This window comes from Muntiacus reevesi, chromosome 2 (assembly GCF_963930625.1).
Source record: "Muntiacus reevesi chromosome 2, mMunRee1.1, whole genome shotgun sequence".
Taxonomy (NCBI): domain Eukaryota; kingdom Metazoa; phylum Chordata; class Mammalia; order Artiodactyla; family Cervidae; genus Muntiacus; species Muntiacus reevesi.
In genome coordinates this window covers 53,339,358-53,456,031 of record NC_089250.1, presented here as the reverse complement: position 1 = coordinate 53,456,031, position 116,674 = coordinate 53,339,358, and the positions used below count along the sequence as shown (strand labels likewise).

The following is a 116,674-nucleotide window of genomic DNA, read 5'->3' as shown; positions in this document are numbered from 1 at the left end:
GTGAGCTGTGCAGTAGCCACGAGAGCGCCAGGCAGAGGGACAGACTGTTCATACAACTTTAATGCCCTGGGAATGCCCAGGTACATAGATGTGGGGCCCCCACCATGGCCACCATGTCTGACAGTGGAGACCTCAGAGAACCCAGGCCTGCCAGAGCCTGAGCCTGGTATCCTGGGTGCTTAATCCCCAAAATTACCATCCAGTCCCACCCAATGAGGAAGAAGAGGGGGTGCAGGAAGATGGGCTTGCCTGAGGCTTCAGAGCAGGTAAGTGGAGGAAGTGGAATTCAAACCTTGACACACAGTGACAGTCACCTTTGTGTACAGTTGACAGATTCATGCCATCTTGTAACCATCAACACTATCAACATAAATAGTTTAATGGCAAGGTTCAAGGGAGGAAGGACTGTCTTTTCAATACATGGTGCTGGGAAAACTGGATAGTCGTATGCAAAAGAATGGAGCTGACACCTCACACCATTTACAAAAATTAGAATGTATCAAAGGTCTAAATGTGAAACCTAAACAATAAATTCTTAGAAGAAAAGATAGAACACAAAGCTCACAACTTTGGATGTGGCATTTATTTCTTGGATATAACACCAAAGGCACAGGCAACAAGTGAAGAAAAATAAACAAGTTGTACTTCATGAAAATTTAAACGTATTTTGTGCATCAGACACTAGCATCAGAGTAAAAAGGCAACCCAGAGTGGGAGAAAATATTTGCAAATCAAACATCTGATAACAGATTAATATCTAGAATATACAGAGACCTCCTAAAACTCAATAACAACAAAAAAAGCTGATTCAAAAATAGGCAAGGACTTGAATAAACATTTTTCCAAAGAAGATAAACAGATGGCCAATAAGCACATGAAAACATGTTCAACATCACTAATCACTGGAGAAATGAAAATCAAAGCTACAGTGAGATACCACACCCATTAGGATGGCCAGTATATTAAAAAAAAAAAAACAAAAACAACCCAGAAACAACAAGTTTGGGCAAGGATGTGGAGAAACAGGAAGATTTGTGCACTGTTAGTAGGAATAAAATGGTACAGCCACTGTGGCAAACAGTATGGCGGTTTCTCAAAAAACTTAGAATTACCATATAATCCAGCAATTCCATTCTGAGTATTTACCCCCAAAGAACTGAAAGCAGGGCCTTGAAGTGATATTTGTTCAGTCACGTTCGTGTGTGCTTAGTCACTTTAGTCGTGTCCAACACTTTGCGATGGCATGGACTGCAGCCTGCCAGGCTCCTTGGTCCATGGGATTTCCCAGGCAAGAATATGGGAATGGGTTGCCATTCCCTTCTTCAGGGGATCTTCCTGACCCAGGGATCAAACCAGGGTCTCTTATGTCTCCTGCATTGGGAAGCAGGATCTTTACCATGAGCTTTCCAAGATCTTTACCAAGATCTTTCCCAGGATCTTTACCTGGGAAGTCATGTTCACAACAGCATTATTCACAATAGCTGAGTTGTGGAAATAACCCAAGCATCCCTGCACTGATGAACGCATAAGCAAAATGTGGTGTAGACATACTTACAGTGGAAGATTACTCAGCCTTAGGAAGGGGATTCTGACACATGCTGTAATGAAACCCGAGGACATTATGCTAAGTGAAAAAAACCAGTCACAAAAAAGACAAGTACTGTACAATTTGATAGGTGCCAAGAGCAGTCAAATTCATGCTGACAGAAAGTAGAATGGTGGTGGGTTGGGGGAAGAGGGCGATGGGGAGTCAGTGTCTAATGGAGATGGAGTTTCAGTTTTCCCAAATGAGAAGGTTGAAGATGGATGGTGGTGATAGCTGCACAACATTATGAATGTACTTACTACCACTGAACTCTACACTTAAAGAGTGATTAGGATGGTAAACTTTCTGTTATGTGTCATTTTACCATAATAAAAAACTGGGGGAAAAAATCAGTGGTTGCTAGGGATTAAGCAAGAGGTAGGGAAGGACAGGGAGAGGACATCAGATTTTCAGGGCGGTGAGCACGCTCTGTGTGATGCTGTGAAGATGGACACATGTCACTAAGCGTTTGCCTGAACATGTGGATGTAGCGTGAACTCTGATGTGAACTCTGGACTCTTGGTGACGTGATGTGTCCACATATGAGCATGTGCTATCTTGCTTCAGTTATGTCTGACTCTGCAATCCTATGGATTGTAGCCCTCCAGGCTCCTCTGACCGTGGGCTTCTCCAGGCAAGAATACTGGAGTGGATTGCCATTTCCTTCTCCAGTGTTTGAGCATGGATTGTAGCAAACACACAGCTCTGGTGGGGGATGTGGGTGGTGGCAGGGCTGTTGGATGGGGTGTGTGGGAACTCTGTACTTTCTGTTCAGTTTTGGTGTGGACATAAAATTTCTCTAAAAAAGAAAATCTATAATTAAATAAAGAAAAAGAAAACAACAACAAAAGCCACCTGCCAAATGGTTTCTTTAAGTGACTGGGCCATTTTGTATTTCCAGCACCAAAGACTCCCCAGCACTTAGTACTGTCGCTTTTCCTTTTTTAAGCCATTCTAATCCATGTGTTTTAATTTGCATTTCCCTTATGAATAATGCCATCCACCATCCTTTCCTGCACGTCAGGCCATTGGTACACCCTCCTTAGGAGTGTCTGGGCACTCAGCTTCCTTGTCAACCCTCCCTGCGTCCACAATCACTGCACCCCTTCCCTTTCGCCTGGGGGAGGTGCCGAGGCTCAGGGAGAAGGACTGGGTTTGCTTTTTCTGCTGCGGGGCCCAGTTCCCAGAGTCCATACTGGACTGGGGGGTGGGGGGGGGGTGGGGGACACATGGACTGGCCTCCACGATGGCCATCTACCAATAGCTCATCTCCCTACTGGTTTTTCACAGAAACCAGTGAAAGTATATAAAGCTTTCTCTTTTTAGTCTCCCAGGACACAAGCTCCCTTGGTTTGGGACAAGGAAATGCTCATTTGAGGCCCCACCGAGGTCACTGCCCAGAAGGGTCTTCAGGTTCTAGAAAGTTGCTTTCCCTGTGGCCTCTGCTGGCAGCTTTTGAACTTCTCAAGACTTTGGACAGTGATCCCCACCTGCTGGTCCCTTCTCTAGGAAGCCAGGTTGTTTTTTTACTGTCTTCTTGCCTGGTTTCACAGCGCGTGCAGGATGGTACTGCTGCAGGGATCATGACCCCAGTCACAGGCCACCGAATTTCTTCACGGGTCTCTGTTCCCATCACTTTGGTCTCGGGAACTCTTCAGACTCTCAAAAACTATCAAGGATCCCCATAGAGCTTCTGCATACATGGGTTTTATCTATGGATATTTACCATATTAGAAATTTTAAAATAAATATTAATTAAAAAAACACATTTATCAACATAAATATTTAAAAATGAAAACCAGCTCTATTTTTCCAAACAAACAAACAAACAAAAATAGACTCTTTAGATCACAAAGCAATAGGTACAGAACTTGTGGTGTTTCATCCATCAGAATGTTACACAGGAGGTAAGATAGACTATGTTTAGAGCTGCATGTGTCAACATGGATACATCTTAAAAACAATGTTGAATAAAAGAATAGTTTTCACTTTTATACCTTTATTTAAAAAAAGCTTAAAAATGGATTTTACGTGTTCATGGTGGTGGTGGTTTAGTCGCTAAGTGGTGGTGAGCTCTTGTGAGAACCCATGGAGGTCTGTAGCCCGCCAGGTTCCTCTGTGGTGTTGGTGGTAGGGGCCAGCTAAGTCGTGTCCTACTCTTGCAACCCCACTGACTGTAACCTGCCAGGCTCTTCTGTCCATGGGATTCTCTAGGCAAGAATACTGGACTGGGTTGCCCTGTCCTTCTCCAGTGGATCTTCCCGACCCAGGAATCAAACCCAGGTTTCCTGCACTGCAGGCAGATTCTTTACCAACTGAAGCTATAAGGGAAGCCGATTCCCTTATAAATCAAGCAGGCATGGAGGTGGCCACACAGTTCAGGATGGCCCTGCCTCTGGAGCGGGGAGTCACACATCACCTGCAGCATGGGCTCCAGGTGTGTGTGCTGCTCTGCAGAAACTACAAAGTGTAAGTGAAGGGGAGTAAAGGCAATGGGAGGGCAGCGCTTCCGTTCCCCTCGTCCAGTGTGCGCAGGACAGCTGAGTACATTCGGTTCTGACTGCACACATCACACACCAGACAAGGAATGAAGGAGCAGGCTTGTCGGCCGATTACAGGAGGTCTGGGGAGGATGGGGGCACAGTCATGCCGTCACTGTTATGGGGGGCTGGGGGACCCCCAGGGCACAGGAAGGATGGAGGGTAGTTCTCAACAGGGTCTCGGGGCGCAGGGCAGCGGCGTTTGCGTCGCATGGGCCCCCAGGGGACCACCGCTCGTCGGGAGGACGCTGGGTCCACGCACCTGAGTCCAGGGCTGCAGTCACCTTCCCCCAGGGACGCGAAGACACCGCACGGCCCCGCCGTCCTATGACATCCCCTCCCCTAAGCCGGCGACTACTTCCCCGGTCTAGGAACCTGGCGTCCCGCACGGTCAGCACACCTGCCCCGCGCCCCGCAGGTGCCACCTGCCCCGTTCTCGGTCCCAGGTCCAACGTCCGCCGCTCGGCCTGCGACCGCTTCGCCGTTCCCGGCGTTGCCGCCAGGGGCCGCCGCCGGGCCCCTATGACACAGCAACAATAGGGGCCGCTCTGGCCCGCGGGCCGCCGGCCTGCGCTTCCTCCGGAAGAGAGCCGCCGGCGCGGGGGCGGGTCTGCTGGTGGGACAGGCGGCGGCCCTCGCCAATCGCCCGCAGACTAGTGCCCGCCCCGCTCCTGACGTAGCCCAATCAGCGGCGAGAGCGGCGGGCGGGGCGGGGCGAGCGGGGTCTTCCGGCGGGGCCCGGCAGGCGCTGAGGAGGAAGAGCGAACCCGGACGGCGCCTCTCGGCGGAGTCTCGGCGCGGGCCAGGTGCGGGGTCGTCGGGGGCGGGGACGGTTATGGGGGTGGTCGGGGGCGGGGCCTGCGACGTCGGCGGTCCCCGGGCGGGCGCCGGGTCGGCTGGGGCCGCAGAAGCCGGGGGCAAGCGCGGGCGGGGGCTCTCCGGCACCCCGGCCGCCGCCCCGGGCCCGCGGCGCCCGCAGCCGAGAGCGCCGGGCGGTGGGGCCTGCGGTTGGGAGCGGGTCTTCACTCGCGCAGAGTCCTCGCCGGCCGCCGGACTCGCGTTTCCTCAGGTGCTCGTCGGGTTTTCTCTCCGAGGGGAGCGAGCCGGCCGCGCTGCTGTTTACCGGCCGTGTGTCCGGTAGAAGCGAGGTTTAGGCCGAAGTCTGGCCTGCCATCCAGCGTGTTAGTGGCCTGTCTGCCCAGCTCGAGGTTTTAAATCTTTCGGAGCCGCAGGTTAATAGATTATTTAAAATGTACAGAACGTGGTGTTGACGAAGGTCCCCAGCTGCCATGCGGTTTAGATGCACAGGTAAATTTCGGGGTTTGAGAAACGGGAGCAGAAGCGGAGAACCTGGCCCCGTGGGCCGGCCCACCCCGGAATGAGTTCGGCCGCAGGTGTCGGGCGTCTGAGGCCTGGCCCGGCTCCGAGAGGCGCTTTCCTTCTGTTCGAGCGCAGCATTCGAGGAGGACGTTAGGGTGTCCGCGGTCGTGACCGGGCCTGCGCGGTGGTGCTTCTTTTAGGATGACGACTTCAGGAGCTCTGTTTCCAAGCCTGGTGCCAGGCTCCCGTGGGTCCTCCAACAAGTATTTGGTGGAGTTTCGGGCCGGAAAAATGTCATTAAAAGGAACTACCGTCACCCCAGATAAACGGAAAGGGCTTGTGTACATTCAGCAGACGGATGACTCCCTCATTCACTTTTGCTGGAAAGACAGGACATCGGGGAACGTGGAGGATGTAAGTGTCTGGGAGTGAACCTTGTCTTGAGGACACCTACCCTCCCCCCGCCCCCCAGTGGTCAGGACAGCGTGTCTTTACAGCAGGACACCGCGCTCTGGGCTTGAAGCAACTGGTTGACAGCTTGGAGTGTGTTGGTGGGGTACGTGGATCAGCTTGTGGGGTTTTTAGTCTCAACGATTATGTCCATCTCTTCTTGTCACCTGGTGCATGTGTAAAACTCTGAAGATCAGGTGCCTAAAATTGGAGAAATCGTGTAAAAATCCTGACCTTGATCACAGCCCCTCTAGAAAGCTTTCTTTAGCATTTTATTCAGACAGTATCGTTTTTTTGTTAAGTTCAGGAGCAGGTCAGGGCTGACTTTTTAACTCATCTTGGAATGTTGCTCCCAAAACGTCTCTATTAAAAGTCCTCCAGGAGCCGGAAACCCCCCTTCCCTGTTCAGTACCGGGCCCCTCTCCTGGCCCTTACGACCTTCCTGGGGTGCCTGTGACCCTCGTTTGTCTGCCCTGCACAGACCCTGCTGGTGAGGGGCTTGGTCTCTGTGTCCCGGGGCTTCTGCCCAGCCCACCACACAACCCCAGGCCCTGGCCCGGCCTGTATTCCTGGAGGTCCTGGGGCCCAGCAGTGCCTCTCTTTAGGATCTGATCATCTTCCCCGATGACTGTGAGTTCAAGCGCGTGCCACAGTGCCCCAGCGGGAGGGTCTACGTGCTCAAGTTTAAGGCAGGGTCCAAACGACTCTTCTTCTGGATGCAGGTATGCAGGTTTTGTTTACTTTTTCTCTTAAAATCTTGTTATAAAATTAGGTTAGAAATTTGCTCATATGGGCCTTTGGGTTTCTGTGGGGTTTTTGTAGTTTTTATTTTTATTTTTCCCCCTAAAACCCTTTCATATACAAGTCGTATTCCACGAAGGCAGGTATTAGGTCTCTTTTGTAATTCTATTCAGTGTATAAAATAGTGGATTTGCCTAGTAGCACAGGCACTAAAGAATCTGCCTGCAATGTAGGAGACCCAGGCTCAATGCCTAGCGTATAGTAGGTACCCAGAAAATATTGTTGTTTGATTCACCTATGTTACTTTATTTTCAAAACACAATTTTTGAAAAGTGCCAGCTTATCAGAATTAGCTTTTCTGATGGTAGAATTTGCTTTCACTTATCAGCTAGTGCTGACGCTGCTTGCCATGGAACCTAAGGATTCAAGAGTGTCACTGTGTCGGGTGGGTAGGGTGAGGGAGGGGGATGTTGTAGCGGACTCTGCCAGAGTCCAGAGTGTGTAGCTTGGCTTCGGGGGTCCTTTTGAAGCTGGAAACCCCTGGGTCACTGACAGGAGTGATTTCTGGGCTGGGTCCCATCTCTGCCTGTGGTTTGCTGGTCTCCCAGTGTCCCCTCCAGGGTCATGAGAAGCCCAGACCGGAAGCCAAGGTGAACCCTGTGTGGTGACCCTGTCTTGTGTCTTCCCCTTGGTGTCCTCTGGGGGTCTCTGGGTGGCAGTGAACCAGTCATCAGTGCTCTGTCTTGAAGTTCTGAGGGTGCCCTCAGGGTGATGCTGCCTGATGACCCCCTGCATGCCCAAGTGCTCATCGTCAGCACCCAGCTAACTCTGAAGGGCTGCAGGCCAGGGCTGGTTGGTGACATTGGTGTAATTACAGGGTTATTTTACAGCATTACATGCATTGAAGGATTTGAGGTTTTATTTTATTTTTTATTTTTAAAAAAACTTTGACTTGAAGTTTGAAACAGCAAAATTCTGTAAAGCAATTATCCTTCAGTAAAAAATTAATGAAAAAAAAAGTTTGACAGCCATTTTTAAAATCTTTATTGAATTTGTTACAATATTGCTCCTGTTTTATTTTTTGTTTTTTTGGCCCCGAGGCATGTGGGATCTGAGGTCCCTGACTAGGGCTTGAACCCTCACCCCCTGCAGTGGAAGGTGAAGTCCTAACCACTGGACCACCAGGGACATCCCGGATTTGTGGTTTAAGACTGTCACATAAAGAGCCTCATCCTGGAGGATCGGGTTACTTGTGTGCCAAGTGCTCCTAGCGCGTCAGTCTCCCCACCTGTAAGATGGGTGGGCTGCTCAGCTGCACCTGTTGCTGTGTCCTCCCCACAGGAGCCCAAAACGGACCAGGATGAGGAGCACTGCCGGAAGGTCAACGAGTATCTGAACAACCCGCCGATGCCCGGAGCCCTGGGGGCGAGTGGGAGCGGAGGCCACGAGCTGTCTGCGCTGGGCGGTAATGGTCACCTTCCCGGATGTGCTGTGAGGTTGGAGTCGGTTTCCGCTGACGTGGACCCTGGGTGGTGCGGGCCGGTGGCTAAGCGGAGGTGGAGGATCCAGGTTAGGAGCCCCGTGGGGCGGTTCCGGAGTTGGTCCTTGCTCTTGTCTTCAGTTGGTGACCTGTTTGTGAGCCCTATTGCGCTGGCTCCTGGCAGGAGACACTCAGTGCACAGCTCGGGGGCAGCTGAGATGGGGGCCGCACCCAGGACCCTGGTGGCGGTGGAGGGGTGGGGGCAGACCCAGCTGGAGGCCCCTGGCCGCCGCAGCCCCGATCTGAGCACCTTCTGTCCTGCAGGGGAGGGTGGCCTGCAGAGCCTGCTGGGGAACATGAGCCATAGCCAGCTCATGCAGCTCATCGGACCTGCCGGCCTCGGAGGACTGGGTAACGTGCTGAGGGCTTGGGAGCGTCTTAGTAACAGAGTCGGGCAGCTTGCAGCTTCTAATCGGCTCTGTCAGAGCCATGTCTGTGTGCTGGCTTCTCTGGGCAGGGGCGTGGTTTGCCTTAGGGTTTGACCTGGCACCAGGCGGGCAAGGCCTTCCATGGCCCCCAGGGAGGACACAGTTTCATACTAAAGGGGAGCACAGCTGGCTGAAGAGCAGGCACTAAGAACATGGGACAGGGATCCTGCCTGGGCCCACTGGTCTCCCAGGTTGGCCTGTCTGTTGGGGAAACGCTTGTTACTTTGTACTGAATTTGGACTGTGTCCTTGAGTCTGGGTGCATTGGTAGTGTCATGGGATGGAGAAGTGATAGATTCAGTGGGTTAAGCTGCCAGAACACACCTGAGGTGTCCCGGCCCTGGGCACCCGCAGACAGGCCCTCTGCTCCTTCCCCTGCTTGTTCTGGGCTGTAGTGCTGGGTGGGTCTGCTCTGTGGTGGGGGAGGGGGCCTCCGGCCAGGCGTGAGTTTTGAACTGTGTCCTTGCTCCTTGCAGGTGGCCTGGGGGCCCTGACCGGGCCAGGCCTGGCCAGCTTACTGGGGAGCGGAGGGCCTCCGGCAAGCAGCTCTTCGTCCAGGTGAGCCTCACCCCTGGCTCTCTGGTGTCACCAGGTGTTGCCTCCTTCACAGAGGCTGGACATACGAGATGCTGAAGCACAGAGTAGGCACCTGGCGAGGGTCTGTCCTTTTCATGGTTCAGACTTCTCCTAGAGATCTGGCAGCACAAGGAGGTCTGGGGCAGGACGGATGTGTTGTGGTACCTTTGTGGGCATGTCACCCTCCAGTGTTCCCTCGCTCTCCCCAGCTCCCGGAGCCAGTCAGCAGCGGTCACCCCGTCTTCCACCACCTCCTCCACTCGCGCCACCCCAGCCCCTTCCGCTCCAGCAGCTGCCTCAGCAACCAGCCCGAGCCCCGCGCCCAGCTCAGGTGACGGAGCCAGCACAGCAGCCAGCCCCGCCCAGCCCATCCAGCTCAGTGACCTGCAGAGCATCCTGGCCACCATGAGTGTGCCGGCTGGGCCGGGAAGCGGCCAGCAAGGTAACTCGGAGCCTCTGCCCCTGCCTCTCTCCCCTCGCCTCACCACACCACGCCCAGAAGGTCCACAATTGAGTCTGTCACTGTCCTCCCGCGTGGGCATCCTGGCTGGCCTCCAGCCACTGACAGCCACTGTGCCTGTGCCCTAGTTGACCTGGCCAGCGTGCTAACACCGGAGATCATGGCCCCCATCCTTGCCAACGCGGATGTCCAGGAGCGCCTGCTGCCCTACCTGCCATCAGGGGAGTCCCTGCCACAAACCGCGGAGGAGATCCAGAACACGCTGACCTCACCCCAGTTCCAGCAGGTAGACACATGGCCCAGGTGTCCTGCGGGAAGCCTGGTGTAGGGGACACTGCTGCCTGCAGCACGGCCCCTGGCACCAAGTGTCTGGGTTCCTGCGGCCCCTTCAGCTCTCTCATGGACTCAGGTGCCTGGCTCTTCCCACAGGCCCTCGGCATGTTCAGTGCGGCCTTGGCCTCGGGGCAGCTGGGCCCCCTCATGTGCCAGTTTGGGCTGCCTGCGGAGGCTGTGGAGGCCGCCAACAAGGGTGGTAAGTATCTGCACCACCGACCCTCGGCCACAAGTGAGGCCTTGTTGTAGTTGAAAAGAAAGGCTTCCCTCGTGTGCAGAGGATGCTTAGTCCTATGACCCTGGCCTCCGTCTGGCTTTCACCTCCCGTCCCCGGGTCAGCAGTGCCAGGCCCGGGGCTGGAAAGGTCATGTCAAGCTTTTTAATGCGTTTTAGACGTGGAAGCATTTGCCAAAGCCATGCAGAACAGCGCCAGCCCTGAGCAGCAGGAGGGCGACGGGAAGGACAAGAAGGACGAAGAAGAGGACATGAGCCTGGATTAGGTTGCCTGCGGCCACGAGGGCTGAACCCCCAGGTCATTTGGCCTCAGTAGTGGCGTTTGTGATCGCACCCTCTCACCTCTGCCCCAATGTGCTAATCAGTAAAAGTCTTTTCTTTTATCTGCCAACTCTGGATTGTCTCCGTGCCAGGGTGGGCTGATGGGAGTTGGGTGCAAGAAGCTCCTCTGGGCCTGGGTTCTGACTCTGAGGGACAGTCGTGCTGGGCTTGGGCCTCCAGACCAGTTGGGCTGCTTTTCTTTTTCTACATTTAAAGTCAACACTCAGTTACACAGGTTACTTTTTAATTTTTGTTTCAAGAAGCCGGGGGGCCAGTGATTTACAGCTTTCCTATTACTGAATATTGGTGGAAGGGAAATTTTATAATTAAATTGAAAGATAAAAAATACAAACCCCCATTTTACAGTGTTATTTACCCTTTCATTTAGGAAGTCAGACATAACTTAAAAACCACTCCCAGAAATAAGACTTTATTACCCATAGAATCTGGAGTCTAGATAAATACACACAGACTTCATCTAAGAAGCTGGCTGAGGGTGGTGGTATCTGCACGTTGGGTGGAGGGGCTGGAGGCTCTGGGGGGCAAGACCCTGCCTGATGGGGCAGACCACCTGTGGGCTCCAGAAGACCCCCTCGTGCAGCTGTGCTACGTGGCTGGGCAGCCGCTGGCCCCCACTGCCCCCTGCACGCCCGCAGTAGGAGACCAGGTGACCGACATCTGGTTGAGCACCAGGTTCCGCATGCAGCCGTTGTAGGGAGGCCTTTTCCAGGGTTCTGAGGGCGGGGAGGAGAGGGCCCGGTTGGAGCAGAGGCTGGTGTCTCATCAGGCCTGGGCTCCCCACTCTCAACCTCAGCACCTGGTGCCCAGGGCAGCCTTCTCCCTTCCCCTGCCCCCAGGCCGAGGCTGCACTCACCTGGCAGGCCCCCGAGGTGCAGTGGCACCACGGTGTTGGCCCAGGTGGCCGGCGCTGGGCCCAGGGTGTGGTTGCTCTGCTGGTCCACCTCCAGCCGGAGCATGTTCCCGCCTTTGGTCACTGCAAGCACGGCTTCCTTGTGGCTGGGCCAGGAGGGCTCACCAGCCGCAGGGCCAGGGGCTGTTCACCCTGTTTCTTTGGCTTTAAGTCCCTGCCACCCTCCCCACCGGGGGCCTGTGGCTGACCCCTGCCGAGTCCCTCCAGGCTCTACAGTAGGTGGGGATCAGGAGTGTCCCTTACCTCCCGCTGGGAGAGGCCCCGGCTCACCTGCCAGTCGGTGCCAGTGCCCATCACACAGTGCTGCGGGGCATGTCACCAGCGTGGAGAACTCACCAGCGCCATCGTTGGCCCACAGCAGGACCTGGGGGTGTGAGAGATCAGGGGGGCCCTGCCTGTCCCAATCCCACCCTGAGGCTGCGGCTCACACCTGTCTTACCTGCTTCCCCAGCACCTGCAGCTCTAGGTACGGGGGCGTCTGGCCCCGGCCCAAGTGGAAGACCAGGCCGGTGGCTGTCTGGGGCCGCACCTCCAGCTCCAGGGCCACATCGGGCAGTGTGGCCCCCAGGGTGTCTGCAAGGAGGGGCGGTGAGAGAGGGAGGGCTTCAGCCCCAGGCCCTGCCCTTTCTGGCTGTCACTCTTCTGCCCCTCGGCCACCCCAAGAGACCTGGGAGGGCACGGGTCAGGGACAGACCTAGAGTGACAGCTCCCCCGCTGCCTGTGAAGAACAGGCCCTTCTCCAGGGGCCCTGAGAAGCAGGGTGTGACCCCCACCATCCGCGTGGGGGCCCCCAGGAGCCGCCCATCCAGCCTCAGCCTCTTCACACAACCCCTGAACCCAGGTCTGCTGATGGCCACCTGTGGGAACACAGAGAGTGGGCTGGGGTCAGGTCCCTGGAGTGCGGAGGAAGGTGGACAGCATCTGGCTGGGGAGGGGTGGGAAGGCTGGGCAAGATGGTACTCACTGGGAGCCTGGGGCTGTGGCCACTGGCAGGAAGGCCCCCCACAAAGAGTGTGTGTGGTCGGGGGCCTTGCTGCCCCTGGTGCTGCCGGCCTGGCCCCTCCTGGCTCTGAGCCCAGACCCCGTCTGTCACCAGCTGGATCCGACTTCTTTCCCAGCGCACGGACACCTGGGGGTGGGGAGAGGTACATCAGGGTGGGAGCTCTCAGATGCCCCCCGACCCGCCGCCCAGTGTTCCCTCTCCCAGTCCCTCACCGTATGCCACTGGCCAGTGCGTGAACGCTGGCGGCTCTGGACTCGGAGCTGGGGCCCAGGGCCTTCGGTCTGAGCTACAAAGCGTCTGTGGTTCAGGAAGAGAAGCAGGGAGGGGCTGCTGGCTGTTTGGGGGACAGCGAGGAGCAGAAACCCTCGGGGGGCGTGTGGGCGGACGAGCATGGAGAGCTGTGACCTGGAAGCCAAGCAAGGGCGTCAGCCTTGTGCCCTACCTCCACCGCACCGTGGCACCCCCCACCCTGGTCCCCACCCAGGCTTACCAGTCACTGGGGGAGGCCGGGACATGTGCAAACTCCAGGTAACTGGTCAGGGGACCCCCAAACTGGTAGGCGTCTCGGATGGTCCTGAGGGACCCAGGTGGCGAGCAGGCAGAGTCCTGGGCAGGCTGCCGGCTTCGGCGGGCAGCCTGGGAGGGTCGGATGGGGATGCGGGGACATGAGGAGGCGGCCTTCTGCCCACCCCAGCCCTGCTGCCCACACCCCTCCTGTACCCCACCTTCCGAGACACGGTGGCCCGCAGCCCTTGTGGGACCTGCTCCAGGAGCTGGGTGCGAGGGGCTGGGGTGCAGCCTGAGCTCACATTGAAGCCGCCCAGGTTCTCCTGCAGGTCAAACACGCGCTGAGGCCCCAGGAGCCTACGGAGGGCGGGGGGTGCAGGTCAGTGGCTGAGGCCAAGTCAGCAGGTTCGTGCCAGCAAACACCGCCCTCCGCCCCCATGCCCACTCAGCTCACCGCAGGACAAAAACATTGCTGATGCAGCCACTGAAGTTACGAATGTCATCGGCCTTGGGCGAGCCCCCCAGGAGGAGCTGAGGAGGCCCCGTGGGCTGAGGCTGGGGCCGTGGCCCCCGGTAGGGCTTCATCTCCTGAAGTTGGTCGTCCACGTAGAGCCAGACCCTGGTGGGGAGAGTGGTGTTTCCCCGCCCTGCCACCCAACCCGCAGCGCATTGTCCCCAAACCCCCAGCCCTGCCTCCCTGCCCTGGAGAGGCCAGGTGAGCTGGGCTCACCCCGTGCTGTTGCTGTAGAAAGTGACGTAGTGGGCAGCCCCGTCATCAAAACGCTCTTGTGTCTTCAGCTCACTCCTGGCCAGCCGGAGGGTCACATGACCCTGCTGCAGGGTCACCTCGCATGGCCCCCCCTGCAGAGCATGGTTGGGTCAGTGAGCCAAGCTGGGGGCCCAGACTCCCTCTGGCCACAAGCCCCGACCCTGCTGCCCTGGAGGTGGGGCAGACGTACCAGGGACTCTCGTTGGAAGAGCAGCGCGCTGTCCTGGCTGCTGCGGAAGCCAAAGCCAGAGTAGACATCACCCGTGAGGGGCACAGCATCGCTGGGGAGTGCCAGGCGCAGGAAGCCGTGGCCGTGGAAAGTCATGGCCCGTCCCACCTGCAGGCAGAGCAACTGTGAGAGCCTGCGGCGGCAGCTGGAAAGGGCATGCACACGGCTGGGGGCGGGAGGGGACTCACCAGCAGGTCAGTGGTGCAGCCGGCGCTGATGCCCGTGGTATTCAGCCTCTTGAGATCCACGTACTTGCCCAGGGCCTTGATGCCCTTGACACAGCCTCGCACAGAGCCTCCAGAGGGGAAGAGCTGCCGCAGGCTGCAGGCACCAGTGTCCACGGGATGAGCCATAGGGGTGGCCTCCCCAGGCCCTGCCCTCCCACCCCCACTCCCACCCCCACTCCCACCCCTCGCCCCAGGCCAGTGCTCACCTAGCAGGCAGTTGGCTAGGCGGCACGCCTCCCAGGTAGTAGGCGTCAGCCAGCTCCAGCATGTTCTCCTGCTCCACGCTGAACACTGTGGTCCTCTCCACACGCACCAGCACACGCTTCCGGTTGCCCCCCAGCAAGAACACCTGGATCTGGGAGGCGCCAGCACAGGTGGACACCTTCAGAGGAGCTGCGACCCCCGCTGCCCCCCTTCACCCATGGCCTTCTCTGAACTCAGCCTTACCGCCTTGCTGGTTGCAGTCAGCTGTGGCGGAGGTTGCTGCAGGGGGTTGGCCTCCTTCAGGCCTGTGCCAAAATCATAGAGGAGCACGAGTTTGCCTTCTTGCACAGCCAGGCACAGGAACTGGTCCTGGGGAAAGGGGAGGGTCAGCACAGCCAAGTGGGCAGGGGAGAGGGCATGGACAGCAGGCAGGGGCATGGATAGTAGATGGGGGCATGGACAGCAGGCAGGCAGGGGCATGGATAGTAGATGGGGGCACGGACAGCAGGCAAGGTGGGGGGCGTGGATAGTGGGTGGGGGAAGGAGGAGGGCATGGACAGCGGACATGCCTGATGCTGCAGGAAGAAGATGATGCCGCTGTAGGACACGAGTCTCAGCTCCTGGTCGAAGCGTTTGGTATTGCTGAACTGGCTCTCCATGCTGATACGGGCAAAACCGGAGCCATCCAGGTAGGAGCCATCTGTGAGCCATGGGTCCCCGGTTGACTTGGAGCTGCCAGTCAGAGGTGGAAAGGTCAGCCGAAGGTGGGCGGAGTCAGAGTGAGGGCTGGCTCAGACCACACGTACCGGGCACAAGGCTTGTCCACAGCTGTGTCCAGCTGGAAGGTTTTCTCAAAGTTGTAGAGACTGACCACCTCCTCGTTGAGTGTGTCCAGTTCAATGCAGCCCCGGTAGCCGGGGAAGCGTAGGGGTTCGGGGGGCTGTGGGCACAATGCACAGTCAGGGCAGACCCCAGCGGGGAGCTCAGGCCAGACACTGAGCAGGACGTCCTGGGACAGGCGGGCAGGGCGGCTTGCGCACCCAGGCCGGCCAGGCTCACCGTGAAGTTGCTGGGGTAGCCCCCCACATAGAAGACGAAATCGTCCGGCTGGACATTGAGCAGCCCTTCAGCCCCAGGGGCCACTGTGTCTCCCTTGGTCTCCTGGACCATCCGATTCTCCACCGTCACAGACATGCGGCCAAACTGGAGGATCCTGAGGGCAGAAGTGGGAGGTGAGGTGTGGACACGCGGCTACACTCGCAGTTGGGGGAGTGCTGTGGAGACTGGGTGTCCTACCTGTCAATGCTGACGGCCGCGAACTGCTCCCCAATGTCCTCGTCGATGCTGAGGGTCGCAGGCCCTGCCCCGCCGAGCTGGTACACCCAGTGCACCCTCTGGCCCCGCAGAGCCACACCCATGTAGTCACCGGTGGCCTGGGTGACAGGAGACTCAGTGGGGCAGGGCCTCGGGCACCCCACCCGCTCCAGCCTGGCACCCAGCTCCACCCAGCCCGCAGAGTCCGCCTGCTACCTGGCGGCCGCCCATGTACAGCACAAACTGGTCCCCCACGACCTGGTCGGCTGTGGGCTCTGGGCTCTGCAGGTAGAACTTGAGGGCAGTGTAGGAGGCGAGGTTGGTGAGGTCCCGAGGGGTGCGCAGCTGCACCCCTGAGCTCCCGTTGAACTTCATGGGCACCTTGACCTGTGGGGACACACGGCCTGTCAGCGTCCGCCTCCTGGTCTCCCAGATGCCCACGTGGCCCTGGCACTCGCACCCACCTTGCTGGCGGCACCACGGGCCTGGGCGATGAGCTCCCGCACGCGGCCAATACTGGCTGACAGAGCCAGGCTGGCGTTGTGTGCCCCGCGGTCCTGCAGGAGGTTCAGCTTGGCCAGCAGCTGTGGCAGCGTCTTCTCCAGGGTGGACACTGCAGGCAGGGAAGAGGGGAAGGCGGCCCTGAGTGCCTGGCCTGCACACCCTGGCCCACCCACTGTCAGGGCACCATGCCCCAGGGCCCACCTGAGCGGCCAGCATCGAGCACCACACGGCCCAGGTCCTGGCTCTGCAGGCCCTTGTACTGGCCCTGCCACCGCTCCACGTTCCTGTGCATGTCCTGAAGCTGGGACTGCACGCGGGCAGCCATGTCCTGGGCCTCGGCAGCCACGGCCTTAGCATGGGCTATCTTCTTGCTCGTCTCATCTGCGGTGGGCCGTGTGCAGGCTCAGTGAGACGGGGGGCCTCATCCCCATGTGGGGAGACCGCTAAGACCCCCCTGCCAGGACCAGCAACAGGGAATTAACCCCCGGCCCCTCACCTTGTGAGAATCTCAGGACAGTGGAGACTCACCCACCACCCTCTCCCAGATAGACAGCCCGCCTGTGCCAGCCACACGCCTGAGTGGAGTCCCCTGAAGCCTGCCTGCATCAGCTCAGCCTCATCTCCCCCTGGTCGGCTCCCCGCCCTGCCACTCCATCTTTCCTGAGGTCCTTCCAGAGTTCCTGTGGCCCCTAGGCTTGTAGGCAGGGTCCACTCTCAAGTCAGCAGGGATATCCCCTCCTGTGCCCTGAGCCCTCCCGGCCCCCAGACCCTCGAGGTGTCTCCTGGGTGTCCAGCTCCAGCCACACTGACCTCTGCTGCTGCCACCACCTCTGAGCCCACTGAACACCTGTACCTTCCCCGCCCGCCCCACGTCCTCTCTCCAAATGCTCCCTGTTCCTCCTGGTTTCACTTGTTACCCAGGCTGACGTTGGGGGCGACGTTTGTTTGGTGTCTTGATTCCCAACCAGAAAAAGGTCCTTAGGGCTGGGGAGAGTCCCTGGGGTTGGAACCACCCTGGCCCCCCTCCTGGATGGTGACCCCACTGGACAGGCAGGGCTGGTGGGTTGATGCCCGTGTGGGCAGGTGCCCCTTCAGTTCTGGGGACAAGAGGTGGGGGAAGTGCAGGGAGGAGAGCCACCCTACCTGTGTCCATAGCCAGCATGGCTTGCACCTCCCGGACACGGGCCGCCAGCTGCTCCTTCCTGGCCCGGGCATCGCGGAGCTGGGTCCCAGTGTCCTGGAGGGTGGCCCGCGCTGTGGGGGAGATGGCTTCAATTCTGAGGAGCCCCCGCCCGTACAGTACGTACAGCCACTTCAGTCCTTCTGACCAGGGAATGTTAAGGCTCACACACACACAGTCAGAGGGAGACACCTGGACACAAGAGCCATCTGCATGGGGGGAAGTACTGCAGCCCAAGTCTCAGAGCAGCCTCCTGGGCCCACAGCAAATGCAACCGTCCCCATTTTAAAGGTCAAACAATGGAGGCTCAGAAAAGCTAAGCCACTGCGCATGGCCACCAGCGCCCTGAGGTGCTCACAGCAGAGGGTGCACACATACACACACACACACACACACACACACATAGCCTGGCCCTCCCCCATGGCCTAGCACACACATGGCCCTCAGCCAAGACAACAGAACCATCAGCTGGTTCTCGTGTCCTCTCCCCAGGCCCTTCCACGTCCTGGGGGCCTGTCACAAAGTCAGGGTGGGTGAGCCTCTGCAGGGCTCCAGGAGTGGACTTGCCCGGGCAGTGGGGAAAATTCACACCCATGGCAGCTGCCATCCTGACTCTCACAGTGACAATCCACGAACCCCCATACAACATGGCTGGAGGGCAAGAGTCCCACAGAGCCGGGACACCCCTCGGGACATGACACTCACCAAGGTCCAGTCTCCGCTGCTCTCCCAGGACGGCCTCTTCCAGGGCACTGCTGTTAGCCAGTAGCTCCCGGGCCCGAGGCGCTAGGCCCCGCTGCACCACCATCTGCAGATGCGGGGATAGGACATGGTTTAGCCCTGCCTGGAGGGGCTGCCAGGAACAGGGGCTGCAGCCGGGGCTGTGGAGGTGGGGTGGGGTGGCAGGGTCAGGGCCTCACCGCCCACGTGTGGCTCGCTTGCTGCCGGGCCTGGTCAGCAGCGCCCTCAGCAGCCTGCACGGCTTGCAGAATGCTGCTGTAGGCGTTAGCGGCCTCAATGGCCCTCTGGATGAAGCGGTCCTGGTTGACTCCTTGGATGATGCTGTGAGGGGAAGCCAGGGAAGGTCGAGGCTAGAGTGGGGGCTCAGCCCAGCTCACTGCCCTCCCCATCACAGCTGCTGGGCCTGCCTGCCTGCTGGCTCCAGACTCCCGGCCTAGGTCATGACCCTCCATTGCCCAGTGTTCCTTTCCTGCCCCTGTCTGCCAACCTGGGCCCCAACTTCTGCCCGGCCCTGCAGGAACAATGGCTGCTCCGTCTAACAGCCCTCGCAAACCAGCTCTGCCCCACCCACAGCATCCTGTTTGGGCCCCATACCTGGAAAGGTTGAGTGCCAGCTGGTCCAGCTGCCACGCGTGGGCCTCAGCAGCCTCTACCAGTTCCAGTTTGCTGCTCGCTGGGGAGAAGGCATGCATCTTCTCAAGCAGCGGCGTCCAGGCCCCATCCAGGCTGGCAGCAAGGTGCTCATACTCCTGGGGTGAGGGGTAGGTAAGGTGGGACCCTCGTCCCCAACCCTGCTCACCCAAATCTGATCTGAGCGTGCCCGCCCCCACTGAGTATGCAGCCCTTGGGGAGGGGGGTGCTCACCTCTCTGGCCTGGTCCATGCCACGCAGAAGCTCAGAGACCCGGGCCAGGGTGTCTTTGGCAGCCTGCAGAGTAGCCCCCAAAGTGGCATTGTCCCGGGACAGCTCCTGCTTCCGTTGCTGGAGATGATGGGGAGAGCATGGGAGGTAACAGAACAGAGGTGAGGTGGGAAAGTAAAGAGGTGGAGGTGACATGGTGATGAGTCCGAGGGGGCTGGGAGGAGGAGGGGTGGAGGAGGGGGCGGGGAGGAGGAGGGGTGGAGGAGGGGGCGGGGTGGAGGAGGGGGCGGGGAGGAGGAGGGGGCGGGGAGGAGGAGGAACAGGGCCAGCTCTCTACCAGGGCTTCCTCCAGGCGCTCCTGGTTGCGGCTGTTGAGCTCCTCTGCCTCCCGTGTGGTGCCCACTGCCCGGTTCAGGGCCTCCCGCAGGTCCATGAGTCCGGCCTCATGCTGGGCCAGCTGGTCTCGGGTGTGTGTGACCAGCGCCTGGTTTCTCTCCCAGGGTCTGGTCAGCTGCTCCTGCACACGGCCCAGCACTGGCAAGGCCCAGTGTAGGAATGGTTACTCGGGCAGTGCCCCCTGGTGCCTGCCAGCCCCCATCTACCCTGTCAAGCTGATGCAACACCAGTCTGGACTGGCCTCAGCCCCAGGGCCCTCCCCACTCTGCCCTGCTGGACAGACCCCACTCACATCGCTGGGCCTCCCCCAGCTCGGCCTCAGCGGCTGCTCGTGGAACCCCCAGGTCACGGGTTCGCATCTCCTGCAGCAGCCGTTCCACCTCGGCCAGGACACGGCGCAGTTGCTCGCCCGACGGGACTGAGGCATTGGCTGGTGCCAGGCGGTCCGTCTGGGACTCGAGCTCTGTGGGGGTTTGGGCAACGGGCTGTCAGGGCCCAGGACTGGCCTGCTACTGGGCAGACCTCTGCCTACTAGCTTCCATCCAGAAGCCCCTGACCAAGCCTCTTCAGACACCCCACGCATGAGCTGGCAGGCCCTGGACAGAGATCCTGCTCCAGGCCATGACTCTGAGGCCTGCCTGGCCTCTGGCCCATGTCCCCTCACCTCCTGCAGACCCCACGGCAATACCCCCACCACTCCCTCTGCTCAGCCCACTCCTTGGCCCCCTGGTTTAACCATCCCTCCTCCCAGCCCAGCGCTCAGTTGCAATTTCATCTCCTAGACCCTGGCCTGGGCCTGGTCCCTTCTTATCTCTTGTGACAGGTGTCAGGTTGTAACTAAGGCTCACCCACCACTTTTCCCACTTTGCAGGGACCGCCTGCCCTCTCGCTCTGGCCACGTGTGCTGCCCCTCTCCCCTCCCTACTCAGACCGGATGCTTCTGTGACCAGGACACCATCTCCCTGTCTAAACAGACACCCCAAAGTGTGTTTAGAGGCCAAGCCCCCAGAGGCACACCCCCTGCCCTCAGCCCTGAACATCACTCTGCTCAACTCTCCCCACCCGCCCAGCTGGGCCAGTGCCTACCGCTCAGGGCAAGGTCCACAGCCCGGATGGCTGCCAGCAGTGTCTGTGCCCGGCCCAGCGTGGCATCAGTGCTGTCCAGGAGTTGGCTGGCCTGGGCTCGGGCTCTGGTGGCCTGTGGACAAAGTACCTCATCAGGCCTCAGCCCCTGCTGGCTGGGGAAAGCCTGGGGCCCTGGGGAGGGACCTTGAGCCCGAGCTGAAGGTCAGGGGTGACTCTGGATGATTTGGGGCCTGAGGAGAGAGACTTCTCAGGGAAGGTTTGGCTGAGAGGGAGTGGGGGCTTCTCTGGAGGAGCAGTGTTCCAGGGGGTTCTGGGGCAGGAGTCCCCAGGGGCTTGCCTGGCCATCCAGATGCTGAGTGTCCTGCCCGAGGCTTGAGGTCCGTTGTTCCAGTGCCTCCAGCTGCTGTATGGTCTCATAATGGGGGCCTGGGGGGCTCCGGAGCTGGCTCTAGGGGAGAAGAAGGTGAGTCTGTGACCCAGGATGGGTAGGCTACGGGCCGGGAGAGGGTGCCTAGGGGTCAGGCAGGGCAGTACCTGCAGGTTGGTGATGGAGGCGTTCAGCCTGTGCAGCCTGGCCCAGGCCACAGAGCTGGCGTTGATGCCACTCAGCTGCTCCCGGATGGCAGGGAGGAGGGCGCTGGCCCGCTCCAGGTCGTCCAGGAGCAGGACCACACAGTGGTCACACACTGCAGGCAGGGGGCAGGTGGGTGTGGGGTGAGGGGCAGGGAGGGCGGGGGCCAGCAGGGAGTCATGGGGGCGTCAGCATGGTAGAGATGGTCACCGGGGCTCACAGAGATATAACAGGGGTGCTGGGCTGAGGGTGATGAGGTGAGTGGGGGGTCAGAGGTTAGCATGGGGGTCTCAAGGTCAACAGGAGGACAGCTATGAGGTCTCAGAAAACTGAGAGGGAGAGCTAGGGCTAGAGGGCTGCTCTGGAAGTTGAGATGAATGTCAGGGTCACCAGGTCAGCACGGGGCTGGGACCTGCACTGCCCCAGGGCAGGGTGAACCAGGTGTGTTTCGGTGGCCAGGGCGGTGGGCAGGGCAGGGACGCACCTTCACAGTGCACGCCGTGGCCCCCAGGTCCTCCCGGCACGGGCACCTGGTGCTGGTGGCTGCAGGTCTCACAGCGTTCCCCACTGAGCCCAGGAGGGCACGTGCAGCGGCCCGTGTGTAGGTCACAGTGGCCCCCTTGGCACTGGCAGCCTTGGGTGGGAGAGGCGGGATGAGTAGCTGGTTGAGAACCCTGGGGGTACTCGCCACCCCAAGGTGCCCCGCCTGCTCGCACTCACGCCTGCAGCCCTGCTCGGGGAGCCCCCAGTGGCCAGGGGCACACTCGCGACATTGAGGTCCCCCAGTCCCTGGTCGGCAGTGGCACTGCCCACTTTGGGGGTGGCACTCGGAACTCTCGGCGGCTGGTCCACAGGCACATGGGCGACAGCCCTCGCAGCCCTCGAAGCCAAAATGTCCTTCCTGGGGGCACAGACTGCAGTCAACGGCTCTGTGCAGCCCTCAAAATCCACCTTCCTTCAGCCCTGGAGCCACGAGGTCCCGCCCACACAGAGCCCCTCCCCTCCCACCGGGCCCCGCCCCTATCGCCCTGAGCCCCACCCACAAACTCCACCCCTCCTACCGAGCCCCGCCCCTACACCAAGGCCCCGCCCCTCCCAGGCAGCGCTACCTGACAGCGGTCACAGCGCAGCCCAGTCACACCGGCCTTGCACAGGCAGTGTCCACTGTGGGGGTCACAGGCCTCCGTCCCGCATGGGGAGCAGTCACACCCTGCAGAAAGTCACCCTGGGAAATCACCCCAGCTTCTTCCCAGCCCTCAGAAGCCCTTACTAGGCTCCTACTCCACATGCACCTTCTTCCTGCCCCAAGCGAAGCCCCCAGATGCTTACTTTTCACCACCTCCCTGCTTCATCCAGGTCCAGACCACACAGCTGCCCGCTCACTGTCCCACTGTGCCCAACTTTGCTGCAGCCCAGGCTCAGCCCCCAGAGGAGCCCTTTGGGGAGCCCTGCCAGAGCCCTCCTGGGAACCCCCACCCTCAAGAGAGGCCAGAGTCCCCAAACAACCCCTGGCCCGGCCAGGGGGTGCCTAACCGTGAGCTCGGGGGGCCTGGTCAGGTCCACACCATTCATGCTGGGCTCGGCCCAGGACACAGCCTGCTCGGGGGGACACCCCTCGTTCCTGCCCTCTCTGCTTACGGGTGCAGTTGCCGGGCAACAGGGCATTGCCGTAGAAGCCAGGGGCGCAGCTCTCGCAGTGGGGCCCAGTGGTGTGGCGCAGGCAGCCGCGGCAGGCGCCTGTCAGGGGGTCACAGTCGCTGAAGAGCATGTTGGGGTCGCCGTTTCCGCTACAGTCACAGGGCTGGCACGAGCTGCCCAGCACCAGGGGGTTCCCGAAGAAGCCGGGTGCACACCTGGGGTGGGGGGAGCGGGGTCAGTGGGTGGCGCTAGCTCAGGCACTCAGGGCGCTGGGCCTCTCAAACAGACCCTGCCCGACTCAGGCACTGCCGCCCAGCTCACCGCTCGCAAGAGGCCCCAGCATAGCCGGGTTTGCAGAGACACTGGGTGCGGCCACCTCGCAGGATGCAGCCTGTCGCGAAGCTGCAAAGACGGAAGTGGTCATCACACACTGGCATTCTCTGGGCAAGCACCTGCATACTTAGGCCAGGCCAGGCACCAGGTGCTGGGGTCCCACCTCATGGGCCCACCTGGCTGCAATGGCCTCCACAGAGGGCAGTGTTGATTCAACCAGGTGTGGGGGTGGTATTCCGTTCTGGGTCTATAAAGACTTTGGGCCACCAGCCAACAGTCTGGACCCAGGATGGCTGGCCCAGCTTACTTGTTGGAAGGCACGGCCAGGGGGCAGGGGCAGCTGATACAGGGGGCTGCAGGGTCCTCGGAACCAGTGCGCACGAAGCCGGCCTGGCAGCGCTCGCAGTGGTCACCCTCGGTGTTGTGCTGGCAGCCCTGGGGCAGAGGGAACAGTTCAGCACCCACAGTGGAGGCCTGGCTCCCACCAGCTCCATCCCCAGCTCTTCAGGGTCTGTGCCCAGGGCACCCACCCCTGCCTACACCTCAGCGTACCCACAACCACGGACCCAAAGATGCCCTGGCCTTCCCTACCCTGAGCCTTTGGTGCCGGTTTTCCACCCCCCACGAGGCCCCACTTACCACACAGACGCCTGAGCCAGGGAGGCAGCGGTCTGAGTGGCCGTGGCACTGACAGGGGATGCAGCGACCCAGGAAGAGGCCTTTGACGTCCCGGTAATAGCCAGGGGCACACTCCTGGAGTGGGTGGGCATTGGTGGTCAGGGGAGGAGGCAGGGCCAGTCTGACGCGGGGGCAAACCAGGGACCATGCTCATGGGTCAGCCCTCAGGGGTCTTGACCCTGACAGGCTGAAGGCACAGGTGAGGTGTGGAGGAGGTGAAGTGGATGCTGTCTGGGTGAACTGTGGATATAAGACGAACTGTGTGCTAAATGAGTGAAGGCCAGCTAGTGCACACAGGGGCCAGGCAGGGAGCAGCTGACAGTGGACAAGCAGATGGTCGAATAAGCAGCCGGCTCGGCCTGAGGCAGGAAGGCTGGCTGCTAGCAGGGTGATGCCCAGCAGGTATAAGAGGAGAAGTGGGGTGAGATGGAGACGCAGGCCAAGTGTGAATGCTTGGGGACGTGTGGGCCGGGCGGGCGGAACACTTGGCCCTGGTGCCCACCTCCACTGCCTCACCTGGCATGAGTGCCCACGGTAGTTGGCAGGGCACATGCAGAGCTCCACGTTGCTGGCTGGAGGCCCCCCACCCATCTCACTGGCCACCTCCAGCGCCACCCTGCGCAGGGAGACGGCTGAGGAGGCCTGTGAGAAGAGGGCACGGATATGCAGCTGCTCCAGGCCAGCCAGCACCATCATGAGCTCCTCGCGGGACACAGTACTGTGGGTCTCCATGTGTCGGAAGTTCCCCTGCATGACCACGACAGGGCTCACTGCGGTGGCCACAGGAGGGCACAGCAGGAGCCCAAGACAGACCCTCCCTTGGGGGCAGGGGCACTCAGAGCACCTGGGTGAACGTGGGGGACATGTGGAACGGTGAGCGACTCCTAACCTGAGAGACAAAGACTTAACTCACAGAAACACTAACTGCACACAAAAGCGGTCAATTTGAGCCTACTGAACGTAAGACTGTCTGTGACCCTGAAGGGATCTTAGAAAAAGACGCACAGGCTACAGATGTAGAGCAGACAGCACAGCTCTGAAGTCAGGACACAGGCTGAGCATCAGGAATGACACAGCCCCACCAGAAAAGAGACAGGTAAAAGACAGGAATGGGCGGTGTGCAGAGGGAACCACGAGGACAGCGCACTGGAGGAGCTGACCCATCCTGCTCCTCGACGCTGTTCCATGTCACAGGGAGCAGGCCCCACAGCCTCGGGGACCAGGGACGACTGCTCACCTCCACCAGCTGCAGCTCCCCATGGTGAACGTCACCAGGCGCTGGGTACACCGGCTCCAGGAACGTGATGCTCATCTGGTTGCCCTGGGGAGGCACGTGGGCGGATGAGGGCCAGGAAGCTGGCTGACCACAGTCTCGGCTTGCCTGTGCCCACTGCCCACCCCACCAAGATCCCCTGGTCGGCCACCTGTAACACCACATCCGGCCTGCTCTCCATGGGGTTGAACACATCCCCACGCTGGGTCTCCGAGTGCAGTTCGTAGCGGAGGGTCCCACCATAGGATGACACCTGGACGCCAGACAGAGATATGACTTGGCCAGACTCAGTCCAGGGGCCCGGAGTCGACAGCAGTGGTTCTGGGCACCCTGGGACTGGGGGTGAGGGCGGGGCCGGGCACCCTCACAGAGCCTCCTCCCTCCCTGCTCGCCCTCAGCCTCCAGGAGGCCCTGGATCCTCTCGAGGTGCCCTCCCAGGGGACGCTCGGCTGCTTACCCGGTCCCCCAGGTAGGAGGGTGGGGCCTGCCAGTACAGCTCGGGGATGGCCTCGGGCACACGCTGCAGGTCCGCACGAAGCAGCAGTGCCTCCTGCCGCTGGTGGGGCACCACCTGCCGGTCACCACTCAGCAGCGTCCAGCCCTCCATGTCCACGAACTGCGGGGCACACAGGTGGGTCACACAGGCTCACGTGCTACGTCCACATGGGCTGACGTGTCCCTGCCTGCCTGCCCACACACCTCGCGACGGGCGTAGGTCGAGCTCCGGCAGCGGTCAGTGGCCCCGAAGCAGAAGCAGCGGGTGCAGCCTTTGGGGTTGGCAGCGTCCAGTGAAAATGTCCCCAGGCGGCACTGGTCACATCTCAGGCCCTGCACGTTCTCCTGGGGGTGGGAGGGCACGGCAGGGCAGGGCAGTCAGCCACGTGTAGGGGGTCCAGCCAGTGCTGCCTGTCACCCTGCAATGGGGCTGGCTGTCCCAAAGGGCTCCAGGAGGAGCCCTCCTGGAGAGGATGAACTTCAGCTGACAAAGCAGGACGAGGGACTGGGTGGGCTGCGGGCCGGGCCAGTGGACCCCTCACCTTGCAGTAGCACTGGCCTGTGAGGGGGTCGCACATGCCGGGCGCAGAGCCTGCCTCGTGGCAGTCACAGGGGCGGCAGCTGGGGAAGCCGTAGAACCCAGGAGCACAGGTGTCACAGCGTCGTCCGGCCACGTTGGGTCTGCACCTGCCGTGAGAGGTCAGGAGCCAGCTGGGCCTCCCTCCACCTGCCCCTCATGTTGAGACGAGACCAGAGGTGGCCCCCCCACCATGGTGATGACCCCCCAAGAGCCAGAGGGGAGGGCGCTGCTGAGCCCTGGGAGATCCTGCCCGGGGGGATGCGGTCAGGGCTCGCTGGCAGGGGACCCGGGACTGCTCCAAGGCCACAGAGACCCCCAGCGCAGGCACTCACTTGCACTGGCCACTGTCCACATCGCAGGTGGGGTCCATGAGCTCCTGGACACCGGGCCCCGAGCAGTTACACTCCTCACAGCCCACCAGGGGGTGGCAGCCAAAGGTCTGGGGCTGGCAGACGAGGCAGTCAGGTGGGATGGTGCGCGGGGGGCAGATGCACTGGCCTGTGAGCTCGTCACAGAGGCGGCCGCTGCAGTCACAAGCTGTGGGTGCAGGCACAGCACCCGGTCAGCAGGCCCGATGGTGGCTCTGAGGGCACTGAAGGTGGGGCGGGGAGCGAGGCCACCCTACCCCAGCCTGGATCCACCCACTCCGGGCCCCAAGTCCCAGGCAGCCCCTCTGATGTGAGGTCAGGTGCTCAAAACTGCTGTCCAGTCCCCAGGACCTTCTGGACAACAGTGCAAGGCCCGACTCTCAGACGGGAGGGGGCAGGGCTAGTTCACCAGCTCCAGAACATTCTCTTAACCGTTCTTGCCTGGTGGGCACCCTGGGCACTCCCGGGACTGGGGTACTCACGCCTGCAGTTGGGGAAGCCCCAGTAGCCTGTGGCACAGCGGGAGCAGTCGCGGCCGATGACATGGGCGCGGCAGGGACACTGGCCCCCGAAAGGCTCGCATGTGGGGCCCATGGCGCCCACCTCATGGCAGCCGCACGCCCGAGCCCCGTTGTTGTAGAAGAGAGAGAGGGAGGTGGCGGCGCTGCGGCAGAAGGCGGACGAGCCGGAGGGGCTGGGGGAGGGGTGGGGGTGAGGCCTGCTGCCAGCCAGCCACACCCCTGCACACCCCCACCCCCAGCCCCGAGCCTGGCCCACCTGATGTGGTAACCGTGGGCGGCGCACTGGCTGATGAAGTCGTAGGACTTGTCCAAGGGTTCCTCCCGCAGGTAGCTGGAGCTATAGGCTTCCTCGGGGACCACCAGCACGTACTCCTAGAGCATCAAGGCCCGGTCACCTCCTGTGGGCCCAGCTCAGGGCCCAGGTCACGGGAGGGGCCAACACCAGCACTTCTCTCCCCCAGGCCAGCATCCAGCCAGATAGCGTCACACCCTGTCCTGGGCCCTGGCAAGGCTGCCAGGTTATAGGTCCCTCCCTTGGTCACTCAGAGGGAAGGCCGGCCTTTGCAACCAAACAGGAGCTTAGGAACAAACTGTGAAGAGGCAACTGGGCTCCGGGTGCCCCGATCCTTTTCTGCCAGACACCCCTGTCTCCTTCCAGGCCTCCTCCTCCAGGAAGGCCACTCTGACCAGCGGGGCCCCCAGGAGCTGGTGGGTGTCATCTTGGCTCATGGACACCCAGGGCCTCTCAAGATGGGCCTGGAGGTCCCCAGACGCTGCTGCCCTAGCACCGGGCTCAGAGTCGCCTGTAGAGAGCAGGGGACATGCCCTGGCAGGATAACCTCTAATGGAGGACAGACACCAGCCTCCAACTCACCAGCCAGAGCCACCGGCCCTCGGGCACACGCACGGTCACAGTGAGTTCACTGTCTGTCACGTCCAGGATGGCACGGCCCTCACACACCACCAGTGTGCGGCAGCCATAGCCATGCGGGCAGAAGCTGGCGTTGGCGTGGCCTGGAGGCGAGAAACAGCAGGTCAACACCCACCCCACCCCTGCCCCACGGCCTCGTCCCAGGAACCCCTGCAGTCGCCACGGAGGTAGGGGCACCCAGGGCAGCACGTGCCACTGTGGATTGTGCATCTATGAAGATGACACGGATGTGTGACCCGAACAGAGGCCCACATGGCTGGGTGCACTCGTGAAACACGAATTGGCCGTGTTAACGCACGAGGGCCCGTGAGTTGCAGGTCTGAGCCCTGCAGAGCAGAAGGAAATAAATACATATGTACATGTGTCCCCAGGGAGCCCTCAGTCACCCTGGTATGTGGTGGGGGAGTTCTGAGTTTCCACACAGACGTCAGGGGCAGGGGCTGCCACCCGCCATGGGCTGGGGCACCCCATTTGAGAGACAAGGGTAGGACAAGTTGTGTGGCCCAGTCACTCACAGCCAGGGGATGGGCTCTGCTTTGTGGCCACGTGAGCTGTGGAACCAGCCGCACCCCATCCACGTCCTGCATGGGCCATGTGGACTAGACCCCTAACAGCCCTCTCACCCAGGGGTCCAACCCCTCTGCTCACCCTGCCAGATGCGGCCCCCATTGATGAGGACCTCCACGGCGAAGGTCGGGTGGGCGGGCTGGTAGCCGTGCAGCAGGAAGGCGTAGCGGCCCAGGGCAGGCACGTGGGTGGTGAAGACCACAGTACCCTGCGGGGAGAGGCTCTGGTGAGCCCACACCAGGATGGGCGGGGCGCCCACGAGCCTGCGAGTCCTGGCCGGGCCCTCACCTGGGGGTGGCGCAGCAGCGTGGGCTCTGCGTCGGGGTCCGCGGCGGTGGGGGGCCGGGGCTGGGGCCCGGGTGGGGGTGCGCCCGGTGTCAGCTCCTGTGAGCGGGTCAGCGGGAGGCCGGGCGGCAGCGGCAGCACTTGGCAGTCTCTGAGGAGCACAGGCTGGGGCGGCTTTGGGAAGCGGGAGGGCAGGCAGGCGGCACTGGGGCAGGGGATACACCGGTGAGCTCCCGTGTCCCCGCCACCACCCTGCCGCCCCCGCCAGGCCCCCAGCCCCACTACCTGCTGGGGCTGAAGGCACCATGACTGCTGATGCAGCGGACTCGGGGCTCCACGAACTCTGAGCTGAAGGTGTCCGTGGGTACCAGGGTGACACTATGCTGTGGGCAACAGATGGTGTGGGTGCAAAGGCAGGTGAAGCCCAACCACACCTGCCCAGGCTGGCCTGGCTCTCGGCACTGAGCCCCTGATCCCCACTCAGCCTGCCTCTCCTCCGGCTGCACAAACCCCAGCCCTCGAACATGGTTTCTAGGCCCTGGAGCGCCTTCCAGCCCCAACCAACCACAGGCCACACCTCTTCCTGCGCCCTCACCACTGTCCATGGTCACAGGGCAGAACCCAGCACAGGTAGGTGCTCTGCAAGCCAGGGCTCGTGAGCAGGCGTCTCCGCCCTGTGCTGTCCCCAAGGGGTAGAAGCACGTGTGACAAGTATGGTAAAACATGACATCCCAGTGTGTCTAGAAAAACCTAACAGCGGAGACAGAAGACTGCGAGGCTACAGCGACAGCTCGGTCCATCCCAACACGGCGTCGACAGAGAAAATAGCACAGAACACCCACGTGACTCCCGTTATGGCAGGTTCCTGAATAGGCATACTAGGCGGCACAACCAGTGTCCAGGGTGACCACGGGAGGGGCCTAAGGGGCATCAGGGTGGGGCCGTCTTGCCTCTGGCCTGGGTACTGGGCGTGTGGGAGAATCACGCTTGGGCAGTGGGTATAGCTCCATGGGATGTTTACAGTGACCCAGCCCAGGACTGCAGGGCTGTGTGTGTGTGTGTGTGGAAGGAATCACAGGGGTTCCAGCATCAAAAACTTAGGAGGAAGCTATGTGACATGAGTCATTCAGCAACATGGAAGAGACACACTGACTCTGGAAGGAGGAATGAGATATGGCAGATGAGGTGTGGGACTGTGGTTTTTGTTGCAAGTCTTTTCAATATTTGAAGCTTTTATAAAATGTGCACCTATTACTTTGATAAAACTTTTAAAGGCCTAGGGAAACGTAATGATGAAACTGTGTAATACTCTGACGAGAAAAATGTCATCTATTTTGTCACTTACTGAACAAACATGTATGCTTGGTTCTGGGCATCAAACTAATGGGTAACACTGTATGGAGTTTAATGATGCAGAACAGGCCTGCAAACAGTTAACCTTGGGATTTAGTCTCGAACTCTGTGAGAAGGACACAGAAGCAGCTGACTTCGATGCTAGTTGAGTCCCAAGCTTCAGGACCTAAGACGCTCACATGGTGTGGCATTTTGTAAATTATACCAAAAAGCGGCCTTTTTTTTTTGATACCAAAAGATCATTCTTTCTGGGCTTCCCTCATGGCTCAGTGGTAAAGAATCCATTTGCCACTGCAGGAGACACGGGTTTGATCCCTAATTTGGAAAGATCCCACATGCTGCAGGGCAACTAAGCCCGTGTACACAACTACTGAGACCATGCTCCGCAACTACTGAAGTGAAGCCCACACACCCTAGAGCCTGTGCTCTGTAACAGAGAAGCCACTGCAGTGAGAAGTCCAAGTACTGCAATGAAGAGTAGCCCCTGCTTGCAACAACTAGAGAAACTAGCACAGCCAAAAATAAATAAAAAATTTAGAAAGGTTTTTTCTTTCTACCCTGGCTCCAACGCATCATAGTTCCCCTTCAGTGACTACGGGCATTCTTTATAAATAAATACACATTTCATACCCATAGGAAAAAACCTGCAGGGGAGGGGTTCTGGAAGAACCTGGATTTAGCACAAGCTGAGGAAGGTGCCTGCGATGGGCACCCAGGCTCACCACACTTTACTTCTGCACATGTTTAAATCTTTGGAAAGATGGAGCCCTGCAGTGGGGTCCCGGGGTCCATGCAGGCGAGGGATCGGGGCCTTACCAGGAAGAACCGTGCCTGCTCGGCTGTGAGCCGGATGCTGGCTTCCGTGTCCAGGTAGAAGACGGCCAGGTGGCGCTGGGCGTCCAGGGCAGTGCCTCGGCACAGGGTACTGGGGTGGGCAGGGGTGGTTAGTGGGTAGGGCAGCCCTGGGGTCCCGAACCGAGTCCCAGCGCCCCCCACACCCTGGGCTTGCACCCTCTACCCACTCCCCGCACACCTGTATGGGCAGGGGTGGACGGTGAGCACCCCCTGCTGGGGGGCTCTCTGGGGGGTGTGTACTGCCACATCCACCTCCTGGCGGGCGTCCCCGTTGGCATACTCCACCACCAGGGCATAGGGGCCTGGCTGCGGCACTGCCATCTGAAGCTGGACGTCCACCTGGGGGGACAGGGCGATGTGAGGCCCCACCCCAGGCCCCCTCCAAGAGAACAGGGTGCTCCTGAACACGGCCCTTCCCACCCTCTGTGGCCAGAGCCTCGTCCTCCCGTCTCAGGGCCTGCATGCCCACCATTCCTGCTGCTGGAGGCGCTCCTCCTGCGGCCACCCAACCTTCCAACCTCTGCTCACTCTGAGCGTCCCCTGCCCATCGTGGCCCACCAGCCTCATCACTGGAGAGTGTCTGGTGCCTGAAGTGAACCAATGACCTGCCGCCCCCTCGTGATAAGCTGGAACGCTGGGCCACCCTCACCCCATTTACAGCTGAGGCCCCAGGCACTGACTCTCAAGGTCAAAATCCTGAAGGCAGCAGGCACTGCCCGAGCCTCTGTGTAGGCCACGCCCGCGTCACGTTTGCCCTGCACCCACGTCCCCTCTGCAACACGGACCCCCCATCCTCCAGGCCAAGGGCACGCCTCCCCAGGACTTGATCCTACTTGTCCCCAAGGGGCCCCGGGGACACGCACATCAGTGCCCCAGCAGACAGCGAGCGGCGGGTGCGAGGGGCTGAGCTGCTCCATGGGGCAGGGCCGGGGCAGGCTGTTGTCACGGCGACACAGGGCCTCGGGCCCAGCGGCGGAGGGGAAGCCATCCAGGGGTAGGTGGGTGTAGAGGAGGCAGCTGCTTAGGGACACACAGTCTGGTCAGCACAGGGCAGGTGGCCTGAGCACTGGGAGGGGCAGGTCCCCCCCAGCCCCACCAGACTGGCCCTCACTTGTCTCCAGAGCGCTGGGCGTCTGGCCGGAACATGCAGGGCTCGGTCACTCTTAGCTGCAGCAGGGCCGCCTCATAGTAGGCGCTAGGCAGCAGAACCACGTAGTCCTTGGGGGGAGGGGGGAGGTTGGAGGTTAGGTGTCGTGGCCCCTGCCCCGGGACCCGCCCCAGCCCTCTCAGCCCCGCCTCACCAGGAGCACCCCCTCGGCCTCCACGAGCAGGGCCCAGGCGCCAGGGTTCAGCACAAAGGGCTCCCCCAGGCCCCTCTGGGGCACGGTGACAAAGGCAGGCTCGGTGCTGGGTGGGAAGGCCACGGGCTGGCTCTGTTCTGTGCCTGGGAGTGCGGACAGTGGGCTTTCTGGACGCAGGGATGAGACGGCCACCCCAGGCCACGGTCACCAACTCCCCAGGGTCAGGAGGACGGGTCTGGCCTCCCCAACCACGCATGGGGATGTGGTGGGAGCTGGGTGGGGAGGGGGAAGCCCCAGCACTCACAGTTGGGACACGTGGTGAACCTGCCCTGGTCTCGCATGGAAACCCGCCCGCTCACACTCATGGGCCCGCGGTTGACATAGCGGAAGACGAGCCGGAAGAGGTCAGGGGAGGTCAGGTTCAGCTTGGCCACGATCCTGGGCTGCAGTGGGGTCGGGGAGTACAGAAAGTCGGGGCAGCCCCTCCTGGTCATGCTCAGCCCACACCCATGAGCCCCCCGTCTGCCAGCCATCATGCCAGGAACACTGAGCCTGCACCTGGATGGGTGTCATCTGCGCGTAGCCTCTCCAGCTGAAGTTCTCAAACTCCAGGGGGTTGAAGCCGAAGCGCACAGCGTGGCCCTCGGGCGTGGCCGCCTCCTCTAGTTCCAGGCGCAGGTGGTGCAAGTCGGGGAGATAGTGGTCCTGAGCGGGCCTGGCCATAGCAGGGGCAGTCAGGGCGGGACAGGTATTGGCCCTGCACCGCACACTGGGGTCCCCAGGGAGAAGCCAGTGGACAAGCTGCTGCCCCAGCCCACACCCCCAGCCCAGCCGGGGTGGGGTACCCACTCGCTGCAGGTGGAGCCCTGGGTGTTGGGGCGGCACATGCAGGCGCCTGTCCTCAGCTCACAGCTCTGCCCCAGCGCTCCGCCAACATCACACCGGCAGCCTGCAATGGGGGAGCGAGTGAGTGAGGCCCAGCCCCACAGCCTCGGTGCTCCTCCCGCAGCCCCTGGCTCAGGACTCCGCTCCGTCCACCCTCCATCAAGAGCGACCCAGGCTGAGAGGACGAGTGTTGCTGCCACCAGGAGCTGCCCGGGGCTCTGGACAGCAGAGGGTCATGGTTTAGGGCAAGGGCCCAGGGATTGGTGAGTGATGCCTGCCAGGGCATGGGACAGAGGGAGAAGGACGGGGTGAAATCTGCACCCCCTCCACACCAGCACAGGTCTGGCCAGGCACCCAGACTGGCTCAGCGAGTGCCATGTGACACCCAGGCCTTGGCTGGCCCTTGTCCCAAGTGTCCCTCCCTGGGCTCAGCCTCCTGAGGATGTGGTCCAAGGGCCAAGCAGTGGGCCTTACTACGGCAGCCGAAGTAGTCAGCCTGGTCCAGCCCGAAGAAGCCGTCCTTGCAGGCTGCGCAGGTCTGGCCACACACGTGGGGCTTGCAGAAGCACTGGCCATTACCCTGGAGGCCGAGGGAGAAGCTGGGACCAGGTCTGGGAGGGTCCCTACACTCTGTTCCCATGGACCCCGGTACCTCTGCCCTCAGACTCACCGGCTGGCACTGGGCAGCCCCACCCAGCGTGCCCCTGGGATCGCAGTTGCAGCCTGGGGGAGAGGCAGAGCAGGGCTGAGAGCGGGGTGGGGGGCAGGAGGGCTGGACTCCATCCCCACCCTGGCCACTGTGGAGCCAGCCCTCCCCTCCCCAGAGTCTCCCCCAGCACACTAACACCACCCCAGGCAAACTCACGGGTACAGCCCTCAGGGTTGCTAGGACTCAGCCCCCAGAATCCAGGTTTACAGCGATCACAGCTTGGCCCCTCCACGTGAGCCCGGCACGTACAGGGGGCCTGTGTCTGGGAGAGGATGAGACTGAGGTTCAGAGTAGGTCCCTGCCCTTCTAGCACAAACCCTCAGCCCTGGAGCCTGGCCCCATCTCGGGCATGACCCAGCCAGGGGACCAAATGGGCTCTGAGGTTGCCAAGGCAACCGAGCAGCAGGTGAGTGATGGTTTCTAGAAGTGAAGGCCTCAGCGCCAGAGGGCTACCCCGGGCTCACCTCGGGAGGGACACGATCAGCTGGGGCCAGGCCAGCAGGATGGCAGGAGCCAGCTGTGGAGAGAGGCCCAAGCTACCGTCATTATTCAGTCATCGATCCTGACAGCTGAGGGCTTCCCCAGGCCTGGCCAGGACCTGAGGCCCCATGAGAGCCAGCACACATGCCTTCCACACGTATGAACAGGCAAGAAACCACAGGTGCCTTCATGCCCTAGTCCCCGTAGCTGTGAGGGCATGTGCTCTCCCCCACCACACAGCTGTGAACACACAATGAGCACACACTCGCACAAAGCACATAAACAAGCGTGAATAGATGGATAGCACGTGACCACATGCATAACACACGGACACTCATGTGATTGCAGTGTGTGAACCGCATGAACACACGAGAGAGCACACAGGGCACAGCACCAGCGTCGTGGGAACACGCAGCACATCACACACACACACACACACACAAACACACGGGGCCAGCCCCACCTTCGCAGGAGGGGAAGTTGTATGCACCAGACACACACACACACACACACACACACACACACGCACGCACACACGGCCAGCCCCACCTTCTCAGTAGGGGAAGTTGTATGCACCAGACACACACACACACACACACACACACACACACACACACACACACACGGCCAGCCCCACCTTCGCAGGAGGGGAAGTTGTATGCACCAGACACACACACACACACACACACACACACACACACACACACACACACACACACGGCCAGCCCCACCTTCGCAGTAGGGGAAGTTGTATGCACCAGACACACACACACACACACACACACACACACACACACACACGGCCAGCCCCACCTTCGCAGTAGGGGAAGTTGTATGCACCAGACACACACACACACACACACACACACACACACACACGGCCAGCCCCACCTTCGCAGTAGGGGAAGTTGTATGCACCAGACACACACACACACACACACACACACACACACACACACACACACACGGCCAGCCCCACCTTCGCAGTAGGGGAAGTTGTATGCACCAGACACACACACACACACACACACACACACACACACACACACACGGCCAGCCCCACCTTCGCAGTAGGGGAAGTTGTATGCACCAGACACACACACACACACACACACACACACACACACACACGGCCAGCCCCACCTTCGCAGTAGGGGAAGTTGTATGCACCAGACACACACACACACACACACACACACACACACACACACACACGGCCAGCCCCACCTTCGCAGTAGGGGAAGTTGTATGCACCAGACACACACACACACACACACACACACACACACACACACACACACACACACACACACACGGCCAGCCCCACCTTCGCAGGAGGGGAAGTTGTATGCACCAGACACACACACACACACACACACACACACACACACACACGGCCAGCCCCACCTTCGCAGGAGGGGAAGTTGTATGCACCAGACACACACACACACACACACACACACACACACACACACGGCCAGCCCCACCTTCGCAGTAGGGGAAGTTGTATGCACCAGGCACACACATGTCACACCGCAGTCCCATCACTCGCGGTCGGCAGCTGCACTGCCCGCTGTGGGGATCGCAGGCTGCGTGCAGGGAACCTTCGGGGGAGCAGTGACAGGCTACAAGAGAGAGAGGAGGGGGAGTCAGCACGTGGAGAGCACGCGCCCTCCCTTCCCTGCCCCCTCCCCCTCCCAGGGCACTCACGGGCACAGTCAGGGAAACCGTGGAAGCCGGGGCTGCACTCCTGGCACGTGGCTCCCGCGTAGCCCGGGCGGCAGCGGCACAGCCCACCCGCCCCACACAGCTGGTCCACGGAGCCCCGGGGGTCACAGGCGCAGGCTGCAGAGGACTTGGGGTCATGCCCTGGGCACCTGCAGTGGCCCTCCCCCCTGCCCGGAGCCCCACCAAAGCCACTCGCTCACCGTGGCACTCGGGGTAGCCGTGGTAGCCCAGGCGGCAGCGGTCACAGTGGGGGCCGTTGAACTCTGGCCGGCACGGGCAGTGGCCAGTGTCGTCACAACCCTCAGGAAGGGTCCCCACGGGGCTGCAGCCACACACTGCAGGCCGAGAGTGCACGGGGCCCTGAGCTGGCAGCCCAGACCCAACCCCGCTCCCGCCTGCCCGCTGGGGGTGCCATACTCACACTGGCAGAGGGGGAAGTGGAAGTAGCCGGGGGCACAGCGGTCACATGCGGCCCCCTCGAAGCCTGTCCGGCACATGCACTGGCCCGAGTCACGGTCACAGGTTCCATCCACCACGCCGGGGCTGGAGCACTGGCAGGCTGCAGAGAGGAGGAGGTCACAGAGAGGCCGGGCTCCTGGGCTCTGCGAGGGCATGCTGCCAGGGCTGGGGCTGGACTCACGCTGACAGCCTGGGCCGTAGAAGCCAGGGGCGCAGAGCTCACAGTGGGTGCCCTGGAAGTTGGGTTTGCACACGCAGTGCCCCACCTGCGGGTCCTTTCGGCAGGCGTTGCCCTGGGTCCCGGCGGCGCTACAATCACAGTCTGGAGGGGGACAGGGTGGGACGGGGGTCTCAGAGGCCCTGCAGCTGTCCTGCTCAAAACCTCCCTTCTCCACAAACTCCTTTCCTTGCCTTTTAACACTGCACTTATGCACAATGAGAAAGACTTTAAAAAGGCCAACAAGGGAAAGTGGATGTTTCAGGAAAACAGTGGCATGCAATGAAATCAAGAGCATTTTATATACACATAATTAACTGTTTATAATGTAGACACCAAGTCAACTGTAGGTGTTGACATAACCAAAGAAAATGCAAAAACAAAATCTTAACAAGACAAAGAGAAAATTCTACTCTTTGTAAGTAATTCTGGAGATTAGGAAGAAGGAAGAAAAAGTGTGCTAGATGTCTTAACTGATGCACAAAAAGGGACTAATATTATTTTTGTTACTGACATAAAATAAATAATGGTTCATTGTTCGGTCACTAAGTTGTGTCTGACTCTCTGCAACCCCATGAACTGCAGCATGTCGGGTTTCCCTGTCCTTCACTGTCTCTTGGAGTTTGCCCAAACTCATGTCCATTGAGTTGGTGATGCCATCCAACCATCTCATCCTCTGTTGCCCCATTCTCCTCTTGCCCTCAATCTTTCCCAGCACCAGGGTCTTTTCCAGTGAGTCAGCAATTTACATCAGATGGCCAAAGTACTGGAGCTTCAGCTTCAGCTTCAGTTCTTCCAGTGAATATTCAGGGTTGGTTTCCTTTAGGATTGACTGCTTTGATCTCCTTGCTGTCCAAAGGACTCCTAAGTCTTCTCCAGCACCACAGTTCAAAAGCATCAATTCTTCAGGGCTCAGTCTTCTTTATGGTCCAACTCTCACACCTGTACATGACTACTGGAAAAACCAGAGCTTTGACTATGTGGACATTTGTCAGCAAACGCTGTCTAGGGTTGTCATAGTTTTTCTTCCAAGGAGCAACTGTCTTTTAATTCTGTGACTGCAGCACAAAATAATGGTTCATTATTCGTCAAAACATACAGGTAACCTTGGCCCAGACCAGAAGATAGAAACAGAACTTGCAAACCCTCAGAGAAGAAAACGCAAGCCAACCAAAACAAGTTTTGCAGTCAATCCAGCAAAAGTCAAGAAAGCAAAAATTTAAGCAGAATGAAAGAACTGAAACAGCTGGGGCAGGGGCAAGCCCAAACCAATAGCAGCCACAGTCCCTCTGCCAGGCCACATCTCCTCTCATGGGATAAACCCAAAGGCATCGATTTGACTCTTGAAGGAGAATCTGGTCGCACCCTTTTGAAAGAATGCACCTTGAACCAAGGACTTGGACAAGAAATAAAGAGCTTCCAAACAGGAGAGCGTGGAGTGTGGTGAGCCCAGGCACGAGCATTAATGGAGACAAGGAAGGATGTTGTGTGTGGAGGAAATGGATTTGCCCCCCAAAAGATGCTGAAAACCCAAAGCTCTAAGAACAGGATAAACATGGTCCAAAGATACTGAAAACTAAAACTACTGAAATTGGGAGGGAAATTTGGCGAAACCACTGTCAAAGAGAGAAAGACTGAATACACTGTTCTCAGAATGTGACAAAAACTAAGAACAGAGTGGGTTTAAATAGCATAGTTAACATGTCCTTTAATAAACGTATGTGTACAAATCTATTCCCACAGAGAACACAAGTTCCTGTCAAACATTCTCGGGCAATCTAAAAGGGATCACATTCCAGGTGAGAAAGAAAACCTCAAAATCCAAAGACAAAAAGTAGAAATTTTCAGGCTACCAAACCTGACCATGGTGCAGTAAAATAAAACAGAACCATAAAAAGAAGGGACAGAATGGAAATCTAACCATCTGGAATGACAAACACAGTTCTAAACAACTCAGGTGAAAAGGAAAATGAAAACTGAAATGATACACAATTTAAAAGGAACAGTAGTGAGAACACAGCATATCAACTCTATGGGATACACCTAGCCAAAGCCACATTCTGAAGCAAATTCATAGCTTTAACCCTGGGTTTCTCAACCTTGGCACCAGTACCATTCTGTGCTGGATGACTATTGGGGTGGGTCTGTCCTGTGGTCTGCATGATATTTAGATCATCCCTGGCCCCTACCCACTAGATGACCATGGCATCCTCCAGTTATAATAACCACAGATGTCTCCAGACATTTTCCTGCAGAATAAAATCAGCCTTGGTTGAGAAAAAATGCTTTAAATGTTTTGTGGATAATTACGAGAAACTAAAAGTAATAATAATGCAAGAAACTATGAAAATGGTAATAAGTCAGAAGAAACTAGAAAAAGACAAATACTGTATGATCTCACTTATATGTAGAATCTTAAAAAATACACACACACACTGAATCTTTAAAAATACCCTGAGCTAGTGGATATTAAAAAAAAGGTTGATAATTGCCAGAAGCGGGGATTGGGAGTTGGGCAAAATGGGTGAAGGGAGTCAAAGGATGCAAACTTCCAAATACAATGTTACATAAGTCATGGGGATATGACCCACAGCATGGCAACAGTAGTTAATAATAACATACTGCATAATTGAAAGTAGCAAATACTTTGGCCACCTCATGTGAAGAGTTGATTCATTGGAAAAGACCCTGATGCTGGGAGGGGTTGGGGGCGGGAGGAGAAGGGGACGACAGAGGATGAGATGGTTGGATGGCATCACCGGCTCGATGGGCATGAGTTTGAGTGAACTCCGGGAGTTTGTGATGGACAGGGAGGCCTGGCGTGCTGCGATTCATGGGGTTGCAAAGAGTTGGACACGACTGAGTGACTGAACTAACTAACTAACTAAGACAGTAGACATTAAAAGTTCTCGGTCAAATTTAAAAAAAAGTTCTCATCATGAGGAAAAAATTATAATTCTATGTGGTGACAGGTGTTAACTAGACCTTCTGTGGTGATCATTTCACAATGTCTAGAAATACCAAACCTTTGTGTTACATACCTGAAATTAACATACTGATTTAGGATTATACCTCAACAAAAGAGAGGAGAGAGAAAGATAGATTTTAGCTCAAATTTTTCTATATTAGGAAATAAAATCTCTCTCCCAAACCAGAGGAAAAACCCAGCAGATCTTATCAATATAAACCTTAAGCTGTACTTCAAAAACACTAAAAAACTCAGCAAACTTCTGTTGTATCTCATGAAGGCAGGAAAGAAAAGAAAAACAGACAAAAGGAACGGAAGGAAATTTGAAAATCACGTACAGAACACTGTGCATAACTATATGCCAACACCTTTTAAAATCCAAATGATATAAACAAAATTTGCTAAGAAAACATAAGTAACCAAAACTGACTTAAGATGAGGTAGAAAATGAACATGCATAATAAAAAAAATTAAAACCATCACCTAAGATGTCCATGGTCTAATCAGATTCACATGAAGAAAATAACAAGAAGGGCAAATTACTGACTGGGAGAAAAGCATGTGACCCATGAGACATAGATACTATAGTTAATGTGGAAAGAGCTTACAGCAGCAAACAAGTGAAAAGAAAACTGAGCCATGACCTCAAATGGGAAATTCACACATGAAAGCAACAGAAAGAGTCCAGAAACATGAGAGAAGATTCAAACTCAAATGAGGCAAAGAAATATGGCTAAGACCAAGGAAACACCAAATGCCATCAGATCTAAGAACCAGTTACAGGACACACCACTATCTTGAGCTGCTGTGAAAGGAAAATACTGGCCAATTAGACATTGATAAGCCACCAACCAAAAGGTGCACCCCAACTCCAGGAAAACTGAAGATTTCTATAATAATGAATGTTGCTGTGCAGAGACAGCAACGTTCTGACACGAGTGACATGAATGATGCCACTCCACCCAGGCAGACGATTTTGCCAGGAGAGCAGTTTGGCAACATGCAGCCAAAAATGTTTCAAAACCTACTTCTAGGAAACTGTCCTGCAGAAATAGTTAATAATTCATGGAAAGCTTTAGCTGCAAGGATGTTTACTATGGTGTGTTTTTTTTTTTTAATGGTGTTATTTTTAAAAACTCTGGAAAGAACCTAAATTACCAAGAATTGAGAGTTGGTCAAACAAGAACTACATCTGTGTACATAATGTAGAATGTGAAATGACGTGTTTACAGGATGGTGTGGGTGGAAAGCGCAATTACACAAAAGTGCACACAGTGCACGTGGATGTCTATAAAAACACAGCACACACGCAGAGGGAGGAGGGGTTGTTTGCAGGAGTTGCGATTTTGGATAACTCTCTTTAACTTTTCGCTTTCCTATATTTTTTAAGGTTTTCTAGAATGAATATGTATTATTTGCACAAAATTAAAAGAACCAAAGACAAAGTGAACAAACTGGAAATATCAGGTTGGTGAAAAAGTAACTGCGGTTTGGGACCGTGAATTTTAAATCATTATAACCAGGCTCAAACACATCTTTATTAATGAAAATAGGAACCATTACAATCAATACAAATAAGTTTGCTTATTCCTGTAGCATAAAGATCTGTGTTTCGGGATTTGATGAACACTTGAAAAGCATTTTCTGCCTCCTGCTGGTTGTTGGAAGCATTTTCCCTGCAAAAAGTTGTCAAGATGCTTGAAAAAATGGTAGTTGGTTAGCAAGAAGTCAGGTGAATATGGCAGATGAGACAAAACTTCTTAGCCCAATTCGTTCAATTTCTGAAGTGTTGGTTGTGCGATGTGTGGCCGAGCTTTGTTGTGGAGAAGAATTGGGCCCTCTCTGTTGACCAATGCCGGCTGCAGGCATTGCAGTTTTCGGTGCATCTCATCGATTTGTTGAGCAAACTTCTCAGATGTATTGGTTCTGCCGGGATTCAAAGAAAACTGTAGTGGATCAGATTGGCAGGAGACCACCAGACAGTGACCATGACCTTTTCTGGTGCAAGTTTGGCTGTGGAGCTTCTTCTGGGTCCAACCACTGAACTAGCTGTCACTGGCTGTTGTATACAATCCACATTTGGTCACACATCACATTCCAGATGAAGAAATGGTTCGCTGTTGTTGCACAAACCAAGAGAAGACGACACTTAAAGATAATGATTTTTAAAAAATTTGTGGTCAGCTCATTAGGCACTGTCTTACTGAGCTTTTTCACATTTCCAATTTGCTTCAAATGCTGAACAATTGTAGAATGGTCAGTGTTGAGTTAGTTGGCAACTTCTCATGTAGTTGTAAGAGGATCAGCTTCGATGATTCTCTTGGTTGTTGTCAACTCTGATGGCTGGCCACTGCACTCATCTTCAAGGCTTTTGCCTCCTTTGCAAAACTTCTTGAATCACCACTGCACTTTATGTTCATTAGCAGTTCCTGGGCCAAATGTATTGTTGATGTTGCCAGTTGTCTCCGCTGCTTTACAACCCACTTTGAACTCGAATAGGAAAATTGCTGAAATTTGATTTTTGCCTAGTATCTTTTCTCTAATCCAAAATAAATGTAAAATAAACTGGGGCTGCAAAGAGTCGGACATGACTGAGCAACTTTCACTTTCACAAACAGCAAGTAATAACTCATTAGGACTCCCCTGGGGAACAGTAAAGAAACTGCCTGCAATGCAGGAGACCCAGATTCAATCCCTGGGTCAAGAAGATTCCCTGGAAAAAGAAATGGCAGCCCACTCTGGTATTCTTGCCTGGAAAAATCCCATGAACAGAGAAGCACAGTGGGCTACAGTCCATGGGGTCATAAAGAGTCGGACGTGACTGAGCGACTAACACTTTCTTTTTTTTTTTGCAACTAACACTTTCAACTTTCAATAAGTCATTAGCAAAAAGAATATAAAATAAGAAATGTGCACTAAAATGATGCATCACATAACCACATTTAAAAATGTATTCCAATATCAAACAGCAAAGGTCAACAATGCAAAATCACAATTACTTTTGCACCCCATCTCTGTGGGCCTGGGTGTGGCCCACTCTGCCCCACTGCTCCAGTGGGGCCTAGGGCAGGATGGGGATCTTGAGGGACACTTACTCACGATATGTCCGGCAGGCAACACCTGCTCCCCGGTGTCATTGTGGGAGGAAGAAGGCACCGCTAAGGGAGGGGACAGCACAGTCAGCGAGGTGGGGTAAGCACCTGGCTGCCAGGGTCTCCCCACATCACCAGAGGTACAGGCAGGATGAAAGGGTTCCCCCCCTCCCCACTGGCTCCAGCCCAGTATCGGGGGATACTCAGGTGCCTGCCCACTCCCCCCACCCCCCGTCACGCCCTCACGGTAGCAGTGTGGGAAGTCAGTGAAGCCTTCAGCACAAGCGTCGCATCGCGCCCCTGTGAAGTTTGGCCGGCAGTAGCAGCGGCCAGTCAGGTCCTCACATGTCCCGTCTGTGAAGTCCGACTCACAGTTGCAGCCTAAGTGGGTGTGGGAAGTCAGGGGACCCCAAGCCGAGAGCTCTCAGGCCTCCAAGGAGGGTCAGCATCTGCACTGCCACCCCCCAACCTGGGATGTGGGATGAGAGCCATGGCCTCCCAGATAGCTGCAAAGGCCCCAGGACCCCCAATCTGGGCACACCCTGCTCCTGAACACCCTTGGGACACCCCCACCCCGACCACACCCGGTCACCCCCACTTACGGCGGCAGGCATGGGGTGAGTCGAGTGGGTGGTCTGGGGAGCGGTAGAAGCCAGGCAGACACTGCTCACAGTTGATGCCCGTGGTGTGATGCTGCGATGAACAGGGCCACTGAGTCCAGGAACCCACTGCCCCCAGCCTTGTGCAGGCCCTGCCTACCCAAGACCCTCACCACAGACCTAGCGACAGCCCCACCCACCTGGCAGTCGATGCACACGCCCCCGCCCTGGTAGACCTGGTCTTGATTCTGGCTGGCGTTGCGCTGATCCACCTCTGGGTCGTAGTAGCAGTCATGGGCGTGACCAAAGCAGTTGCAGGCTGGAGAGCAAGAGGCTCAGCTGTGGCCAGGCCTCCATGACCCCCGCCAGACTGGGACCCCCAGGCACGTCCCATAAACTGCAGGTGACCCCAGACTCAGGTGATGGAGTGTGCCATGTTGCCTGTGTGCCAGGCACTCTTCTGAGCATGTATAAGCATGTGTGAATGTGTATGAATGCTGTGTGTACTGTGTGAGCACATGTCCACATGCACATGCGTGCAAACATGTGTGTGTACATGAGTATTAAGAATGAGATGTGAGTACAAGAGTACATTGTGTGGGTATGAGTACATTTGAGCATGTGTGAGCACCATGCAGGCGTGTGGAGGGGCACTCACACTGGCATTCGTTGGCACTGTCTGTGGTTGCCGGTCTCCATGGCTGCTGGTTGAAGCCGGGGCAGCAGCGGTCACAGGAGCCCCCACACGTATTGTGTTGGCAGGCGCACTGAAGCCTGTAGGGGACACATGGGCACAGGAAGGGCTCAGACCCACCAGGGACCCAGAGGGACCGGAGAAAGGCAGTGGCTGTGTAGGGACTTCATGGAGGACGGGAGCTCAGGCAGAGCATGGCATGGTCCATGCATGTGGCCCCTGACCACAGGTGAGTCTGAGCCCTGGGCCCCTCAGGTTCTAGCTATACCCTCCCCATCAGAGCCAGGATCCAGGCCAAGTCTGCAGCTTTCCTGGGCCAACTCTGAGGTCTGGGTCTTGCTCAGCAGGCAGCCCTGGGCTCAGCCAGACGCCCCTATTACCCAGGGCTCCTCCCCAGGGGCAAGTGGCCAAGAACTGCTTCCTCTTCCAGCCGGGGGTGGACTCCAGTCAAAGGGCTGGAATCCAGCCTACTGTCCTGGAGAGCAGCTCCTGCTGGCTCAGTGGGCAGGGGGACAGCTGGCTGCAGCTGAGGACTGAGCACAGAACCACCCTTCCCCTCGGCACACACCTCCACAACTCAGTCAAAGGGGGAGCAGGAAGAACAGCCCCACCCCAGGGCCGTGTGCGCCTCAGTCCTAGACCAGTACCACAGTGCTTGCAAGTCCTGAGCCGGCCCCAGGAGCCAGCCCAAGAAGAAGAGACTGAGAGCTCCAAATCCACTTGAGCCCCTCCCTTCCTGCACAAGGGGCTACATACAGAGCCTGGAGAGGCAACACTACTGCTCCTTGGCATCCAGGGAGGGACCAGGAATAACCTGCCACAGAGGGGCCATCATAGGAAGCCCCGAGGATCCACGACCAAGGCCCTGTGGCTGGTGTTTGATTTTTCAAAAATGTACACTTGAGAAACCTATATGCAGGTCAGGAAGCAACAGTTAGAACTGGATATGGAATAACAGACTGGTTCCAAATAGGAAAAGGAGTACGTCAAGGCTGCATATTGTCACCCTGCTTATTTAACTTATATGCAGAGTAAATCATGAGAAATGCTGGACTGGATGAAGTACAAGCTGGAATCAAGATTGCTGGGAGAAGTATCAATAACCTCAGATATGCAGATGACACCACCCTTATGGCAGAAAGTGAAGAACTAAAGAGCCTCTTGAAAGTGAAAGAGGAGACTGAAAAAGTTGATGTAAAGCTCAACATTCAGAAAACTAAGATCATGGCATCCAGTCCCATCACTTCATGGCAAATAGATGGGGAAACAGTGGAATCAGTGTCAGACTATTTTTCTGGGCTCCAAAATCACTGCAGATGGTGATTGCAGCCATGAAATTAAAAGATGCTTACTTCTTGGAAGGAAAGTTATGACCAACCTAGACAGCATATTAAAAAGCAGAGACATTACTTTGTCAACAAAGGCCCGTCTAGTCAAGGCTATGGTTTTTCCAGTGGTCATGTATGGATGTGAGAGTTGGACTATAAAGAAAGCTGAGCACTGAAGAATTGATGCTTTTGAACTGTGGTGTTGGAGAAGACTCTTGAGAGTCCATTGGACTGCAAGGAGATCCAACCGGTCCATCCTAAAGAGATCAGTCCTGGGTGTTCATTGGTAGGACTGATGCTAAAGCTGAAACTCCGATACTTTGGCCATCTGATGCGAAGAGCTGACTCAATGGAAAAGACCCTGATGCTGGGAAAGACTGAAGTCAGGAGGAGAAGGGGATGACAGAGGATGAGATGGTTGGATGGCATCACCGACACAATGGACGTGGGTTTGGGTGGACTCCAGGAGTTGGTGATGGACAGGGAGGCCTGGCGTGCTGCAGTTCATGGGGTCGCAAACAGCTGGACATGACTGAGCGACTGAACACTGTCAGTGTACCCCTTAACCAAGAGATTAACACAAAGATTAGGGCATCTGTCAAAAGTCCTTGGAAAACCACACTGGAGGGATTCTTCCCAATCTAGGGCACATGGTCATCACACAAGTGAAGCCCTATTGAAAATCTGCACAGAAACAACCCAGTGGGGTCAGTCGATGCAACCAACAGCAGGGACTTCACTTCATGGAGCAATCAGGTCGAAACCATAAAAAGAGAGTATTTAAAGATTATAATAGAAGACAGTGAAACGACACTTCTCAAGTGTGGAAAGAGATAGCCATCAACCAGGAATTCTACAGCCAGCTAAACTATCACCAAAGAGGACTTCCCTGGTGATCCAATGGTTGGCAGTCTGCCTGCCAAAGCAGGGGACATGGGTTCAATTCCTGGTCCGGAAGGACACATGCTGTGGGGCAACTTAGCCCGCATAGCAACTGCTGAGCTCATGTGCCGTAGAGCCTGTGCTCTGGAACAAGAGAAGCCACCACAGTGAGAAGCCCGAGTAGCACAGTTAAGAATAGACTCCGCTTTCTGCAACTAGAGAGAGCTCCCAAGAAGCAACAAAGACCCAGCGTAGCCAAAAATAAAATGCTTTAAAACAAAAAAGAATCTTAAAAAAATAAAAAAAAAAATAATAATAAAAATAAAAAGACCCCGGAGAGCTCCCTCGCCCCTCCCACACTACAAGGACACAGCCAGAAAACAGTCACCTATGAACCAGGAAGGGGGCCTCAGCTGCCTCCAGAACCGTGAGGAATAAGTCTCCCTGGCTTATAAGCCGCCCAGCCTCTGGCATTCTGTCAGCCTGAACAGACTAAGGCACAACAGAAACAAAACAAGTGCCTTCCAAACCGAGGGGTGGGGAAGAGTGCCTGGGGGCTGGGCACAGACTGGGCAGGTAGTCGGCACTCAGAATGATGGTGGTAGAGAGGGCAGAGAGGATGCAGGTGGGGGTGGAGGTGATGGTGGTAGAGGCTGAGGGGCAGAGAACAGCAGCTGGTAGGGCAGAGCCTCCGTGGAAGAGGCAGGAGACACAACACAGGGAGGACACAGCAGGCTGACGCTGCAGGGCAGGGGTGTGCGAGCAGTTTTGGCACTTGAGGTTCTGGGGGAGACACCCCACACGTCCTGCAGGGTGAGGAGAGCTCTGTTTATGCCCAGGTGCAGGTGAGTCAGGGCAGATGCCGACGCCCTCCCGGCAGGCACAGGCAGGCCTGCCTCTCCTCGGGGGCTGATCTGGCCGCCCAGCTGGCGCCCTAAACAACCATCATGAGTCCCACTTGGCACTTAATTTCCCGGAGCAACCAGCTGCGCCTGGGTTCAGCACCTGAAGCCGTGGGCAGAAATCCTCGCCCAGGGCCACACTGAGCCTGCATGGGCCACACGGGTCCTGGGGCCCTGCACCAGTGTGATCGTACCCCTCCCCCTACAGACCCATCAGCCACGCCTGAGGAGGTCTAGGGTTCACCTCTTGGTGTTTTTTGACTATGAGAACAGGGGTGAGCTTCTGCACTGTCTGGGTTTCATCCATCTCCCTATCAACTAGGATGTGGACACAGTGATAAACCCCCAAATTGAGGGGCCTGCATGATTTTGAGGCGAGGGAATCAGCAGGAGGAGGTGACTGACAGAGGGTGGGGGCTGCAGGAGCCTGGCCTCAGGCTCCCTTGGCAGGCTTCTGCTGCCTCTTCCAGCATCGCCTGTCCAGCCCTGGACCTGCTTTATGCCCCAGAGCCCTCAGCCCTGCCAGGACCTCTGTGCTGGGCAGAGGCCTCCCATTCCCTGCCTGCCCAGAACAGGGGCTGCTGGGGTGGGGCGGGAAGCCCACCTGTGCCTCTGGAACAGGAACACAGCCCAGCATGTGTTAACTCCACACACAGCTGCTGATGGATGGGAGGGAGGAAGAGAGGTAAGAGGGAAGAGAAAAGAAGGGAGGGAGGAGTGAATACACGGATGAATCCACTGCCGAGCCAGGAGGAGAGCTGGCCTAGTGCCAGACTCCAGCTGATAATTTAGCTGAGTAATCACTGCTGAATTCATGGCACTGGAGCCACTTAGTCACATAGCACCAGTGGCAGCTTGTTAAAGACGCAGGTTCCTGAGCCCTGCCTTACTGGCTGAGCTCAGAGCCTCCGCTGAGCGTGTCAGATGGGGGTCTCTGGGCTGCCCCCTGTCCTGAGCCTCGGCCTCTGCCTGTGTTGAGGATTCAGGTCAGGGTGGGGCGGCAGGGAGCGTATAATCTGTGTCCTCAAGGAAGGTGGGAGAGCTCCCCCCCCCAGAGGAGTATCTGGGTCACAGGTCCAGGTAAGGCTCCACCTCTGTGGGCAGCAGGGCAGAGACCCAAGCCAGACACTAGGCCCTGCCCTTCCACCTCACTGTGCAGACGGGGAAACTGAGGCCACGGGAAAACGAGGGGCAAGGGGCCAGTGTAGGGGCGATGAAACCAGGCCTCCTCTCCCTCAGGTTGAGCACGAGACGGGGGGATGAGTAGGGAGCTGCAGGTCTCACCTGAAGGGGTCTGTGGGGTCTTTAGCATCACAGACATCCGCATGCCCGTGGCAGACACAGCGGCCGCCGATGCTGATGTCCTTGATACTGTAATAGTACTGAGCAGGGCCCGCAACGTCAGCGCGTGGCGACCCGCTCCTGCCCTGAGCCCAGGTGGCCCCGCCTCATTCAACCCCCAGCGCCAGTGGCCCCGCCCACAGCAGCCCGGCCCCACGGGGCCCCGCCCACAGCAGCCCCAGCCCCCGTGGCCCTGCCCGCCCACACCAGGCCCGCCCGCCCGCCTGCCTGCCTGCCAGCCCGCTCACCCGGCGGGTGACCGTGGGGTCCCGCAGCGCCTTGCCCATGAGGTGGCCCAGCAGCGTGTTGGTGCGCAGGAAGCGCAGGCGGATGTTGGTGGCTTTGGTGAAGTCACGCAGCAGCGGCGAGTAGGAGAAGTTCATAGCACCTGGGCGGCCGTTCACCAGGGACACCACGATCTGAGGATGGACGCAGATCAGGCGGGGGCATGGTGCCGTCACTGACCGCCAGGCCGCATGGCCCGCGCCGTCCCGCCGGCCCACCTCGCCATTCTCCAGAGGTACGATCCGCGAGTACTCGGTGCTGCAGATGACGTCGTCGTCCTGCGTGATGCGCTCCAGCGTCTGCGGTCCAAACCGTTCCAGGCAGTCCCTCTTGGAGGCTGCGGGAATGCCGAGGGTGAGCGCGCGGCGCTCTGGGGAAGCCCTTGGAGGAGGCAGTGCCCTCCTGCCCTGCACGCCCTGTCTTCCGGGAGCCCCATGGCCTCAGCCAGCAGGAAGCATCAACCGGAATGCAGGATCGCGGCCCACCCTCAGGGTTTTGTTGAACAGAGCGTGGAGCACATCGCAGCTTCCTCCAGAGGGCGCGTCAGGACCCAGGGTGCCCCTGCCCCGAGGCTCTGAACTTGCCCACCCTTGGCGAGCTGACCGTCCAGGCCTTTGCCATTCTCTCTGCAGTGTCCCCTTGCGTGTCCCTCCCCAACCCCACCCTTGAGGCACCCATCCTGACTATCCCTCATAGGGCTGCCCTGCACTCACTCTTGGGCTTTGGAGCTTGAGGGGGACACAAGTTCCAGGGCCACCCAATCGAAGTCGCATGGACATGATTGGTCAGGGTGGCACATGGCAGAGCCAACCAGTGAGCAGGGGCGCAGCGCTCCCGTGCTTCCCTGATGGGGCAGCTAAGTTGGTGGCCTTTGCCACCTCGGGAGTTGCTGGAGCATAAGGCCAGTCCACAGCGAGCTAGGAGATGGACCCAGCAGTGCCATGTCAGGGACACAAGGCCCTGAACCCCCACCTGCCTTCAGGAATATGCACCCCACAGCCCGGCCCACCTAGAAGCCGGGCGTGAGGGCAGGCCTGGTATCCAGAGGCCTTGAGAGCACAGCACTGGCAGCCCACCCACCCAGGGTATCCCCCCTTGCCAGCCCCTCATTCCGGGAGACTCACATGCAAAGTACTGCCAGGGCTGGTAGGTGTGGCCAAAGTCCGTGGACCGCTCCAGCACCCAGAGGTCTGGCCGAGGGGAATTGGCAAACTTGATGAGCACGTAGGCCACATGGAAAACCTGCCGGATGGTGGGTGAACACCCCTGAGACCCCTTCCATGCCACGTGGGGCCCCCAAACAACCTGGAGGGCTGCCCCCACCCTGTGAGGTGAGGTTCCAGGAGATATCTGTAGGCTTGCCCTCAGGGGCCAGATACACCCAGGTAAGAGGGCCAGCTGGCTCAGGAAGCAGCCCCTCGGCTTACAGGCCAGCCCAGGGCCAGTGAGACCTGCACCGGGGACATAGAGATGACCAGCAGAACCCAGCATTTCTGGAGGGCTCCCCTCTTGGGCCTGAGGGTGCCTTAGGGCTCAGACGCACCCCCTCCCCAGCCCCACCCCAGCTGAGGCTGCACACAAGCCTGATGGGGGCTGGAGTCAGACAGGGCCCAGGCAGTGGGGCTGGGCAAAGTGATGGCAGAAGCTCATCCCACTGTCCCCAGAGCTCTGGTGGCTGGCCTGGGAAGGTGGCCAGATGATGTCCCAAGCTCCCAGGAGCCTGGCCTCCTTGCACAGCAGGCCGATGAACCCTGCCCAGGATAGGGGCCCCTGTCACAGTCATCCTGGTGACCCCATCATCCTCAGAGCCAACTCAGGACCTGCCCAACTCACCCACTGACTGGCCACAGGGGCAGGCAGCGAGGATCCACCAGGGCCCAGTCTCTGCCTGCCACTGGCACAAGGCCCCAAGAGGGGAGACAGACAAACACAGGCCCTCCTAAAGTTGGGCCAGGGAGACCCTGCCAGCCCAGGAGTCAGAAGCTGGAGCTCTGCTGGGCCCAGCCTTTGGGGCAGCACCTGGCCAGGGGGACGGGGGAGGCTGTTCATACAGAGGCACCCAGAACCCCCAAGGTCCTGCCAGGTGACCCAGGCTGACCTCTACTGTTCCGTCCCTGGGTCTCAATCTGACCTCACTCCCTTGTCTCTCTCCTCTGGGCCAGAGGTCGGCATCCCTGGATGTCTCTCTGTCCCGTGCCCCAGACCTCAGCTTAGAGCGCCAATGACCCCTTCTGCTCCCCCACCTCCACCCCAAAGCCAAAGATGAGGCGCCATTTTCTGAGCTGCTCTCTATGTGCAAAGTCTGGGCTCTAAGGAGACCTAGGCAGGGCTGGCGGAGAACCCGGTGCCCAGTCTGTACACGAGGAGAGCTGAAGCCGTAGACGAAAGGCAGAGACACAGCTAGTGAGCACCCCACCCATGGACGATGCCTGCCCCACCCCTGAGGGCCCTCAGTCACACCCCCATGCCAGACCTGCTCACAGGTGGGCATGCTCACCAGCCTCAAGGGCAACGTTGCACCTCAGGCCACTCACTGTCCCCTCAGTGAGACCCTGCCCAGCCCAGGGGAACAGGCCCTTTCCAGTGTCCACTGCTCTGGAACCAGCTGGTCTGTCAGTCAGCCAGGCCCTAAGCCTAGGGACAGAGCAGGGGTCCCCTCTAGGGCTGCCCAGTGCCCACAGTCACCCCCTCCCCTGGTCAGCCTGAAGCTGCTGTGGTAACCCCTCGAGGGACAGTGAGGGGACCATGGACCCCTCAGGGCCCAGCCCTCAGGAGACCAGGCGCCTAGAATCCAGGAGTGGGGGTAGGGCAGGGGGCGGGGGTTGTGAGATCCCAGGACCTTGAGACACACCCATTCCTAACCCTGCGCTTCCAGGAAGGCCTGGCTTTTGCAGGGAAAGGCCTGTCCCGGGGTGTGTTGGTGGGGGGGGTGGTGAGGGCCTATTCACCCATTGCCAGGCCTTGAGATCATCTTCCACTTGGCCCTGCCCAGTCAGGGGAAGGGCTCAAGTCTCTGGGGGTACAGACCCTACATTTGGCAGGCACCTTGGCCAACCCCTCAGGCATTCCAGGAAGCCCTGGGGACCGCAAATGGCCCCTGTGCCAGGAGGGGTCTTCATGAGGAAGGGGGACATGGCAGGGTGGGGGCCTCAGTGTGCACTGGACACGGAGAGGCTGTTTTGGGGGTGACAGCGTGGCTGCCACAGAAGGCCCCCAGAGAGATTAAAGCCTCTCTCCGAGCCCCGTGGGGCCCACCCCCGCCTTTCCCTTAGTGAGGCCACCAGGCTGCACCCTCCGTGGCCAGCTTGGTCCCTCCCCCAGGTCGGCGGGCCGCACACATTTTTCCCAGCTGAGAGCACTTGCACAAATATTGACTCGAAGATGCTAATCAGGCAGGACAGGGGCAGCAGGAAAACTACCGCCCCCCCCCCCCCAAGGCCCAGCCCTCTGGGTGCGCTCCAAGGAAGACCCCTGCCTTCCGTCCATTTGTCCACCTGGTTGTCTCACTGTCACAGCAGGCTGGAAGGATAGGAAGGCATATGTTCAGCTCTCCCATCTGTCCCCGATCTGGTTCGGGGAGCCGCACAGCCGCCCTCGGCACGACCCAGAGCGAGTGCAGACCCCTGGCCTCCCTGGACACGGCCCCCCCTACACTGTCCCCGCCCGCTTCACTCTGCTCAGCTGCCAGCTCCCCTGACCTTTCCCGCTGCTACAGAGCTCTGCGCAAAAGGAAAAAAAGTCTTCTAAAGCAAAAGCCAAACAAAAGCCTCCTGAGTTATTTTTAAAAATCTGGCTATTCTGGGGCAGGCACGTCTCCAGGACAGCAGCCGGACCCGCCTCTCGGCCACGCCCCCCACCCCAGCCTGACCTCGGAGGGCCGGGCTCGCCAGGAAGGGGTCTGCCCTGTGACCGCTGCCTGGAGCGGGTGGCGGAGCCTGGAGAACCTGGGTGCGCCCCAGGCCTCAGTGGCTAGATGGTCCAGGGTGGGCAGGGGGTAGTGGGACAAACACAGTAGAGGTCAGAGGCCAGGGGTCAGGGTGCAAGACCTGAAGAAAGGGTGTGAAGGCACAGGGAATCTCCAAAAAGAAGAGGCCACCTGTTCCTGCAGGCAAGCAAAGGTCACCCAAAGCCACACCAGAGGCAGAGATTGGGGGGCGGGGGGAGGGCAAACAGGGGATGGGCTGGAGTCAGAAGACACAGGGAGGGCCAGAGAGGAAGCCGCTGCTGAAGACCCCTGGGGGTCTCCATAGCCCCAGGGACGGGGGTGCAGGAGGGCACTGCAGGCAGGAAGCCTCCTGGGCTCAGGCACCCACATACCAAGGACAGGGCTGATGCTGGAGCTTCTGGGAGTACAAGGTCATCAGGGCCAGTACACTCCACCTCTGCCCTGAGCCAGGCCCTGTGCCCCTGTCCTGGGGAAGGAGGACCCTGCCCCCACCCGCTGGGCCACCAGCATGAATCACCAGGCAGCCTGTGACTCAGCCTGACCCTGCCGGAAGCAGGGCCCCCTGCTGATTCCCAGGGATGGGCCAGGGTCCCAGCCGGGTCGGGTGGAGCAGGAAGCCCCTCCTAGACCAGGCGTCCGGACCACCTCCCCCTTTGTTCCCAGGGGCACCCAGACCTCCTGGACCACCACCCCAGACTGTTGGACTAGCCTCAGGGCCCTGTGTGCTGAATCTAGTTGAGCCAGCACCCCGGGTTTGCCCTCTCCCTGGAGACCCCATCTGGAAACCTTGATAAATATAAATGCCATAGTGGGAAGTGGGGGGGGTGAGGTGGCCTAGTGGGCATGTCAACTCAGGCCCCCAGCTGGGTAAATAAGAATGGCCATCCATCCATACAATGGGGAGCTGAAAACAGGCCACACGTGGCTGCCACTCCAGGAGTGGAAAAGCCACTGCTGGAAAGAAAAATAAAACCTGGAAACATAGAGTGGGCAGGCAGAGGTCCCAGGAACCCTGACTCTGTGGGGCCAGGTGCCCAACACACAGGTGTGTAGAATGGAGCGTGTAGGGGGATTCTCAGCGATTGGGCGATCTGACAGCTCTATAGGAGCTCACCAGCTCAATGGAGCTGGGCTTGGCGGGGAGTTCAGACACCCCAACCATCCACATGCTGTCTTGGGTCCCCTGCCTTGAAGTGGGGGTTTGGGGTCCACCCCACCCCCACCAGAGCTCCTGTCCCTGTCCCACAGCGCCTGCAGCCTGGCCCAGGTCAGGCCAGATGGTCAGCCTCGGGCCATAGGAAGTGGAGTTTATCCCAAGGAGACCCCAACACCCAAACAGTTTATAGACTTCAGCATGAGCCGTGTTGCTGGAAGCCAATGCCACAGTGTTTGTTTAAAAACAGACAGAAGAAAGGAGCCTGGGGGGCTCAGTATGAGGAGGCCAGGGTGTTGCTGCGTGCCATGATGGCCGGGGGTGAGTGGCAGCAGAGGCCAAGGACAAATGGCCCCCAGTCCCAGCCCCCGGTGGCCCCTCTGGCCCTGCGTCCTTCAAGCCGAGGGACGAGCTGAGGCACGGTCTCCTGACTCCAAGGAGAGAAGGGACCCGAGGACTCACCCTGGGGAGGCTGTCCCAGACCCCCATGCTCTCACCACCCCCCAGGGAGCCTAGCCCAAGGAGCTGTGTCCGGTTCAGACCCCGCCCCCCCCACACCTGTAAGCAGAGCCTGGCCGCTTCCGGCCACTTCCCTTGAGCAACCCCGCTGACCCTCCTGGGGCGCTGCCCACATGGCTGAGAGCCCAGCTGGGCCTGGCCAGCCTGGCCAGTGACCGTGACCTCATAACCCAGCAGGCCGGCAGGCACGCCGGGACCAGGCTGCCTGCCCAGGGAGCCCCAGACTGACCAGCTCAGAGGGGGTACAGTCCGGGACTGGGGTGGGCAGGGCAGGGCTGCATGGGGGGTCCTGACCACAAAGCAGCCAGCACGTCTGGGGCCCTCGTGAGCAGCAAGGCCCAAGCACGTGCTCACAGCCCACATCCAGAGGAGGGCCAGAGGCACAGTCGGTCTGGCCTCTCCTCCACACTGGGGCTCCAATCCCCCTGTGGTGGGGGTGGGGGACAGCTGGTGCCCTCCCGGCCTCCCCACTGTCCCTCAGGGAGGGCAGACTCCTCACCCTGGCATTTTCAGTCCCTCAACCAACACTTTTGGCCTCCCACCCAACCCCCCAGCCTACACCCCACTACCAGCCCAGACCCCGCTCCACTGTACCCCTCACCTGGTCTCCAGTCTCCTCCCCTCCAGGCCTGGCCTTTTGGGGCTGGGACAAAGGGCCGCCCCACCAGGGCACAAGCAGAGAACACAGCCCACAGCTGGGAGGGGACCTCTATTCCTCACCTGCCTCTGCATCTGAGGCGTGAGGGCTGAGCCCACAGGTGGCGGTTGCTGGGGAGAGGCCCTCCCCCACGGCTGGGCCACCAGGGGGCGTCTGGAGAGGGAGGGGACTCCCCCCAGAACCAGCCCTTACTCACCCTGCCCAGCTCCCTAAGACCCCCTGGGAACAGAGGAAGTGAGGCTCAGAACAGGGAGCCTGAGACAGGCAAGAGGCCCGGGGGAGACAGGAGACAGCAAAAACCCGCTGGCCCCTGGAGGACCCCCAGGCAGGCCACTGCTGGGACTCGGGACAGTGCCGCCTCGGTCTCCAGCCAGAGACCCCCTCTGAGGCTGGCATCCCACAGGCTCAGCTCCACAGCCAGTCCTCTCAGGTGTGGGGTCCTGGCCAAGGTCAGCAGGGCAGGAGTGGTGGCCTGGACATCTCCATGCCCTTCTCAGCCAGACCCTCACTCCTGGGGCCTCGGTTTCTCCATCTGCAAAGTGGGGGGAACAGAGTGCAGTGACCCCTGCCCCATCCTGGGGAAGGTCAGAGGTGATGAGAAGGAGACAGAGAGAAAGCTCCTTGAGGTCCCAGAACAGACGGACGCTACAGGGACCAGGCCCCACCAGCTGCAGCTCCACTCCCGGGGTGAGAAGGAAGAGGAGCTGCCAGCAGTCCTCCCTGACCTCCCGGGGCAGGAAGTCCTCCTGATGCCCAGGGCCAGCTGCCCTGCCCCACCCGCTTTCCTGGGGCATCCGCTTCACATCCCAGAACAAAGGCCCCTGGCAGCCGCCGCAGGGGGAGGGCCCAGCCTCACTGCCCACTCACCGACTCTGACAGAGGACCCAGCCCCACCCCAGGGGGACCTGTGCCCCAAAGGAAGGCCCAGCCCCTAAGCCAGGGAACCCCCAGGCCCCTCCCACTGGCCTCTCTCCCCCTGCACAGCCAGTGTGCTTGGAGGGTCCTGCCCGGGACACCCTCAGTCTGGCTGCAGGCCAGCTGCTCCCGTGACCAGAATGGGGGCACTTGAGGAGGTAGATCCCAGGGTCGCTGTGAGGGTGCCTCCAAAACACCTTCCCCCAGCACTCCAGCCTCCATCCTCCAGAGCTCCCATTTCCTACCCCCATGAGCCCCTCTGCCCACGAGGGACCTGGTCTCTGTTCCCAACCCCCACTGGCCGAAGGGACCCAGTAATCATGCAGTGACTCGGGGAGGAAAGGGCAATGAGCTCCTTTTCCTAAAGGGAAGGTGGTGAATGTGGGAATCACCTCTGGAATTCCACCGTGGCTCAGAAACATGCCCAGGAAAGGGTTTTCTCTCATCACAGAGTTGGACACTGGGTGCTTCCACTCCAACCCAACTTCAAAGCACACAACTGAGCATGTCCTAGGCTCCCCGGCCCCCACCCCAATCAAGGCTGGCATCCCCTTAACCAAGATGGGGGTTTCCGTAAGTCATAAAGAGGAGAAGGAAGAAGGGAGGGGTGGGGATATGGGAAGAGCAAAGGGTTGGCAGGTGGATGGATGTTAGGCGGGTGGGCTGGTAAGGTGGGTAAGTAGATGGTTGAGTGGGAGGGTGGGTGGGTAGATGGATGGGTGGGAGGGTGGCAAAAAGAGAGGATGGGGGAGAGAGAGAGGAAGAGCAGTGGGAGGGTGGGTGAGTTGATCTCCCCACAAGCAGGGCTGGAAACAGTCGCTTTCCCATTTGTGTCATTTTACATTTGGGGAAACCGAGTCTTGGTGGGCAAGACGCACACAGAGTGAAACCCTGGCCCCAGTGCAGGCCCAGTCTGCAGGGCAAATGTCCCGCCTGCCTCCGCATCTCTGTCCTACACAGACAGACACTGAGGCACAGGGGGCCACGAAGGCGGGGCGGGGGTGGTGTGGTGTTAGCACTGTCCGAGCTTCCCCTTGGCCCCACCCACTGTACCTTGGGAGGGCACTGTGCCCACCTGCTTTGGGAGGCCAGACCACTGTGTGCCCAGAGAGCACCCCTGCCCTGCCCCAGCCAGGCCAGGCATGTCCACAGAGGAGGAGGGGCGAGAAGGACCCAGCGGCTCCGCACAAGCTCCCCTGCTGACGCTGGGGCAGGGGCAGAGTCCACATCCCCCTCTCCCTCCCTGGCGCCCCCACTAGGGCAGTGCCAGAGACAGGGGCCCCCTGGGGCACCCAGGGGTGCTGAGGACCCTCTCATGCTCCCAGCGGAAAGGAAGAGAGCACAGGTGTGGTGAAGGCCCAGTGAGCTGAAGGGCAGTGGGCCTGGCGCCCCCCAGACCTGGGTCAGGCAGCACTAGCAGCTCAGGGGCCTCCTGCAGGGCCTGGGAAGGGAGCCCCTCCCAGGGCCTAAGAGCTAACCGCCCCCCCCCCCATTCCCCTGGAACTCCCAGGCCACCTACTGGGACTCAAACCCATTCCCCTCACTACCCACTGCCCACCAGGCCTCCAGGTGGGGGCAGGAGACAACCAACACTGCCCTCTAAACCCACCTGCAGGGCACGCCTCCCACCCAGCCAGGCTCCCAGGAGATGCATCCCCAACTCTCCTGGGATGCCCTCAAGGTGACAGCAGGATGGAGGCCCAGTGAGGAACAGAAACCCACCAGGTCACGCACCAGGATGGTGGCTGAGTCCCTATGACCAGAGAAGGGGTGAGCATGGGGTTGAGTAGGATCAACCCTGAGCCTGATGCCTAGGCAGGCCCAGAGCTGGCTGCTCCTGGGCTCGGCCTCATAGACCTGCCACCCCTACCCCGCTCCACCCAAGGAGGTGATGGGACTGCTGGCCCATTTCACAGGCCAGGATTCCAAGCCTAGACACCTCACAATGTCATGTAGGGAATGGGACACAGCCTGTGAGCCTGAACCAGCCCAGATCCACCAAAGGGGGAAATGCCTGACATCCTCCTGCCTGCCTGACTGGGAGTGTGGGGTGGGGGGGGGGGCACACCTAACCCTTGGGTGGCCCCGCAGCACAGGTATCCTAGGAATGTCCACTTCCGCTGGCCTGTGCATTCCTGCAGCCCCTCCCACTCCCCAGTGGGCCTGGCTCCCCGCGGAGGAATTCCTCTGAGTAAACACCAGGGCGCCTGGCCAGGGGCACAGGGCCCACAGCCTTCAGTCCCACCTCCGTGTCAGCCCCCCAGCGCCCCTCACCCTAATTCTCCATGTGACCTCTGGGAAGGCCCCCATCTGGCCTCCTGCCTTGCTGTGAACCATGAGGATGCTGAGAAAACAATGGAAGGTGCCCCCTGCCACGCCTGTGCCTGTGCTGAGCCTGCCACAAGCAGCTCATCCGTGCCCGGTCCAGCCCGGCCTCCCAGTCCACTCTAGGTGGAGACCCCGCCTTCCAGTCCATGCCTCAAGGGGAGCCCTTCGGCCAGACACAGGGTGGGGCTGCGGCAGACGGAACAGGGACTGTACCTGGCCCAGGTCCAGAGTGACGTTGACCTCGTTGTATTCCAGGCCCCGGGACAGCGGTGGGCTCTGCCACCAGCGCTCCGTGCCGTCAATGGCGTTGCTCACAGGGTGAGCCCTGTTGCTGCTGGCGGCTGTGCAGATGTCGCAGTACTGGCCCTGTGGGGGAGAGGTGGTCAGATGGCCAAGGACTGCTGTGACCTTTTGCCTCTCCAGTCACTCCCACCCCTGCCCACGGGGCCCACCCCTAGCCTGTGGAGCCTTGTCTGCCGTTCACTCTTTCACTTGGCAAACACACACTGGGTGCCAACACGGCTCGTATGAGACGATCACACCTGCCACAGAGGAAACAGGAGAGCAGGCGGGGGAGGGGTACCCAGCGCAGGTGGGGAAATCATGGTAGGTCTCCCTGAGGAGGTAGCTCTGAGTCCTACACCATAAGAGAGGGTATGCTCCAGGCAGAAGGGCTGGCTGTGCAAAGGCCCTGGGGCAGAAAGAGCAAACTAGGAGTAAACAGCAAGAAGGTTAGTGTAACTGGAGCTGAAGGGCAAAGGGCTGGCTAAGGAGCAAGTCACATGTCATTCTCCCCCACAAAACTGGCCACTGCAAGGGGCTTTAGAAGGGCTGGCACAGGATGGGGCCCAGTGGAAACCTAAAGAGGGAGGAAGGTGGGGCTACAGTCAGAAGGCCCAGGCCGAGTGTGTGCCCCTCCCCACCTCTACCAGCTCATCCCTCAAACCTCCCTGCCAGGCTCTCACCCAGAGCCATGGAGCAGGGTCTCCAGGGAGGCAGCCTGTGGGGAGGCCCCAGAGGGCAGGCACGTGGGCAGCCGGCAGACGAGGCCGGGACCTGCTGGCTCTGCCATTTCCGAGCTCTGGGACCCGGCCAGATCCCAGCAACGGCTGAGCCTCACTGCCCTGTCTGAAGAGTGGGCGTAATGCTGGCACCTGCTGCGGCCACTGCAGGATTAATGGATCCCACGCGGGGCCTGGCAGCTGCTTCTGTCACGGTCCAGCCACCTGCCGGGGCCCTGTCCTCTGGCGGGGGACACAGGGGCTCCCAGCGCCATCCCGGCCTGCTGTCCCCATGGGGTAGGAGCAGGTGCTGGAAGCCCAGGCTGGGGTAGGGGGCAGCGCTGGGCCCTGGCTGCTGGCCCAGTGGAGGCCCAACCCCCCAGCCCAGAGGAAACCAGACCTGCTGTCCCTTCGCACACAAAGGCGGCCCTCCGAGACTTGGCACTGATTGAGGCCCAGAGAGGCCGCGTCTGGGAAATGTGGCCGCTCCACCCCTCCCAGCTTCCCAGGGGGCCAGACCTCCTCGTAAGAGTTGGGAGCGTGGGAGATGCCCTGTCCCCACTCCCAGGTCTGGCAGCCAGACAGCCCCCAGCCTCCACCCACGCAAGGTGTGCCCCTGCCTCCCCTGGACACACCTGCTCACAGCTTCCACCATGTGCCCAGGACAACACCACCTAGAGGAGGAAGCTCGGACGCCAAGCCGCCAAGAAGCAGGACCCCGTGTGTTGGGTGCTTGGGGAGGCCCCTCTACCCTCTCCCTACAGCCCTCGCACCCTGATTTCTTGTCCTCCAGCTCAACTGTCACTCCTCAGCAGAGCCCCATTGCGCAGGACCACCCAAGAAGCTGACCTGACAGCCCCCCTCCACCACTCTGCTTTATTTATTCTGTCACATGAGGCTGTTGCAATTCTCCAATTCCATTTACTGCCTCCCTGGGCAGAAGGGGCAAAGGGGGGGGGTACACCTGCCTTGTTTTTATATCTATTTTATTTATTTATCTGGCTGTGCCAGGTCTTACTTGTGGCACACTGCATCTTTTTGTTGCAGCATATGGGATCTAGTTCTCTGACCAGGGGTCAAACCCAAGCTCCCTATGTTGGGAGAACAGAGTTTTAGCCACTGGACCATGAGGGAAGTCCCCCTGCCTTGCTCTTAACTGCATCTCTGAGGTCATGACCCAGAGCTGCCGCATAGAAGGGCAGGAGCAATGGAGGACACCCAGAAGAGGGGCACCATCTGTAGAAGCCGTACCACCAGCTCAGATGGAGGAACCTGGGCTCCGGGTCCCAGACTCTGAGAGCTCCCAGAGGCTGGGCTCAGAAAGGATCATGGGAAACACCGAGCACATGTATGCAAGCTATCTGGGGCCTGGTGGGGCTCTCAGAGGAGGTGGGTAGGGCGGTCTGGCTGGGGTGGTGGGCCTTTCAAAGAAGACTGCCTTGGTCAAGGGAGACAACGTAAGTGTCTGTTCAGGTCTCCCCAGAGAGTTGGGGCCACAGCAGGGCTGCGTGACATGGGCGCACAGTGGATGGAGCTGGGGGTGGAGGGGTGGGGAAACGAGGTTCACTCCGCCCCTCCGCTGCAGAGGGTCCTGCTGGGAACAGAGCGAGGAAGCAAGGAGCAGTGATAAGGACTTCCCCTCCCAGTGAGTCACTCTGCTGGCAGCTGAGCCCCCGACTTCCCCTGCAGCACTGGGGCCAGCCCAGAATTTCTCACGTGCCCACCTGAAGTCACAGGGCCAGATCCCCAAGTTACCCTCTGCCTGCCCCAGCTGCCCACAGGACTGCCTCACCCCGATGTACAGCAGGGCTCACCCCGTGCCCTGGGTGGCAAACCCCCAGCCAGCTTCTGCTCCATTTCCCCCAGGAGACCCCAGGAACTGCTGGCTTGCAACCGTGGACCACACGACCCTCCTGATCCACTCACAAAATTGGGCTCTTGGGATGGAGAGGTGGGTCTGGTCACTCAGCTCCAGACAGTGCTTACAGGCAAGGCCCTTCACCAACCCAACAAGAGGCCAGGGTGCTGAGCAGACCTCGTCCCCCAAGGGGACAGGGAAGCAGGTCCAGTGACTCGACCAAGGCTGGCCATCAGTGTTTCTGGCATGCAGGCAGCCTCCGAACAGGGGTGCCATAGCTGAGCACTGCAGACTTTTAAAGTGAAGCTTCAGCCCTAACCTGCTAGACTGAGAGCGCAGGACTCAAGTTTTGCTCAGAGCCCTTGCCTGCAACGCCACAGCCATGGCCACTTGCCAAGCGGTCACTGTGTGATGGACCGCCTCCTGGGCCCCTCAGGCAGGCCAAGCTCACAGTTTCAGGTGAAGCGGCCCTCGTGATGTACCCATTTTATAGATGAGGAGCCTGAGACTGGGATAGGGGGAAGCCACACAGCTAAGGAGAGGGCCTTGGGCCACAGGCCGCCAGCCCCTGGGCTGCTCATGTAAACACTGTGAGGAGGTAATAAGCAGCCTTCCCTCAACGGCCTAGGCAGGCAGCACAGGTTGGTAGGGGTGAGGTGGCCGGGAGCCTGCGCTGATGAGCTGTGGAATCCCAGCTGAGCATCTGGGGGCAAGGCACTTAGCCAAGCCCTCTGGGCAGCTTTGGAGCTCCCCACAAGCTCCTCCTTTTGACCTGGCTTCTCTGATGTCACCCAGAGACACTAAGGGCCCAGGGTAGGGGTCCAGGTAGCCCCGCTCACCCTAGCCAGATCCTGGTCTGCTTTGGGGCTTTACAGGCCTCAGTTTCCCCACCTGAAACGTGGGCTTGAGACCTCCCCCTCAGCTGGGCAGGGCTTTCAGAAGAGCATGAGTCCAGAAAGGTGAGTCCAGGAGCCTGAAGGAGGTGACACTCTGCTCCAGACAACACTGCCGCACCAGGGCCCCCTCTCACTTCTACCCACCCCCACAGGGGTGGGGGGGAAGGGGAGTGGGCAGGCAGGCCCTGTAAAGGGGCCCCAGCAGTACCTCCCTCATTCATCACCCCCATCAAAGCTCCTCCCCTCCCCCCGTCTCTCCTACCAGGAAGGTGGCAGCAAGTCCCTGGAGGCTGAGGCTCAGATTACAACAGCCTTGGGGCCCCCAGACTCTCCCTAAGGTAGGGCAGGGACGGGAGGATGGGCCCAGCAGGGGACGTCAGGAAACCTCCGGAGCAGGCCCTGCCCCGTCCCCAGGCAGAGAAGCGCCCCTGGCTGCAGCTCCGAGCTCTCACCCCCAGTTAAAAACCCCTCCGTCTGTCCCCCTCCCACCTCGAGGGTCCTACCGACTCCCTAGAAACCCCGGCGGGGACAGCTTCAACCCTCCAGACGGAGTTAGCACTCCCTGTGTCTGCCCCCTCCGCCCCCATCCCTGGCCCATCCCGTCGCCAGCAGGTTCCAGCCTGTCCCGGAGGAAGGCGGAGCGGTCGGCCCCCTCCCCAAGAGCGGCCGGCCACGGAGGCCAAGTCCCGCCCTCGCCGGGATCCCGGGACTCGGGGCCGCGGGGGACCAGGCACCAACCCCTCCCGTCCAGCTCGTCACCGCGGCCGAACTCAACTGGTGCCAGCCGCGCCCGGGTCGGTTGCGTGCCGCCTTCCCGGCGGGAAGCGCACTTCTCTGCGCTGAACCCGAAGGGCCGAGCTGCGGTCCCTTCCGTCCCCCGAAATGCACAACTGGGGCACTGGGAAGGGCGGCGGCGGCCGCGGTGCGTACCTGGGCTCTTCGCCGAGTCGGGCTGGAATTCCGGAGTCCGAGCCCGGCGCTCACTCAGCGCCGGCGTCCCCACACCCCCGCCCGGCCTCCGGCCCTAGCTCACCTGGATGGTCTGGTTGGGGTCCCCGCCGGCCACGGGACCCCCCACCAACTTGCAGTAGAGGTCCTCGGTGGGGCGCGGGGCGCCGCGCGCAGGGGCCTCCTCGCCGCAGGTGGCCGAGGCGGCGATGCGGGCGCCCTCCGCCAGGTTGAAGTAGGGCGGGTGCAGGCTGAAGCCACCGCCCGCCGCCCGCGCCCGCGCCGCGCCCAGCAGCGCCAGTCCGGCCAGCAGCAGCGGCGCGGGGCCCCGGGGATCGCGGGGCCGCGCACCCGGTTTCGCCATCTTCCAGCTCGCGGACTGCGGGCGAGGCGGGAGCCCGGCGGGTCTGCGGCGCCCGGCCGGGTTCGGCTCGCTCCGCCCGCGGACGTCAGGCCCCGCCCCGGCCCGCCCGGGAGCTTCGGCCCCGCGCCCCGGGGAGGGGGCGGGGGAGGCCGGGGGGAGGGGCGGCCGGCCGCCTTAACCCTTGGGACCCCGGCCCGGCCGGCCTCCTGGAAGGGGGACACCTGCTGACCTCCGGCCGGGCCGTGGGAACGCGACGCCGAGGCGGCCCCGGGGCGTGGCTCCCGGTCCCGGGCGGCCCCCTGCGCCCTCCAGCACCGCGGCGCCGGACGCACCGGCCCGCTCCTCTAGGTCCAGCGGATCCGCTCTTTGTTTCCCTAACTTCGGGCACCTCTCGGCGGCCGAGGGTCCCCGGCGGGCCCGGGTTTGGCGCCACTCCTCTCGCGTCCAGTCCGGGCCCAGCCTGTCCCCACCCGCGACCCCAGAACCGGCAGAGCGACCCGAGTGACCGCAGCCCGGGAGCCCAAACGCGGGGTCCCTGGGATTGAGATGTGAATTCCGGAGCGCAGCGCATCCTGGCCGCCTCTCGCCGGCGGGTTTTCGGTGTTTTGCGCATGGCACTGGCCCCCATTCTGCCTCATCCAGCAGGTGTGCTGGAAGGTGCGCTCTGCCGGCTGTGAATGGCGGTGGGTAGTGGCCCCGGAGGCAATCCGATCTGTAGAGGGAGAGGGAGACCCTCAACTGTGGACTCCGTGCTCCCTTGCGAGGGGCCAGGTCAGATTCTACCCCACCTGACTCCTGCCTGGGCAGGGTTTGGTTTAAAAATTCTCTAAAACGGGGAAGTGGGGCCCTCTGCAGTGAAGGGAGGATACTCAGAGCCCCGTAGGCGCCAGGAAGACTGGCTGCGAAGGAGGGCTTCTATTGAGCACCTGCTGTGTGAAGGGAGGTGCCAAGTGTGAGCCCACCCTGGTGCCTGGGGTTCCTTGCTGGGAGGCACTGTGGATCCCACTGTCTCTGTCTGCTAGTGGAACCCTCAGGCTCAGGGCAGGCGCTCAAGGACACTGAGGAAACGGGGCTGGAAGAGAGGTCGGTCGAGCTCAGGATTGTGTCCCAGCTGCTTTTGCATTTGGGTGGCTTCGGCCACTGGGTCTCCTCCCCTCCTTCAGCTCCTGGCCCACATCCGCCTCAAGGGAAGCCCTGATGGGGCTGGCGCAGCTGCTGGGCTGGCAGGGCCCCCAGTCTATGAGCCAGGCCAGCTGGGTGTCTGTCCCACGTGGGACCCCCTGGACAGTCCTGGGGAGTGGAGTAAGTGCGTGGGGTGGCAGCCAGCTGGTCCTGGCGGGTCCTGCCCCAGTAGTTGTTCCCGGAAGGTCACACCACTGGTCACATCTTTCTGGCTGTCCCTGGCCTCCTGCAAATCCTGAATCACAGGGGCTGGAGGCAGCTTCTCTGCAGAGTTGAGACAGGCAGGCGGCGGTGTGGGCTGGCTCCCGCCTCCCCTCCCTCTCCTTTCCCTTCTTCTCTCTCATCTCCCTCGGCTCTCAGGCTATTCTGTAACTCCACCTGGGCAGGGGGAGAAGAGGTGGTTCCTCCCCAGAGACTCTCTGAGTTGGAGAGGGCCTGGCCTAGATGGGGGGAGGGGCAGGTGGACAGGAAGGAATCCAGAGTCCCTGTGCCTTGACAGGCCAGCTCACCAGCTAATTTATGACCCCTTGAGAGGACAACTGCCTTTGGGCAGTAGCAGGGTTTCCAGAAGGGGGATTTGACCTGTCCTGGCCCCGCCCTCCCTACTGCCCAGAGGTGCCCCCATAACACACATCACAGCAGTGCGCTCTGGCCCTGGCATCAGCACCCCCTTAGCGCTGGTGAGCTGGCATCCTGGGGGCTGGGGCTGGGAACCCTCCACCTGGGCCGCCCCCCATGTCAGCTTCTCAACACCCATGGAGGGGCCAGGGGACAGAGGTGAGAGGCAGGAGCCCTCTGAGCCTCCCAGCGACCAGGCCACCGCTGTCCAGAGGGCACAGAGCAGACGGGAGGGAGGGGCCGCCGCCTGAGAATGCGCTGAGTCAGCCGGGCCAGCATGCGGAGGGTTAATCGTGGGCTAGCGGCTTCCGGGAGACAGCTGCCCTGAGCAACTGGTGGCCTGGGCCTGGGGGGGAGGGGGGAGGCGCATTGCCTGGTGAAGTGGGCAGAGGGCAATGTGGTGGAAGGAGCTGAGTGAGGTGCCCGCTTGGCCCCCACCCTGTGCCCGCTTAGGTGCCTCAGCTGGAGCAGGGCAGGGGAAGGAGGCCCGTCTCTGCTCACCTTCATGCCTGATGCCCAAGGCACATTTCCAGCAAGTCATTTTCAGCTGGTGCAACGAGGGTGTCCAGTCTTGCTCTGACTCCTGGGCCACCCAGCCACCTTTCCTACTTAGGGTTTGGGAAACTGAGGGTCAGTTTCCAAGGCCCAGGGGTCAGTCAGGAGCATGTGGTTAGCAAGGGAGAGAAGGAGTTGGACTGGCATTCATTTTCTCCTCCCAGATGTATTGGGCACCTTTGGGGTACAGGTCTGTAATGCAGTGCCCCCCACTCTGAAACAGGCTGCTTTAGTCTTCTGTCCTAAGTCCACAGGAGAGGGACCCCAAGTCCTGGGAGGTGGATGGTGGATGGAGGCAGCTCATGGGGAGGCATGTGGAGGCAACATGACCCCCTCTGTCCTGCTGTGCTCTGACCATGTCCCACGGGAGGACCCCACACCCAGAGTTCCCCCCACCCAGCCCCACAGTAACTGGAACCCCAGGACCTGTGGGAGGTCGGACACAGGTGGCAGCTTAAGTGGGAAAGAGGTGCTCCTGAACCCAGGTAGGGGGTCCAGCCGATCCCCCCCACACCGAGCCCTGGGATAAGACCCCTGTGGTGGGGCCTGGGCCAGGGGAGCCCACCCTCGAGACTGCACCCCCCCCACCTTGATGTCATGCCCAGGAGCCCTGCTTAGCCCCATCTGCAGGGCAGCTGTGGGGACCACAGGCCAGGCCACAAGAGCACACCTGCCATAGCCTGAGCTGAGTCCTAACCCCGACCATAACTCCCCAGGAACAGCTGCGAGGGGCACCCCTCATTACACTCAGCCGCATCATCACGTCACAGTCGGTAACAGATGACTGTGCCTGACCCTGACCGCTGTCCTGGATCCCAGCTCTCACCCGGCGCTGCTCCTCTGGGGGGGTGGGAGGGAGAAACTGCAATGCCCCGTGGGAGGAGGAAGCTGAGCTCTCTGCTCCTTGCTGGGAGTGTCTGTCTCCCTTTGGCAGGAAGAGGTTTCAGGAGAAGCTAGGCTGTGGTTTGGAATATTCGCTGCCCCAGGGCTGCCCTGATGCCTTCTGGGGAGCCCAGCTGGCCAGAACATGTACCCGGTCCATCCAGGCTGGCTGTGGGGCAGGCGGCAAGGCTGATGCTGGCGGCTGCTGGCAGCCCTGGTCCAGCCCAGGCCTGTGGGGGGAGGACGCAGACCAGCTGAGGGGAGGCCTCATTAGGAGGTTGTAAAGGGTTGTAAAGCCAGCAGGTCTGGGACTGAGAGAGCTTCCTGGCCTCTGGGCCATTGCTCAGTCCAGAGCCCTCCCCTGGCCGTGGGCTGGCACAGTCCACTGGGAGGGCAGAGGACAGGCCAGATGACCTGAATGGGCACCAGAAGGGTGCCAGGCTGGAGTCCCCTCATTCTCAACTGAGGAGTGTCTGGGGACAGGTCCCTGGATGCCCCTGATGGACTGGTGTCTCCTGCCTGTGACCCAGCCGGGCCACCTTGGGGCTCCCCCAGGCCTCCAGGGCGTGGGTTCTGGGAAACCTCCGAGGCCACCAGGCTTTGGGTTGATCCCAACGAGCAGCAGATGCTTTTGACCCCCGTGCTGGCCAGCCAAGGGCCTTCCTCTAGGAGCCTTCTGTCCCTGGAGCTCTGGATGCTCTATGCCCAGCCTACAGGCCGCAGTCTCCAGCCTGAAGGCCAGACCCTTGGGCATCCTGGTGGGCAGTTTGCACCTCAGAGGGGGTCCAGACAAGCTCACGTGTGCCCAGTGCCATGGGCTGGGCTGGCCAGCCCCCAGGCCTGGGCTCTCCACAGAAGTTCCCCAAAGCTCCTTTGTCCTACTCGTCTCACCTCCTTCCCGACTGGTGTCCTAGATGGGCAGGCCTGGCTCTGTAGAAGGCACACACGTCCAGGATGCTCAGAAATGTGGGGCTTCGTGACTCCCCATGGGCTCATCAGTGTGCTGTCCATGAACAGAAAGCCTGGATCAGGCAGGAGTCCAGAGTCCCGGGTCTGGCTTGTACATCCCCTCCTGTGGCCTCAGTGTCTCCAGCTGAGTGTAGGGGAACCCCCACCCTGCTGACACACAGGCACCAAGCTTTGTGAAGGACGCCACGAGCTGGATGAATCAGACCAGTCACCTTATGGACTGGAACCTTTATGATAACAGCTATGGGTGCCAGCTGCCTGCTGGGCTGGGGCCCTGCCATGCCTCATCCTGTCTCCCTCCTCCCAGGCCAAACTGCCTTTTGCTTATCTTAGGATAAAAGCCAGACCCCTCACTGAAGCCCCCAGGCCCCAAGGAACCTTCCAGCTATGCGCTGCCTGTCTGGGCTGTCAGGTTGAGCCTCCAGCCTTCCCTCTGCTTCTGTCTCATGGAACTTTGGCCTTATTCCCTCCACCCAGGACACAACAGAACCCCTTGTCTGCTTTCCTGGGCCTCTAGTGGGTCAGACAGATATGCACCTACCCTTTCTCAGATTCAGTTCAATCACACCTGTGTCTTGCCTGTCCATCTTGCCATATCCCCAGGCCTGGTGAAGAGGAGGTGCCTGGGGAGTACCCACCACATGAAGGACAGCCTCTTGGGTTTACCCAGTCACAGGTCCTTCCAGGCTGTGCAGGGCCCTGCAACCAGACTTGGGCCTCTGGTTCCCCAGAAGAAGCCCATTGCTGTGCTCTGGGGACCTCTTCCCAGCACGGGTCTGTGAGCTGGAGGAGAGGCAGGGCCTGTGGAGAGGAAGGAGCTGCTGGCTGAGATAGCCCCCATGTCTGCATCCTTGCCCGGTATCTTTCCCACCATGGCTCACCAGATGCCCCCCTGACCCAGCCCTGGGCTTGAGGAGCAACCCTCAGCCACAAATCTCCCACCCCAGCCCCAGGGGAGCGGCGGGCTGAGTTGGGGGGCACCCTAGGAACCCCTGAGGAGGGGGCCCGGACCTCCCTGGAGAGCCAATCATATCCAGAGGGCAAAGGAAGGGGCTGGTTCAGAAGGGAGGTCGCTCTCCAGACTCCAGGCCCAGGTGCCTCCCTCAATGGGTCACCTCCCAGCACCTTCCTAAGGTGTAAAATCGGGGGTACAGGCCTCCTGCTCTCAGATCTGTGGGGAGCAGGGGGGGTGACCCCGGAAGGCTTACATCAATCCCTATATTCCCCACACAGGACGGCAGCATCCATCGGACACCCGTGGGGCCAGCGTGTCTGCCGTGTTATTATTTACCCCATTTGACGTTTGGCTCCTAGGACTCCCCCACCCCCACGCTCACCACTTCCCTGCTCTGTACTCTGGACTGGGCAGCCCTGGGGGAAGCAGGTGAGGGGCAGGGGGTCCCCAGCACAGAAGGAGGGGGTGGCACCTAGGGCCCTGGGCTGTCCCTGCACCCCTTCCCTCTCAGGACTGACCTGCAGCAGGCCCCTCCCCCCAGGTCCCTGGGGGCCTGGCCAAGCTCCGGTTCCTGCAGGGTGAGGGCTCTGTAGCTCCTCCAGGAGGTGCCCACAGGCGGCCTTATATGGCCAGAAGGCCTTGCTGCCCAGGAGGAATCTGATCCCACGGGAAGGGCAGGGATGTGGGGCTGAGCCCCAGGCTGGGCCAAGGGGAGTGGTTTGAATGGCTCTAGTCCCCTGGCCTACAGCCCCCTAAAAGCAGCCAGATAAGCCTGACCCCCTTGCCAACTTTGGGACATCTGGTTGGAGGCCCTGTGACGAACCCTGGGGGTCTGCCACCCTGGCAAGAGCTGCAAGATTCGAGGCCAGCTGCCCCACCCCCTCCAGTACCACCCAAACTATACCAGGTACAGTCTGAGACAGCCTGGGGCCTGCAGCCCCAGGTCACTGGCCCTCAGCAAGTTGCCTCCTTCCCTGGGCAGGCCCAGCCTGGCATCAGTGCCCTTCCCAGAGTGGCACCCGGGTCCCCACGCCACATCTGGACACCTGCTGGGATTCAACCTCCCTGCCCAGCCTCCCCGCCCCCCCTCCCAGCCCATCATTCCTCCCTCCATCACCCCCACCTCTCTCTCTCCTTCTCTGGGTTTCTCACTCTGGCTACCCTCTCTCTCTGCCTCTGTCTCCCTGCCTCTGTCTGTCTGTCTCTCCTTTTCTCTGTGTCTCTTGGTGTCCTTCTTCCTCCCACCTGCTGCCCTCCATCTGCTGAGCTCCCCTACTCTGGGCAGCCCTAGCCTCTCCCCCAAAGATCAGCAGCAGCAGTGGTGACAGAGGCTCCTCCTGCCCACTGGCCTGTCTGCTACCTGGAAGCTCTGGCCATGGGCGCCTGGTGGCCCTTCTGGCAGGGCTGGGGAGTGGGCCAGCCGATGAGGACGCAGCTCCCCTGGGCCCCTGAGCTGTCACATGGCCCTGGGACACAGCAAGTCGAGGTGGAGTCCACCTTTCCAGGGGGGACCAGAGTCCACTGCCTGCACGTCGGGGCTGCGGCCAGGGGAGGCCCCAGACCATGGGCAGGGAAGGACAAGTGGTGACAGGGCCCACACTGCTCGGCGCAGCCATTCCTGGGCCAGCGGGGGAGGCAGGGGCTCTTGTCACCCTGCTCACCAGGTGAGCAGAGGGGGCAGGGCCGGCCCAGACCACCCCCTATGTCTCCCCATATGAAAGAAAGATAAGGATGGCGTGGGGGCCAGCCCCTGCCATGGGCCTGCATCTTGCCTGCAGGCTCTTGGGGAAAGCTAAGTCTCGGGCAGTGCTGTGACCCAGGAAGGGGGACTGAGACAACACATTGAGGGGTCGACAGCTGTCTGTCCATCCAGGATATGCTCTGGGCAAGGGCTGCCTGGCTGCCAGGGCCAGGGAAGGGGAGGAGGCCCGGGGCAGCACTTAGCCAGTCTGTCCTCTGCAGTCCAGATGGGCACGTGCCCTGGCCTGACAGAAACCCGTGACATCTCCTCCCAGGAGGGGCTGGCACAGCTCTTGGGAGCCCTGACTTGGATGCTGCCCAGGGGCTGCAATTCACCCACCCTGAGGCCCCTGGCTGTGACTTAACAAGGGTCCTCCTCTGCCTGTAACTTCAGGTGACTTTTAAGAGGCAGGTTGCCCTGTTGCTCCTGTCTTCAGACCCCCCACAGCCTCCAAGGTCGTTGAGCAGCCCCTCACCACCTCAGAGCCCGCAGTGTTCCAGCCTCACTGGCCTCCATACAAATGCTAAGTGCTCCCTTGCACCACAGGACCTTTGCACAAACCACACCTTCCACCAGAAATCTTCCACCCAGTTCTCGGCCCACCCTACAGACCCCAGCTCCAGGGTACATTCCCCCTTTCTTCCTCCAACAACTATGTAATATTTTATTACATTTCACCTTATTATTTTGTTATTTAGTGTCCTGAGTCCTGTGCTGAGCTGGTGCTGGGCAGTCATGGTTGGACGCTGGGACACCTGTGCCCCATTGCCTTCACATTGGCCTGGAGGCCTGGGATAGGGGCAGGCAGGTCAGAGGGGTGAGGGCCTGGCACCCAGGCCCCTGTTCCTCTCGCGCAGCCTGAGGGCCACAATGGATAGTAAAAACACCGACAGCAACAAGTGTGGGCAAGGATTTGGGGAGTCGGAGCACCCACACTGCTGGTGGGGATGCAGATGGTGTGGGTGTGGAACAGTCCTGTGCTTCCTGAAAGGTGAAACAGTGTCCCCGTAGGTCCACAGCTCCACTCCCAGGGATGGGTCCATGTGAATCTCCTCCATGAATGTTTGTGGCGGCACTTTCTGTAACAGTTGAAAGGGGGAACCAGTCCAGATGCCATCAGCGGGTGAGCAGGAGGGAGGTGGTCCAGACACTTGGGTGCCCGGCAGGTTCACACCTGCCACACCAACAAGCCTGGGAGGCAGGCTCTTTGAAGAAGCTGCTGGAACCAGGGGGCTGGCAGCTGGGGTGCACCTGGGCCACTGGCCTCTCCCAGGTGTGGATGGGGAGGCGCGGCTTAGTGGGTGCCGAAAGACGGAGATGGCGGAGGCTGAGTCACCTCTGGGTGCCGGACCACCCACAGCCACACAGCCCCCATGCTCACCAGCTGGTCCTGTGCATCCCGTGAGCATGTTAGAGGTGCAGGTTTGTGTTTAGGGCTGCAGGGAACCAAGACACTCAACCGTAAACAGCAGACTGACTCACTCTGACTGACTCACCCTGTCTTCCTTGAGCACACACGGGGCCCTTGGTCACATGCAGGTCAGCCTATGGCTCACACCTCAAGGCCTGACTGTGAAACCCCCCGAGTACTGGGGCTCCCCCAGGGCCACCAGGGCTTCAAGTGCAAGTGACACCCAACTAAGCCCATCTCCTGTCACCCCAACTTCATAAAAGGGGGGCTTGAGACCATGGAAGGGGTGGGGGGCATAGGGGAACCCGCAGTTGGACCCCCATGTGCCCGCCCAGGGCTCTGTCCTAGCGGTAGCTCAGGAGGTCCCCTCCAGGATCCCTGCGGGGCCTCTGCCGCACGGAGGGGTAGGGTGGTGGGTGGGCTCAGCTCAGGCCTCTGTTTGCCTCAAGTTTCAACATTTACAGAACATTCGTCCTGGGCTCTTCTGGGGAGGTATTTCCTACAGGAATGTAAACATTTGAGACTTGGAAGGCTCGTGCCGGGCATGGCGCTGGTGGGTCTCCTGGGAGCCCGTCTTCATCTCGGGGTGGAGGGTGGTTCTGGGTCTGTGCCTGGCCTCCCCAGTAGGTGGGAATTGAGAGTTACCCCTCCTTAGGAGCCTGGTCTCCTGTGGCCTCTATGCTCCATCCGGGGCTTGCTGTGTGACCTCAGGTCAGAGGTACGACCTCTCTGGGCCCGCAGAGCCAATGGGACCGATTCTGTTTTCTCGCCTCATCTTTGGCCCTAGCCCCTCAGCACCACGTCTCTGTGCCGCTCACCTAGTGGGGCTTTAGGGAGCAGCCCTTTCTGTGTGCTGGTGGCTTGGCAGGTGCCTGGTCTGATGGTCACAAAAGTCTGTCTTACAGACAGGAGACAGGGCATCAGAGGGTTCTGTGGACTCTGCCTGTTGCTAGCACCATGATTCTGAGGCTCTGTGCAACCCGGCCTTTTGTTCAGGAGTCAGGAGGCTGCCGGGCTCGTAAGTCCTGCCCTTATCTGCAAGGTGCTCAGTCCCTATCCTGCGGGCTTGCTCCTGGCTGGACCTATGTTCACATCTCTCTGGGACACCTGACCCCAAGCGTCCTCAGTGAGGCCTATGGCCCCAGCCTCAGAACGCCGAGTGGGGGCAGAGCCTCAAGAGGTTACCTGGGCCCCACGGGAGGCTGGTGCCAGCAGCCTTCAGGCCTCCAGCATCTCCACTGGAATGCTCGGAGCTCCCATCACCTGCCCACCCCGGGGGAGGAATGTGGCCTGGGCTACTGGGAGCCAGAAGCCCGGGAGGAGGGGTGGTGAGAGGCCTCCCTCCGCCTTCTGGAATTCCCCAGGCATGGCACCAGATCCTAGCCTGCTTCTCCCCACCCCCACCACCGAGTGAGCCCCTGGCCCTCCTCTCCACAGGCTGCTGTGACTAGGGTGACCAGTGGGAAGGGGTGGCACCTTCCAAGGGTGGTCCCTGCCTTACAATGTCCCCTCCTCAGAGAGGCCTTCCCTGACCACCTGACCTATGGCCCCTTCGGAGAAGCCATTGCCCTTCAAAGTCCTAGACCAGGCCCCACTGGTGTTCTGGGCTGGATGCCTCTCTGTGGGCCATCCTGGGCGCTGTGGGCTTTTGAGCAGCATCCCTGGTCTCCACCCAATTGTGGCCACAGCGCCCTCCCTTCCCGCAGTCAGGACAGCCAGTACTGCTGTGTATCCTGGGCAGGGTGGGGAAGGAATGTCCCCAGAGGAGACCCACTGACCCAGACCTTCCTGAGATGACAGGCTTATTGTCCTCTTCTCCAGGAGAACTGATGCTTTCAAACTGTGGTGCTGAAGAAGACCCTTGAGAGTCTCCTGAACAGCAAGATCAAACCAGTCCATCCTAAAGGAAATTAACCCCAAATATTCACTGGAAGGACAGATGCTGAAGCTGAAGCTCCAGTACTTTGGCCACCTGATGCAATGATGTGAAGAGATAACTCATTGGAAAAGACCCTCATGCTGGGAAAGATTGAAGGCAGGAGAAGGGGACGACAGAAGATGAGATAGTTGGAGAGCACCACTGACTCAATGGACAAGAGCTTGAGCAAGCTCCGGGAGACAGTGAAGGACAGGGAAGCTGAGTGCTGCAGTCCATGGGGTGGCAAAGGGTCAAACACGACTTAGTGAGTGAACAACAACCGGGCCAGGGGCTCCCTGGGCACGCTGCTGGGCCCAGGACTCACCTGGGGCCACAGGACAGCCACCTGCCCAGTCACCTGCATGAGGTCATGGTGGGTGGGGGCAGAGGCACCTCCTGGCTGGGCCCTGCTGGACATCCTGGGGCCTCAGAGGACTTGCAGAGCTGGGCAGGGAGGAGAGCTGGGGACGGGCAGAGTGAGACAAGCCTGGGCCTCACCGGGGCAGGAATTTGGGTTCCCCCTCACCCTCCACCTGCACTCTCCAGGCCCAGCAAACCTCTGCCTCTGGGCACGTTCCAGCAGCTGCTGACACACTCACTGCCTGGAGCTCAGAGGCTGGGCCCTGCAAGCAGATCGTCACCACCAGGGGCCCAAGGGAGGGACTTCCTCTCTAGTCCATTCCAGGTTCCTAGCTGGGTGTCCCCAGCGGGCAGGTGAGGGACCCCCACAGCTCTGCTTCAGAGTTAACCCTCCTTAGGGCTCAGCTTTAGGCTTGGGCATGGGGCAGTGTTGGGGGGTTCCCCTCCTCCTGTCCAAGGCCCTATTCTGGCTGCATTACATTCCACCCCCCACCCCCAGAGCCCCAAGCTGGGCCAAGCCCTGCCCTGTGCCCTGGCTCTGTAACTCTGGGGGAGCCACTTCCTCTCCCTCGGCCTCGGTTTTTCTCTCTGTACAGTGGGCTCATAATTGCACATCCTCTCGGGGTGGACATGGGGCCACCTGGGTGGGGTCAGAGGTCAGCCTGGGGATAGAACCTGGTGTCCCCCTGGCGGGCCTGGCCCAGGAGTAAAGGTGGGCCTTGCAGCCTTCTTGCTTTGAACCTGAAACTCCACCCAGTTTGGCTGGAATGTCTTGGCCTCTGGCCAGTGTGGTGAGCCTGTGGCGTGTCCATTGGGATGAGCCAGCTGGCTGCCGCGTGCATGCTTAGGGTGGAAGTGCCTCCATTCCTATCCCTTGGCTCAGCCCTTATGGCCCGGCCCCGAGGGAGGGGTGGAGTCAGAAGACGAGACATTCCTGGGTGTCTCTGGCTTCATAGTGCTCTCTGCTGGGTGTCAGTGGGGATCCAGGTGCCTAGCTTAGGCCCTCACCCCACCTCCAGAATGTCTGTACATGTAACTGGGGAAGAGGTCCGTGAAGGCCTCCTGGGAGCCAGGTCGGGAGAGGAGAGGCCCATCCAGATGCTGCCCCAATGCCAGCACAGTGTGCAGCACACCCTGCCTGCGTGGGTGAACGCAAATGTAAAAATCAGGGGGTGGGGGGGCACTTAGGGTCTGTGCTCCTTATCACCACGTGTGGGTTATATCTCAATGAAAAAGTCTAACACAGAATAGTTTGAGCAAACTCTGGGCTTCCCTGGTGGCTCAGATGATAAAGAATCCATCTGCAATGCAGGAGACCCAGGTTTGATCCCCAGATTGGGAAGATCCCCTGGATAAAGAAATGGCAAGTCACTCCAGTATTCTTGCCTGTAGAATTTCATGGACAGAGGAGCCTGGCGGGCTACAGTTCCTGGGGTTGCAAAGAGTTGGACACTCTGAGCGGCTAACACATACACACACTGGAAGATAGTAAAAGACAGGGAAGCCTGGCATGCTACAGTCCATGGACTCCCAGAGTCAGACAGGACTGAGCGACTGAACAATAAATGATAAAATGACAAAATAAAATAGAGCAGAAAGGGTGACCGGCTGGATGCTCTCAGGCTCCTGGCCCTGATGGCCTGTTAGCACTGGTGCCCAAGGCCCCACACCCCAGGTCACTGAGGTCAGACCTATGTGCAGGGGCTACACAGCTGCTGGGACCTCCCTTGAACTCACAGAGACTGGGGACACTTAGAGTCAGACGGAACCGCCTGTTTCCTTGAGACTGGAGGATGGTTTGGAGTTGTGGCTGGAGGAGGTGGCACCAGGGACTGCTGGAGTACCTCTGAGGAAGGTCTGTGTTCAGAGCTGGACCTTCTCCCAGGGAACCAGGGCAGGCAGGAGGAGCTGGTGGCTGCAGCTCCTGGCTAGGTCTGCATGGGGAGAATCCTGTCCCTTGGCCCTGACCTGTATCTCACCCTGGGTCCGCGCCCAGGCCCGGAAGGAGGGTTTCCTGGTTTCGGGGCTGGTTCCCCTCCACACACAATGCATGTCAGGCTGCCCAAGCCCCACCCAGCCCAGACACAGCTTCTCTGGGAGGAGCCCCTCAGCCCCTTGCCCGGGAAGGCTATATCCCACGCATCGGAGCCCCGCTTACCTGCCATGAGGTGGGCCCCAGGACAGTGCAGGCAAATGGGCAGTGGATGCTGGATGCAGACACCGGCCAACACCTCTGGCCACCGACACCCTCCTGGGCAGCCTGAATGAGGTCCTGTGTGAGATGCGGGTGGTGATAGTGCGGCTTCAAGTTGACCCAGGAGTCAGCTCTACAGCTGTGTAGACCCAGGGTCATGGCATAACCACCCAAATAATGATGGTGACAGTGGTGATGAGGGTGACAGCGATGCTAGTGGTGACAGTGGGGCTGCTGAGGACCCTGACTGGCGCGTCCACTCTGAGCTCCCCAGACGTGTTAACCTTTCAGGGTGGTGCTCTTACCACTGTCCCCACTTTACAGCTCGGAGGAGAGACAGCTAAGTGACTGGCCACACAGCTAAGAGGCAGGAAGACAGTGCAAGATCAGCCTGTCATCCTGATGCGACACTGCAAGGCAGGGGTGCTGGGGGCAGGAAGAGGTGTAGGTTCTGCAGGCCTGGAGGTACTCAGGGATCCTGATGGGGACCACCCTGCTCAACAGCTGCTGCTCTAAGCCCCTGGGGGCTGCCCCAGGAGGACAGTATCTACAAGTGCCAGGTCCTCCCGCCCCCAACCCCTTCATCCCACCCAGCCTCCAGCCCTTTCCCAACCTGGAGACCCCATAGGAAGCTCAGTAAACAAGTCACCCCTTGGCTGGGGCCCAGAGGTCTGAGGGAGGTGGCCAGCCCCCTACGGCCAGCAGGAAAGTGACTGATGAGCCTCTGTCCTTGAGCCCCGCCCAGCGATGCCGGCAGGGCTAGACGCAGCTCTTGGGCGCCCCATAGTGGCTGCTGGGGAGAGTACAAGCGGGGACACCTCTCAGTTCCGGACCTCCCGCAGCCTCCAGCCTGAGCAGCTGCCCTCCACCCCAGCCCTGACTTCAGATGACAGGAGCACTGCTGATGGAAGGCCCAACTGGCTCCCTTCAGGGACCACTCGCTCCTCTGTCTGTGGGACCTGGGACAGCAGGGTTTCTTCTTATTTTTAAAATTTATTTAAACAGGCAAAGCAGTTTCTTAAAGAGGGGCTCATACAGATTTCACTGTCAGAGGGTGGGGTCACAGAGCTTCCTCTTGAAGAACTTGGCCTGAGGAACTCTGGCCCCACCAGGAAGAGACAGTGTTGTCTTCTGTGTATCCATGCGTGTCTTACAGTATTTAAAATGTTTTTTTATTGTGATAAAATATATATAAATAAAACTTACTGCCTTGACCATTAAGTGTGCAGTTCAGTGGTATTAAATACACTCATAATGTTATGCAGCAATCACCACCATCCATCTCTACAACTTTCTCACCTTGTAGAATGGAGCTCTACACCCATTTGACACTAACCCCCACCCCCAGTCCCTGGCCGCTGTTATTCGACCCCTCTAGGCACCTTGTGTAACTGGAATTACACTGTACTTGTTTGTGACTGGCTTATTTTACTTAGCACAATTTCTCAAGTTTCATCCATATGCTTGTCACAATTTCCCTCCTTTTAAAAGATGAGCAACATTGCACTGTGTGCACAGACCATATCCGGCTCATCCCGTCACCCACCCATAGACACGTGGTTGCTTCCATCACAGACTATTGTGAATAATGCTGCTGTGAACACGGCTGTACGAATCTCTTCAAGACACCGCCTTCTTTTGGGTAAGTAACCTAGAGGTGGAATTGTTGGATCAGATGGCAGTTCTATTTTTAAGTTTTTGAAGAACCACTATACTGTTTTCCACAGCAGCGGTACCATTTTACCTTCCTACCAACAATGCATAGGATTTCAATTTCTCCACAGCCTCAACACTTATTTTTTTCAAATTCATTGCAGTCATTCTAACGGGTGTGAGTGGATTTTGTTACATGTGCAGGTGAAGCAAACTATGGACAAGACACAAAGATATTAAAAATCCAACTGACCCTTCTAAAGAGCTGGGAGCAAAAGCAGGGTACCAGCGCATGCCCCTTGCACTCAAAATCACCAAAGAAATGGGCAAACCACCTAAGCTCCCCTCCAGCCCAATCCCTGGACCCACTCCTACCCTCATCCCATATAATGGAGCGAACAAGGGAACCTAATACTTGTTTTCACTCCCTCCTACTGCAGCAGGAACCCTGATAAAGCCTTGCCTGAATTTCTTATCTCGTCTCATATCAATTTCTATTGACTAAAGAGGACAAGAAAGGCTTCCAAGATGATACTAGTGGTAAAGAATCCACCTGCCAATGCAGGAGATCTACGTTTGATCCCCGAGTTGGGAAGATTCCCTGGAGGAGGCAACCCACTCCAGTATTCTTGCCTGGAGAATTCCATGGATAGAGGAGCCTGGAGGGTTACAGTCCATGCAGTCGCAAAGAGTCCGAAGCAACTTAGCACACACGCATGTAGGGAGAACAAGAATCCTGGTCCACAATACAACCACAAACATAAACACGTGATGTCCGTGCATGTGCTGGGGGTCCTGGAAAGGGCACACATCTCTGCAGCTGACACCAACAGGGAATGATGACCTTCCTACAGGGCGCTGGCCTCAGTGACCTGAGGCCCAGCTGCCAGAGCCCAGTGGAAGCAACAGCAAACACACTGCCCACTCGAACACTGGTTTCCAGGTATGAGTAGCCTCAGCCCTGACCAGGCCCAGACATTAAATCCTCCCGGACCTGTACAGAAGTTGGCAGTGACTCAAATGGGGCACCTTGAGGTCAGGCCGACCGGGATCATTTGCAGTCGCCACAAGGTGAGCAGACACAGCCCTGGGAGAGCCCTCACCTGTGTGACCTCACGGAGACTTGAGTGGGGTGAAGCAAAGTGAGGTGGGAGCCCAATCTGGAGGACCGGGAAGATTTGCCGAGTAAGAGACATCGGGATCTCGGAGGCTCCACTGCTGGGCTCAGCCCTGGGCAGCTGGGGCGGTGGGGTGTACAAGCTCTGGAGTCCACCCCCGAGGGGCCCTCTCTCTCATCTGAAAGATCAAGTCTCAAGGGGGTGTTTCAGCTGAAACGGCGGGGCAAAATCCCAGGATTGCGGGACAGGGGGCTCTGGAGTTAGCTCTGCAGCCTGGAGTTTTTCTATTTTCTTCATTAACAGACCCACGCACCAGGGATGGGCCTGGCATAGACTGCTCTGGGGAGGATGGAGTGGGACTGATGTGGCGGAACTGTCCTGCAGGGCCCGGATAGTGCTGAGCACCCGCTGTGCGGGTTTGACCTGGCTCCGCCACGAGGCGTGGCCGAGCTCCTTTCTAGCTCAGACCCCGGTTTCTGGGGCAGTTAAGTTCCATTTTGGGGAGGAGCCCGTCACCTCAGCCCTGCCACTCCTCTCTCAGGAACCCAGGGCTCGCTCTTGCTCTCATAACCAGTGGCGCCCGTTCTGTGTCCATCTTCGCGGTGCTTGGCTTAGCCCTGGGGTAAGACCCTCGGGGCGGTCTGCAGCTCCCACGTGCTGACAACCCGGCTCGTGTCAGCGCTCCAGCCCTCCCACCCGGGTCGGGTCCTGCTTGGGAGGCCTCTGGCCCGGCCGATCCCGGCGGCGGGAAGCGCCCGCGGGGGCGAAAACCGCCGCTGCGAAAACCCGCCAACCTGCGGTCTCGCAAGTTTGCACCAGCCGCCCGCCCAGATCCCTGGGACGCCCGGTTTCCGACCACCGGAAGCGGAAATGCGTCATAGCGGCGGACCGCGCGCGCGCGCTCTCTCTCTCTGCGCAAACTCGCGGCGGGGCGTAGGACCCGGAAGTACTCGTCGCGGCCCCGCCCCGTCCTCCAATAGCGCTGCCGGGGGAAGCAGCGCTTCCTTTCTGCGCTCGCGCTCATCGTGGAGCCATCAGGTGGGCTGTGAGGCTGGCGTCTGGGCAAGGGGGACGGCGCGGGGCCCGAGGTCGGGAGGGAGGATGGCACGGGGTCTGGGATCAGTGCAGGAGAACGGCTTTAGGGTCCGGGGTCGAGGGGTGGGGGTACGGCGCTGGGCCCGGGATCGGGACGGTAACATACCCAGGCGCGCGGTGGTCGGGGCTGGGTGGGTAGGGGCGCGCGGACACGGTCCGCCCTTACGAAGCTGCCTTGGGGTCCTGCAGACACTCGCTCAACATGCAGAACGACGCCGGTGAGTTCGTGGACCTGTATGTGCCGCGGAAATGGTGAGCGTCCCTCTCTCCTACCCCTGAACCCCCTCCATCCCCATTCTACATCTCCGCGCTCACTGCGCTCCCCCCGCAGCTCCGCCAGCAACCGTATCATCGGCGCCAAGGACCATGCGTCCATCCAGATGAACGTGGCCGAGGTGAGTCGGGCGGCCGCAGGGCCTACCCGCTGGGTGAGGGGGCGAGGTCGGGCGGACTTGCACGTTGATTCCCAAATCTCAGGTTTCGACCCGAAGGTGCTTGGACACCTCTTTACGACTCCTTTTCTCAATTTTTAGGTTGACAAGGTGACAGGCAGGTTCAACGGCCAGTTTAAAACCTACGCTATCTGCGGGGCCATTCGCAGGATGGTGTGTGTCTTGGGGCCCCGCGCTTACCTAGTGGGCTTTTGAACCGGAATAGCGTCCCCCTCGCTGAGGCCTGAGCGGGTTTGTTGGCGAAATGGACTGGAGCCTGTTGGATCAGGTTGTGCTGGTTGCCAGCCTGTTCCTGGGGGGTAGAAATAGGATGCTCAGGATCCAAGAAAGGGGCCCCCTCACCTTGGAAAACCTCGGAGCTCTCCAGTTGTCACAGGGACCTCTTTGAGACCCTGTCCCCCTCTGCAGAGGCGACGGTCTGCCTGTTGCTAGCTAGTCTTCACTTGGTCCAACTGGTGGGCAGCTGGGCGGGATTTCAGGCCAGAAGGGCAGCTGGTCCCAACGTGCTTTTTCCCCTAGGGTGAGTCAGATGATTCCATTCTCCGGCTGGCCAAGGCCGACGGCATCGTCTCAAAGTAAGAGGACTGGAGTTTGGGCATTAGGGCTCAGGATGCTTCAGAAACCAGGTTTTAATGTTGTCCTTTTTTGTTCCAGGAACTTCTAACTGAAGAGGATCCCGGATATGGAATATTTGTTATAAATAAAGTGAAAACCTATTTGCTTCATTCTCTGTTTTTTTGGCGGCCGGAAAATGGAATGGGGGTGTGGGGTGGGTGGGCTCTTGGGGGCTCTGGAGTGTTGGGGGTGATAGCTGAAAGACAGCCCATGACACGCATTGCAAAACCAAATTTTTACTTAAAGCACAAATACATTACTTTTTGCAAACCAATCCTTAACACTTGACAGTGAGGTCAGACAGCCACTTAGCACACATTAAGTCTATGGTGCCTCCCAGGCACTGAGGGAGTAGCCCCAGGCCCTTGGACACAGGTGTCTGGGGTGACAGTTCAGGCTGACATTTAATGCCTTAAATACTGGCTTCACTTGAGTACCACACAGTGGCAGCTCTTGACATTAACAAGGACACAACACATTAAAGGGAAGGTTCCAGGGCCTGGTGAATGACTAGTTCTCACTATATAAACACTGTACTGCCATTCTAACATCTGTACGGAAATTCTCAAGATGTGTTCCTCAAAGCTAACTGTAAACCAGCAGGTACATTTTGGAAGTTGGTCCCTTTAGGTGCCTGTAACAGGAGTGTCCTTTAGACAGTTGACACCTTCCAGGGTTGCCTGGGGCCTAGCAGCTTCATCCTTCAAGCCCCCTTGGTGCACATCAGAGTTTGGGGGTGTTCTGAGGGGAGGACAGGAAAGAGGCACTCCTCGATAAATAAGGTTGGGTACAGAGTTGAGCTTCGAGCTCCATCCTGCAGTCCCCCTGGACCTAAGTGAGTGACCAAGGAAGAAGAGCAGCGAGTGGGGTGGGGCAGCTGTCCTGTGCCCCTACTGGGGTCCCTGTGCCCTCCTGGGCGGGGATCTTGCTGAGCTACTGGTGGTAGAATGCGCTGATGAGGGCTGGCATCTCTTCTGCAGAAGGACCAGTCCACATGGGCAGGATGCAGCGTGGGGCTGCCCCGGCGCCCCTCCAGTGACAGGTTCTTGGGACAACAGTGGGAAGCAGCTTGATGGCCCAGCCGACTCGGTCCTTTCTGAGAGCAGCTGGCTGATGAAGGAGAAGCTCCAGTCCTAGGTCTTCAGTGTTTATGGTGGGGCAGCAAGTGGAAGAACTGGGCAACATGTAGCATGGTGAGGTGGGCGAGCTGGACACAGGCCTGCCCTGGACAACGACCAGCCCTTGGGGTCTGCTTGGTGTGACCACTCCTCTGGCCAAGGTGGCTTTCACTTCCTGCCTGGGAGGAAGGCAGAGCCTTTACCCTTGTGAGCAAGATGTTTGAAGTGATCTGTCTTCTTCCCCGCTGGAGGATCAGGTGTGGTTCAGATCACATACTCAGCTAGTTTTTGTTCCCTTAGAAAAAGACCCATAGAACCAAATCCTAAATGATAATAAATACATTTCCCCCCACAATATTGCTTAGGAAAATCAAGAACCAGCAATCCAGTCATTCTGAAGGTCCTGGGTGTCATGAGCAAGTGGGGTTTTCCGGTGAGACATCCCTGCGTGGTGCGGACAGGTTCCATGGAGAGGCCAGCTGGGGTGTGTGCCACCCGGGCCCTCAGGACTTCACAGTGACGCGATCCTTGGAAGAACAGAGGTCTGAGAGTAAAAAATGAGATCACAACTAACCAGGAGTCTGTCCTCGTTGGCTTAGGCTGACGCAGAACTCTGCTTGTGGATATGGGGAGGTGGACAGACACCCACCTGGGCTGGGCTGGGCTGGGAGGGGAGCTGGGCTGACGGGGTGGGGGGTTCCACAGTGCTGTCTCCACCTCCGAAAACCCCAAACAGCCGAGATTAATGCTCCAATGGGTTAAGTCCAACAACCCAGCATCTGCAGTGGGGTCTGGAAACCCAGGCCTCCATGAGACACCAGCGCAGTGGCTCCGACAGCAGCAGGAGGCTGGGTGATGCAAAGAGGAGAAGCACGGTGGATTCACCACTGGGCGCAGTAAACCAAAGTCCTGGTGCCAGGGCAGTCGTGGGCACAGGAAAATAAGAAGCACTGACAGCGCCCAGGTCTGTTCGGAGGAACGCAGAAGGGCTCTCAAAGTACCGTGGCGGTGTGGTGTGCTTAGGAATGGAAGCCAGGGTGTGGAGGGGCCACGTCCACACACCGGCCTGGAAAGGTGCCCGAGGAGGCCGGCCGGCTAGAACTGCTGCGTGAGGCGTCTGTAATGAGGTAACACCTGGTTCTCGGGAAGGTAGAGAGCGAGCTCCAAGGCCACGAGCACCGTGAACTCAAAGCCGATGAGATCCCGTCGGTTGAACCGAAACCTTTCTTCTAACTTCTGCGTCCAAGAAGAAAGAGGGGTTGAGCCGGGCCCCTCCTCCGGGTCTGGGCCGGCTGGGGGGCGGGGCCCTCCTCTGAGACCCGTTAGGTTGGGGGCGGGGGCGGGCCCGTACTCACGTCGATGAGCTGCTTCACGTCGCTCTTGCGCAGGTCGCTGCTGATCTTGGCGGCCAGCAGCACGCAGGCGCCGGCGCACAGCTTGCGGTTCTGCTTGTTGAGCTTACCCTGCAACACCAGCTTCTCGAAGTACACATAGGCCATGGACACGGTCACGGGCTCCAAGCCACACTCCTCGGACAGGTTCCGCATCTCTCGTTTCAAACTGCGGGTTTACACAGAGCCACAGACTGTGGGGCTGGGGGGCGTGTCTTTGGGCCCCGGGAAAAGCACCCTTTCCTCCCAGAGGGCGCGGCCCAGCACAAGGGCCCATAGCTGGGGTGGTGGGGGGCAGTGGCAAGCTGGTCTTGGTCTCTGCTCGGCCCACAGCACCCGCACTGTCCACAAGGGGACCCCACAGAGGACTGGGTCCCTGTGCTCCTGTGGCAGCGAGGGGACTGGTGTTGGGAGGGAAGGGCAGTGCCAAGGCACCGGGGGATGTGTGGGCGGCTCGTGTGGGGCCTTGACCTCCTACCCATCAGGTGGGGATGGTCAGTGGCTGGCTTAGGGGCTGTGAGTGCTGGTGTGGGGGCCCCCACAGGTGCAGGCAGGAATAAGACACCTGACCAAGGAGGTGGCAGGGAGCTGCCAGCATTGGTCGGGCTGGACAGCAGGAGGGTGGGCTGAGGAGGGGCGCCTTGGGTTTCTCAAGCTCAGAACTCCATGGGGGATGGAAGAGAAGGGCTGAGCTGGCTGGGCTGTGGGCACAGGGACTCCGCAGACTTGGGGACGACCAGGGCCTCCTCACCTCCTGATCTTGCTCAGTGTCAGCCTGATGTGGGGGAATTTCTCCCGGAAGGTCTCGTTCATGTCCTTCTTGAGGTCAGAGGGCTTCACGTACTCAATCACCGTGGTCTGCAGCAGAGAAGACCATCCCCATGCAGCTTGGGGGCACCCGCCCAGCTAGGGGAGGCGGCTGCACGCCCCCTCAGTGCTGACCCCTCAGCCGCCCCCGGGGCGACGCCCCTACCATGTAGGACGCGAAGATGAGCACACGCTTGTGCTTGCCGCAGGGCCACTGAGGGTCATCCAGCAGGTTGGGGTTGTACTCCAGGGCATCCCCCGCATCAGCCCCTGTGGGCAGAGGGCAGCCCTGACCCACCAGAAGCCCGGAGATTGGGTCAGCGGTTATGCCAACCCCAGCCTGGGGTAGGACCTGTCAGCGCCAGGGAGCAGCTGGGTGGAGGGTGTCATTGTGGGACAAGGAGAGTGGGGTTCAGGGGCTCCAGGTGTGGTCTTCTCTCCTGGGGCTGGGTGGGAGGAAGGGTGTCCTGATGATGAAGGACCCCTGGAGCCATTGGTGGGGGCCCCACTCTCCTGAGAGGTCATGGCCACCCTGCTCCCCAAGCCTGGACTAAGGACCATGGGCTGGGATGTGACACCGGGGCCACCTGCCCTGCCCCTGGTCAGGGCCCTTGGCTACCTAGCTCCGAGCTGGCTGGCGCTGCCCTGGGTGGGATGGGTTTGCAGCGGGACCCCAGCAGAGTGCGGGGCACACTGGGGCGGGGCTGAGGCGTTGGGCCGTGGCTGTCTGGCTTGAGCGTGACCAGGGCGTTGGTGGGGTACAGGAACTTGGCGTAAGATACAACCTGGAAAGGTAGTGCGTTGGGTTCAACCCTGCTGCCCCGTCCAAGACCAGAGGTCCAGTAAGCTCCCTCCCGGCCGCCATAGCTCCCACTGCCCAGGACTGATGCTGCTCACTCCCTTGGAGGTTCCAGAATGCCCCATCCTTCACTGGGATCTGCAGCTGGAACTTCTCCCGGCCCAGGAGTTCTGAGCCCCTCACTCTCACCACTAGAGCCGATCTTGTCACCCAGCCCCACAAGGCCACCAGACCATCTGCACAGGCTGTGTGGCCTCCTCCCACGGGACCTCACACTTAAGAGGATTTCAGTCAAACACATCTCTGAGTCTACTTTCCCGGAAGACATGCATAAGCCCTGTGCCCCCACCAAGTATAGCGCTGGCTCCCACCTTTCCATCTGCCCCCAGCTCAACGCCTTCCAACTGGAAGACCATCTCGGAAGACACAGAAACGCCACCAGATGGGTGCCTCTGCTTCTGGCTGTCCACTCTCAGGTCACTGCAACGCATAGAATGGTACACAGCTGCCACTCCCCACTGCCGACCTCGTGCAGACTGGGAGCTGAGCCCGAGGCTGGCAGCACCCCCACCTCCGTACCCTTGAGCAGGAATGTCCCAGGTACCCATGTCTAGCAGCACCTCCCAGAGAAGAGTCCCTGAGAAGTTTCAGCAGAAGGTGGTCTGCTGGCCCCTGGATAAAGCTGCGAGGGTGTGGCGCCCCCGCTGGGTGGGGGTTAGCCGCTCACCTGACTCGCAGGCCCTCTCCATACGGCAGGACTGAGAAGGCTGCGCACAGGGACCGTCTGGCGCAGATCAGCACAATCCTGCAGGAGGGACGGGTGAGAATAGGGCAGCTGGCATTTCCCAGGAGACCCCTTCCCACCAGGATTAGGACTGGGCTTTGTCCCAGTGGTCAGGGGATGCCCAGCTAAGGGGGCCCAGTGGCCAGGGTTGGTCCAGTTTTTCTGGTTTAAGAAGGGCGTTGTGTATCATCTCCTCAGTGAGTGCGGCCCTTCCACATGATGCACAACACTGCAGGCAGGGTGGAAGCCGGAGGCCAGGTCATCCAGGAGAGGACAGGCTGTGCAGGAGAGCAGAGGCATGTCCCGGAGGACTGGCTGGTTGAAGAAGCCAGTCCCCAGGCATCCCAGGAAGACAGGCGCCTAAGAGCATCAGGAAGCCCTAAGTTCCATGTCCCAAGCCAAAGTGGCCCAAGAGGGGCCCTATGTGGGGCACATGGCAGGAAGACTGGCCTTTCCTCCTTCTGGGCACAGCTCTGCCTGGCCCAGCCCCACTCCAGCAGGGAGGACCATGGTAGGAGACCCCTTTCCTGGCCAGGCTAGCACTCAGTCGGCCTGGGGCCTGCTTCTAAGCTCCAGACGGAGCCCGTCACGGGGACAGTGTTGGGGGTCCTGGACTATCTGAGCTATGGCCACCAGCGGGAAGACTCAGCACTCCCCAAGTAGGGCTATCTGGTGGGTACCTGGGCATGGCCTCCAGCAGGAAGGGGCTGCTCAGGGTCAGGACAATGGCCTCAGGGCTAGGAGGGTGGGGCGTGAGGGACATGGGGCACCAGGGACCAGGCGTCTCCCACACAGGGCCTCCAAGGGCTGTGCGCCCGGCTCAGGGAAGCCAGGTGCCCTCTGGGTTTCCTTCTCCCCACTGTGTTCTCAACGTTCAGCATTTTTACTCAAGACCAGTCTACCGGGCGGCCCCTCACCCAGGACGTGCTGTGGACCTTGGCGCTCAGGGAATATGAACGGAGGTGGATGGGAGGGAAGGAGGGTCCATTTCCAAGGGGACAAGGGACGGGCTGTGGGGATAAGTCTCCTGAGCTGAAGGAAGGCAGGGCTGCTGACATAGGCAGGACGAGGTCCCACGGGGCTGGAGGGAGGACACGGTGGGCCGTGCACCTGTACCTGCTGTTCCTGGTGTCGTATTGCCGCATGTTCTTGATGAAATGTGTCTTCTTCAGGCCTTTGTGTCTCGGCGATCCGGATATGTGTTTGGTTCTGCAGGTGAAAAGCAGGTCACTCTGCCCCTCCTAGACCCATCCTGGCTCCAGGAGAGAGGTGGGGGACACAGGCGGGCTCCTTACCTTTGACCCGAGGGACATCCCACTGTGTCTTCCAGAAACTCGAGGGAGCAGCGTTGGGATGCCACACGCCTTCTGTGAGGAGGACAGAAGAGCCCCAGGATGTGGGGCCTCAGGGGGCAACCCCAGGCTGCCTCGGTACTGGGCTCTGTTCTCGGGGAGAGGGCCCAGGCCATGGGCCAGAAGCAGGTCTGCAAGCAGACCTGAGTGCTGGGCAGGGTCACCCGAGGCCAGAAAAGCCTGAGGTGGGGCGTAGTGCTGAGAAGAAAGGCTGGGCGTGCCCTGGTCTGCCCGCCGCCTCTCAAAGCTCAGCCTAGGGGTCCCGAGAGCTCCCTCGGGCCTAGGAATGGGGTGAGACAGATCATGCGTACCCACAGCAGGCTGCAGGCGGAAGTGCTTCCGGAAGGGATCTAGTGGAAGCCAGGGAAAGGGACACGGGGGCCTGACGGCGGCTCTGCAGGGCTGAAGGGCAGACAAGCACACGTCCTGCCAACCCGCTCTGCCCATCTTGGTGTGTGGAGCTACCATTAGCACTGACACAGCTTGCTTAGTCCCTGGCCAGGGACACCCAGGAGCCCTTCCCCCTCAGCCAGGCCACCCTCACTGCCCCCCACTCCTGTGCCAGCCCTTCCCCTGCCTCAGGACCCTCACCGGGGTTGTTCTCTCCATCTGAACCCTCCTTCTCCAGGTCCTCCCATGGCTACATCCCCCTCAACTGGATGCTCAGCTCTCATGTGGCCCTCATCCTCCCACGGGCAGCAGCCCTGGCATCACCCGTGATCCTGGGACTGAGTCTCAGGGACTGTCCATTCCTGCCTGTTGCCCAGCAACCGGGAATGCCCCAGGTTGGGGCCAGGTAAGCACTGACCCACAGTTGGTGACGAGGCAGGACCTGCCCTGCCCTGAGACGGTGCCCTGCTGGAGGTGGACACGCAGGAAGGACCCGAGCCGGGCAGCGAAGCCGGCCCAGTGGAGTCCGGACCATCCCTGGGGAGGTGTGTGCATCGCGTCCCGCGGGCGGGCTCAGAGGCCCCAGGAGCAATCCCGCGTGGCTTTCTCAGGCTGTCTTCCTCAAGTAATTTCCCAGGTGAGGCCCAATGGCTCCTGCACACCTGGGACCTCACTGACAGGGCTTGGGCCAGCGGCGGTCTCCATGGAGGCGCCTGGCAGATGCCATGGGCCCTTGGGGGCACAATCAGTGTACACACCCCAAAGCCTAGAGGCTGCTTGGCCTCTGACCTGGCTCCTCCTGCTGGTCTCGGGTCCCTGCAGGAGAGGCCTCTTCTCTCAGCAAGCTGAGCACCTGAGCCCAGCTGGTTTCGTGCACCGCTCTCTTCACTGTTGTCTCCTTTTATCTTTCTTTGTTTTAAGCATCTTACACATCAAGTCAGTCCTCACAACCCTCAGTGTACAGGGGCCAAACTGAGGCACAGAGCCTGTGCGGGCGGGCCTGGGAGCTGCATCCCACGAGCTCTGAGCACCAGCCTCCACCACCAGACTCTTCCACCTGCTGCCCTCCTGACCACAGCAGTGGCACTGGAATCAAGGCCGCTCTGTGTTCTCAGGGCTCTTTCCCTGAACCTGGCCGGTGTCTGGGTGCAGAGACAGGAATAGCGCTGACAATGGCACCGTGAATTCTGAGCATAGAACAGGCCGGCCAAGTGAGGGGCTGCTGCCTTCCTGCCTCCCTCCACCCTCCCACTCCAGAGGAGAGGCCCGCAGCCTGAGGGAAGCCAAGAGCCCTGCTAGGAGGAGGCTTTACAAGATTGCCAGAGGGAACCCTGCTATTGCATGAAGCTGCCAGGCTTTCCACGGGGGAGGGGAGTGCTACACGTGGTGGAGGAGGAGGGCACAGTGGCCTGGTGGGGCAGGCGGAGCACCTGAAAGCCTGCTTCTGACCAGCTGGGGAAGCCCGGAACCTGCCAAGTGTTAAGTGACCATGGTGTTGATATGAAAAGAAAATTCTAGGGAGTCTGAAGTTCGAGGGAAGAAGATAAGGGTTCTGAGGATTCACTCCCTGGCTCAGCGAAAAAGCCACACCAGACTGTGAGCATGCCCTGGACAACCTGGACGTAATAAGAGTCTCCATTCCCTGGCCCTGGTCTTGCCAAGCCACCCTTGCTGAGCCTGGCCATCCATCTGATTTCGCAACAGCCCCTCTGGCAGGTAGCACTTAACACAAACCCATTTCACAGGGAAGCAAACTGAGGTGCAGAGAGGTGGTGCCACCTGCTCCAAGTCACAGAGCTCATGAGCAGTGAAGTCAAAATTCCAACCAGGTCTGTTCCCAGAGCCTGGCTCAGACCACCCCTCTCATGACACAGACTTTGAGAAAAGACCCTAGAACTCTCTCCATGCCCAGAACAAGTGTCCTTTGAAGCCCACAGCCAGTAGATGGCAGCCCACTTCGCTAGGCCAGCCACCCTCCCACACTCAGCAGCGACTATCCACGGCCCTGCCTCTGGGCCCCCAGAGCACAGAGAAACGGACAGTGCCCAGCCCAGGGGCCCTCCATCCGTCAGACCCAAGGGCAGGGCCCTGGGCTCAGGAGCAGAAACCAAGGTGGGGCAGAGTCTGCGTGGGCAGGTACGGCCTGAAGGGCAGGAAGGACATCTGACCGGGGATGTGAAGGCCAAGTGGGAGGGAGGGCCTCACACAGCGGACGGCCGTGCCGCTCTGCCCTAGAGTGGCTTGAAGGAGACCCGGTGTGACCAGGGAACTGTCCTTGGGTTGAGGGCCGCCAGGAGATAGGACCACTTTGTGGGAGAGTCTGCCAACTGAGGACAAGCAGGCTTTGGGGCTGTTTTAAAGCGGGCTGACTTCCACCAAGAAAACAGTGTTTTCTCCTCTCAGTCCCGTCAGGTAAGCAGCCCCATCTCCCTAGGTACATGGTACACTTACTGCCACTTTTGGGACAAACAGACCACTCTGTCCCAACCAGTCCCCGGCTCCCGTCAGAACCCTGGCAAGGCTCATCTGTGGACAGGATCAGGTTTTTTAGCCTGTGCAGATGCAGCTCTTGCTGAAGTCTACCTACGCAGTGTGACAGTGGCCTCAGGGCCACTCAGAAGGACTCCGAATGTAGAGTCAAGAAATCTAGCCACAAGCACCATACCCTGGCCTCCACCTCCCAGCCGAAGTCCCTCAGAAGAACCCATCACCTGGAACTGCCTGAGGACCAGGGCTGCAAGGCAACGACAGCCAGTGCAGCCTCATGACCTCCAGGTAAGAAGAGCCTCTGGACACCAGGGACTGCGGTGAGTTCAAGGTCTTGGCCCACCCACGTGCAGCACCAGCTGCGGGACTCTGCACACCTCCAGGGCCCATGAAAGGGTCTCTGGGGGAAGGAAGTGGGGTGTCCGGCAGCCACACGTGTGGGCAAGGGGCACAGACTAGACGGGCAAGGCTCGGGGTCGGGGAGGCTCTGAGATGGGTGAGGGGCAGGGGAAGTGCCTGCGACTTGGGATGTGACGGGCCCAGGGACGCTGAGCTCAGAGAGGACAAAGGAGGAGAGGGTGATGGGGGGGCTCCAGAGACCAGCAGCTGTGGGCTGGGAGTCTGGCTGGATGTGGGAGACTCTGGGGAGAGGTCACAGTGCAGGGAAGACCCCTGGCCCACAGCGGGGTTCGCCCAGTTCAAAGAACAAAGGGGAACGTATGGTGGATGTTTGTGAGTCCCTGTGTCCAGTGAACTGATAAAATGGGCGGGGGAGGGGTGTGTGTGTCTGGACCGGACAGGGCTCCGTGTCTGGGGGCTAGCAAGGGTTGAGGGAACCCTGACCCTGTATTCAGGGGTGGCAGGATTAAGAAGACCATGACCCTTAAGTCTGGGGATCAATAAGGCCCAAGGAAACCCTAACATCCATGTAAAGGGGGTTGACAGATCCCAGAAGACCCTTGACTCTGACACCTCAGGCTGGGGAGGGGCCCAGGCAAGACTCCCTTCTGGGGCTGGCAAGACCCAGGACACCCTAAGTCTCTCTCCCTCACTGACAGGGCCCAGGACACCCCAACGTGTGTCTGGGGCTCACAGAGGATCAGGGTCACCTCCTGATCTCCAAGTCCTATGCTGATAGGTCACTTCAGCCCTGTGTCACGGGCTGATCCTGGTTTTCCGTAGGTCACCTCAGCCCCATGTTCTGCACTGAGCCAGCCCACAGCCACCTCGCCATCCTGCCCACTGAGCTGATGGCCCCAGGTCACTCCGACTCTATGTCCTGGGCTGCCAGGCCCCTAGGCCACCTCAAGCTCTGCCAGGGCCACTCCACTGACCCGGAGCCCAGTGACCCCAACCCTGAACCCTGGGTGACTGCCAGGTGACCCCGACCCCCGCGCTGACCCAGCCTCGGGCTACTACGCCGCCCCCAGGCTCCAGGTGACCCGGGCCGCACTCACCTTTGGCGCTGCCCGTCCAGGCCCAGGCCGAGGCCGAGGCCCAAGCCGGTGGGCGCGGGAGCGGGGCTGAGCAGGCTCTGGGGCGCTGAGGTCCTGCCTCCGGGCCCGGGCAGGGGCAGGCCGGTTGGGGGCACGGGCGGCGGCGGCGGCGGAGGAGGCGGCGGCGCCGGAGGCTCGCGCGTCTCGGTGGGCGGTGGCGGCGGCGGCGGGGGCTTTTCGCCCCCGGGGCCCAGGCTCGGGGGCCGCCCGTCCAGGGAGATGTTGTTGAGGAAGAAGAGCGCGGCCTGGCGGCGCCGCGAGTCCCCGCGCCTCCGCAGCGCCTGCGGCGCTGCCCGGGCGGCGGGGCCGGGGGACGTGCCCGGCGCTCCACCCGCCGCGGCTGCGGCCATCCTCCGACTGAGCCCGCCGCCCGCCGGCCGCCGCCCGCCCGCTCGCGCACGCGCCCGAGCCCGCCGCCAATTGGCCGGGGTGCGCCCGCATGCAAATATATCGCCATCGCGCTCGCCCATTGGCCAGCGCGGGGGCGTGGGGGGGCGCTCCCCTGGGTCCTAGAGGCTGTTCTCATGCTGCCCTGGGGAGCCAGTAGCCGCGAGTCTGTCTACGTCTGGGCCCGCGAGGCCTGACTCGGGGCGAGTGGCGGCGTCGCCGCGGGTTCGAGTCCCCTGCTCGGAAGTCGCGGCCCCGGGACTCCAGAGCCTTATTCCTTTTGCTGGGCTGCGGCATTCGTGGTCGGCCTTCGTCGAGCCTGTCTTTAGGCTCCACTTCCCCTCTCAGGGTGTGTGTCTTTGCGGGGGGTAGGGCTGAGGTGCAGGACTGGAGCTGTGGCAACCGGCATCAGAGTTCTGGGCGGCCCCTCGAGGAGCTCCAAGAATGACCGTTGATGCCACCTGGTCTCCAGCGACTGAAGACCGCGGGCTGGAGGGGAGAAGGCACCTACCTGGGGTGGCAGGCAGGGTGATGATGGAGCTTGAGCCCCAGGCAGAGTCCTGCACTTTCATCCCTCAGCAGCAAAGTGACCTTGAGTCTGTGGGGTACCAGGCCTTCTGTTCCCGGCCCAGACTCCAGAGCCAATGGCTTCATGCTCAGGAACCCACCTGCGTCTTGCAGGACAGGGTTGTATAGCCACCTGTATGCCACTGGCCTGCTCTGTCCAACTTTCTGCCTGTAGGTTTACTCATCCTTAAAGTGGGGACAGCGACTGCGACCTCAGGGTGTCAGGGCTGAGTGGCTCAGCCAGGGAACGTCACTGCGCTGGGTCTGCCTGGAGGCTGGAGACAGGGCAGTCGCCATGAAATTTGCCACACAGCTCTGTGAATGCTCCCCATGCAATGTGCCACACATGGCACACAAATTTCTGTTAGCAAGGAGAAGCTGGGGTCAACATTGATTGGTTAGGGCCCTGCTGGCCCGCTGTTCTAGTAGGAGGGCCCTGGCAGGTGGAGGGGGCGGGATCCACAAGCTGGTGGCTAATAGTTACACTGATGTCAGATGAGGAAGATAAAAAGGGGGATGGGAGGATGGAGGGCTGTCATCTGCTTGTTGACCCTCAGCTCCAAAACCATGCTATCTGCTGCTGGATAATGGGGCTGGGCTCTGGGGTGGTCTCTCTTCTGCCGCCTGGCCCCGTGTTAAGCTTTGAGGTTGCTGCAGAGATAGCGGGGGGCGGGGGGCAGAACACCGTCTTCCTGGTTCTGTGCAGGGCGGTGTCCTGGATGAGCTGCCCTGTGGTTGTGCAGAGGGCTGACGGTTCAGTAGCGGGTGTGGGGCCAGGGAAATGGAGGTGTCAGTGAGGAGGGGGTCTGCGTGGCGCCTGGTGCACATTCTGTTCCCGAAGCCCTTGGCAGAGACTCGGCACACAGGGCTGGTTTGGATCCTGCCCTTCAGACTCCCCATCCCTGGACACTCAAGAGTCACCCACCTGGGGAAGGTGGAGGCCTGGCTGAACCCAAACCCTGCCAGCTGCACACGTCATCCTTCCTTACACTTTATTCTCCCCTTGCCCTGGGACCCCTTCTCTGCAGAGGCGCTGCACTGCTGCCTGCCGGTCTTCTTAGCCCTCACCAGGCAGCACACTTGTGAGACCCCTCAAGGGGGCGCCCGAGACCACTGCTTGGAGCTCGACACCCCATCTGGAATGGGTATCGAGGCATGCAGTCCCTGGGTCCAGGGTACTAGTAGAGTCTGGGTTGGTGGGAGGAGGGGCACTGCCCAGGAGGGCCTGCCCGTGCACAACAGGGCTGGGGGTGGGGCTTGGCTGGAACTTGAGCCATGCCGGTCTCCCAGGACCCTGCTCCCCACAGGGGAGCAGATGCTGGGGTGAGAGTGGTGGGTGAGATCGTTTCCGAGATGGAGGGGTTCAAAAGACCAGTCATCTTGGCCTTCACACCCCCATGGATGTGGCAGGACCCAGTCCACTACCCCACTCCTGGGGCCATCTGCTTGGCTAGTGGTGGGGGCTGTCCTGGCTGCGGGCAATCAATCAGGTGGGGTACATGACTGGGCAGGCTGGGATGCCCCGGTCTTTTCCCAGGTGCTGGTGCTGGGTGAACGACTCCTGGCTCCCTGGTTCCTCCTTCCTCAGGTCGGCTTCTTGGAGTCTGGGGGAAGTGGACCAACGTTAAGCTGGGAGGCACGGTAGTAACCTTGTGTGTCCTCTCTTGCGGGGACACTGGGCTTTTGCCCAGGGCCTCATGGGCAGTTTCTGGGAACACAGGAGCCCACACTGGCAGTCGACCTGTTCCTGATGGCAGCGGATGCTGGACAGGGTGACCTGATTGGAGGGAAGCCTTGGGAATTTGGTAGAAAGTGTGTGCCCCTGGAATCTGCCTGGCCCTGGGGCCTCCCCTGCTGCCTTGCAGAGGGTCTGGGGCATCTGGATAAGCTGAGCTCACTGGGAAATGTTCTCAGAACACCTGGGATATTGGCAGGTGCTTCCATGGGCCTGCCTCTGGGGTCACAGAGAAGGGACATATGGTTCCTGGCACCCTTGCAGGTGAAACCTACACGATGCTGAGCTTCAGGTGTGCCTCTGATGCGGAACCAGCTCTGGTTCTAGGTCAGAGGGATCAGGTTGGCATCCTGACCCCGCGTACCACCTCTGTGACCCTGGGAAAGTTACCCCACCCTGAGCCCCCACTTTCCCATCTATGAGACAGTGATGGCTGATCCCCGGGCAGGCCCACGAGGCCCAAAGGCAGTAACGACTGGACGCTTCTTGAGCCTCTCTCTGTATGGGCACACAACACAAGGATGCTATTCTCACTTATCACCTGTGAGGTGCTGAGGGTATGGGTGCCATGGTCTGGGTGGGCGGGCAAGGGGGTGGCTTGACTTCATGTGGACGGTGGGGGCAGATGCAGTGCACCCCTGTGGACCGTGCCTGCCAGGATGGCTTCCGAAAATGCCCAGCTGGCTGTGCTGTGAGGTCACACCAGCATGCTGGCCTCCTCCAGCGCTTGCCTGACAAACACAGGCTGCGGTCACGTTCCCGGCAACAATGGTGCATTGTGGCAGCTATGGCCCAGCCTGCAACACGGACCTGCCTGGACAAACACCAGGCGGCGTGCAGTATCAGCTCAGGTGTTCAAAGGCTCTCGCGGGCGCCTGGAGAGCTGGCCCGAGCTGCCACTGTGGCTGGAGCAGGAAGTGTGAGCCATCCTTATACCCTCGACCTGGGTGGAGGGGGAGCCCACAGGCACCACCCTTGGCAAACGGGAGAGCAGCCCCCAGCCCCCCATTGAGAACAAACACATCCACGCCCAGGAGGCAGCACCCTCTGCTAGGTCTCCTCCTCAGAAGTGGACAAGGTGGTCCAGGCGAGCTTGCCCCCTCCCAGGTGGGGCTGTGAGAGGGGAGGGGCCTAGGACCACCAGGCCTGGGACTGCTCGTGGCCCAGGATGCCCCGTCTCCCCTGAAGATGACACGACTGTCCTTGCCTGTGTCCCGCTACTGTCTCATGTCAGCCATGGTATTGCCCCCTTTCCAGAGGGAGAGAGGCTTCGGGTGAAGGGGCCAGCCCAGCGAGGAGGAAGTGGACTCAGTGTCTGCCCAGGCCTGACCCGGGTCCTCTTACAGGACTGCTCTGGGAGCAGCTCCAAGTAGTCAGAAGGGCTGGGGGCATTGGTGCTACAACTGCCCCGCCTCCACCCGGGGGCCTACCTTTGCTCCAGGGATCGGAGGCCCGCTTCCTCTTCTGCGGGCCCCGTCCACACTCTTTGTTGCAGATGCACCCGGGTCCCTCCCCTGGCGAGCTCTGTGTGGCCTCCGCCCTGGTGCTTAGGCCCATCTGAGGGGTGGGGGTGTGGTCATGGTGAGGATCCCCCAAGCCTGGGGCAGCCAGGGTGCCACCACCCCACCCCAGTGTACGGCTGTACTGACCTCACTGTCCGAGGTGTCTGGCTCGTCCAGTTCATCCGACTGTTGTCCTTGGGCTTTGCTGAGCTCTGCAGGACGCAGGGTGTGGGTCAGGCCAGGATGGTGGCCTGGGCATCTAGTAGAAGCCTAGGCCCCTAACCTGCCAGGCTGGGAGCAGTGGCAACACCTCTGAAGCTGGGGAAACTGAGGCACCGAGAGCCCGAGTAACCTGCCCTGGGGTGGAGTCCAAGCCCAAAGTCTCCTGCACTCCTGCAATGACCCCACCCACTGGGGTGCCCCTGGCTTGGTTGCTGGGTGACAGGGAACTCATCACCTGCCCTGAAGCCCCGGTTGCTAGGATGCCCTCCATTCACTTCCTGTGGTCAGAAACGTGCCCTCCCTGGGCCCCTCGCTCCACTCTGGGTCTGGAGGTGGGAAACCAAATCTGAGACCAGAGTTTGTTGGGTCAGGCCCTCCCCGCTCACAGTGGTTCCACTTCAGTGTGGAACACTTCCTGTGTTCACATCCTCACCTGGGTGGCCATCTCCACCAGGCCTTGGTGGGTAGAGGGGCAGTTTAGGCCTCCCTCTGTCCTCCTCTCCTGACCCACCTGGAGAGGGCAGGCTGAGGTGGGACCCTGGGGCAGAGTAGGGGGCATCCTGGCGAGAAGGAAGAGACTTGAGCTCATGTAAGGCAACTTCCCTCCCCCTCCCCCACCCGGCCTCGGGCACAGCCTGCGGGGGCCCTGTACAGGGCGGGGCTGGAGGGTCAGCTGACTCCCCGTGGCTTGTGACCTGGGCAGCAGGCTTTCCCTCGGGAACTGGCTGGTGGAGCAGAGAGGGCAGCCCGGGGCTCAGGTGCTCTGGGTGGGATACACAGAGCCCAGGAATGGGGCTTGGTTGCTCACCGGGGAAGGTGGATGCTCTTTCGCCTCTGGCTCTCTGGCTTCCTGGGTGCCATTGCTGAGTCTCTGGGCTCCACACTGGGCAGGTGGTCCCACTCCTTGGGGTGGCTCAGGGCTGGGCGTGGGGGCCCGTGGGGGGCTGAGTGACCCCGACTGGTTGGCAGGCTTGGGGGCGCTGGCCCGGCACCGACCCCGCTCTGAGAGGTCCAGGGGCTTGTCTGGGACATAGTCCTGTGTGGTCGTGCCCTCCTTCCCCTGGGGGCTGCCTGGGCCTGCAGGCTGTGGGTGCCTCCCTCTGGGCAGGGCTGCCCTGGCCGCCTCACCCTCAGGACCCTCGGAGTCTGAGTCTGCTGGTGGGGAGGGTGGCATCCCTTTGGGCCCCTGAGGGCCCCTCAGCCGGGCACTGCCCACCCTGCCCTGTGCCTGCAGCTGCTGGGCCAGGAGCATGTGCAGTGCGCCTTCCAGCCGTGGGTTCCGCATGCCCGCCAGGGCGCCCGGCAGGCCCAGCAGGCCTGAGGGCTCCTCCCAGACCTCTGCCTCCCCAGCCTTGAGGCCCTGGGACTGGGGGCCGCTGGGGGCTGTGGTGGGGGCCGGGGGGCTGCCAAGGTGCAGAGTTAGGTGGCGGTTCAGGAGGCAGAGGCGGTCTGCCTGGAGGGAGTGCTTCAGGGACTCGCAGGTCTTGGCAGAGGTCCGAGAGGCCTGCAGGAAGCTGTGGGCAAGTAGAAGCCTGGTCAGCCCCACTTCACAGGGAGGACTGGGGGCCCTAGGGGTGAGGCGGGTGCCCACGTGATACGGTGGGCAGTGGGGAGGGGAGTGCCCAGGCCCCTGGGGATTGGGTGCCTGGTTTCAGAGTTGACATGGGTCCTGGGGGTCAGAGGAGGCACCCGGCCACTAAGGCCTCTCCCCCTTCTGGGCGTCAGCTGCCTGCCCAGTCCCCTGGGAGCACCCTGCCCACCTGGGTACCCACCACAACCCCACCCTCACTCTCCTCAGACCATGATGAAAGGGGTGCCCAGTCCCCATCTCCTCTGGCCACGAATCCCCACCCCACCCTGGCAGTTCAGATGTCCACGTGGGAACCATGCTGCAGGCAGGGGGAAGCCAAGCCAGGAACAGCAGATCTCCTGAAGGGACAAAGGGAGGGACTCCCTGCTGCTGGCTCCTGCCTTAAAGCTGAGACCAGAGGTGGAGATTGGCTGCCCAGCTGAGGCAGCTCCTGGTGGTGGCAGAGGGCAGGTGCTCACCTGTCCAGAGGGAGGCTGTGCTCGCCAGGTGGGCTGGGTGGGCTATTCCTGGTGGGCGGCAGTGGGGGCGTCCCATTGGTGGAGCCCTGGTCGGCGGAGCAGGCCCGGGACCCCGGCCGCACCACGGCAATGGTCCCGTGCAGCTGGTTGGAGATTCGCTGGGGGTTCTGCACGGGGTGGGCGGGTCAGCCTGGGTGGGCTCGGCTGCTACCCTCTGCCCTTTTCTCTGTGCGACTTTGGGCAGGCCACCCACCCACTCTGAGCCTCGCTTCCACCCTCGTCACATGGAGCTCAGGACTCCCTGCTTGGCACGAGGACGGGCACGTGCCATGTGCATGGCACACAGCAAGGCTGACAGTTCTGGCCTCCTCCTCGGGCTGCCCGGGAAGAGGGAGGAGTGGGCTTAGGGGTTCGGAGTCCCTCACCATCACCATGTCCGGGGTCCGTGCCTCAGGCAGATTGGGACTTGGGGAGATTTTGGCCATTGGAGATGTCTTGTACACCCCCGGCCTTTCTGTGGGAGGAGGGACAGAGGGCAGGATGGTTGGGAGGGGCTGAGAGGGGTTAGCTCAGCCCCCGGCCCGAGGGCTCCCTGGTCCCAGGCTGCTCAGCCTCCCTTGCCCCCACATCCCCCTCTCCTGTGGACCTGCACCTGCATGGTCATCCTCAGTCTCGTGGCCTCCCAGTGGTTTCTCAGTGATGGCCTTCCGGGCGCCCAGGGAGGGGAGCAGCAGGGGTGACGGGGGCTCCGAGGCGCCCTCCCTGAGCTGGGGCTTGGGCCTGTCCCCAGTGGGAAGCAAAGATGAGGCAGGTGAGGGGGCAGCATCCCAGAGATGATCATAAAGGCCAGGGTGCCCTCCTGGGGGCCAAGCCGCCTGTGCGGGAGACCCAGGTGACCAGGAAAGACATCATCGTGGGCTCATACCCATGTCTGGGGGTGGCCCAAGCGCCAGAGCTGCCATGGGTGCTCTGGCCAAGTTCTGTTTTCGGGATGTCTTGTGCCTGCAGACCAGGGGAGGTCGCTATCTGTTCCAGGGTGCTGGCCTGTGAGACCCCTCCCCCTGCACCAGTGCCTAGGGCTCCCCCCACTCACCCTGGGCCCTGAAGCCGCTTCACTTCCTCCTTCAAGGTGTCATTTTCCTCCTGCAGCCGCGTCAGCTCAGTGGCTGCAAAAGGCACTAATTAGGAATGACTTGGGGCGGGGAAGGGTGGGTGGGGACCTCACGACCCTGGGAGTCCCCCTGTCCTGGCCCAACTGGGACTCCAGCACTTGGCTCGGGGCCTGGCATACAGCAGGTGCCCCACAGATGCTTGCTGCCTGAGTGGGTGGGTGGATGTTGAGTGAGCAGAACCAGCCTGGAGGCCATGAAAAGGGATGGCACTCCCCAGTTCCCAGGGACCCCCCCAGCCAAAGGAAAGGGGCTTGTGCTCATCAGCAGGCCGCCTGGAACCCAGCTGTCTGCGGGACCCTCCTCATCCTTAGAAGGAGGGAGCTGAGGCCCTGAGAGGACAGGGATGCCCCGGCCTGGTGACTGCTCAGCAGGTGGCCTGTGGGGGTCAGCGGGGGGCTTTGCACCATCTGTCTGTGAGTTGTGGTGCGGATGTCCCTCCTGACAGTGCAGCCCTGGATCACCTCCTCCCCTTTCCCCCAGACCCCTCGTTGGGCTGAGCAGGTGGGGAGTTGCCGCCCCCCGCAGGAGGATGGGGTGCAGGACGCGGGGCAGGGGGTGCTTACTGAGGAGGAAGACGTGCTGCAGGTTCTGGAGGAGGGAGCTCTCGAACTCTTGCTGCTTCTTCCTGGCCAGCTCCTGGGTGACCATGCAGCGGTCACACAGCCCAGCCCGCAGCCTGCGGGGAGAGGAGGAATGGCGAGGGGCCGCTCTGAGAGGGAGGGGCTGGGATACCCCACCCCCTGCCCCACTCCCAGGACCTGCCCTGCCTTTCCCCACTGCGTTGCCCACCCCGTGGGCTAAGCACACCACATGCTATTGAGTTTGGGAAGGAACCTTGGAAAATGCAGTTTACTTAAGGCTCTGAGAAGTAATGCAGTGGTGGAGTTGACTCCAGAGCATCCCAGACTCATTCTCCACAGAATTCTCCTCTGTTCTTCCCTCCGCTCCTGCCCCCATCGTGAGTGGGGTGTGAGGTGATCCCACCTGTTCTCCAGCACCCGCAGGTTCTCCTTCAGCACCTTCTGCTGCTCCCTTAGCTGGTGGTTCTTGGCACAGAGCTCCTCCACCCTCTGGGCATCCCTGTGGGGGATGATCTGAAGTTGGGGGTCTGCTCTACCCAGAGAGCCCTCTGCTACCCACTAGCCTCTCCCTGGCCACCAGCCTAGGACTTCCTTGAGACTTAGGGCCTTGCAAGGGCTATGCCAGCTCGCCCAAGTGTGAGCGTTTCCGGCCACCTTGAGGACTCTCTCGTCCCCGTGCCACCTGACAGAGTTCTGTGAAGTGGGGACCTGGGGAGTCTGCCTGTGGGTCTCCAGGACTCACGAGGAGTCCCCCTGTTGACAGTTATTGGTCCCAGATGTGCCCTGCATGGATACTCCTTGCCCAACCCTTTGGAGGGTCCCTGTTCACTCTGTTGGGCTCGGACTTCCCAGCCCCACTCCTCCAGCTCCTCGAAGCATGACCTTAGACCAGAATCCCCCTACCCGCTATGCTGAGCTTCAGTTTCCCCTGTATCACTGCTGGTGGCAGTGTCAGGGTTCTGGGGCTACAGGGGAAGAGGGGGAGATGAGCTCTGGGAGTCACTGCTTTTCCAGTCTGCTGGGCCAGGCCTGTCCTCACTCACCGGCACCTCTCTGAGTTCAGTTCCAGAAGCTTGTTCTGCAGGCCTGAGGAGTGAGGAAAGGGGCAGAGGTCAGACCCAGCCGGGCTGCCATCTCTACATGGAGCTGGGGCGTTTCCTGTCCCTGGTTGTCTGGCAGAGCCCTCTCCAGATGCCTGCCACTTGCCTGGGTTCCTGCACGGACTCCCTGAGGTCACCACCTTGAAGGGCTCCCAGTCTGCATCTGCTGCCAGCTTCTGCTCAGTCTCCTGGCTGCCTGGGACCCTGGTCTGGGCCCAGCATCTCCCCTCCCTTGTCTCTCGCTCTGGTGTCAGTTGAGGATGGGTCCCGGATGCTGGGAGTCACCAGTTACCCAGCCAAGGCCCGGGAGGGATGCTTTTTGGGTGCTGCCAATGGGCCCCCAAGGGAAACCCAAGCAGAGCCCCTCCTCCCCTCCCTATCATGGTCTGGCTTGGGCCCTAGGCTAGCCCATGCAGTCCCTGCCCCTCTGGGTCTCTGGACCTTTGATGTGGGAGGCAGGTGAGGACTCTCAGAAAAGTCAGGGGAGGGTCTGGCCCAGGCGCTGGGGAGTGAATGGAGCAGGTGGCTGCAGTCCTGTTGCTGGTGGGAAAATTGGATAGACATGCATGCCAGGGCAGAGCTTAGCCTGGGGTCCTGGAAGCGGCAGAGGGATTTTAGCTCAGCATCCAGAAGGCTCCAGACAAGCCTCCAGAGCCTTGGCCTCCACTCCTATAAGGAAAGAAGGTGACCTCCCTTCTGGGGGACATGGAGGCCCCACCTTGGGCAAGGGGCTGGTCTTGGCCCTCTGCGGCCAGGCTGGTCTTTTATTTCTGTTCTGATGTGAGCTGACCATTTGGGGACCACCCCTTCAGGGCTGCACTTGGGTGTTGATCTAAGGCTGGGTGCCTGGCCACTATGCAGCTCTGGGCTCTGGGTCAGGACTCCCTTTCTGGGCCTAGAAGGCGTGATCCTGGTTTTGGCGAGAATTTGAGGCAACATGTGGGAGTCCCCTGGCCTGACCTTGGCCCTTAGACTGCTGTCTGGCTGAAAGTTTGTCCTCCCCAAGGTACTCACCCATGACCTCATTCTCGTGGACTTCCTTCAGTCTGTTTAGTGATTCTGTGAAGCTCTCCATGGCTCCCGTGGTCCTGGCCCTGGGTCCTCTGTGCTCCAGGTGTGGGGATGGCCCCTTGGCCTCTACTGCCCCTCTGTTTCCAGCCTGTGGAGTAGGAAGCAGGGGGACAGTCACATTAGCTCAGGAGGGATCTGTGGGCTGCAGGGTGCAGGAGGCAGGTGTGGGAGTCCTGTCTTGTGACCACCCACTGGGTCATGTCCACACCTGAGGGGGGCATGTATGTCCCTCCTGTAGGGACTTCTCACTTCATCTCAACTCCCTAATCCAGTCTTCACAGCAAAGCAGATGGCCTGAGGGGACCAGCTCCCACTTGATGCTGGCGCCACAAGGGTGTATGTGACCTGTGATGAGGCCCCAGACTGGAGATGCCCATGCCGGCCGACAGCCGGCGGGTCAGTAAGCCAGGGTGTGTTCAGCCTAGAAAGCTCTCTCAGTAGGGTCCAGGTTCCTGCAGTGGCATGGATGGCCCCGTGGAGCCACAGTGGAAACTTCAGGGGTCGGCTGGCTATTTTCTCTGCGGGAACTGGTGACCGTGTCCTGGCAGAAGTCCACCTAGCTGCCCCTCATGGCCTGGGCCCATTTTCCTGCCTGTGTTTCACCTCCATGAAGCATTTGTTAAAACTTAAAAGGTTGTGGGATTGAGAACCCAAGCTGGGAGCTAGATAACCTTGCCCATCATGTGACTGCTGTGAGCTCTGGCACCTCTGAGCAGCCCTTTCTTCCCTCTGGTAGTGGCCATGGGGCCTATCTAATGGGCCTGGTAAGCATGCCTCGGGATCCTGCAGGGTCCAGCTTGGAGCTGGGGTTGAGGCCGGGGCTCAGCCCAGCGGCAGCTTCCTTACTGTGGTGCCAGGCACCAACCTCCTCCAGGCGGAAGCCCCTCGGTCCTGGTGGCACATCTCTGGTAGTGGGTACCACGGGTCACCATTACCCTGTGGCACCATCTGTCACCCAGTGGAGGTCAGACCCACAGCTCATAGCCAGGTCAGCAGAGATGCCACCAGTCCAGACCCGTGCCATCACCTCCAGGCCGGGGGGAGGCAGCCCCTCTGGTCCCTCCTTGTTCTCAGCCTGAGGAGCCCGGGGGTCCGCTGGACCTCGAGAATGAGCGGCTGACTCCTGGTACACTGAGTCCTCTCCTCCCGGGGTCCTACACTGGGTGTTGGCAGCAGCTCGTGGTTTGCCCTTTGCACATGCCCAGAACATCACTCCCTCCTTCACAGAGCCTGCCTGGGCCCAGGCCACCAACCGCTGCTGCAGTGCTCCACCACCCCCAGGAGGGTCTCTGCACAAACCCTGGAAACCTCTGCCCAAAGACCCCTTCGGCCTTGCCTGAAGGAGGGTTGTGGTCTTGCATTTCAGAGACTGGAGTGTTTGCAGCAGTAGTCTCCAAATTGGAAATCCTCCAATGCCTGCTGGTGAGTGTCCAGCAGTGGCAAGAGAGATGACGATCCAGGGCCATTACGGTTTGGTTCTGAGACACTGCAGAGTAGAGGCCAGACTGGGGAAGCCAGCGCACTGCGGGATTCATGCACAGGAAGTGTAGAAGAGGCACAGCTGCTCTAGGCTCTCTGAAGCTGGGTTGTGGGCACCCTGGCACTGGGATCACTAACTGAGGGGAGCAGGCCCTGTGACCTCAAGAGAAGCCAGGGGCCGGGGTAAGCACTATCCTGGAGCTTTCCAAGGGGACTTGACAGGGAGGCTGGCTCTCAGCCTGGTCCTCGAACCCCAGGCCCAGCAAGAGGCCAAAGAATGGTCCTGTGTCTCACAGTGGCCACCAGAGCCCGCAGGCAGAGACGTGCTGGAGGGATGTAGAGACAGGAAGGTGGGGCTCCCCAAACTTGTTTTAGACCTGCCTGGCCTCTGGGACACTCCCAAGAGATGGCCAGGGAAGGGGGGTCCCTGCTTACTGGCTGTGTGTTGGGTGGGTTGAGGGCTCTGTGAATGAGGAGCTTGGCGGGGTTCCCCTCCTTGAGGCTGGGAGCCAGTGGGATATCCTGGCAGGTTGGGGAATAAGATGCTGAATTGCAGAGGCTGGGGGAGCCAGGGCTATAGTAGGGTATACATGGTAATCCGGCCCCACTTCCTGAGCCCATCTAACCCTGACCACACTGCAAGGAGCCCACTTTCCAGATGGGGAAACTGAGGCCCAAAGACATCGAATCATGCTCCTTGGCTGCCCAGTGGGAAGCAGGATTCGGGGCTTGACTTCTTCCTGGGGTTGAGGATGTGTCCTTGCCCGCTGTGGACCAGGGATGTGCTCCAGGTGGTCCTGCTCTGCTGGCTCTCCCATCTTCATCTTGTGGTGGGAGACGGGACTGTGGCAGGAGCTCTCCTCGGCTCAGGCTCCCTGCAGGGTGAGGTGGGCCAGCTGGGGAGGACCAAGCCACTGTGCCTGAAGTTCCACCCAGACCCGCCTGACAGGCTGTTCTTCCCCATCAGTGTCTGCCATGGGCCGTGGGCTGGGCCAACGCCTGTGAAGGAGCCGTCCCTGGGAGCCTGCAGTGCCTCAGGCCCAGGAGAGGCTCTGCGGATGGGCGCAGGTCTGAGTGAGAGGCCAACATTGTTCCTAATGACAGCGCTGTGGTGTGGAGCAGGGCAGGTAAAGGCCCAGACACCCTTCTCTGTCCCGGTACCCCAGGCTCCTTTCTATTCCAAACCACCCAAAGGCCCCACCTGGCTGTCCCTCTGGGGTCTCTGATGGGCAGAGGGCAGCGTGGACACAGACACAGGGGGCCAGGCAGGAGCAGCGCAGCTGGAGGGTGTGTTCTGCTGGGAGCCCCACATCTCTCAAGGATGACCAGGACTGTCCAGCCCCTGGTGACAGTGCCATGGGGGTGGTGTGGCTCCCCTGGGCCAGCAGGTGACAGAGGGCGTTTGGCCAAGGAGAAGAGGACAGTCAGTCTCCTGGGGCAGTCCCAGCCCCCACCCTCAGAGTGCAGGGGGCGGGGTGGGTCCAAGGAAGCAGCGGGAGGATGAAGAGGTGGGTCCCCAGCTGACAGGAGTTTGGTGGCGGTGGGTAGGAAGAACCTCGGCTGTAAAAGCGCATGTGGGGGCTTCTCTGGTAGCTCAGTGCGTAAGAATCTGCCTGCCAGTGCAGGAGACACGAGTTTGAGCCCTGGTCCGGGAAGATCTCACATGCCATGGAGCAACTAAGCCCACAACTACTGAGTCTGTAGCTCTAGAGTCTGGGAGCTCCAACTACTGAAGCCCGCCTGCCTACAGCCTGTGCTCCTCAACAAGAGAACCACTGCAATGAAAAGCTTGCACATCACAACTAGAGAGTAGCCCCATTTGCCAAAACTAGAGAAAAACTTGTGCAGCAACAAAGACCCAGCGCAGACAAAAACAAGTAAATGAACGTAAACGAGATTGTTTTTAAAAGGTGCATGTGGTCTCTGCCAGAGGGTGGTGGGCCAGCCCTCCCTGGGGGCCTCCGTGGTGTCTGCCAGGTGTGCGAGAGCCACTGAGGGAGAGGGGCTCAGGGCCTCAGGGAACACAAGGCAGGAGGGCTCCCCCAGGCCTGGGGTGGGGGCTACAGTGCTGTCAGGAGGAGTGAGCAGGTTATGGGGTGGGGTCTTGGCTGCTGCCTCTGGGCCTGGGGGCCCTGGGCAATGGAGAAGGTGGCCCGAGTTGCCCACTGCGGCGGGGGGCGGTGGGCGCTGGGAGCAGAGGCCTGAAGGCTGCTCCTCAAGGGCCCAGGGTCACTCCTACTCCTGTTCTGGACACCCAGGCTGGAAGGTCTCTGCTGGGTGGAGCCCCAGAAGCTGCAGGTGGCAGGGCAGGGCAGGGGTCAGCCTGCGCAGTACACCCTGGCCTGCCTGGAGCCTCTGTGGATAGGACTAGTGCGTTCCCAGAGCCTGAGTCCCTCATCTGGGGTAACCGCGCCGCCACCTCAGGTTGTGGGTGTGTCCCACCAAATACATGTGTCCGGACAATGCCGTCCGGGTGAAGTGTGTACTCAGCCCAGGGCCAGGCAGGCATTCAGCTAACTGCAGATGGAGACCCTGCATCCACCGCATGCAGCTGCCCGCCAGTCCCTCCCCTGCAGGTGGCCCTAGGGGTCCAGCAGGGCTCCTTACAGAAGCCCAAGTTCAAGTGCCACCAAGGCCCTCTACAGGAGGACAAGAACGCCTCTGAGTTCAGAGCAGAGTCTCAGATGCCAGCACTGATGACACACATTCGCGCCCTGCATGGACACTCAGGGTCCACTGGGTCTTGGTGGCCGTGGCTCAGAGAAATGCCCCTGCCACCATGTACAGAGAAGGCCACCAGAGCCCCCGCTGTGGCCCTGGGCCGGGTGCTGCCCGCTGAGCTGCAAAGCCTCGGTGGTGAGGTTCTTGCCCGGCTCCTGGGCCGGCTGGCAGGGCCCTGACCACTTTCTCTTGTTGGGGCCTCTTCTCCAGCAGGCCCTGGGGTCCAGGAGCCCCAGGCCCCCAGTTCTGCGCCTGCTCTGCCATTGATCCAGCCACCCACCTGTGAGTAACACAATGACAATGGTGCAGCAGTAACCATAGCGGTGGCCCTTGTTCCCCGAGCAGCCATTCAGCCGAGTACCGGGCCAGGGCTCTATGCGCTGTGTGGTGTCTACAGCAGGCCCCCTACCACGTCCCAGGGTGATCCAGGGATGCTCCGCCTGCCCGTCACCAAGGACCTCATGAGGCTGGGCACACCGTCCAAGTCCTTTCCATGTCCTCCACACAGGTCTTTATGGAGCACCTGCTGTGTGCCCCGGCTCAGCCCACAGGTGATTGGAGCTCGCCTTGCCTTCTGGCGCTTACTGTCCCATTCTACAGATTCAGGGACTGAGGTGCGAAGCAGGTCAGAGGCTCTGGTGGTGGCTCCCTGCGCCCCATGCGGTGAGGGAGAAGCCCCTTCTTCGGCCACCTTAGCTGAGTCTCTCTCCCACTGTGTCTCAGTGTCCTGGGCCATGAAATGACGGCGGTGCCCTGGCCCAGCTCCTGGAGACTGAGGAGTCTGCACCACCTTGGGTGGCCGGGTCTCCTCCATGTGGCAGGCATCCAGTGCCCATTGACTGCAGGTGGTCAGGGGCCAGCCTGCCAGCCTCCACATCCAGGCGTCTGGCAGGAACATTTCATGTAGTCAGTCCCTGGGTTCACATTGCCTGTGGAGTGGCCATGACAGCCCTTACTTTGCAGATGAAGGATCTATGGCTCTGAAAGATGGCACTACTCCACAGTCACCAGCTCGCAAGGGACATGGCCAGTGCAGCCTCCTGCAACCTCCTGGGCCGGCTCAGATGGCAGGTCCTGAGAGGTGCCACTGCCTGGATGGTTTCTAGCATCGCCAGACACCTAGACCCATGACACATGTGCATACGTATGTGATGCCCACACGTGCAGACACAACAGTATCCTAACAACATCCCAACAACTAGTGCACAACAGAGAAACGTGTGCACACGCGTGCACTCCCCCCACCGTGCACGTGGCACTCTGCAGGACAGGGGAAAGCTGCTTGCACGTGTGTGCACATACGCGAGTATCGCATGTGCGTGTGCACACATGCACAGAGGCACAAGGCAGGTGTGCGCTCGCTCAGCAAGGCTGAGGTGTCGCTGGTGGCTCGGGTAACAGCGGGCCCTGCAACCTGATTCTTCAAGGATGGGCCGGCCCAGGGCCACTGCGACTTCTCAGCCGCCTCCCTGGGGCCTGGCGGGGGAGGCTGAGCAGGACCGAGGCCTGGGGGCCTTTTGTCACTGCTTCCCAGGGGACACCGAACTGAGGGCAGCTGACGTCCTACAGTGCCCAGCAGGGAGCTGTGGCCGGCTGCACCGCACGCACTCCACCCCTCATTCCCTAGCTGCAGCCTGTCTGAGGATCCGGGCGGTGAGGCCGGACCAGGATGAAGTGCCAGGCCCCCGGCCTGTTCCCAGTGTCCCCAGAAGACCCAGGGACTTTCCAGCACAGCAGTGCCAACCCCAGCCTTCCCAGCCTTGGCTCCCCCAGCCTGTCTGCCCAGGAAGCTCGCTGCGGCCTGTGTTGCCACTCAGTGCCCTGGACTGTGTGCCCCAGAGCAAGGGCTGCGGCCACCACCCCACCCCGGCCCCTCCTCCAGCCCCCACGAGCAGGGGCTGGGTCTCCACCTGGTAGCTAGCACCCCACAGTGACCCCAGATCTTGTGCCCCTTCCCCTGCCCCCAACTACTGAAGCCGCTGGGGCCCTGGGTCCCCCAGGTACTCACATGGCCCCGTGTCCGCATCGACCTCCGGGGACCTCCGCTCTGCTCCGGGAAGCTCCCGCCTGAGAGATGGAAACCAGCACTATGAACTTGCTTGGGAACAAGACATAATTTTGGCCAAACCCGCTTGACAGGTTTTCGATTCCCCGGGCCAGGAGCAGAGAGGAGGCAGAGCCGGCCCAAAGCCGCCCAACGGGTTCTGCCATCGCATAGAAAGTGGCAGAACGGGTCGGGTCTGACCCTCACAGAGAGAGGATTGTTTCTCCATGATCTCTGCATGGCCTGGGTCTCTGGCTGGAGCCGGGCAGTTAGCAAGGAGAATCCAGAGCCTGGAAGTGGCCGTGAGGGGCAGGGCAGGGGCAGGTTGTGGGGGAGCTGGGGGAGGAAGGAACATTGTTACCTCGGGGTGGAGGACAGCAGCGAGCCTCTCCCTTGGCTCTCGTGGGCTGAGCTGTCCTGCCTCAGTTTCCTTGTCTGTAAATTGGGGATGATGACCACGGGCCTGCCTCTATTGGGGATCTGGAGATGGAATTGTTAGGTAGTTAGAATAAGGAAAAAGAGTCCAAAATGGCCGTGGCTAAAAGACCTGGAAGGGTAAGCCCGCTAAAATAGAACAAAGAAAGGTCCGAGGACCGGAGTGAGAACCTTAGGTAAAACAAACAACGCTCCGGCCTAAGCCCAATTTACATAAGACAGGCCCAGGGACAGAGAAACACATAAAAAGAGGAGCCAAAGCCCTCTTCTCTCCTTTTTTTTTGCTCCCCCCCTCTCCCCCGCGCAATGGGGCGATCTTCTCTTCGTTTCTTGCGTCTTTGGATCGACATTCCCTCATGCCTCAAAGATGGATTTTCCTGCTATTATCTAAATAAATAGAGCTGTAACACTGAGCTGTAACACTGATTTATTTAAGAGCTATAACACGGTCTGTCCTCCGAGAGCTGTGACCCGCCAGGGGGCTTTAATGTCTGTCCCTCTAAATTTTTGTTGTGACGAGACAAAGAACCGAGGAGCATCCACTTGTGTGACATCTATGGTGCCGTGACTCGGATAAAACATGGCTGAAACAACCTCCACGCGGAAGAGGCCAAGCGCAACAGGAGCCCAACTCAGCGAAGCTCCTGCGGTAGAAGCGGAACGCGAAGAAAACTCAGCACAGGGGAAGGCCCGTCGTGCTGGAAACCGGGGCAGCGAAAACCAAACTCAGCAGAAAGCCCACGCGGCTCAGCCTCAGATTCCAGCAGACCTCCGGTTGAGGTAGGAGGTCCTCGCTCCTATGGCGGAAGGACATGCCTAACAATTACAATCTCTCGTTTCTCGTTTCCTTGAACCCCCTGAGAACAGGCAGGCGGCAGTGGGCACCAGAGGGATTCTGGAGAGGCTATTCTTCAGTATGTCCCAAAGGCACTACTGCTGAGCCCCAGTAGTGGTTACCCAAGCCGGTGGGGGTTCTCCTGTCCTTACTCTTTGTGCCAAAAATCAGGCCAGTAAAAACTGTGAGCACCGGTCAGATATCTAGCAAATTTTCCAGTAGACTATGAAGGGGATTCCTTGGCACATCTTTCCCACTGCTTTTTCCTCTTTTCTTTCAGCTCTTTCTCCCGGGACTCGAGCCCGACCAAAACCCAGGATGCCCGGCTCAGGCTCTGAGGTCTTATTGCAAAAATTCAGTGAGAGACAAAGCGATAAGTGGGAGGTGGATTTGCTAAGATTCAGAGAAGCGCCCATTCTACAAGGTACCGGCCATGGAATGTGGCCTAAGTTTTGCGAGTGGGGCGAATTCATATACTAATGAGTGGGAGGATCATCCCAGCCGTTGGCTTACAGATTGGGGATTAAAGTTTGCTAGATTGGACCCAACTGACTTTAATCTGTTTACGTTAGGCTCTGGTGCTATGTCATTCTTCCAAAGGTTGTGCTCTGCCCCCCTTCCTTCCTGTTTCATGCTCCTTTCCTCAGCCCCATCCGGGCCCACAATGTTGCCTCTACAATCTACTAGAGGGATAACCAGAAAATAGCTGGCCTTGGGAGGGAAGAACTGTATAATGTCCAACCCCTCAGTCCTACCTGGCATTGGTCACACTGGAGATCTTGGGGACGCCCAAACTCCAGTCCAGGGGTCCCAGGAGGTCATCACGCCTTGACCTGCCTAGGGATCTGGTCCTCGAAAGGTTGTCACGCCTCAGCCTTTCGGGGATCCGATAGTCCCAAGGGTCCCAGGAGGTCGTCATGCCTCGACCTGTCCAGGGGCTCAATTCCCGGGAGGCCGTCACGCCTCAACCTGCCTGGAGATCTGCATCCTGTCCCGGGGACACCTGACTCTCAGGTTGCCGCAGTACTAGGTAGGATGAGCTTTACATCATGGTATCTTCCCATCCACAGTGGACAAACTAGCAATGAGCTACAACCCCTTAATTCTACCCAGCACTGGTCACACTGGAGACCTTGGGGACGCCCAAACTCCAGCCCGGGGGTCCCAGGAGGCCGTCACACCTTGACCTGCCTAGGGATCTGGTTCTCAAGGCTGTCACGCCTCAGCCTGCCTGGAGATCTGCATCCTGACCAGGGGATGCCTGGCTCTCAAGTTGCGACAGTACTGGGTAGGATAAGCTTCAAAAAGCCTATTAGCTTTTTTCTTTTCCTTTTCCTCCCTAACATGACTGTTTTTCAGATGGGAAATAACCAATCCACTTCCTGGCAGACGCCCTTGAGATGCATCCTTGACAACTGGAAGCTGTTCGATCCTCTGACTCTGAGGAAGAGTCGTTTAAAATGCTTTTGTGCCACTGCGTGGCCACGGTATCCACTGGGGGACGAGGAACACTGGCCCGAGGATGGGACTTTAAATTACAATACCATCCTGCAATTAGAATTATTCTGCAAAAGACAAGGGAAATGGACAGAGATCTCCTATGTCCAAATTTTCTTCAGACTGAGAGATATGAAGGAACTCTGTCTTAAGTATGGGATTGTTGTATGCCCTAAAAGGGAGCGCACTAGGCAAATGGTGTTAGGCACAGGCAACCAAGAGAAGGAACCCCCCTGTGAAGGCTCACCTCCCACAGCTCCCGAGTTGCTTGGTGCTTCTTTCTTGTATCCAAGTGTGCCCTCCTATCTGGGGGCACCCCCTCCACAAAAGCCAGCTCGAGTATGTCCCTCAGTTGAAACTGGAGGAGAATTCAGACCAACCCGAGTCCATAAACCCTTCTCCCTCTTAGAACTAAGACAAATCAAACAAGACCTGGGAAGCTATACAGATGACCCAGGCAAATACATAGATATGTTCCAACGTATTACCTTGGCCTTTGACTTGACATGGAAGGACATCATGGTCATATTTAGTCAAACTTTATCTGACCCTGAACATACTAGGGTCTTAAAGGAAGCCTGGAGGTATGCAACAGGGCTTCACATGTCAAGCGATAGATACCCAGTAGGGGAAACTGCAGTCCCCTCCTCTGATCCTAATGAATTATAATGACTCTGAGCACATCTGGGAAAGAGATCATTTTCCAATCTGTATAAAGGCAGGACTGAAAGCAGCCCAGCAAAAAGTAATCAGCTATGCCCGGTTCTCAGCAATAACTCAGGAGTTCAATGAGAACCCCATTGTCTTTCTGGAAAGGCTAAAAGAGGCCCTCCAAAAGTTTACCAATTTGGACTTAGACTCTTACAAGGGACACGTGATTTTAAAGGACAAATTCCTGTCCCAATGTGCATCAGATATCAGAATTAAGTTACAACAGCTACAGCAGCAGGACTCTGCTGCCTCTCTAGATGAGATGATCCAGACAGCCACCAATACCTTTTATAACAGAACAGGAGAAAGGCCAAGGCCCAGGAGAGGGAGAGAAGGAGAGACAAGGCATGCCCAGATGCTGGCCGCCTTCCAGGGAAGCCCTATGGCACACCCCAAGCCCTTGAATGACAAGGCACGAGGCAAATGCCTAATCTGTAGACAGGGGGCGGGGCATTGGGCCAAAGAGTGTCCTAACCGTGACAAGTCTCCTAGAACAGCTTGCCACAAATGCCATCAACTGGGACATTGGGCGACACTCTGCCCTCAGGATCCAAGAGCCTCAAGGTCAAGCACCAAGCCTTCCCTCACGATGGTTCAAGAGGACTGAAGCGGCCCGTTCCAGCCAGCCCGCCTGTCACAGATAACCATCATGGGGCTGGAGCCAAGGGTGCAACTGGATGTGGCAGGTAGGTCAGAGAATTTCTTGGTTGACACAGGGGCTACCTACTCTGTCTTGATCTCCTACTCCGGAGCCTTCTCCCAAACCTGTACCATTTTGGGTGCTACAGGAAAAGCAACTAAAAGATTCACCCAAGCACTTCTTTGTTGCTGGGATGGACAGATATTCTCCCACCAGTTTCAGGTGGTCCCTGAGTGTCCTACTCCCTTAATGGGAAGAGACATACTCACTAAACTGGGGACCACCCTTGTGATGGGAAGCTTTTCAGCCCCTAGGGCCCTACAGCTTCTGGTTACTACTGAGGAACCCATTACACCTCCAATAGAGAGAGAGCAAAGACTATGGGAAGACAAAATTAGCCCCCAGGTGTGGGACCAGGGGATTCCTGGGCGAGCCCACCAAGCTGAACCAGTCATTATTGTCCTCCGAGATCCCACTCGGTTTCCTAACTGGAAACAATATCCTCTCAAAAGAGAGGCTCGGGAGGGACTACAGCCTTTAATAAATAAATTCCTTGCTTGTGGGCTATTGGTCCCCACCAGTTCGCCATGTAACACCCCAATCCTCTCAATAAAGAAAAAGGATGGAACCTGGCGAATGGTTCAAGATCTCCAGATCATAAATGAAGCTGTAGTCCCCCTCCATCCCACAGTACCCAATCTCTATGTAATCTTGGGAGAAATCCCACCCAGTGCCAAGTGGTTTACAGTCTTGGATCTCAAAGATGCATTTTTTTGCATACCACTGGCTAAAGAATCCCAATATCTTTTTGCCTTTGAGTGGGAGGCCCCAGGAGAAAAACACCAACAGATGACTTAGGTAGTATTACCTCAGGGGTTCAGAGATAGCCCCCACTTGTTTGGACAGGCCCTTAGCCAGGATCTCTTGGATCTGGACCTGGGACCTAATGGGAAAATATTACAATATGTAGATGACTTACTAATCTGCTCCCCAGATGAGAAAAAGTGCCCAACAACATGCAATTCAGGTTCTAAACTTTTTGGCAGAAAGGGGATATAAAGTCTCCCGTGCTAAGGCACAGATGGTCGAGACAAAGGTCACTTACCTGGGAGTTCAGATTACACATGGGTCCAGGAGGCTGTCCTCTGATCAGGTACAAGGAATCCTCCAGTTGCCCTCCCCCACAATTCGAAAACAATTGCGAGCTTTCCTGGGGCTAACTGGGTACTGTAGAATCTGGATACCCAACTATGGTCTAATTGCCCAGCCCTTATATAAAAGCTTAAAGGGACGAGATGATTCAATCCCACTAATGTGGGGAACTCCTCAAAAGAAAGCAGAGGCTACACTAAAACAGGCCTTAACTCAGGCACCTGCATTGAGGTTGCCAGATCCAAAAAAAGCATTCCAACTTTATGTCCATAAAAGAGAGAGAATAGCCTTGGGAGTGTTAACTCAAAGGTTGAGATCTGAGCCCCAGCCTGTAGCTTATTTATCCAAGAGACTTGATCCAACCGCCCAAGGCTGGCCCCCCGCCTTCGAAATCTTGCAGCTATTGCAATCATGATAGCAGATGTCTTAAAACTCTCCTGTGGGGGCAAACTAACTGTTTTTACCAGCCACCAAGTAAAACAACTCCTAAATGGGAGAGGCCATTTATGGATGTCTGATCAAAGGATCCTCAGATATCAAGTAATACTGATGGAAAATCCAGGCCTCACTATATCCCCTTGTGAGGTTCTTAACCCAGCCACCCTCCTGCCTACCCCCGAGGGCTCTCTCCCCTTTCACTCCTGTCTAGAAACCTTGAACCACTGGATAAAACCCTGAGAGGGATTGTCAGAAGATCCTCTGATCAATCCTGAAGAAATCTGGTACACTGACGGAAGCAGCTTTGTCTTAGATGGAAAAAGAAGAGCCGGATATGCAGTAGTCTCCAATTTTGAGATCATAGAGGTTAAGCCTCTACCACCAGGTACTTCAGCCCAATTAGCTGAGCTCATAGCCCTGACTCGAGCTTTAGAGCTGGGAAAAGGAAAAAGAATAGCCATTTATACTGACTCCAAGTATGCCTTTCTGGTGCTATATGCACATGCAGCTATTCGGAAAGAAAGGGGCCATTTGACCACCTGAGGGTCCCCAATCAAATATGGTGATCAAATCCTTAGACTCTTAGAGGCAGTCCATCTGCCCACTGAGGTTTCAGTCTCCCACTGTAAAGGACACCAAAAAGGGAGCACAGAAGTGGCACGAGGGAACCAAACAGCTGATCAGGCAGCTAAGAGGGCAGCATTACAGAACCATGCCCTAATAGGGATTGCCACCTTAGTTCCACAGACTAACTTGCCAAAAACTTCATATACTGAAGGTGAAACTCTTAAAGCTAAGAGTGAGGGCTTTCAAGAAGATCATATGCGGTGGTTCCAAAAGGAGGGGCTCCTTTTTCTGCCTGGGAACCTCCAATGGAAGTTGGTTAACTCCTTATATGCCACCACTCATTTAGGAGAAAAGGCCCTCCAAAGATTACTAGAAAGGTCTTTCAGAGGAACAGGCTTCCAAACAACTAAAAGACAAGTGGTCTCTTGTCCCACTTGCCAATTAAACAACCCCCAAGGAGCTCAAAGATCCCCATCCAGCAACGTGGGGCTTATCCAGGAGAGGACTGGCAGATGGACTTCACCCAGGTGCCAGTTTCTCAAGGGTATAAATACCTATTAGTCATGATAGATACATTCACAGGATGGATTGAAGGCTTTCGCACCCGGACTGAGAAGGCTGAGGAGGTAGTAAAAAACCTGTTCCATGAAATCATTCCAAGGTTTGGTCTACCCAGGTCATTACAAAGTGACAATGGGACATCATTTACTTCTAAGATCACCCAAGGAATCTCTAAAGCATTGGGCATTACTTATTATCTCCATTGTGCCTGGAGGCCTCAGTCTTCAGGAAAAATAGAAAGAGCCAACCAATTCTTAAAATCAGTGATAAAAAAGATAACCCAAGAGACCTCCCTGGGATGGAAGGAGGCTTTACCAATAGCTCTCCTCCATACCCGTATTGCCCCTAAGGAACACGTTGGTTTTAGTCCTTATGAGATGCTATATGGGAGACCTTTTGCTTATGTCAATGACCTCTTCTTGAACCAGAGGTTCAGACCCTCCAGTCTTATACCATGGCTATTGGGCAATTCCAACAGGATATACGCTTGTGGGGTATAAACCAGGACCCAAGACTCTAAAGACTTGCCACTATATGCTCCAGGGACTCAAGTCCTAATTAAAGTCTGGAAAGATGGGTCCCCAAAGGCTCAACTCCAGCCCACATGGAAGGGCCCCTACCCTGTAATACTTTCTACTCCCACAGCGGTCAAGGTGCCAGGACATGACTCCTGGATTCACTACTCACGAGTCAAGCCATGGAAGAAAACAGAAGAGGACACTCAATACACCTGTGAACCTCTGGGAGATCTCAGATACCTATTCAGAACTACAAATGAGTGCCTTTCTAATAAACAACCCCAAAATCTGGTCTCTGGGGATAAGATTTCTCAAGACAGCTCTAAAGAGCCAACACAGCTTGGCAGAGATTGTACTCCAAAACAGACAGGAGATAGATCTTCTGATCCCTGAACAAGGAGGGACTTGAGCTATCCTGGCGATGTGAATTTAAAATAGGCTAATGCCCCTACTAGTCCTTGTTATGCCATACTGATGCTACTAATGATTGTTCCATGTATACTGTCAATTGTCTAACCTGTCTTGTCTCTGCCCAGGTCAAGCTACGACATACAGCGCCAGTTCAACAAAGATAAAACTACAGCCAACCACAGAAAACATCAGTCACCCTTACATGGACACCACTATAAGGACTCTGAGGCCTGAGACTAGCAAGAGGGGGAGGCCCAATGCCCCTCGCTGTCCCAGTTCAGCAGGAAGTAGCCAGAGAGACCTCAACGCCCCTATTCCCAAAGAACTGGGCCTCCCATCTCTTGAGAGGGGAGTGTTAGGTAGTTAGAATAGGGAAAAAGAGTCCAAAATGGCGGTGGCTAAAAGACCTGGAAGGGAAAGCCCGCGAAAATAGAACAAAGAAAGGTCCGAGGACCTGAGTGAGAACCCCAGGTAAAACAAACAACGTTCCTGCCTAAGCCCAATTTACATAAGACAGGCCCAGGCACAGAGAAACAAAAAGAGGAGCCAAAGCC

At 59.2% G+C, this 116,674-nt stretch overlaps 5 protein-coding genes across 10 annotated transcripts; 2 read left to right on the top strand and 3 right to left on the bottom strand.

Moving 5' to 3' along the window:
• Positions 1 to 4,822: 4,822 nt before the first annotated feature.
• ADRM1 (ADRM1 26S proteasome ubiquitin receptor) lies at positions 4,823 to 10,597 on the top strand. Of its 2 annotated transcripts, none has more exons than XM_065921661.1 (10): positions 4,823 to 4,931; positions 5,646 to 5,859; positions 6,501 to 6,617; positions 7,978 to 8,101; positions 8,441 to 8,527; positions 9,080 to 9,161; positions 9,389 to 9,621; positions 9,768 to 9,925; positions 10,069 to 10,171; positions 10,366 to 10,597. In XM_065921661.1, the coding sequence occupies exons 2-10, from the start codon at positions 5,647 to 5,649 to the stop codon at positions 10,470 to 10,472; spliced, it is 1,224 nt and encodes a 407-aa protein (XP_065777733.1). In that variant the 5' UTR covers positions 4,823 to 4,931; position 5,646; the 3' UTR covers positions 10,473 to 10,597. The 2 variants fall into 2 exon arrangements, with proteins under 2 accessions (XP_065777733.1, XP_065777732.1); XM_065921660.1 differs by lacking the exon at positions 4,823 to 4,931 and adding an exon at positions 5,057 to 5,433.
• A 157-nt stretch (positions 10,598 to 10,754) lies between these two features.
• Positions 10,755 to 63,534, bottom strand: LAMA5 (laminin subunit alpha 5). Of its 3 annotated transcripts, none has more exons than XM_065921659.1 (80): positions 63,105 to 63,534; positions 58,530 to 58,682; positions 49,922 to 50,039; positions 49,016 to 49,134; positions 48,761 to 48,931; positions 48,456 to 48,553; positions 44,024 to 44,139; positions 43,566 to 43,684; positions 43,369 to 43,459; positions 43,013 to 43,147; positions 42,770 to 42,832; positions 36,671 to 36,811; positions 36,452 to 36,589; positions 36,231 to 36,365; positions 36,013 to 36,147; positions 35,790 to 35,927; positions 34,287 to 34,339; positions 33,979 to 34,084; positions 33,784 to 33,836; positions 33,588 to 33,693; positions 33,078 to 33,177; positions 32,787 to 32,943; positions 32,533 to 32,671; positions 32,229 to 32,371; positions 32,039 to 32,145; positions 31,791 to 31,947; positions 31,106 to 31,266; positions 30,889 to 30,997; positions 29,005 to 29,102; positions 28,723 to 28,924; positions 28,516 to 28,642; positions 27,811 to 27,950; positions 27,193 to 27,308; positions 26,898 to 27,109; positions 26,380 to 26,584; positions 26,010 to 26,154; positions 25,672 to 25,812; positions 25,430 to 25,588; positions 25,124 to 25,225; positions 24,937 to 25,020; positions 24,216 to 24,446; positions 23,661 to 23,774; positions 23,329 to 23,456; positions 23,010 to 23,090; positions 22,689 to 22,903; positions 22,160 to 22,260; positions 21,771 to 21,951; positions 21,535 to 21,684; positions 21,014 to 21,165; positions 20,817 to 20,927; positions 20,480 to 20,591; positions 19,686 to 19,856; positions 19,335 to 19,531; positions 19,001 to 19,117; positions 18,731 to 18,885; positions 18,316 to 18,457; positions 18,101 to 18,203; positions 17,359 to 17,469; positions 16,417 to 16,596; positions 16,176 to 16,324; positions 15,928 to 16,098; positions 15,694 to 15,830; positions 15,457 to 15,610; positions 15,204 to 15,337; positions 14,967 to 15,129; positions 14,641 to 14,766; positions 14,400 to 14,548; positions 14,155 to 14,287; positions 13,928 to 14,074; positions 13,699 to 13,829; positions 13,423 to 13,587; positions 13,187 to 13,325; positions 12,952 to 13,097; positions 12,674 to 12,866; positions 12,423 to 12,587; positions 12,153 to 12,315; positions 11,898 to 12,031; positions 11,729 to 11,822; positions 11,402 to 11,521; positions 10,755 to 11,261 (listed from the first exon to the last, which is right to left on the bottom strand). In XM_065921659.1, the coding sequence occupies exons 1-80, from the start codon at positions 63,381 to 63,383 to the stop codon at positions 11,134 to 11,136; spliced, it is 11,064 nt and encodes a 3,687-aa protein (XP_065777731.1). In that variant the 5' UTR covers positions 63,384 to 63,534; the 3' UTR covers positions 10,755 to 11,133. The 3 variants fall into 3 exon arrangements, with proteins under 3 accessions (XP_065777731.1, XP_065777730.1, XP_065777729.1); XM_065921658.1 differs by having other exon boundaries at positions 43,602 to 43,684; positions 63,105 to 63,457; XM_065921657.1 differs by having other exon boundaries at positions 31,791 to 31,944; positions 63,105 to 63,456.
• A 16,370-nt stretch (positions 63,535 to 79,904) lies between these two features.
• On the top strand, positions 79,905 to 81,202 carry RPS21 (ribosomal protein S21). Of its 3 annotated transcripts, XM_065919689.1 has the most exons (6): positions 79,909 to 79,977; positions 80,224 to 80,286; positions 80,366 to 80,429; positions 80,568 to 80,639; positions 81,006 to 81,061; positions 81,141 to 81,202. In XM_065919689.1, the coding sequence occupies exons 2-6, from the start codon at positions 80,237 to 80,239 to the stop codon at positions 81,148 to 81,150; spliced, it is 252 nt and encodes an 83-aa protein (XP_065775761.1). In that variant the 5' UTR covers positions 79,909 to 79,977; positions 80,224 to 80,236; the 3' UTR covers positions 81,151 to 81,202. The 3 variants fall into 3 exon arrangements, with proteins under 3 accessions (XP_065775760.1, XP_065775762.1, XP_065775761.1); XM_065919688.1 differs by having other exon boundaries at positions 79,905 to 79,977; positions 80,224 to 80,429; XM_065919690.1 differs by lacking the exon at positions 80,568 to 80,639 and having other exon boundaries at positions 79,905 to 79,977; positions 80,224 to 80,429.
• A 134-nt stretch (positions 81,203 to 81,336) lies between these two features.
• CABLES2 (Cdk5 and Abl enzyme substrate 2) lies at positions 81,337 to 92,075 on the bottom strand. Its single transcript, XM_065921656.1, has 10 exons — positions 91,687 to 92,075; positions 87,296 to 87,367; positions 87,117 to 87,209; positions 85,944 to 86,021; positions 85,588 to 85,696; positions 85,037 to 85,202; positions 84,584 to 84,687; positions 84,362 to 84,468; positions 83,575 to 83,779; positions 81,337 to 83,455 (listed from the first exon to the last, which is right to left on the bottom strand). The coding sequence occupies exons 1-10, from the start codon at positions 92,073 to 92,075 to the stop codon at positions 83,315 to 83,317; spliced, it is 1,464 nt and encodes a 487-aa protein (XP_065777728.1). The 3' UTR covers positions 81,337 to 83,314.
• A 2,092-nt stretch (positions 92,076 to 94,167) lies between these two features.
• RBBP8NL (RBBP8 N-terminal like) lies at positions 94,168 to 102,115 on the bottom strand. Its single transcript, XM_065919166.1, has 13 exons — positions 102,055 to 102,115; positions 100,984 to 101,026; positions 100,344 to 100,439; positions 99,923 to 100,035; positions 99,287 to 99,353; positions 98,815 to 98,979; positions 98,619 to 98,697; positions 98,188 to 98,354; positions 96,947 to 97,652; positions 96,572 to 96,698; positions 96,064 to 96,128; positions 95,845 to 95,971; positions 94,168 to 94,283 (listed from the first exon to the last, which is right to left on the bottom strand). Exons 1-13 carry the CDS (start codon positions 102,113 to 102,115, stop codon positions 94,264 to 94,266), a joined length of 1,836 nt encoding a protein of 611 aa, XP_065775238.1. The 3' UTR covers positions 94,168 to 94,263.
• Between the last annotated feature and the right edge of the window lie 14,559 nt (positions 102,116 to 116,674).

What these genes read in the sequence shown, in the direction of transcription:
- ADRM1 (XM_065921660.1), top strand. An exon ending in CATCGGGGAACGTGGAGGAT is followed by an intron (nt 5,860 to 6,500) that starts GTAAGTGTCTGG and finishes GCCTCTCTTTAG; the next exon opens with GATCTGATCATCTTCCCCGA. An exon ending in GCCGGGAAGCGGCCAGCAAG is followed by an intron (nt 9,622 to 9,767) that starts GTAACTCGGAGC and finishes CCTGTGCCCTAG; the next exon opens with TTGACCTGGCCAGCGTGCTA.
- RPS21 (XM_065919688.1), top strand. Translation starts at nt 80,271, where the DNA reads ATGTGCCGCGGAAATGGTGAGCGTCCCTCTCTCCTACCCCTGAACCCC. An exon ending in TCCAGATGAACGTGGCCGAG is followed by an intron (nt 80,430 to 80,567) that starts GTGAGTCGGGCG and finishes CTCAATTTTTAG; the next exon opens with GTTGACAAGGTGACAGGCAG. An exon ending in GCGGGGCCATTCGCAGGATG is followed by an intron (nt 80,640 to 81,005) that starts GTGTGTGTCTTG and finishes TTTTTCCCCTAG; the next exon opens with GGTGAGTCAGATGATTCCAT.
- RBBP8NL (XM_065919166.1), bottom strand. Translation starts at nt 102,115, where the DNA reads ATGGAGAGCTTCACAGAATCACTAAACAGACTGAAGGAAGTCCACGAG. An exon ending in CACAGCCTCCCTCTGGACAG is followed by an intron (nt 97,653 to 98,187) that starts GTGAGCACCTGC and finishes ACTTGCCCACAG; the next exon opens with CTTCCTGCAGGCCTCTCGGA. An exon ending in AAGAGCATCCACCTTCCCCG is followed by an intron (nt 96,699 to 96,946) that starts GTGAGCAACCAA and finishes CCTTCTCGCCAG; the next exon opens with GATGCCCCCTACTCTGCCCC.
- CABLES2 (XM_065921656.1), bottom strand. Translation starts at nt 92,075, where the DNA reads ATGGCCGCAGCCGCGGCGGGTGGAGCGCCGGGCACGTCCCCCGGCCCC. An exon ending in GGATGTCCCTCGGGTCAAAG is followed by an intron (nt 87,210 to 87,295) that starts GTAAGGAGCCCG and finishes TTTCACCTGCAG; the next exon opens with AACCAAACACATATCCGGAT. An exon ending in TACGACACCAGGAACAGCAG is followed by an intron (nt 86,022 to 87,116) that starts GTACAGGTGCAC and finishes TCCCTCCTGCAG; the next exon opens with GATTGTGCTGATCTGCGCCA.
- LAMA5 (XM_065921659.1), bottom strand. Translation starts at nt 63,383, where the DNA reads ATGGCGAAACCGGGTGCGCGGCCCCGCGATCCCCGGGGCCCCGCGCCG. An exon ending in CAGGCCAGTGCTACTGCAAG is followed by an intron (nt 25,813 to 26,009) that starts GTGAGGGGTCCA and finishes TCCCACCCCCAG; the next exon opens with GAGAACGTGCAGGGCCTGAG. An exon ending in GCTGGGGCCTCTTGCGAGCG is followed by an intron (nt 22,904 to 23,009) that starts GTGAGCTGGGCG and finishes CCCCCACCCCAG; the next exon opens with GTGTGCACCCGGCTTCTTCG.